Here is a 121,896-nt window from a genome sequence, read left to right on the forward strand (position 1 = left end):
TCCCCTCTGCAAGGGTGGAGGACCAATTAAGATGGTCCGCCCCCGGAGACTAATGAATCCTGAAGGTTTTCAGAAGGCTCTGGGGAGTTTTCCGGCTGATAAAACTGACGCTCCTGTCGAAACCCTGGTCAATCTGTGGAATACGGAAATGACCCGGGCAGTTGACACGATCGCCCCGGTGCGCCCTCTCCTCTGCAGAGCTCAATTGGCTCCATGGTTTACCCCAGAGCTAAGAGTGATGAAGCAAGAAAGGAGACGGCTTGAGTGCAAATGGAGACAAACTCCCGACGGCTGTGGTCTTGCACTTGTGAAGATCTCTGCCAAGCTCTATGTGAAGGCGGTGAGGGCAGCGAAGAAGCAGTACTTTGCTGCCTCCATTCAGTCATCTTCTAACCGCCCAGCGGAACTTTATAAGGTTGTTCGGGGACTTTTACACTCTGGTCCTCAGAACGCAATAATACCATCAATAGCCCGCTGTAATGAGTTTGCGAGACACTTCCAAGATAAGATCACAAACATCCGCCGGGACCTTGACTCCAATATTGTAGCAGTTGAGCCTAATGAGGTGTCCGGAGCACAGTCCTGTCCTGTTTTATTGGATGAATTTCAGTTGGTTCAGCTCGAGGACGTGGACAAGGTGCTTGGACAGGTGCGGGCGACCACTTCTGCTCTGGATCCTTGCCCCTCGTGGCTAATAAAAGCTAGCAGGAACGGAACAGCCAGATGGGCCAAGGAGGTGATCAATGCCTCTTTACGAGAGGGAGTGGTACCACCCTGCCTGAAACAGGCGGTGGTGAGACCGCTCCTAAAGAAACCCTCCTTGGACCCTGAAAATCTTGACAACTATAGACCAGTAGCAAATGTTCCGTTCCTGGGCAAGGTTTTAGAGCGTGTGGTCGCTCACCACCTCCAGGCTCTCTTGGATGAAACTGATTATCTGGATCCATGTCAATCGGGCTTTCGGCCGGGGTTTGGTACAGAAACAGCCTTGGTCGCCCTGTATGATGACCTCTGTCGGGAGAAAGACAGAGGGAGTGTAACTCTGTTGGTTCTCCTTGATCTCTCAGCGGCTTTTGATACCATCGACCATGGTATCCTTCTGGGACGTCTTGCGGACTTAGGAGTTGGAGGCACTGCTTGGCGGTGGCTGTGCTCCTACCTCAAGAATCGTCTCCAGAAGTTGGTGCTTGGGGAGCATTACTCGAGTCCCTGGATACTCCAATATGGGGTCCCACAGGGTTCAGTTCTGTCCCCCATGCTCTTTAATATCTATATGAAGCCGCTGGGCGAGGTCATTAGGAGATTTGGAGTGCGTTTCCAGCAATATGCTGATGATACGCAGCTCTACTTCTCCTTTTCATCTTCTTCAGGTGAGGCTGTTAATGTACTAAACCACTGCCTGGCCGCGATAATGGACTGGATGAGAGCTAATAAACTGAGACTCAATCCTGACAAGACTGAGATGCTGTTGGTGGGGGGGCTCTCTGCCCAGATGGTTGATGTCCGACCTGCCCTAGATGGGGTTACACTCCCCCTAAAGGAGCAGGTCCATAGTTTGGGGGTCTTATTAGATCCGCTCCTGTCACTGGAGGCTCAAGTAGCCTCGGTGGCACGGAATGCATTCTACCAGCTTCGGCTGGTAGCCCAACTACGCCCCTATCTGGATAGGGAGAACCTTGCCACAGTTATCCATGTTCTGGTAACCTCTAGATTACTACTGTAATGCACTCTACGTAGGGTTACCTCTGAAGACGGTTCAGAAACTTCAGCTGGTGCAGAATGCTGCGGCCAGAGTTCTTACTGGGACAAAAAAATTTGATCATATAACACCTGTCCTGGCCCAGCTGCACTGGCTACCAATATGTTTCCGGGCCAGATTCAAAGTGTTGGTTCTTACCTATAAAGCCCTTAATGGCATCGGACCGCAATACCTGGCGGAACGCCTCTCCCGCTATGTACCTACCCGGTCGCTGCGCTCGACGTCGAAGGCCCTTCTCCGTGCCCCAACGCATAGGGAGACACGGAGAACAATAACTAGAGCTAGGGCCTTCTCAGTGGTGGCCCCTGAACTATGGAATGCCCTCCCTGATGAGATACGCCTGGCGCCTTCTTTGTTATCTTTTCGGTGCCAGGTAAAGACCTACCTCTTCACCCAGGCATTTTAAAAATTTTAAAAATTTTAAAATTTGAATTTAAAATTGAAAATTTTTAATTATGTTTTATTGTGTATCTACATCCACTTGTATTTTAACCTGTTTTATTATGCTGTACACCGCCCTGGGAGCTTATTGCTATAGGGCGGTCTAAAAATGTAATAAAATAAATAAAATAAATAAATAAATAAACTGCTGGAGTAAAATTTGAATAGAGTGGTGCCTGCCAGATATCATGTGTTGTATGTGTTGAATGCTGTAACCCCTTTAAGTTTGATGTGCAGGTTACGAAGGACGTCTTCAAGTTAAGGTAGGTATGCAAAAGAAAACCATGGTAACGTTATGTGTTCAGGAATGGCCGAAGAGAACTGCAGTTGGGGCACCTGAAATAGTCAGGTGGTCTCGGGATTAGGTCCTTTGATGCTGCGCGCTTAGCTGGGGTAAGGACGCGGCTAGACAAGGATAGCCCATAGCAGTTGGCTTTCTGGCTCCTGTGGCAAGCAGGAGCGCAGAAATATACTGGCTTCAATATGATGGTAGGGAGATCTGTAACCGGCAGTGACCCCCCCTGGCTACTTTGCCAATGACCCCCCAGACAGCAGCCTGTTGGCCGCACCATAATTCCGTCTGCCCCGCCACCATTCACCTCAGGAAGGTGGTTCCCCATGGGGCAGGCGCCCGACCCACAGCAAAGGTCGGTGGTGTGCTGTCTGACAAGGAGGGGTTGGAAGGGGGAACCTGAGGGCCGGTTGATGCGCTAGCATAAACCCTTTCCACAAAAAGGGGGGACGCCCCCATCCAGCTCCCATGCCCTTTCTACCTTCTTTCAACAGCAGCGCTTCAACAGCAACAAGTCACAGCAGAATGAAAAGGAAAAAGGGGAGGGGAAGTTGGGATGCTCTCGCTGTTGTCTTTAGCGGGCGCATTTCTTTCGCGTTGAGCACAAGATGTGGTTGCAATGGAATTTTAAGGAATGGAGTCAGCTATTAAGCTCACATGTGGGTAGTGATTTATATTTTCCTGGGAAATAAGGAGTGATTTTGTTTAAATAGTCATATGTGAATGAGTACTCAAGTGTGAATTGAATGTATATGTGAAGGTGTGAAAGTTTCTTTGAGTGTTTAATGTTGAGTGTTTACTTTCCTCCCTGCACTTTCCCTTGTTGCTTGGATCGGCTGTGCCGACACAAGGTTTAACGAATTTAATCTGTTCCTTTAATAGCTTTAGCAAACTTGTGATTTGCTCTGTTTGTTAGGAGCCTTAGTTTTCAGGGTCAGTTAGAGATACACACACACACATACACAACATCACCAGACTTTCATATCCTCCTTGGCAGGAGAGAGAGAGAGAGGAAAAAGTATTTTAAACCCGAGGCTTGAAGAAAGAGGAAGGGGGGCTGAGGAACATCAGAGCTCCCACACACACATGTACTACTCTCTCAAAAGAATGCATGAAAGGCTGCAGAGACAGAACTAGGGAGACTCTGGGTCTCAGTGCAAAAACCTTGAGACCAAGAGATTCCTTCCTGATTTTTGGATCAGAGCTCTTTCATATGGCTTCAGCTGTATCCACTTCGGGCATAGAATAGGTAATCTCTCTCATCTTTCACCTCTTATAGTAATAGGGTTCTTTTGATTTCTTAAGTTTAAAGCTATGAATGGGTTGGATATTAATGATTAATGTTGTCATGCACCCAAGTAATCCTGTAATGCTCTCCTACTCTATCCTACTCAGTCCTGCAATCCAGGGAAACAGGTAGCCAAGTTCTGAATGTAACTGGAATGTATGTGATTTCCTTTTCTTTCTTACTATGTTTTGCTGCTGTCCCTTGTTTTAAAGTAAGTGGGGAAAATGTCCTTTAATTGCTGTAGTAGATCCAGAGAGTAAGGTATAGAGTTCCCCTGGCACATTGGTACTCCCCTCCCTTCTGTGTTTGGCAAGAGCCCTTGCTGACATTGTGTCTCCCTCCCCTTTCGCAAAGTTCTGGGAAATGAAACCTTGCAAGTATTTTGAGCCGGTGGAAAAGACGGAAACAGGATTTGGATTGGGAATGTTCAGTCTCTGGCTGGCAGAGACTCTTATTGGGTTTGCTTACCCCCCTCTGTTTTGTTTTGTTTGGAGAGTCAATCTGGGAGAAGAAGCTGGTGGCTTGGTTGTTTTATGTGTGCTTTCCGTGTATGGATTTGTGTAGGGTTGCTTCTGTTGTATTCTTTGCATTTGGCTCTTGGAGTGGAGATGTAGATAGAAGGTTTTGAGATACATAGAAAATAGTGAACAGGTTCAAGAGTCAGTGACTATTTGTGATGGGTAGGAAATGTGATTGTTCTAGGGAGAGAAAAAGAGAATACTTTCTGTTCTATAATGTCTGAGTTCCCTCTTCTATCTAAGTGTTTAATTTACTGGGTTTAGTTAACTACTTCAGTTTGCCTTCTGTGTATGTGCGTGCTTAAAATTACAGCCCCTCCTTTCTTTTCCCCCCCACTTGCCTCTAAACAGCCAGAGGAATGGCGCGACCAATGCCCCTTGCAGCCCGGTATATTTTTCTTATCTTTCTTTATGTATTTGTTTCTGTGCACATAAATCATGATTTAATTACAGGAATCAGTTCTCGTCTGACCCAAGATGTTTTTGCTGGCACCTGCAAAGGGAAAGCTTTTCTTTATGCATTTTGTACATGGTTAAAAGTCTAATTGCTAACTCCTTTATTATTTCCTCCAATTCTTTGACATGAATATGTTGATATTAAGGGTTTTTTCATTTGTCTGTCTTGTTTGATAAATGTTTATACAGTAATGTTAGGAAAAAAATTATTCTCGAGACCCCAAGAGTGTCAAAAACCTACATTATTGTCAGAACCAGTGTTGCAATGAAGGGGTGGGAAGAAAAATGCAAAGGCGCCTCTTAGACTACAACATCTCTGTAAAAATGAGATAAAATGTATCCCATCTGGATTGTTATTATTTCTCTCTGTCTTGCTTCACTATACACATCCTGCATTTTGGAAGCTATTCAGCACAGAGAAACAAGGGCTCACAAAGTACTTTGTTAGAATATCCATAGTTTTGCGTCATACTGCTGACTGGGTACTTTCAATAGCACACCAAAACTCATGTTTATCTTTTACCAAATGTCAAGCTCTGTTCCTTGCTTTCCCTCAGTTCTTATCTCACATTAAGTTTTCCTTGATTGACAAGTGTATGAATAATGAGAAATGTAACAAAGAAGATGTGCTTGCTTTATCTCTGTAACACTGTGTTCTCTTTTGTTATGATTTTAATAATAGTATACTTTGTTTTACTTATGACTCTATATAATGAGGCTTCACTTAATAAACGGGGTTCTCTGCCCTGACAGACTCCTGTCTGCAGTTCAGAGATCCCTTCTTGATCAAGCTGTAATTATGTGTGTGTGTCTGCTTTACTTTTGATATCTGGTTGAACCACTGAAACAGGTATATTCAATCACTAAAGCTTGTACTCTTATCCAGAGATGAGGAGTGTGTTAGCTTGCCCCTTCTAGGAAAGGGGGGTTTCAATTTGAACCCAACAAATGGCATCCCAGATGGGACTCCACAGTGAATTCCATTCCATGTTTTACAAAATACCCAGGCGCCCGGAGAGCGGTGTTTTGAAAGACTGGATGACGGAACTGCTGGAGTAAAAATTAAAGTAATCAAAGTAAATTAGTGACTGCCAGATATCATGGGGCAAGTAAAGCGTGTGTCTGTCCTGTTAATGTTTGATGTGTAGGTACTGGGATGAAGGACGTCTTCCAGTGAAGATAGGTATGTAAAGAAAACTATTGTAAAGTTATGCGTGAGACAATGGCCGAAATAACTGCAGTTGAGGCACCCAGGAATAGAGAGGTGACCTCGGACTTGGTCCTTTGACGCGGCTTGTTTACATGGGGTAACGAAGCGGCTAGATAAGGATAGTCCAGCGCAGCTGGTTTCTGGTTCCTATGGGAAGTAGGGGCACGAAGCTGGGCTGCTGCTAGATTGGTAGGTCTATAATCGGCAGGACCCTCCTCCCAGCTGTTTTGCTAATGACCCCCCCCAGACAGCAGCCTATTCGCTGCACCATAAATTCTGTCTGCCCTGCCACCTTCACCTCAGGACGGTGGTTCCCCATGGGGCAGGCATCCAACTCACATCTAAAGGTCGGTGGTGCGCTGTCTGAAAAGGAGGGGTTGGGAGAGGGAATCTGAGGGCCGGCTAACACGCTTGCAAAAACCCTGTCCACAAAAAGGGGGGACGCCCCCATCCAGCTCCCATGCCCTTTCTTCTTTCAACGGCAACGCCTCAGCAGCAACAAGTCACAGCAGAATGGAAAAGAAAAATGGGGAGGGGAACTTGGGATGCGGGCGCGTTTCTTTCGCGTTGAGCACAAGATGTGGATGGGATCTTAAGGAATGGAGTCAGTTGTCAGGCTGGTATTAGGAAGGTTTTAGGAATGATTTTTGTTTAAATAGACGTATATGAATGAGTACTCAAGTGTGAATTGGTTGTGAATATGTGCAGGTTTTCTGTGGGTTTGCTGAAAGAGAACTTTCTTTCCTTTACTTTCACTTCTTAAAACAGTTTTCCTTGTTTTCCTTGTTGCTTGGATCGGCTGTGCCGACACAAGGTCTAAATAATTTAATCTGTTCCCTTAGTATCTCTAGCAAACTTGTGATTTGCTTTGTTAGGAGCCTTAGTTTCAGGGTCAGTTAGAAACACACACACATACACAACATCACCAGACTTCCATCCCCTCCTTGGCAGGAGGGGAAGAGAGGAAAAAGTATTTTAAAACCGAGGCTTGAAGAAAGAGAAAGGGGGGCTGAGGAACATCAGAGCTCCCACACACACACTCACACGTAGTACGCTCTCAAGGAATGCATCATGGCTGCAGGGACAGCCTTGAGACCAAGAGATTCCTTCCTGGTTTTGGATCAGAGCTCTTCCACATGGCTTCAGCTGAATTCAACCGCCTGCCCTGGGCATAGGATAGGTAATCTCTCTGGCCTTTCACCTCTTATAGAACAGGGTCCTTTGATTTCTTAAGTTTAAAGTTATGAATGGGTTAGGATATTAATGATTAATGCTGCCATGCACCCAAGTAATTCTGTAATGCTCTCCTACTCTTTCCTACTCAGTCCTGCAATCCAGGGAAACAGGTAGTCGAGTTCTGATTGTGACTGAAGTGAGTGTGGTTTCCTTTCCTTTTCTTTCTATTATGTTTGCTGTCTCTTGTTTTAAATGATAGTGGTTAATCCAGAGGTTAAGGTATAGATTTTCTCTGTGTTTGGCAAATAATATTGCGTCTCCCTCCCCTTTAGCAAAGTTCTGAGGAACGAAGCCTTGCAAGAATTTTGAGCTGCTTGGAAAATATGGAAAAACAGGATTTGCACTGGGAATGTTCAGTCTCTGGCTGGCAGAGACTTCTAATCTGGTTTGGATACCCCCCCTCTGTTTTGTTTTTTGTTGGAGAATCAATCCGGGAGACAAAGCTGGTGACTTCAGTTTGACTCATGAGTAACTTGATTTGGAAATATGGCATTTGAAGGTGGCCCATCCCTGAACTTATTTTGAAACTAGGCTCGGTTGTTTGGTGTAAGTACTGTTGTATGTAGATAGGAGGTTTTGAGAACAGGTTCAAGAATCAGTGACTATTTGTGATGGGTAGGAAATGAAATTGTTTTAGGGAGAAGAAAAGAGAATAATTTCTGTCCTATAATGTCTGGGTTCCCTCTTCTTTATTTGTGTTTATTTATTAGGTTTAATTTCATTATTGCAGCTTGGTTTCTGTGTTATGTGTGTGTTTAAAACACCCCTTCCTTTCCTTCCCCCCCACTTGCTTCTCAACAGCCAGGGGAGCGGCACGGCCGCTGCCCCTTGCAGCCCGGTATACTTTTCTTATCTTTCAGGGTTTGATAAATGTTTCTGTGCACATAAATCAGGATTTAATTACAGGAATCAGTTCTCGCTTACCCAAGATGTTTTTACTGGCACCTGCAAAGGGAAAGCTTTTCTTTATGCATTTTGTACATGGTTTTGTACATGGTTAGAAGTCTAATTACTACATAAGTCCAATTATTTCCTCCCATTCTCTAACATGAATCTATTTTATTAAGGGTTTTTCATTTGTCTATCTTGTTTGATAAATGTTTACATATTAATAATGCCTGTTTTGTTTTTGCACAAGTGTAAAAGGGAATCTCCTCCTTTTGACACGTTGAAAAGGAGGCATAGTGATGAAGTATTTAGTTTTCGCTCAGTTGTTCTTGTTTATCCTTTTAATTTTTGTGTATAAGCTTTTTGGAACTCTTTTTGTTACCCAGGTATAATGTTCAAGACGTTAAGAAGCTTGAGAAATGTTTTTTTAGTAAGCAAATTGACTAAAAAGGGAGACAGCATTCTCTTCCACTGTCTGAAAGGAAAATGGCGTACTCAAGATTAAAAGTTAAAGCAGCCTCTCTGTTTTTTATAATAGTGTTTTTTAATTGATGTTTATGCTTTAAGTCTAACTTGATCCTTATGGTTTACTTTTTTATATTAAGATTTATTGACTGTGTTTTCCTAATTATGCCAATTGATTTCAGCCAGGCCCAATCCCAAGGAGAAGAGGAAGGGCCTCATTAATTATTGTGTTGTCTGTCATGTAATTATAATTTATCCTCCAGTCTGTGTAAAAAAGGTCACAAAGTAATTCCCTTTCTTCCCACAGGCTGCTTTCAATGGCTACTCTCATGCGCAAAGCTCTGTATATGGCCAGAGGAAGGGGAAACTCAGAAGTTTAGAATGTGTTTGTCTGTCCGTTACAAAAACAATATTTTGGTTTTTACCCACTTTTAAATCTTTTGGAGCTCCTTTTCGTTATTCTGGTATAGTGTTAAGAAATTTAGAACATAAGTATGTTTTGGTATTTATGAATGCAACTTTAAATCGTCTCTCTCTTTGTATTTTTCTGTGCAAAATTTGATTATATTTAATAGTCATCTCCGGTTGGAAGGGAATTTTTATCCATGCTGAGAATATTTCTTTTATTTTATTTACCCCACACCTTACCCGTTTGGGTGTATGGTTTTAGGATTCAATGCTGCTACAAATTATGTTCCTTTCTGTTGTAATGTTTAATGCCTATCTTATCTCAGTCCCTGCCATTTTGACCCTAACCACCATGTAACAGAGGAACATTTCACCTAACATTTTATTTCCTAGGGAGCTCCCCTTTTCTATCAAGGTTCTTAAAGTGGTTTTCCCAGTTTGTGTACACAGTGGACTGATTTCTTTATTCTACAGCGGTTTAGAATTTAAAAAATGATTGTTTTGTATTGACTTTTGCTGTCTGATGCATGGGCATAGATCTGCCACGGTGATTTAAATAATGTAGTTGAAGGCAAGCATGTGTAAAAATTGGATAGAGTTAAGGACCAGGGAACAAAGAATAAAAGTGCAGAAGCTAGGTATTTCCTAAAGAAAGCCCCATGCGCCCATTGCAGGGAAAGGGGAAGGTAAAGCCATTAAGTATCTTGGAATATAGTATGCTGCGAAGAAGATGCGTAGAGGAGGCTGGAGAGCTGAGTTGAGGGATGTGTACCTTCAGGGTTGTTTTGGATTACCAGAGATGAGATGCAGACAAGAGGTTTGCTTACAAAGAGTTAAAATTTATTGAGTAACTTACAGCATTCAGCCAAGTAGCCCAATAAAAGTGGAACAGCCACACAGCTCTGCAGTAGCTTGTGTCAGACTGAACACCCCATTGGGCACACGCAACACTTTTATAATATTGAAGCTGGCACGTGACATACAAGCATGATTTCATACAATATTGGCATGATTACATACATGATTTCAGGTGTTTATGAATGCAGGGACCTAAAATGGGAAATACAAACCTCCAGGCTAGCTAACAAATACATATTGAATCTTTATGGATTAACTTAAAGCTATAATATCTTGCTATAGGCCTTTTCTTGCTTATTGGAAATATCAAACTGATCCAGGGTATACATTTCACCCCTGGATGATCAAAGGACGTGTCAATTCTCTTCGCGTTACATCCTCTTCTTACTCCCGAAGGAGCCGGTTCTTCGTTTTCCCTAGCCGTTTGATCACCCGGGGGCTCCATACGTATTTACCCATTAAAACTATGCCAGCAAGACAGACATATACATATTAAAATAACACCACAAATAAGAGTGAGCCCAATAGAGAATAATTGTTTCCACCAACCTCCTATTCCTCGAAACTACTCTAAGATAGGATTTAAGAAGGAATCTTCTTTCAAATGCTTGATTTTACTGCTTTGTTTGTACAAAGCAGCTACACTATGATTCACTACACTTTGTTTATCTGGGATATATACACAACATTTTTGTTGTAACATTGCGCATGTCCCCCCCATGCTAGAGGTCAACATGTCAAGGGCGAGTCTGCTCTGTAAAACTGCTGCTCTCATGCTGGTCATTTCTATTCCTATAGCTTCTAGGGCCAGGGCTGTGGCGTTTAAAGCTACTTCCATTGCTCTCCCAAAAATGTTGACTTTATACATGATGTTAGCCACCCCCCCACTGGGAAGCAGGGCCCAAGCATACTCAGCTGAGCTAAAGATGTCCCATTGCCATCTGACTTTCCAAGCTCTGTAATTTCCTACAAAAGGGCTGTCTAGTGTCTTTTCAAATCTATGGGGTCCCCATAACAATCCCAGAGAGCACCTTCCAATCCATCCTGGGGGCAACCAAGGCCAAGCCTTTTCCCCACATATAAAATAACTCCCATTAGGGGCTCCCCAATTGACGCCAGGTCGTAGGGTCCAACTAGTACATATCCAGCCCTGCTCACTATCACTGGGGTGAGGACATGTATGCACTGTCTGACATCCTCTGCTAAAACCCACCCGTCTCTGAAACTTAGCTGCAGTTCTATTGTGCTTTAGCTGTTCCCAACAAACTTCAGGCTGTTGGGGCATTTACTCTCAAAGGGGTGACCCACCCTAGCCCATCAAACAACTGCTCAAATCCCCCCCTGATCCTAACAGTGAAATTGGACTTGTGGGTACCTATTCTAACTGCTCTGGCTTGGGTGGCCCTCACATCAAACCATTTGGGTCCTCTCTCTGTATCTTGTGGGGTGACTACTGACTGTAAAGATTTCTGCAATTGTTTGGTCTCATTTAGAAAATCATAAAACGCACACAATAAGCTTTTATTAAAATCCACGACCATCAAAGGAAAACCACCAGCATGATGAGGCATTACAGAGCAGATCCAACAATCATATTGACTTTCCAGCTGGGCCAGGCTGTAACTGAGTTCAACATAAGCATTGACTTCCGACGCTGTCCAGACCCATGGAATGCAGCATGAGATCCATAAGCATACAGTGAACATTATCATAACTGAAATAGGAAAACAACAAGCTTAGCAACGTGGGCAGATATACTGTGACAAAACCCCTTCTATCTGGCGAAACTCATGGGCCACATAATCCCACAATTCTACAGCATGGGGATCTGTCAAATCAATGTGCTCTTCTTCTCCTTCCCCAACCATTGGGCAGGGAGGGCCTACCCAAACTCCCTCAAATCTAGACCAAGTGCGTAGTTTAATATGCATCACGCAAGGAGGTGAATAATGCTCTGAGGCATCAGAGGTGATCATTACTGTTCCCAGGGAACACTTATACCATTTCTGCTTTACCTTCATGTGACGGCAATATCGCTGGCGGATCTGTCCTTGTTTTCGCCAATGTGTGAATATTTCCATATGAGCTACCCAGGCCCATGTGGGGGCAATTAAGGGAAGCTGCTGCCCTTCCATTTTCCTCCTTTAAAGATAAGGGCAAGGGAAACATTCAGGGCAAATCAGGCACGCTATTTCCCTATACAGATTCCTGCCTCCAAGGAAGGCTCCCCTTAGCACAGAACAGAACCCATATTGTGCACTCAGTATCCAGATTCCATTTACTGCACTGGGTACTGTTCTTTGAATGTTGAAAATTTCCCTCAATGCCTCTTGCCCATTAGCTGGAGTAGCTGTACAAACAATGAATTCAACCACAGCACTAGGGAAAAAATCTCTGGTGTAAATAAACATCCAATGCGGACAAAATTCCCCTGATGTTTCCTGATGTTCTACGTGGCCATATGCATGTTCATGCAGGGGTACCAGGAACATTAGTATTCCCTGCAACCCTGGGAAATCATCTCTATCACTATAATCTGAAAACTGATCTCGAACAGGATGTTCTAGGGGGTTAGCCATTTACTGTTCAAAATACCAGTACAGGAAAGATAAGGCCACAACTACCATCATGCCTGCTATGGCTACAGCATCCTCCCTATCCCTCTCATCCCAGCCCATTATCTACCATACAAACAGTGGGCAGGAAGCATACGTGGTGAGTCTTCTCCCTTCAACAGCACAGCATAGGTATTTCCGGAACCAGCGTACAGTACTTCTCCTTCTGTTGGCTCGGCCACGCCTGGTAACTGCACCCACACTCGCCCTCCTGTGGATCCAAAGCCTCCAGCTCCTCTTGTCGTTTGGTCAGCAGGCTGAGCAATTTCGATGACTTGTGGGACCAGGAGTGCTTTTTCCAGCACTAACTGTGCTAGTCTTTCTCCCTGTTCAGAAAGGCGAGAACTTTGAGACAAGTTATGCAGAATCACTTTTAGCTCCCCCCGGAAGTCTGGATCAATTACTCCTCCCAGTACTGTTATGCCTTTGGCAGCCAGACTGGATCTAGCCGCTAGGCGTCCATATACTCCAGGAGGGGTTTGGAGCCCTATCCCCACAGGTATAGTAGCAGTCTCACCTTCCCTCAATCTGAATTATTTGGGAGTGCGTATATCCAAACCCACTGCCCCAGGAGTTCCCTGGACTGGGATGCAGGCTTCATGTGTCAACTTCCAAACTCTGAGCCCTCCTGCACTTGGCAGTGGAGGTGGATTAACTAGCCGCTCCATAGGTGAACCTCCCCCTGGTAGCCCTCTCTGATTAAGTAATTGGACTGCCTCCTCCAGATTTCTTCGCCACCTCTTCAAATCAGATCTTCCTGCCAGAAGTTTGATTTGTTGCTTCACCAAACCGTTAACCTTTTCAATTAGGCCGGCTGCTTGGGATGGTATGGAATGTAGTAGATCCAGGCTACCCCTTTCTCTTCAGCCCACTGTGTGATTTCTTTTCCCTTAAAGTGGGTGCCATTGTCACTCTGAATTTGCTGTGGAGTTCCATACATGCGTTCCAAATTATTCAAGCCTTTGATGGTATTTTGCTGCGTTGCCCGGGCATAGGGGAAAGCCTGCGTTACCCCACTGAAGGTGTCTACGCATACCAGAGCATACCGTGCCCCTTGATCCTTCGGCATGGGTCCAATATAGTCAATTTGCCATATTTGTCCTGGCTTGGTCCCTCGTGCTATATGTCCCCAGTTTTTCTGTCCTGAGATCTTGTGGTGCTTGACTTTACTGCACATGGGGCAGTTTTGTATGAAATTTTCTATATCTTTTTTGGAAATAGGCAATCCTCGCTGTTTAGCCCATTCCCATGTGGAATCCACCCCACGATGTCCACATCGAGTATGCGCCCAGTCTGCTAGGGCTATTTCTATTCCCCGGACCCGGGCCAGACTATCTGCTTCCATATTTCCTGGCGGAGTGGTAGGAGCATGAGCATCCACATGCCCTACATAGATTCCCCCTTGGCAAGCTATAGTATATATGTCTTGCCACATATCTGCTCCCCATACTGATTGCCCATGGGGGGCCCAATCTCTGGCATGCCAGTTGGCGATCCACAGAGTTGCTTCTTTGAACACTGCCCAAGAGTCGGTGTAGATGTACAGGGGTCTTCGCGTTTCCCCAGTTATGACCATCCATACAGCCCGCAACTCAGCCCATTGGCTGGACTGTCTCAGACCTTCATCCCAGTAAAGAGTTTTATCCTCTGGCTGGTAGGCAATCACTATCCAATGGCGTGTTCCTGCAGAACCCGTGGCTGATCAGTAAACCAAGCATATTGCTGCTCATCTGGTGGGAGTTGGGCCAAGGGGGCTGCCTCTTATATGGGAGACTTGGCACTGATCAATTCTACTTCATGTTCAGCATTTTCCTTGGCTTCCCAGGTGACAGTTCCTAAATAAGTTGCCATTTGGTTACTGATAGGAGATGCCACTACCTGACTTCGTTGCTGCAAGTAAATGCGCCATTTTACCATTGTTGGGGTTTGTGCTGCTCCAGTTCGTTCCAGCCGTGTGTCTGTCACCCAGTTAGCTATGGGATATTGTGTTCTCACTTGTATCTGTTGAGGCCCTGTAATTCGTTCTGTTTCTATCAGTGCCTGGTATGCTGCACAAATCTGCTTTTCTAAGGGGCTGTAATTCTTCTGTGCTCCTTTCCACCCATTGGACCAGAATCCTATGGGTCTGCGCTTCTGCTGGTTGTTTCTTTGCCACAGGCCCCATGCCATTCCGTCATCAGTGGTTATGACATCTAGCTCAAAGGGTCTATTCAGATCTACTGGGTCTAGAACAGCATGTTCTCGCACCAATTGCTTAGCGGTTCTGAAGGCAGCTTCCTGCTTCTCTCCCCAGTCCCAGATCACCTTCTTTTTGCACAAGTTGTGCAAGGGACGAATAATTTGAGCCAGCATAGGCACGAACGGACGCCAAAACCCTAGCAAGCCCAGGAAGGATTGTAGCTGCTTTTTGCCAATAGGTGGCGCAGCCTTCTCAATTTTGTTGAGTGCTTGTTCTGGAATGACTCTTTGTCGTCCATCCCAGTAAATGCCTAAAAATTTCACACTCTCGGCTGGCCCTTGCACTTTGCTGGGGTTGATGGCCCACCCCCTATTCTGGAGATGCTTCATGACTGTCTTTAGGGCAGTTGCCACTGCTGCTTGATCCGTTCCTGTTAGCATGACTTCATCAATGTAATGGTATAGGTGCACTGCTTGTGACAAAGGGACCTCTGCCAGGTTGCGTGCCACCATTCCGTGACATACAGTGGCACTATGGAGGTACCCCTGCGGCAACATGCAAAAAGTATACTGCCTCCCACCCCAGGTGAAAGAACATAAGAACATAAGAACATAAGAAGAGCCTGCTGGATCAGGCCAGTGGCCCATCTAGTCCAGCATCCTGTTCTCACAGTGGCCAACCAGGTGCCTGGGGGAAGCCCGCAAGCAGGACCCGAGTGCAAGAACACTCTCCCCTCCTGAGGCTTCCGGCAACTGGTTTTCAGAAGCATGCTGCCTCTGACTAGGGTGGCAGAGCACAGCCATCATGGCTAGTAGCCATTGATAGCCCTGTCCTCCATGAATTGGTCTAATCTTCTTTTAAAGCCATCCAAGCTGGTGGCCATTACTGCATCTTGTGGGAGCAAATTCCATAGTTTAACTATGCGCTGAGTAAAGAAGTACTTCCTTTTGTCTGTCCTGAATCTTCCAACATTCAGCTTCTTTGAATGTCCACGAGTTCTAGTATTATGAGAGAGGGAAAAGAACTTTTCTCTATCCACTTTCTCAATGCCATGCATAATTTTATACACTTCTATCATGTCTCCTCTGACCCGCCTTTTCTCTAAACTAAAAAGTCCCAAATGCTGCAACCTTTCCTCGTAACTGAGTCGCTCCATCCCCTTGATCATTCTGGTTGCCCTCTTCTGAACCTTGTCCAACTCTATCATATCCTTTTTGAGATGAGGCGACCAGAAATGTACACAGTATTCCAAATGCGGCCGCACCATAGATTTATACAACGGCATTATGATATCGGCTGTTTTATTTTCAATACCTTTCCTAATGATCCCTAGCATGGAATTTGCCTTTTTCACAGCTGCCGCACACTGGGTCGACATTTTCATCGTGCTGTCCACTACAACCCCGAGGTCTCTCTCCTGGTTGGTCACCACCAGTTCAGACCCCATGAGCGTATATGTGAAATTAAGATTTTTTGCTCCAATATGCATAATTTTACACTTGTTTATATTGAATTGCATTTGCCATTTTTCCGCCCATTCACTCAGTTTGGAGAGGTCTTTTTGGAGCTCTTCGCAATCCCTTTTTGTTTTAACAACCCTGAACAATTTAGGGTCGTCAGCAAACTTGGCCACTTCACTGCTCACTCCTAATTCTAGGTCATTAATGAACAAGTTGAAAAGTACAGGTCCCAATACCGATCCTTGAGGGACTCCACTTTCTACAGCCCTCCATTGGGAGAACTGTCCGTTTATTCCTACTCTCTGCTTTCTGCTTCTTAACCAATTCCTTATCCACAAGAGGACCTCTCCTCTTATTCCATGACTGCTAAGCTTCCTCAGAAGCCTTTGGTGAGGTACCTTGTCAAACGCTTTTTGAAAGTCTAAGTACACTATGTCCACTGGATCACCTCTATCTATATGCTTGTTGACACTCTCAAAGAATTCTAATAGGTTACTGAGACAGGACTTTCCCTTGCAGAAGCCATGCTGGCTCTGCTTCAGCAAGGCTTGTACTTCTATGTGCTTAGTTAATCTAGCTTTAATCATACTTTCTACCAGTTTGCCAGGGACAGAAGTTAAGCTAACTGGCCTGTAATTTCCGGGATCCCCTCTGGATCCCTTTTTGAAGATTGGCGTTACATTGGCCACTTTCCAGTCCTCAGGCACAGAGGAGAACCCAAGGAACAAGTTACATATTTTAGTTAGCAGATCAGCAATTTCACCTTTGAGTTCTTTGAGAACTCTCGGGTGGATGCCATCCGGGCCCGGTGATTTGTCAGTTTTTATATTGTCCATTAAGCTTAGAACTTCCTCTCTCGTTACCACTATTTGTCTTAGTTCCTCAGAATCCCTTCCTGCAAATGTTAGTTCAGGTTCAGGGATCTGCCCTATATCTTCCACTGTGAAGACAGACGCAAAGAATTCATTTAGCTTCTCTGCAATCTCCTTATCGTTCTTTAGTACACTTTTCACTCCCTTATCATCCAAGGGTCCAATTGTCTCCCTAGATGGTCTCCTGCTTTGAATGTATTTATAGAATTTTTTGTTGTTGGTTTTTATGTTCTTAGCAATGTGCTCCTCAAATTCTTTTTTAGCATCCCTTATTGTCTTCTTGCATTTCTTTTGCCAGAGTTTGTGTTCTTTTTTATTTTCTTCATTCGGACAAGACTTCCATTTTCTGAAGGAAGACTTTTTGCCTCTAAGAGCTTCCTTGACTTTGCTCGTTAACCATGCTGGCATCTTCTTGGCCCTGGCGGTACCTTTTCTGATCTGCGGTATGCACTCCAGTTGAGCTTCTAATATAGTGTTTTGAAACAACTTCCAAGCATTTTCGAGTGATGTGACCCTCTGGACTTTGTTTTTCAGCTTTCTTTTTACCAATCCCCTCATTTTTGTGAAGTTTCCTCTTTTGAAGTCAAATGTGACCGTGTTGGATTTTCTTGGCAATTGGCCAGTTACATGTATGTTTAATTTAATAGCACTGTGGTCACTGCTCCCAATCGGTTCAACAACACTTACATCTCGCACCAGGTCCCGGTCCCCACTGAGGATTAAGTCCAGGGTTGCCGTCCCTCTGGTCGGTTCCATGACCAACTGATCTAGGGAATAGTCATTTAGAATATCTAGAAACTTTGCTTCTTTGTCATGACTGGAACACATATGCAGCCAGTCTATGTCCGGGTAGTTGAAGTCACCCATTACTACCACCTTTCCTAGTTTGGATGCTTCCTCAATTTCATATCTCATCTCAAGGTCTCCCTGAGCATTTTGATCAGGGGGACGATAGATCATTCCCAGTATTAAGTCCCTCCTGGGGCACGGTATCACCACCCACAACGATTCTGTGGAGGAGTCTGCCTCTTTGGGGGTTTCGAGCTTGCTGGATTCAATGCCTTCTTTCACGTATAGAGCGACTCCGCCACCAATACGTCCTTCCCTGTCCTTCCGATATAGTTTATATCCAGGGATAACCGTATCCCACTGGTTTTCTCCATTCCACCAGGTCTCCGTTATGCTCACTATATCAATGCTCTTCTCTAAGACCAAGCACTCCAGTTCTCCCATCTTGGTTCGGAGGCTCCTAGCATTAGCGTACAGGCACTTGTAAGCAGTGTCTCTCTTCAAGTGTCTTTGGCACTTGTGGTTAGGCCTGTGGTAATTTTGCTCTTCTGAATTTATATCCTGTGCCCCTGCTCTCACAATGCCTACTTCTAGGCCTACCCCTTTTAAAATTTCATCATTTCTTTGGTCTTTATCCCAGGGGGGAGGTTTATTCCGAACCGGACCTTCCTCAGCTCGTGTCGGGTTTCCCCCCTCAGTCAGTTTAAAAGCTGCTCTGCCACCTTTTTAATTTTAAGTGCCAGCAGTCTGGTTCCATTCTGGTTCAAGTGGAGCCCGTCCCTTTTGTACAGGCCCGGCTTGTCCCAAAATGTTCCCTAGTGCCGAACTGATCTTGGCTTTCTGGGGCTATTGGGATCGAAAAGAAGGCATTTGCCAGATCGATGACAGCATGAATGGTCCCTGCATTCTTCGCCAGGTCTTCAATAATTGTCACCATGTCTGGGACAGCTGCATGAAGAGGAGGAACACGTTTGTTCAATTCGCGGTAGTCCGTTGTAAGCCTCCATTCCCCTGTGGGCTTCTGGACTGGCCAGATAGGACTATTGAATGGGGAAGCTGCAGGTCTAACAATTCCCACTCTCAATAGTTCCTGTACAGTCTGGCTGATTTCTTCAGCTCCTCCTGGAATTCTGTATTGCTTCACATGTACAGGCTCCTTCGGTGGTGGTAGAACTACTGGCTGCCACTTTACGTGGCCCCTTAATGCTTGCTTCACACTTCAGACATGAGATGAGCGGCCAAACTGAAAAACTCCTGTTTCAGTTTCCACAGTGCGCCCCTGCAATAGGTCTATACCTATAATGTATTCTGGCTCAGGGGTTATAACTACCCACACATCGCACGGTGGATTATTGCCAATTCCCATCTTGACTCGTGTCCATACCCCTTGGATGGTCTTTCCTCCATACCCATCAATACAGATGGTCTCTCCCGGATGTCGCTTAGGATCACCATGGATTAAAGTTACTTCTGCTCCTGTGTCCAATAACGCCATCACATGTTGGGTATTTTTCTGACTCCAATGGATTCTCAAAGGCACATGGGGCCATCGGTCCCCCACCCCCGCTACTCTTCTGACTTGGGATGTGGCGGGGAACCGGCCTTCCCTTCATTGGGGACTTGGTGGTGTCCAGCGGGGTAGGACTGACAGGTCAGGGTAAATCTTTTTCCCCTTCTTCTGGGCTTCCTTCCCTTTACTTATACACACTTTTTCTTCCTCTTCCTCTTGCGGAGGAGCGGTAGGTATACATGGCTCAGGATTTTGTGTGAACTGCTTGCTTTTTGGCAGTTTCTTCCATTTTTCCAACAAGACAGCATTGGGCTGCTTGTCTATCTCTTCCCTAGGCACCCCTGCATTCAACAGGTCTTTCCACATCTGTTGTCTTGTCACCTTTAGGGGCCCTAGAGTCTTATCCAAGGCATCCTTCTGTCCTCCTACTACACGGACCCGTTTGCCATGATCTCGATCTTTGTGATCCATTGAACTGTCTACATGATCTAATTGACTGAGCATGACTCCCACATTCCAGACTGTTTGTCCTATTGCAGCCCCCAACATCCCTAGCAAGACTCCCTTATACATTGGTGGGGCATTGCGAAGCAACTTCATACGCATGCCAGCTGTGAATGCCTCATTATCTGGTCCCTGAAAGGCATTGCCATAACAAGCCGCCAGCATCCCCAGCTCCCTTAGTTGGGCTTGTGCTTCTAGCAGCGTTCTCCAAGGTTGTGCTACTGCCTCAACTTCGGTGCAATCTGGCCATGCCTGCCGCATGGCATTGATGATCCAGTCAATGAGACTGTGTATACCTTGCACGGTTGTAGCTGCTCTTAGGATCTGCCTCAGTACTGGCTGGGTGGTAACCCCACTGAGTTTCAACATTTCTGCTCCATTCAACTGGACAGAGTCACTCCCTGTGTCCCACAACTGAACCATCCAAGCCAAAAGGCTCTCACCCCTCTTTTGCTGATATTGCTGCTGCAAAGCAATTAATTCTTGACTGGTGTAGTCTTTCACAACTCGCATAGTGTCTGTTATGGGAGCAGCATTGGGCTGGTTGGGTGGGGTTTTCTGACATATTTTATTCTCAACCAGCGGTCTTACTTGCGCTTCAAATCCTATGGGTTCTTCTTCACTCCAATCTTCTTCTGGATCTTCTGAATCTTCAATGTCCCATGGATCCCATTTTTCTGGATCCCATCCGGGCGAGGTGATGATACTTCGCACCCTGGCACGCTTGGGACACTTCTTCTTGGTACGGCGGATGAGTCTTACTGCTAGTTCTTCAGCTTTGCGCTCCCATGCTTCATTGGTGGCAAGACTGTCCTGCAATGTTTCCCTAGTCAGGATTTTGATGTCCCTTTCTTTCTCTAACTCATCCTCAAGCATCCCTGCTTTTATCTGCCATTCCAGCTCCTTTTTCCCAACAGCTCGCACAGCTGTCAGCAAAAGCCAAGCTAGCACTCCTGCACGCTGTTTCTCCCTAGCTGACCACTTTTCCAGTTTGAGAGACTGAACAGCTGTCACCAGACCAGCTGGTGTGCAGTCCTTCTCTATTTCTGGCCAAGCCATCGGTCCTGTCAGGACCGACAACTGCTTGGCCACTGGCCCCCACATCTCATGTTGCGGCCAGCCTGGAAGACGATTGTGCATCTCGACCTCCATCACTTCCTCTTTCCCCCTAAGTCTAAACATACTCAAGTCTGATAATCCCACCTTCGTCGCCAATTGTGTACCTTCAGGGTTGTTTTGGATTACCAGAGATGAGATGCAGACAAGAGGTTTGCTTACAAAGAGTTAAAATTTATTGAGTAACTTACAGCATTCAGCCAAGTAGCCCAATAAAAGTGGAACAGCCACACAGCTCTGCAGTAGTTCGTGTCAGACTGAACACCCCATTGGGCACACGCAACACTTTTATAATATTGAAGCTGGTACGTGACATACAAGCATGATTTCATACAATATTGGCATGATTACATACAGAAATGATATTTTTCATACATCAAACATTACAGCATAGCACTGATCTTCAAAAGCCAATTAATTGCGAAAAACTATATGGAAACTCCCTGGCACTCTTTGGCAAGCTATATGTTGGTCATATATCTCTTTTAACAAGCAACTCCCATCATTGACCATACTTTGACTCATTCCACCTGGCTAACAAGCCACTGCTCATTAGCCGTCCCTTAATTTATTGCCCTCCTTTGAGAATCTAAGCTGACTATGAAACACCTTATCTTTGAATATATGCCAAATGGGGCCCCTTTGATGCCTCTCTTACTAACAAGGTACATTCCCAGCATCATACTGAGCAGGTCATCATGCCCTTGACTATCCTAGGCTTTCAGGTGTTTATGAATGCAGGGGCCTAAAATGGGAAATACAAACCTCCAGGCTAGCTAACAAATACATATTGAGTCTTTATGGATTAACTTAAAGCTATAATATCTTGCTATAGGCCTTTTCTTGCTTATTGGAAATATCAAACTGATCCAGGGTATACAAGGGATTAGAAAAAGTGACTATTTTTCCTGCTTATCTTATTTTGCAGAAAACAAAGGTTTGAAAGGTTTTAAGTAATGTTTTATTGACAAACGTTAACTGAAAGAGAAACAGCACACGAACGAGTTAATCCCAACAGTTCAACCCCCCCTCTTTCTCCCACTCTCTGAAACTCAAGGCTGAGAGTAAAGGCAACCCCTCCTTTCCCTAGTCCATTTAAAATGGTTATAGTTTCATTTTAATTGATTCTGGAGTATTTTTAAGTATACAAACTGACAATCATTTTTTCCAGTGATATTTGAATTCATTAACTATGCTAATTCTTTTCAGCCAAAGTTATGGCCAACGGGAAGGACTTGAGAAATGTACAAAGGCCTAATTAATATTTATGTCTGGTAGCTGCAAAATGTTCTTCTTATCACAATGCCGGCTTCTATCCTTTCCTATATATGTAAACTTTCTCCTACAAATGGATTTGCATCTTGCAAGGAGAAACTTAATTTTATTCTCTAGGGTTCTCTCTTTTTATTGTTTTTCCAGTATTCACGTGTCTCTCCAGTGAACTGTACCTGGCAAAAGACTTAGCAAACTCAAACTTTTAATATGTGTTGTGTTGTTATGCATTTTTCTGTCTGAATCCTTTTGATTATATTTTTTTTCCCACCAATAATGGGAATACTCAGTTCCAGGTACAAAGTTGCTAAATTGATAGTTGCAACACAATATCTTGGTTTTTGTTACTTTTGTTCAGAAGTCACTCATCATCTGTGGCCATGAATATGTTTTATTTTTATATTTTCTTTCCTACGCTGAAGTGTTTTCTCCCCAAGGAACGTTTTCTTTTTGCGTGTGTATCACAGAAGATTTTTATTTTTTATTTTTTTTGTAATAATTTTTATTATTCAGATTTTCATAAAACAAACACAACAAAATCAAACAACAAAAACAATACAACAAAAATAAAAAGAAGAACTTGACTTCCGATTTGTTACAGATCAGCTATAAGTATATATCAAACCTGTCTCCTGAAACATACGAAATTCACTTTTTTCCATAGTCTATCTTAATTAATCGTCAAATCCCATTATCATCATTTCATTTTTTTCTTTCAACAAAAGAAATGTATCTGTCTTTTTTTCTCTGAGAAGGCATGTCAATTTGTCCATCTCAACTAAGTCCATTAATTTCAATAGCCATTCTTCCATTGTTGGTATTGATTCCATTTTCCACTTTTGTGCATATAATAATCTTGCTGCCGTAATCATATATAATATTATTCTTCCATATTTCTTTTCCTTTTGTTTATCCATAAAACCCAATAAAAAAAATTCTGGCTTTGACTGAATATTTATCTTTAAGATTTTTTGCATCATCCTACCTATCTGTGCCCAAAATAATTTTGCCTGTTTACACAACCACCACATATGATAAAAAGATCCTTCTTGTTGTTTACATTTCCAACATACATTCGAAACATTACTATACATTTTTGACAACTTTTCTGGAGTCATGTACCAACAAGACGTCATTTTATAAAAATTTTCTTTAAGATTATAGCATAATGTAAATTTCAAACCTTTTTTCCACATATTTTCCCATTGATCCATTTGTATATTATAACCAAAAGATTTTGCCCACTTGACCATACACTCTTTTACTTGTTCTTCTTCCATGTCCATTTTCAATAAAAAATTATACATTTTTGCAATTATACATTCATCATTTGTACACAGACCTATTTCAAAATCAGATTTATTTATTTCAAACCCATACATTTTCTTATCCATTTTGTATCTTTCTAACAATTGTAAATAGGCAAACCATTGAGAACTATATCCTTCCTTTATTAGTTGTTCTCTCTCTTTCATTATATATTCTCCATGCACATTTTCTAATAGTTCTTGGTAAGTTAACCATTTCTCTTTTCCAGCCATTTCTCTTCTATAAAATGCTTCTTGACTTGAAACACATAGTGGTATTTTCAAAAAAAAACCTTGTTTTATATTTATTCCATATTTTCAACAAAGGACATCTTATAAAATGATTATTAAAATCCACATTAACTTTTACTTTATCATACCATAGATATCCATGCCATCCCCACTTCAGGTTATGACCCTCCAAATCCAATAATCTTTTGTTCCTCAATACAATCCATTCCTTTATCCAGACTAAGCAACAAGCAGCAAAATAAAGTCTCAAATTTGGTAATCCCAGCCCTCCTCTTTCTTTGGCGTCTTGTAATAATTTAAATTTAACTCTTGGTTTTTTCCCCTGCCAAACAAATTTAGAAATATCTTTTTGCCATTGTTTAAAAGGTAAATCAGAGGATATTACAGGTATTAGAAGATTTTTATTTTTGAGGCATTTTGGACTCTATCTTTGAATTGCTCCAGGACCAGAACACGATATGCAACTGGCATGCTATTTTCCTGCATTGCTGCAATAACAGCATAAGGGCCTGCTTCATTCTACCCAACCACAGAACTATTTTCGGGCCTATTTTGGCCAGCAACCTGAAACGGACACCTTGTGCAAGTTTGCAATCTTTTCATACAGTCACTCGGGGGGAGGGGGGAATGAAGATTCTTTTCATTATTCCAGTTTCTTTGCCTAGCATCTACAAGAGACACACAAGTTCAGTTACAGCTTCCTCTGAACATAAACAGAATGAACTGTGTGCAAGCCATCCCACAGTACGCTTCAAGACCATGATATTTGTTTTATTTCCATTGTAACATTGAATGTAATTATTTATGCATTGTCCTTTAAGAATGTGTTGTTGTTGTTGTTTTCCTTTCATAATTTATATGTTATGGCTGTTTTGTTCTTTAGATGTTTTTACTTTTCAAATCCTTCTGAGTGATTCTGTAATAGGGGTTTACTGAATTTGGCTACTTCAGATGTGAGGTTCATCAATGTGAAGTTTTGGCCCATTTGTTTACTTTCTCACTCTTGACATTACAATGATAAGGAATAGGTAACAATTAATGTGAATGGATGACAACACCATAGGAATTTAGGATTAGTTTGTGAAAATGATAGTTTGGAATCCCATCAAGATTGCTTTTCTCTTAAAATGATTATTGTATTTTTGCTCTTTCATGCTAAGCATTGAATCAAGTTCAACTATTGTATATTATGGATATGGGTGCGTGGGCCTTAGAACATTTTGTGATTATGTTGTTATTGATAAGTACTATATACAAACTATGCTAATATACATCAATAGATGCCTTGGTGGTATTAAGGAAATAGTAGGATGTGATTTTTCATTTAAAGTCCCTGTATGGACCATCCAGAGAATATTAGCTAATCCAGACTTGTTTCAACACCTCAAACCCATTGCATTAGGTCATGGCCTAGCTGCTCCAGAAGTTACTTTCTCATACTATGTACAGAAACAATTAGAAGCAGTTAATCATGGGAGAGCAAGCTACACTCTAGATAGCACATGGTTACCATACAGTCACTTACATTATAGATAAGCACTCACAGATATAGGCACATGGATGACTTTGAATTTCCTGTTTGGCTGGGGTGAGGACGCCAAAGGAGGTTTAACTCTTATAATGCACCACATTGTGGTAATTTTGATGTTTCAAATAATTCTGATCTTTGTCTAATTGGCCCTTGTAATGTGTTTTCATCTCATATGGCACAGTTATACCCTGGAAGTCAGCATTGGAGCCCAGGGACAGATCTGTGAAAGGATGGCTGTGTATATCTGCCTTCTAGCTATAAAGAGGGGGAGTGGTACGGCTTGGCTAACCCCATTTTGGTTCAAGTGGAATCTAGGAGGTGCAAAAGCCAAGAGCTACAACTCTCACCCCAACTCACACCCCCCCCACCTGATGGAATGGCTGGTGATGCGTTCTAGAGGTTTTGTGCAAAGGAAAACAAGGGCAGAATTAGACGCTGTTGCAAAAATGTTATCTTATTCCTTGGTGGATACACCCCACCCACAGTGAATCTCATTGTTCGTTAGAAAGAGCTTTAGTGTTTTAGCGTCAATTAGAAGCACACATGCAGATACACACACACATTTACCCTACATGCCAGAGCAGCTAGGGCCTCTAAAATGGGATACACGTGGATCATGGCATGATGGACCTCACTACCTCAGACCAGTACCTGGCCCCTCTTTTCCTTAACCTTAAGTTCAAGCAAACTCCCTTTTATCCACAAGTAGTTAGATTCAGCTAGCTGATTGATCCTGGGCTCAATCAGAGCTGAAAATGGGGGAATTGTTAGGAAAAAAATTATTCTTATGACCCCAAGAGTGTCAAAAACCTACATTATTGTCAGAACCAGTGTTGCAATGAAGGGGTGGGAAGAAAAACGCAAAGGCGCCTCTTAGACTACAACATCTCTGTAAAAACGAGATAAAATGTATCCCATCTGGATTGTTATTTCTCTCTGTCTTGCTTCACTATACACATCCTGCATTTTGTAAGCTATTCAGCACAGAGAAACAAGGGCTCACAAAGTACTTTGTTAGAATATCCATAGTTTTGCATCATACTGCTGACTGGGTACTTCAATAGCACACCAAAACTCATGTTTATCTTTTACCAAATGTCAAGCTCTGTTCCTTGCTTTCCCTCAGTTCTTATCTCACATTAAGTTTTCCTTGATTGACAAGTGTATGAATAATGAGAAATGTAACAAAGAAGATGTGCTTGCTTTATCTCTGTCACATTGTGTTCTCTTTTGTTATGATTTTAATAATAGTATACTTTGTTTTACTTATGACTCTATATAATGAGGCTTCACTTAATAAACGGGGTTCTCTGCCCTGACAGACTCCTGTCTGCAGTTCAGAGATCCCTTCTTGATCAAGCCGTAATTATGTGTGTGTGTCTGCTTTACTTTTGATATCTGGTTGAACCACTGAAACAGGTATATTCAATCACTAAAGCTTGTACTCTTATCCAGAGATGAGGAGTGTGTTAGCTTGCCCCTTCTAGGAAAGGGGGTTTCAATTTGAACCCAACAGTAACAATGCCTGTTTTGTTTTTGTACGAGTGTAGAAGGGAATCTCCTCCTTTTGGGCACTTTGAAAAGGAGGCATAGTTCTGAAGTATGTAGGTTTTCTTTGCTCATTCGCCCTTGTTTATTCTTTTAAATTTTTGTGTGTATGCTTTCTGGAGCTCTTTATTGTCACCCAGGTATAAAGTTAAAGACGTTAAGAAGTTTTTTTTACTGTAGGAATTAGGTTTAATGGGTTTGAAAATGTTTTCTTAGCAAGCAAATTGACTAAAAGGGAGACAGCATTGTCTTCCACTGTTTGAAAGGAAAATGGCATACTCCAGATTAATAGTTAAAGCAGCCTCTCCGTTTTTTTTTAATAATAGGGTTTTTAATTGATGTTTATGCTTTAAGTCTAACTTGATCCTTATGGTTTACTTTTTATACTAAGATTTATTGACTGTGTTTTCCTAATTATGCCAATTGATTTCAGCCAGGCCATATCCCAAGGAGAAGAGGAAAGGCCTCATTAATTATTGTGTTGTCTGTTATGTAATTATAATTTATTTTCCAGTCTGTGTAAAAAGGTCGCAAAGTAATTCCCTTTCTTCCCACAGGCTGCTTTCAATGGCTACTCTCATGAGCAAAGCTCTGTACATGGCCAGAGGAAAGGGAAACTCAGAAGTTTAGAATGTGTTTTGTCTGTCTGTTGCAAAAACAATATTTTGGTTTTTACCCACTTTTAAATCTTTTGGAGCTCCTTTTCGTTATTCTGGTATAGTGTTAAGAAATTTAGAACATAAGTATGTTTTGGTATTTATGAATGCAACTTTAAATCGTCTCTCTCTTTGTATTTTTCTGTGTAAGATTTGATTATATTTATCCATGTTGAGAATATTTCCTTTATTTTACTTACCCCACACCTTACCCGTTTGGGTGTATGGTTTTAGGATTCAATAGGCTGCTACAAATTACCTGTATGTATCTTCCTTCCTGTTGTAATGTTTTATACCTTTCTTATCTCAGTCTTTGCCAGTTGACCACAACCACCGTGTAACAGAGGAACGTTTTCACCTAATATTTTATTTCCTAGGGAGCTCCCTTCTCTATCAAGTTTCTTAAAGTTGTTTTCTCCAGTCTGTGTACACAGTGGACTGATTTTTTATTCTACAGCAGTTTAGAATTAAAATAATTGTTTTGTGTTGAACGTTGGCTGTCGGAAGCATGGGCATAGGTTTACTAAGGTGATTTAAGTAAAGTAGTTGGAAGGCAAGAGCATGTGTAAGGTGGATAGAGTTAAGGACCAGGGAACGAAGAAAAAGTGCAAAGCTAGGTATTTTCTTAAAGAAAGCCCCATGCGTCCATTGCAGGGAAGGGGAAGGTAAAGCTATTAGGTATCTTGGAATAGTATGCTGTGAAGAAGGTGCGTAGAGGAGGCTGGAGAACTGAGTTGAGGGATTGGAAAAGGTGACTATTTTTCTGCTTATCTTACTTTGCAGAAAGCAAAGGTTTGAAAGGTTTTAAGTGATGTTTTATTGACAAACGTTAACTGAAAGAGAAACAGCAAATGAATGAGTTAATGCCAACAGTTCAACCCCTCCTCTTTCTCCCACTCTCTGAGACTCAAGGCTGAGGGTAAATGCAACCCCTCCTTTCTCTAGTCCTTTTGAAACAATGGTTATAGTTTTGTTTTCAATTGATTCTGAAGTATATTTAGGTATATAAATGGAAAGACTTTTTTATGATTTAAGCTAGCTCAATGAACATAAGAACATCAGAACATAAGAAGAGCCTGCTGGATCAGGCCAGTGGCCCATCTAGTCCAGCATCCTGTTCTCACAGTGGCCAACCAGGTGCCTGGGGGAAGCCCGCAAGCAGGACCCGAGTGCAAGAACACTCTCCCCTCCTGAGGCTTCCGGCAACTGGTTTTCAGAAGCATGCTGCCTCTGACTAGGGTGGCAGAGCACAGCCATCACAGCTAGTAGCCATTGATAGCCCTGTCCTCCATGCTTTCAGTTTAACATTTCTTCCAGTGATATTTGAATTTATTAACTGTGCTACTTCTTTTCAGCCGAGTCATGACCAACGGGAGGAACTTGGGGAATTGTACAAAGGCCTTATTAATGTTTATATTTAAGTAGCTACAAAAATGTTCTTCTTATCACAAATGCCGGCTTCTCTCCTTTCCTAGATCTGTTGACTTTCTGCTAACAGATGGCAAAGAGAAACTTAACTTCTCCTCTCTGGGGTCTCTCTCTCTCTCTCTTTCTGTTTGTTTTGTTTTTCCAGTATTCACGTGTCTTTCCAGTGAACTGTACCTGGCAAAAGACTTAGGAAACTCAAACTTTTAATATGCGTTGTGTTGTTATGTGTTTTCCTGTCTGAATCCTTTTGATTATATTTTTTTCCCACCAATAATGAGAATACTCAGTTCCAGGTACAAAGTTGCTAAATTGATAGTTGCAACACAATATCTTGGTTTTTGTTACTTTTGTTCAGAAGTCACTCATCATCTGTGGCCATGAATATGTTTTATTTTTATGTTTTCTTTCCTGCGCTGAAGTGTTTTCTCCCCAAGGAACGTTTTCTTTCTGCGTGTGTATCACAGAAGATTTTTATTTTTGAGGCATGTTGGACTCGATCTTTGAATTGCTCCAGGACCAGGACACGATATGCAACTGGCATGCTATTTTCCTGCATTGCTGCAATAACAGTATAGGGTCCTACTTCATTCTACCCAACCACAAAACTACTTTCGGGCCTATTTTGGCCAGCAACCTGAAACGGACACCTTGTGCGAGTTTGCAATCTTTTCATACAGTCACTCGGGGGGAGGGGGGAATGAAGATTCTTTTCATTATTCCAGTTTCTTTGTCTAGCATCAGCAAAAGACACACAAGTTCAGTTACAGCTTCCTCTGAACATAAACAGGATGAACTGTGTGCAAGCCATCCCACAGTACGCTTCAAGACCATGATATTTGTTTTATTTCCATTGTAACATTGAATGTAATTATTTATGCATTGTCCTTTAAGAATGTGTTGTTGTTGTTGTTTTCCTTTCATAATTTATATGTTATGGCTGTTTTGTTCTTTAGATGTTTTTACTTTTCAAATCCTTCTGAGTGATTCTGTAATAGGGGTTTACTGAATTTGGCTACTTCAGATGTGAGGTTCATCAATGTGAAGTTTTGGCCCATTTGTTTACTTTCTCACTCTGTTATTACAATGATTAGGAATAGGTAACAATTAATGTAAATGGATGACAACACCATAGGAATTTAGGATTAGTTTGTGAAAATGATAGTTTGGAATCATATCAAGATTGCTTTTCTTTCAAAATGTTTATTGTATTTTTGCTCTTTCATGCTAAGTATTGAATCAAGTTCAACTAGTGTATATTATGGATATGGGTGCATGGGCCTTAGAACATGTTGTGATTATGTTGTTATTGATAAGTATTATATACAAACTATGCTAACATATATCAGTAGATGCCTTTGTGGTATTAAGGAATAGTAGGATGTGATTTTTCATTTAAAGTCCCTGTATGGACCCTCCAGAAAAAAATTAGTTAATCCAGATTTGTTTAATCACCTCAAACCCACAAATCCCCAGCTTTGGTCATGGCCTAGCTGCTCCAGAAGTTACTTTCTCATACTATGTACAGAAACAATTAGAAGCAGTTAAAAATGGGAGAGCAAGCTACACTCTAGGTAGCACCTGATTGCCATACAGTCACTTACATTATAGATAAGCACTCACAGCTTTAGGCACATGAATGATTTTGAATTCCCTGTTTGGCTGGGGTAAGGATGCCAAAGGAGGTTTAACCCTTATAATGCACCCCATTGTGGTGATTTTAATGTTTCAAACAATTCTGATCTTTGCCTCATTAGCCCTTGTAATGTGTTTCCATCTCATATGGCACAGTTACACCCTGGAAGTCAGCATTGGAGCCCGGGAGCAGATCTGTGAAAGGATGGCTGTGTATATCTGCCTTCTAGCTATAAAGAGGGGGAGTGGTACGGCTTGGCTAACCCCATTTTGGTTCAAGTGGAATCTAGGAGGTGCAAAAGCCAAGAGCTACAACTCTCACCCCAACTCACACACACCCCCACCTGATGGAATGGCTGGTGATGCGTTCTAGAGGTTTTGTGCAAAGGAAAACAAGGGCAGAATTAGACGCTGTTGCAAAAATGTTATCTTATTCCTTGGCGGATACACCCCACCCACAGTGAATCTCATTGTTCGTTAGAAAGAGCTTTAGTGATTTAGCGTCAATTAGAAGCACACATGCAGATACACACATACATTTACCCTACATGCCAGAGCAGCTGAGGCCTCTGAAATGGGATACACGTGGTGCTCACCTTACTTTTGATCATGGCATGATGGACCTCACTACCTCAGACCAATGCCTGGCCCCCTTTCTCCTTAACCTTAAGTTTAGGTAAACTCCCTTTGTCCACAAGCAGTTAAATTCAGCTGGCTGATTGAGTTAAATGGAGTTTACTGATTGAAAGCACGATGGAACTCTGATGGAACAGGAGGGGGAGCACAGCAGCTCTAGGTTTCGTTTCCTTTCCTGGGAACTTAGCCCTAAAGATGCCTCCCAGTCCACAACAATGTTTTGAGAAGATAAGCATTCTGCTGTCTCCGATTGTTTTATTTTCTCAACTGTCCTGTACTTTATTATCAGCCTTGCACATAATCAGAGGCTTGCACTGTTTCTGAATTCTCTTTGTATACTCCCTTAGAAAAGCAGTAATAGGATCATATTTTTATGGGAATTTCTGGTATTGTTCTTTTTTTGCTATATAAAATGCCTACCCAATTTATTATCTTTTTTTCTTCTTCTTTTGGGAATCAGTGTCTAAGGAGGCCCCCTTTCCCAAGCGAAGTTCTCCTCCAAAGCCGACCTTTTACTTCTCTAAGTGACACCAAATGGTTAGGACACAATGATGCAGCTATAATTTAAACAAGCCCTGTTTTAATTTTGCTGCAAATGGGGGAATTGTTAGGAATATTTTATTGCTAGGCCCCAAAAGTTGTTCAGAGATGCTAAGTTGTAGTCAGAGCTAGTTCCGTCTCTTCCCGTGAGAAATAACACCCAGAGACGCCTCTCTGGCTATCACATCTTGGAAAGAAGATAAAATGTATCCCAGTTGGATTGTTGATATTTTCTCTTGTCTTGCTTCATTTTTCATAACCTGCGCATTGTAGCAACTCAGCACAAAGTGTTCCCAAACACGTTGCTAGAATTGTATCCTCAGTTCTTACGTTATATTGCTGAGTAGATAACTTTCACAAGCCTATCTTTATCTCTTAATGATGTCAATCTAACTCTCTTCCTCGCGTTCCTCAGTTCTTATCGGAGACAAGTTTTCTTTTGATTGACAAGTGTATGAATTCCTTATCAATCCCTCGCTTTTTAAGAAATGTAACAAAGAAGATGTGCTTGCTTTATCTCTGTAACACTGTGTTCTCTTTTGTTATGATTTTAATAATAGTATACTTTGTTTTACTTATGACTCTATATAATGAGGCTTCACTTAATAAATGATGCTCTCTATCCTGGCAGACTGATGTCTGTCTACTTAGAGACCCCTTCTTGATCAAGTTGTGTGTCTATTTTATGTTTTATGTTTGGTATCTGGCTGGACCACTGACAGGTGAATTCAATCACTAAAGCTTGCACTCTTATCCAGAGATGAGGAGTGTTAGCTTGCCCCTTCTAGGAAAGGGGGTCTTCAATTTGAACCCAACACAGACCCATGCTTGTTGACCAGCAGAATTAGTAAAGGCAGAACAATGGATCATGTTGTCAATAGAATAGTTACAGGAAGCATGAAAATCATGATAATGTTGGTAGAAATTGGGATTCTGTGTGTGGTTATAATGGAGAATTTTATATATCCACACATATAAACATAGAAGGCATATGTTTATGAAATATAATAAAATCACAAGGAACTAAGCAAAAAGGCCCACAGTCCTATGAGACCCTAAAATCTAGTCTCATAGAGAAACAAGTTCAGCTTGAACTCCTCAACTCATGAAATGAAGCAAACAGGCCTGTGTGTGTGGTTAACTTTAATTAATGAGTATATTGTTTGGAAGCAAATGAACATGTAACTCATGATTGATATTTTAAAACGTTTGATCCTGAGAAATTAATTATTAGTGAAATACTGGGCAATCATATATTTTATTCTTGATTTTGTAGAGCTATGGCTCCGACTAGTGGAAAACTTTGTAACTTTACTAAAGTAGGAATGAGAGAAACTTTGTGTTTTAACTCTCATTTTTCAGATGTCCCAGTGTGTTTAATTTCTGTCTTGATAGGTAGAATACAAACTTTGTCAGTGGGTTTTCATGGTAAAAGGTATTCTGAAGTAGTTTGCCTTTTCTATTCCTCTGAGGCTGAGAGATAGTGGCTGGCTGGCCCTCAGTAGTTTTAGGAAAGGCAGACAAGGCTCCCCCTTGCCTGCACCCTGGTCCCGGGCTGCATATCCCACCCCACCTCACCCTAGAGGGCCCTGCCTCAGTCTTCAATGGGATAAGGTGGGGAGGTGGGAGAGTGGGTGGCGGGCGTCATTGTCCCTGGCCACCTCGACTCATCCCCCGTGGTTGGGTTTGTCCACCACACGTATTCCCCAGAGGAATAATGTCTGTCCCGCCCTCTCCTTCACTGCCTCGGCATTTTCACCACTCAAAGTCACCATCATGTGTTGTAAGCCGCCCAGAGAGCTTCAGCTATGGGGCGGTATACAAATGTAATAAATAAATAAATAATGGCCAATGTACCCGAACATATCATTTCAAGGGGGTTCCCTTTGTCATGAAAACCTGAATTTAAGATGGTTGTGTAGCAAAGAATTGTAGGGTTTAATTTGTTAATGCGGGATCTTAACAGGTTAACATTTGGCTTCTGTATTAGAGCTCTGAGTTGGCAGTTTTATTTCCCAGCTGTGGGTAAGCAGAGCCCCATCCTAACATTCCCTTATCCATAGAAGCCGGGCTCCATCAAGGTCATAAAGCCCTTGAAGTTTTAGGGAGGATGTTCCATTTGGCCAGGAGACTGATGGGCCCTTTTTCCATGAAGAAATTTCCTGATTGGTTAATTGGAATCAGCCTGTTGCTGGGCAGCTTCACATAAGTATGGAGCTCAAACCTTGGCTTTCGTTCCTCTCCTGGGTCCCATCATGCCTACTTGATGCTGCCAGTTGAGCTTCCATTTTGCATCGACTCTCCTACCTGTTCCTCTCTCTGAGGAGAGGGGGCTGTGCAACTGTCTACCTGTGTGTAAGGAGAGACTAGGCTACATAGCTTTCTTGTTTTTCTGCTGTGACTGAACTCTCTGTATCTTACCTTGCTCCTTTTGTGTGTGCATATTAAGGAACAATTTTGCTGCTGTGACTGTGCACCTCTTTCATTCTTTAATAAAGTTACTTCTATTTCCCAGTGTGTGTTCATTTCAGGAGAAGGTTAGCCCTAAACTAGTACCTTGGCCACTGAGCATGACTATTGTGTCAATTGGGCATTAAAGGCTTAAAGGCTCCAGGGCAAGAAGTGTCTGTTTGGCTCTTGCCATTTGGGAATCCTTGGCAGTTTTCTGGGCTCTGAGCTTCCCCTTGGCTCAGGGTGGTTAACGAGTTTAAGGGGTGGTGGCAGTCTACCTTACACTACAGGGCTGTTGTGAGCATGCACAGCCTTAGCAGGGAAGGATATTTTGCCAGGATCATTTGCCCTGGGTGGGGAATTGGCTCCTGGGATGAGGGAGGGGTCCAGGGACTGGCACCCCTCCATCACACCCTACTTTCACATAATACAAAGACTGAAATCAAACCAGAGCTTCTTGAAAAGGGGACTCCCTTCTCGGGGCTGTGTAGTTCCAAGGTTGCAAAGATGTCATCTCATCTCCTGCACACAAGGGGTCAGCATGTCACAGAACACGTCGGAACATTGCTAATAAATATTATATTTTAATGGAATTGATTTTCTTGTTATGGCTGCACCTCCGTGATCCTGAAGCGTGTATCGGCCAGGATTCAGATCTTTCTCACAATTGGAAAGACTAACCTAATGTTTCACAGGTATGCTTTCCTAGAGGTCATGTGACAATTACTTGAACCAAATGGTTTTTTCAGAGCACCCTTTTATGTGCCAGGACTGGAGTCATTTGCCAAAAATCTAAGATGATTTTAGAAAGAAGAGATAGAACTGGGAATGCAGAAAGGAAATCAACTGGGAAACCTGATGTCTTGCAAAGATGTTGTCTTTTTTTTAATAGACCAAAATAAGTATTTATGCCAGTTATTAAACTGGAAACAAACATGTCAGTAAAATAAACAGGAAATCAAACTGTCCATGTGTAAAACCTAAACAGACCGTACGTTATTAAACCAGAAATATGAATTTAAATAAAAACAGAAACTGTTCAGAAACCTAAATGGGATATCTGTTGTTGATAAAAAAAAATATGCAAGGCCAGCCCTAGAAAAAAGATTGCACCCTGGCTGAGGAGTGCCTTCAGTGCCCCATCCCCAGCGGTCAGTTTCGCAGGGCCACTCAGAGGGTTTATGGGGCCCAGAGCATGCATGAGGTTGAGGACTCTGCTGCCACCCCTCCAAGGACTTAGTCACATTTTTACAAAGCTGGGGGCCCCACACGAGAATTACTGCATGCACGGGCTACACATGAGAATTTTCACCCGCAGCTCTTCCTGGCCCTTGGAGCAGGCAGGATGAGAGGCATGCTTTCTTTTCTTACATTGGGAATGAGGGAACAGGGATCAGGTTCTGCTTCTCCTGAGCACCTTCAAACTCCAGACCCCTTCTGGCAGAGCTTCTTCCTGCTTCCTGGGATTCAGCCTCACAGGTTGTCTGCTGCTGGCCTCCTCCACTCCTTACTCTCTTGGGATTCCTCCCTCAAGCCTGGCCTCCCACCACTCCTATGCCTTTCCCTGGGGTAACTGGGGTGCCAAACTGTCCAGAGGAATTTCTGGGCCCAGTCCACAGTATGTGGATCACCCCCTCTGCTGCACTCACAGACAATGGCACAAATGTACATGCCCTTCACGTCATGAGCAAATGTGCACCCAGGGGGGAGGAGAGCCCAAAGATCAATCGGGGGTCACACACAAGTAACAAGATGCCCGACAAATACAGTATCAAACAGGTGAAGCTTTCCCCATAATTTTAGTTCTGGACTAGAAAAGGCTTATCTGCCTGCCACTCAGCTGTTAAAGGCATGAGAGCCCTGCTCTCCTTCAGCGCCAACCGGAACCCATGCAAAGAGCTCCAATTTCATGAGCTATAAATGAGTTCTGTATTGTTTTGTATCTTAGCTGTGGGAATCTTTTATCCTCTTGAAATGGTAACCCCGGGACCTCCTGGTGAAGTGTGGATAAGAAACACTCGTGAGAATTCTGCTTTCAGGCTACCATCTTCAAGCACACTTAGGAAGCAGCAGAATTCAACCCGCTCATATCTTTATTGAGCGTTTGTTCTGATTTCTTCATGGGCGGGTAATGCGACCACAAGGGAGCATTCTTCCTGATTTGTTTGCAGGATGTTCGCAGGTCTTAGGAGTGCACTGTTGGTGCTCACCACGTAACATGAGAGTCCCAGAAGGAAGGCATTAGGCAGGAAATCTGTCTCTGCCTGGAATCTGTCACTTCAGATTGCAGGAGGTTTGTAGCAGAGGGGGATGTTTCTCCATACAAAAAAAATGAAATGGACTGCCTTCAAGTCTATCCCGATTCATGCTGACCCTCTGAATAGGGTTTTCCTAGTAAGTGGTATTCAGAGGTGGTTTCCCATTGCCTCCCTCTGAGGTTGCGAGGCAGTGACTGGCCCAAGGTCACCCAGTGAGCTCCTGGAGGTTATCAGTGTGTGGACAACAGTGGTCAGGCTATCCTGGTCCAAAAATGGCCACAGCTTTATTACCAGCCGGAGCTGGTAAAAGGCAGGCAACTGATCAATTATCCAAATTCGGGAACCACCAACCCACAGCGCCTCTGTCTTGCTCAGATTCAGGCTCAGTTTATTGGCTCTCATCCAGCCCACCACTGAGTCCAGGCACCAGTCCTGGACCTCTCCTGTTTCAGATGTTACAAAGAAACAGAGCTGGGTATCATCAGCATACTGCTGACACTTTGCCCCAAATCTCTTGATGACCACTCCCAAGGGCTTCATATAGGTGTTAAACAGCATGGGGGACAAGATGATACCCTGCCACACCCCACAGCACAACTACCAGGGGCCGAAAGAAATCACCCAGTGCTATTCCCTGAAAACGACCCTGGAGATAGGATTTGAACCACTGTAAAACATTGCCTCCCATACCCATCTCACAAAGTCAGCCCAGAAGGATATCATGGTCAATGGTATCAAAAGCCGCTGAGAGATCAACTAAATATATCAGGGTCATATTTCCCCTGTCCTTCTCCCAGTAAACGTCATCCTTCAGGGCAACCAAGACTTATTCAGTCCCATAACTAGGTATTGAAAATAAAACTGCTGCTATCATAATGCAGTTGTCTAAATCTATGGTGCAGCTGCATTTGGAATACTGTGTGCAACTCTAGTCACCTCACCTTAAAAGGATATTGTAGAGCTGGAAAAGGTTCAGAAAAGGGCAACCAAAATGACTCCCCTATGAGCAAAGGCTGCAGCTTTGAGGCCTTTTTAGTTTAGAGAAAAGGTGAGTAAGAGGTAACATGATAGAAGTGTATAAAATTATGCATGGCAGTGAGAAAGTTTTTCTCCATCTCTCGTAACACTAGAACTCACGAAAATCCAATGAAGCTGAATGTTGGAAGATTCAGAACTGACAAAAGAAAGTCCTTCACACAGCACATAGTTAAACTATTCAATTCGCTCCCACAAGAGGCCACCAACTTGGATGGCTTTAAAGAGGATTGGACAAATGCCAGTTACCGGAAGCCGCAGGAGGGGAAAGTGCTCTTGCGCTGGGTCCTGCTTGTGGGCTTCCCATAATGGGCAACTGCTGAGCGGTCCTGTTTAAAACAGACAAGCACACAGAAAAAACAGACGTGCTCAAATACATAACCTGAGAGGAATTTTCATTGAACTCAATAGGGCTTGCTCCCAAGTATGTTTGATGCTGCCCATCCTCTGGTCTCCTCTCCCAGCTGCCGCCACCTTGGGAGTGGGCCCTGCCTTCCCCCCCAACTCCCTTCTCTGGCTAGGCAAATTCCTCCAGCCCCGAATCCTGCGTTATATTTCCTTTCCTGTTTTGTTTGGGGGGGGGAGGCTGCAAAGCCACTTTGCTCTCCTTTGCTAAAAGGAGGGGAGGGGAAGGGGGCTGGCCAGAAAGTCCGTTTTCCTCCTGCTTTGTTGCCCCTTTAGGGCGCCGGACTCTCTTTCTTTAACCCTCACTCTGCTGCCTCTCCCCACCTCCGAGGAGATCCTCAAGGGAAGAAGATGTGACTTTGCTAAAAGAGATGGAGAAGGAGCCACGGGACAGGATTATAGTGGAGATAGCCCTCCGGATGTTGCTAGACTACCGCTCCCATAATCATCTCTAAGGATTGGCTACGTTGGTGAGGAGGGTGGGCTAATGGGAATTGGAGCCCCACAACAGCTGGAGGGCTACATACGCTCCACTCCTGGTACAGCCAATCCTGGGATAGTTGTATTAACTAAAGGGCTTACTCATGGCTTCCTGTGTTGATGTGCAACCGTTCAGGAAATGACTGTAGCTCAGTGGCAGAGCATCTGAAGGTCATCCTTGGCATCTCCAGCTGAAAGGATCTCATGTAACAGGTGATGGGAAAATCCTCTCTCAGAAACCCTCGGGAGACACTTCTGGTCAGAGGATCCATTTGCTGGATTGTCACCTTGTAGTGGTGAGTGGGCTTGCGCATTCCAATGAACCCTGTGAGTGATGCCATCGGGAGTCATGTACTCACCCATGGGGGTAAGGTCAAGGGAGAGGAACCAGACAAAGAACAATCCAAGTATGTCCTCAATGGCAGAACAGGCAGAGGATAACAATGTGTATGTTAAATGGCTGTGAAGGTGGATGAAGGCTGCAGCAGATAAAGGACTTCCAATCGTCGTGGTACCCGTGCCATTGGATCAAAGCCTTTTTCTGTCAAAATTGTGTGTTGATTGTTGTGTGCCGATCTCCCCACATAAAACAAATTCACGCACAGGCGTCTTCCAACCAACCTTATTTTGAAAGACAATCTTACTTGGTCATGAGTGATAGTCAGCAGTAGGTCAGAGGAGATGGTACTTGACTAGATGAGTCAGTGGCCTAACTCAGGATAAAGCAGCTCCATATGTTCAACTTTCACATCCCACCGTATTGAAATATACGGGGCTGGTTTGGACATAATGCGAAACCATGGTTTACTATTATGTGAATAAACATAATGTGTTGTTGTTGCTGCTGCTGTTATGTGCCTTCAAGTCTATTATGACTTATGGCGACCATATGAATCAGTGGTGAGCCAGTGTGGTGTAGTGGTTAAGGTGCTGGACTATGACCTGGGACACCAGGGTTCGATTCCACACATAGCCATGAAGCTCACTGGGTAACCTTGGGCCAGTCACTGCCTCTCAGCCTCAGAGGAAGGCAATGGAAAATCACTTCATTGGGTCATCATAAGTGGGATTCGACTTCAAGGCAGTACACATGAATCAGTGACCTCCAAGAGCATCTGCCGTGAACCACCCTGTTCAGATCTTGTAAGTTCAGATCTGTGGCTTCCTTTATGGAATCAATCCATCTCTTGTTTGGCCTTCCTCTTTTTCTACTCCCTTCTGTTTGTTATTATCTTTTCTAGTGAATCCTGTCTTCTCATGATGTGTCCAAAGTATGATAACCTGTTCCATCATTTTAGCCAACTTTCACATCCATGCATAGAGATCGGGAATACCATGGACCTTGGTGTTCAGTGATACATCTTTGTATTTGAGGACCTTTCCTAGTTCTCTCACAGCTGCCCTCCCCAGTCCTAGCCTTCTTCTGATTTCTTTACTATTGTCTCTATTTTGGTTAATGACTGTCCCAAGGTATTGATAATCCTTGACAAGTTCAATGTCCTCATTGTCAGCTATAAATTTACATAAATCTTCTGTTGTCGTTACTTTCAGGGCTATAGAGTCGGTACGCCAGACCTTCGACTCTGACTCCTCTATTTTTCTACTGTCCAACTCTGACTCCACCCAAAATTGCTTCCAACTCCACAGCCCTGGAAAGGGCTGTAAATGTCTTCTTAAATTGGAAGCTCTCATAGGAGCATTTTTATCGCTGCCTGAATATGCACTTGCACCTCTTTCTTGGGTCCTATGGGGCTCATTGAAACGAATACTGCAAACACAATTACAATGTTTGTTTTATATATATATTTAAACAATAACTGAAGGGAACATAACACCATGTATGCCAACAGAATATATCATATATCTTCTTAACATAATAATTCCCAAAGTCCAATGCATTCAGCAAGACATAATTGAAGAAGTTGCTTGCAGAAAGTCCAGTAGAGAAAATTCGGAAATTTCCAATTGCAAACTTCAAAGCCCTAAATAAAATATAATTTAAATTCAAATACATAAAGCCACAAAAGAATTAATTTACTCTTCCCTCCCCTTTTCATACATAATTGTAAAACCCCATTACCTAATTCAAGGTGACAAGGGCCTAGTCCTTACTCCCTGGCATTAACAGCTCCTTTTCTCTTCAGCTTCCTCACGGTTTGTACTCAACTCCTTAATACAATCCTTCCATAAGGTTTCTCCACCCACTGGACCAAACCAATATAACCCATAGGGGTTACATTCTCCCCCACTAAAACTCTGTCAACCCGACAGTTACTCAATTATAGCGCAACTAGAGCTAACTTTATATTATATATTTACATGATTATATCAATGCAATTAATATATTGCAACGTGTAACCACGGGTTGGAAACTCATGATACTTGGTATTGCTGAGAAACTCAAAACATAATCATTAAACTTTGCCGGCTTGGTCTTAATTCTTTGAGACCTCCGGTATATCTTATTGTTTTCTTCTAAATTTGCTGAAGAAGCTACAGTACTGAAAGAATCAATTTCGGCAATTCCCTGCGGCTCAAACACCCTGCTTTGTGTCCCTTCATTATGAGAGCTTGAAAATATGTCTACATCCATGAATAGAGAGATCGGATTGAACTCCGTTGCTAAAGGGTTAAGTTCTGATGAGCACTCCAGTGAAATTTCACCATCATCTTCTAATTGAATCCTTGCATCCTTAAACTTCTGCCTGGTCCTATTACTAATAGGATCATCTGGATTCCTCACAACAGAATTTTCTTCAATTGAAGAGATAAACCCACAGGGTCTTAACATATCTCAGTGCAGAGTTCGAATGGGGCCTTCACCACCTTCTGCTTGAACTCTATATATCGGAAGATTTTCATCAATCTGATCCAAAACTGTATGTACAACATGTTCCCATCTGTCAGCCAATTTCTGGGTTCCTCGAGGACTCAAATTACGTACTAGGACTCTATCTCCTGGTTCAATGTTGGACCTCACAACTTTGCCATCCCATCTCCTCTTATTGGCTTGCTGATGCTTTTCACTTTCCTTGGTAGCCAAGTCATACGCATAACGTAGACTGCGTTTCAATTCTTTCACATAGTCCTGATGACTTACTTCACTATGTCCCCTAGATTTTATCCCAAAACATAAATCAATAGGCAACAATGGTTGTCTTCCAAACATTAAAAAATAAGGAGATTCTCCTGTAGTATCATTCCTTGTGCAGTTGTAAGCATGCACCAATGGTTTTACATACTTTCTCCAGTTAGTTTTGTTACTTGCTTCCAATGTTCCCAACATGTCTAAGAGAGTACGATTAAATCTCTCTACAGGATTCCCTCTAGGGTGGTATGGTGTGGTATGTGACTTAGTCCCAGCCAATTTACTCAACTCTACAACTAATTCTGACTCAAAACTTGCCCCCTGATCACTATGAATTCTTCTAGTGACTAATCCGTAGTGACTAATAAAACTTTCCCACAAGGTGTTTGCTATGGTTCTTGCTGTCTGGTCTCTAGTGGGATAAGCTTGAGCATGTTTCGTAAAATGATCAGTGATGACTAAAATGGTTTTAATACCTGTTGCATCAGGTTCCAGAGTCAGAAAATCTATACAAACCAATTCCAAGGGAGCATACACTTTAATATTGACTAATTCAGCTGCTCTCTCCACCTTAGCCTTCCTTCGTACACAACGTTCGCAATTACGGCACTTCTGCTCTACTGCTTGTGTCATTCTAGGCCAAAAGAATCTATCCCGTGCTAATTCCAAAGTCCTTTCCACTCCAAAGTGGCCCATCTCATCATGGATTCCTTCTAAAGCTCTCTTCCTATGGGTATAAGGGATCACCAATTGCTCCACTTCCTCTCCCCTCCGTTGTACTTTCCGATAAAGAATGCCATCTGATAAGAAAAGTCTATGCCACTCTCTTAGATAAAGTCTAGTCTCGTATTCTTCATATTTCTCCTCATCTATGGTAGGTTTATGATTTTGTTCCAAATATTTTATTATTTTGTTCATATACTTATCTTTCTTCTGCAGCCGTTTCCAATCTGGGGGATTAGTACCCTGTTCATAAAATAGATCATCTCTGCATCCTTGATTTTCATATTCTTCTGGAATACTATCCTCTGAGGAAGGTAATGTTTCAATAAGATTGCTGTTTCTTCTCGACTCTTTGGATGCAGACTGGTCACAAGAGAGTGCCTGAACTTGAATGACTGCTTTGCACATGGCCGCATCCCATGATTTCCAGATTTTAGGATCCTGCTGGCTTCTAGACAACATCTTGGCGATCCGCTCTGTTTGTCTGATTCCTTCCTCATCTTCCATAGGAACATGTTCTTGTCTTTGGGAGAGAAAGTCAGCATCTATATTATTCCGTCCAGATCTGTAGACAATTTCAAAATTATATAAGGACAGGGTTGACACCCATCTCTGGCCTGCAGCATCTAGTTTGGCTGAAGTTAACACATATGTCAAGGGGTTATTGTCTGTCATTACTTTAAACTTAGCCCCATAAAGAAAATCATGAAATTTTTCACAAATAGCCCATTTCAAAGCCAGGAACTCTAACTTGTGCACTGGGTAATTGCATTCACTACGACTCAATCCTCTACTGGCATAAGCAATGACACGAAGATTGCCATTCTGGATCTGGTATAATGCTGCTCCTAATCCAGTAGTACTGGCATCTGTATCCAATATATATGGAAGTCTCCAATCAGCAAACCCCAAAACTGGTGCGGTAGTCAATTTTTGTTTCAAGGTTTCAAAAGCCTTCTGGCAACTAGTATCCCATCTATGTTTGAGAGATTGGTTCCCAGAACTTCTATTACTTTTAGGATTCCCCGCTAAGAGAGAATTTAATGGCTTAGCTAAAATTGAGTATCTCTGTACAAATCTTCTATAATAGCCAGCAAATCCTAAGAATCTCTGAAGCTCCCTAAGAGTATTGGGCACTGGCCAAGTGGTAATGGCATCAGTTTTCTCTTTATCCGGCTCTATCCCTGCTGCAGATATTACATGGCCCAGATACTTCACCGACGTTTGAAATAACTTACATTTGGCAGGGGCTAATTTCAGTCCATAATTATGAAGTCTCTTCAATACCTTTAGAAGCCTTTCCTCATGTTCTTCTTGGGTGGCTGAGAAAATGATCAAATCATCCAAAAACGCAACTACTTCAGTTAAATTTAAGCCATGCATAACATTCTCCATCATTCGTTGAAAAGTTGCTGGAGCATTTGTCAGGCTTGGGGCATCATTTTAAATTGCCAATTTCCAAATGGAGTGGTAAAAGCTGTCTTTTGACGATCTGCCGGTTCTACAGGAACTTGATAATATCCGCTCTTCAGGTCCAAGACAGAGAACCACTTAGATCCTGCAAGCAATGCAAATGTCTCCTCTATTCTAGGTAGGGGGTAAGCATCTTTCTTTGTTAAGTTATTCAATTTTCTATAATCTACCACCATCCTAAGCGCTCCAGATTTTTTTCTTACCAATACCACTGGGGATGCATACGGGCTGCTGGTTTCTTCAATGACCCCCAACATAACTAATTCCTGCAGATGTCTTCTTAAGTCCTCAAAATCAGCAGGTGAAACACACCTGGTTCTTTCTCTAAAGGCACATCTCTTGTTAATTCAATTCTATGTGTCACACCCGAGACCTTGCCCAGGTCTAAATCATGTGCTGCAAAAACTCCTGGGGCTTCACTTGCTATAATTTGTGAAATTCTATTCTGCTCAGACTCACTCAATGTTGAAGCTTCAAAGTTAAGAGGTGAGGATTGTTCTCCTTTATTATTATTTGCTGTGACAGAATTCTGCATACATAGGGCCTTTGCCCATTCCACCTCACAAGCCTTAGCCACTATTGTGTGAGGGTTCAACACAATATCCCTTGCTGTTAAATTTTTAATATGCACTCCTATTCTCATATTAGTAGCAGTGAGCTTCACGATCTGTGGAAGAACAGCTAACCCTCCTGGCCCTGCTACTACTTCTGGGTCTTCCAGAAGGACTGTGGATTCTGGGCCTCGTCCTGGCACCTGTAACATACCTGACACTGTACACGATCCACCAGCTAGGATTTTAACAGGTTTCCTTCGTTGTAATCGTATCTCACTCCCATCTTCTTCTCCCAACTTCTGGCTTCTTGAAAAATGCCTATAAGCCATCCTCCACTGATATGGCAAGTCTATCTGGTTTAGAGGGCTGGAAGACTTTGGATTAAAATGAACTTCTGTTACACGTTTCAGTACATTCGTTCCAATAATAGCTGACACCTTTTGGTTCATGCGCTGATCAGGACATACAAGGGCTAGAATCTCATACCCATCCTCCCTGTCCTTATCATCATGTGGGATCTGCAATGCTAGCATTACAAATCCTATATAAGGCACTAGCTGACCTCCAGCTCCTTCTATTGCTAGTATATCACCAATGGGATGCAACTCTCTATGAGACAGGTGATCTTTGTAAAATGTCTCACATACGCAGGTTACTTGGGACCCAGTATCTATTAAACAACTACATTTTGCCCCATCCAGATATACATAATCATTACATTCTGGTCCTATCCTGCAATATTTCCCTTTCACATTCAGGTAATCCTTCCTTTTTATAGGCGCACTGATTGGCAACATTGCTCTGAGTAATTTCCTTTGCAGCTGTCTGCTTCTGGTCCCTTGTGTTGTTTGTTAAATTCTGATGAACTAGAGTTGAGTTAGGTTCATTAATACAGTCTCTCTTAAAATGTCCTTTTAATCCGCAATTGAAACACCATAATTCCCTGTTAGGCCTTCTAGCTGGTTCAGATCTTCTTTTTTCACTATAGGTTTGAGGAAAGACTGACCTTGAACTCCTGAGATCTCTCTGCTGAGCAGACAGTTTGAGCGTAGCCATTTCTCTCTCAGCTTCTAAATATTTAGTTTTCCAATCTACTTCCCTCTCAATTTGCCCTGCCTCTTTAGGCCTTCCCCTTTCATGCAATTCTTGTTTAAGTTTTCTCTCTTGTTTATCAAGGATTTCCCGTTTTAAAGATCTTACTGCATAGAGGAGCTCTACATAAGGCACTCCTCTTGGCTTGCTGCCAGAGCCTATTCCTTTGATTTTGAGGGTAGTTAGCAAAGCCTCATGCCAACAACCTCTAAAGAACTGTTCCTGTACATACAGATTAAACTCCCCTTCTGTTATCCCCTTTTCTTCAAGAATTTCCATAGCCAAAGCATGCAATCGATTTAAGTATCCTGAAGGAGATTCTTTAACGTGTTGGTAAGTCTCATAAAACTTTGCTCTTAGCTGGGAAACTGAAACTATATTACCAAACGCTGTTTCCAATATTGCAAAACATTCTCCTGCTGTAGCTTTCCTTCCTGCTCCTAAAGCTACATGCAATGCAGGTGGGAGCAAACTCTCTATGATTTTTCTTCTTTTTATGTTTCCAGAGATTTTGCCATCTTCCAGTAGTTCCCTGGCTTGCACTCTCCAAACAGCATAATCTATTTCCCCAGCTGGTTTGGGTATGAGTCCTGAAAACATTTTAAGTTTCACTCTAAGATCTGCTACTGCAGCCCCAGTTTCACCCTCTCTTTGCAAAACTCTAGCTAACAGTTGCTGTTGCAATGCAGGGGAAAGATTTATTGCAGGAGTAGAGGTTGCTATTAGAGTGCTTCTTTCATAATTATCACATGCTTCCTCACCCAAAAATGCTGTGACTTCTGCATCTACAGGAATTACCTCCCATTTCCCATGCAGTCTTTTATTCCAGCACTCCCTCCCTATCCTACAAACAGCACTAGGAGTCTGGAACTCACACAGCAACATTTCTTTACCCCTTCCTTGTATTTCTTGCATTTTAGTGACAATACCATATTTTTGTACAGCATTCTGAACCTCACCCTTCTCATCCCCATGGTCTACATTAGTCAGCAATACAGTTCTGTGCAGATCAAAACCCAACTTTCTGCAAACCTCCATTACAGCAATTTTATGTTTGCAATTTCACTTCGAGCCCCACGTTGGTTGGGCGCCACTTTTGTACCTCTTTCTTGGGTCCTATGGGGCTCGTTGAAATGAATACTGCAAACACAATTACAATGTTTGTTTTATATATATATATATTTAAACAATAACTGAAAGGAACATAACACCATGTATGCCAACAGAATATATCATATATCTTCTTAACATAATAATTCCCAAAGTCCAATGCATTCGGCAAGACATAATTGAAGAAGTTGCTTGCAGAAAGTCCAGTAGAGAAAATTCGGAAATTTCCAATTGCAAACTTCAAAGCCCTAAATAAAATATAATTTAAATTCAAATACATAAAGCCACAAAAGAATTAATTTACTCTTCCCTCCCCTTTTCACACATAATTGTAAAACCCCATTACCTAATTCAAGGGGACAAGGGCCTAGTCCTTACTCCCTGGCATTAACAGCTCCTTTTCTCTTCAGCTTCCTCACGGTTTGTACTCAACTCCTTAATACAATCCTTCCATAAGGTTTCTCCACCCACTGGACCAAACCAATATAGCCCATAGGGGTTACACGCTGATCTTGGCATCATAGCATTTGTCTTCATCTGGGTCCTGCGTCATACACTGACACACAAAATGTTTTCCATCTTGAGTAATGGTGAAATGCTCAACTACAGCTGACTTCATGGGAAGCTTCTTTGACATTTTGAATTGATATTTTTAAAAATTTGTCAATCAAAATTTATTTTGAAGCCGGAGTCGGAGTCGGTACATTTCTACCGACTCCGACTCCACCCAAAATTGCTTCCGACTCCATGACTCCGACTCCACAGCCCTGCTTACTTTAGTCTTCTTGACATTCAGCTGTAGTCCTGCTTTTGTGCTTTCCTCTTTAACTTTCATCAGCATTTGTTTCAAATCATTATTGGTTTCTGCTAGAAACCATAGTTTACTATTTTGTGAATAAATCTATTCTCCCTGCTATGTCCCAGCTCCCACTGAGGCATCTGGTTGGCCGCTCTGAGAACAGGATGCTGGACTCGATGGGCCACTGGCCTGATCCAGCAGGCTCTTCTTATGTTCTTATGAGATGCAGCTTGTGTTTAATCCTTGTGGGAAAGGGCCACAGCTCAGTGGCAGAGCATCTGTTTTGCATGTCGAAGGTCCCAGGGTAAGTTCCCAGCATCTCCAGCTGTAACTGAGCTGGGAGAGAAGACCCTTCTCTGCCTCAAACATTGCAGAACTGCTACCAGGGAGGGTGGGAGGGAGGGATAAACTGGCCAAGCACAAGGCAAAGTCCTGTGGCTTTTCCAAATGTATAGCCAGAGAGAGAGAGAGACAGACCAGCCCCCATTCTATCAAGAGAAGGGAACTGAGTGTAGAGGAGGAGAAAGCGTGAAACCTTTTCTTGTTGGTAAGCTGTGTGAATTACATTTGTGGGCTCAGTAACACACTGACTTCACTGGACTTTGTGAGTGTCCACAGGCCAGGACATGAGTTGTTGAGTTATTCTGAACTCTTTCTCTGGGTGGATTTTTTTTCTTTTTAAATGAAAAGTGGAGGGTGTTTCTCCGCAGCAAGGGTGGGGTGTCAATATTTCTCTGATTCTTGGGGTTTGTTTCCTTTCCCCCAGGGAGAGGTGTAGATTGATCACTGGATGCATCCAATTGTGCCTCTTCAAGTGTCCACTGCTTGGACACTACAGTAAGAGTCTTCACGCAATTCTGCTCCTATGAATAAAAGGTGGCTTCCTAGGAAGAAGATCCTTTGACCCTGTTGGGAGCTGCAATTGAACCGAGATAAAATGGATGTGTCTTGCCTCACAGGGTATGGAGCAGGAAGAAGCCCTTGTGCCAACCAGTTGGGGAACTGTGGGGAATTCTGGGAAGGAACTGTGCAGAAGATCCTAAGTTTGGACAGCCACAGGTCAGATGAGCTGTGCCTACACTTTAGGCATTTCCACTACCCAGAGGCTGCAGAGCCCAGAGAGGTGTGCAGCCGACTCCATGCCCTTTGCTGTCACTGGCTGAACCCAAAAAGGCACACGAAGACTCAGATGCTGGACCTAGTAGTTCTGGAGCAGTTCTTGGTCATCCTTCCCCCGGAAATGGAGAGCTGGGTCAGACACTGTGGACCAGAGACCAGTTCCCAAGCAGTAGCCCTGGCTGAAGGTTTCCTCCTGAGCCAGGCAAAGCAGAAGAAGCAAGGCAATGAGCAGGTGACAGAGTATTTCATCCCTGTGAAACAGGGTGATAAACATCCCCACAAGTTGCCTGCTTTCTTTTTCTGGGATTCATCTAAAGAAGTGGTGTCCCAGATCCCCTAAGCTAGTGTCTTTGAATTGATGGGTTGTGTCCCCCTGGAGACAGCCCAAGACACTTGGGGGCAGGGGAAGGGACTGTGAAATTAAATGAAAGGGAAATGATGTTGGTGCCATCTAATCTTTTGGGTGCAACAGAAGCTGTGGGGAGAGCCAACCCGGGTATACATTTTAGGGCTAGCATGTGATAGAGTCTAGCTCTCAGACTCAGCTGACAAAGTATCCCAGGCTCAGTTTCAAACAGCGTTGAGGAAAACAGGAAGTACCCGGGCAAGGAGGCCAAGTCAGTTGATCCCTCTTCAGTCCCAAATAACTTTGCTTTGAAAATAAACTGCACTGTAGAAAAAACTGCCATCAAGTAAGGTCTCTCTCTCTCTCTCTCTCTCTCTCTGAGAGTTAGCCAGTTGTAAGTCACCCTACTTGTCTGTGGGGCAAAACACCTGGAAAACTGGTAGAAAGTATTATTAAAGCTAGATTAACTAAGCACATAGAAGAACAAGCCTTGCTGAAGCAGAGCCAGCATGGCTTCTGCAAGGGAAAGTCCTGTCTCAGTAACCTATTAGAATTCTTTGAGAGTGTCAACAAGCATATAGATAGAGATGATCCAATGGACATAGTGTACTTAGACTTTCAAAAAGCATTTGACAAAGTACCTCACCAAAGGCTTCTGAGGAAGCTTAGCAGTCATGGAATAAGAGGAGAGGTCTTCTTGTGGATAAGAAATTGGTTAAGAAGCAGAAAGCAGAGAGTAGGAATAAATGGACAGTTCTCCCAATGGAGGGCTGTAGAAAGTGGAGTCCCTCAAGGATCAGTATTGGGACCTGTACTTTTCAACTTGTTCATTAATGACCTAGAATTAGGAGTGAGCAGTGAAGTGGCCAAGTTTGCTGACGACCCTAAATTGTTCAGGGTTGTTAAAACAAAAAGGGATTGCGAAGAGCTCCAAAAAGACCTCTCCAAACTGAGTAAATGGGCAGAAAAATGGCAAATGCAATTCAATATAAACAAGTGTAAAATTATGCATATTGGAGCAAAAAATCTTAATTTCACATACCCGCTCATGGGGTCTGAACTGGCGGTGACCGACCAGGAGAGAGACCTCGGGGTTGTAGTGGACAGCACGATGAAAATGTCGACCCAGTGTGCGGCAGCTGTGAAAAAGGCAAATTCCATGCTAGCGATAATTAGGAAAGGTATTGAAAATAAAACAGCAGATATCATAATGCTGTTGTATAAATCTATGGTGCGGCCGCATTTGGAATACTGTGTACAGTTCTGGTCACCTCATCTCAAAAAGGATATTATAGAGTTGGAAAAGGTTCAGAAGAGGGCAACCAGAATGATCAAGGGGATGGAGCGACTCCCTTACGAGGAAAGGTTGCAGCATTTGGGGCTTTTTAGTTTAGAGAAAAGGGGGGTCAGAGGAGACATGATAGAAGTGTATAAAATTATGCATGGCATTGAGACAGTGGATAGAGAAAAGTTCTTCTCCCTCTCTCATAATACTAGAACTCGTAGACATTCAAGGAAGCTGAATGTTGGAAGATTCAGGACAGACAAAAGGAAGTACTTCTTTACTCAGCGCTTAGTTAAACTATGGAATTTGCTCCCACAAGATGCAGTAATGGCCACCAGCTTGGACGGCTTTAAAAGAAGATTAGACAAATTCATGAAGGTCAGGGCTACCAATGGCTACTAGCCATGATGGCTGTGCTGTGCCACCCTAGTCAGAGGCAGCATGCTTCTTAAAACCAGTTGCCGGAAGCCCCAGGAGGGGAGAGTGTTCTTGCACTCGGGTCCTGCTTGCGGGCTTCCCCCAGGCACCTGGTTGGCCACTGTGAGAACAGGATGCTGGACTAGATGGGCCACTGGCCTGATCCAGCAGGCTTTTCTTATGTTCTTAGGTGCTCCATGCAATGAGGTACTGGCTCTTGTGAGACAATTTGCTGAGAGATGTAAAAAGTCCTTTCTGTCTGTTGGAGAAACCTCCCCTATTGCCTGATTCCATAAGCTATTTGGGTTTTTTAACAATATGGACATGCTAGTACAATACAAAATAAAAGGGATATTTTCTTTCTCTTTTGAAAAGTGCAATACGAAAGAAAAGGTCATATTTTCTTTGAAGATAACCATCAACACACGTTAAAAACACAAATCCCATCACCTGTCCTTTTTGGGGAGTGTCCCTGCATTCTTTTACACATGTTTGCGATACCCCTTTTTAAGGTTCTAGCAGATACCAGGAAGAGGCTGCTGACCAGGTCGATCATGCAGGAAAATAGCGAAGGTGCCACATTTCCAGGTAAGAACATAAGAAAAGGTCCTGAAGTTGGATCAGGCCAAAAGCCCCTTAAAGTCCAGTGTGCTATTCTCACAGTGGCCAACCAGATGCCCCAATCGGAAGCCCAAACACCAAGTCCGCTAGGCAACTCGGAATAAATCCCTTCCTCAAGCCGAAATACAACAGCCATCAAATTAAACCAAGTAGATAAAGTTGAAAATACTTCGAGATGTTAAAATAAATAACGCCAATATTTTTATTAGCTCATATATATAGCACTCTTTAAAAAAAGTGGTTTAAAAGAAATAGTACAAAAATTCATAATCACTAACACTGATAAAACTGCACAATTACTGTACTGAAACTGTCATCATCAACTCAAGAAAGGCCCTTTACCTTGCCTCATATTTTAAAAAATCCTTAAAAATTAAACACATTAAGTCTTTATTTTAGGATTTTTAAAAAAATCCGTTTAAGGGAAGAGTGAAGGAGTTTACAAGATCCCCTGTGCATTAAAAATAATAAATAGTGACTAAACAGTAGTTTAGAATAATAACGTCCAAACCAGCATTTTGAATTGTGCCTAGGAGCCAATGTGAGGAAAGGGGGGGTTGCACACAAGGAACTGAAATGCAAAATGCCGACAAAGGATGCAGCGGAACTCCAGTGGCAAGTCCTTCCAGGCCTTCTCCAATTTGTGGTGGAGTGGAAATGGTTGCTGCTCGGTCACGTGGTCAGGTAGGACAAGAATCATTGGGGACCTGAGCCTGGATGCCTCTGCCCCCTGCACATCTTCCGCTTTCCTTTTACATCTGTCAAAGCTGCCTGCTCAGGGCTTGAACGTTACTGAGGGAGCATTGGCTCCTGCGGGAAAACCTTCCGCCTCCTCACCTTTGCTATCTTTTTGGATTGTTACATTACCTGTCAGGAGAATCTCTCCTCCTCCTTCGTCTTCTTTCAGGGCCTGGTGACCTTTGAGGAGGTGGCTGTTTGTTTCACAGAGGAAGAGTGGGCTCTGCTGGCGCCGGGCCAAAGAGCCATGCACAGGGAAATCATGGAAGAGAATTATGGGAATCTGGCTTCTCTGGGTAAGGATCCTTCTTTGCTTTGGCGCTTTAGGGACCAGTGAACATGACAGTGGCTGATTGGGTTTCTCAGAATGCTCTATTTACCAACAAGTAATAGTTCTTCCCATCAGAGCTCACAAGGCAATGTACACAAAACCCTAAATGGTAAAACGATTGCTTCCTTCTCTTCCACCCTGACAGGATTGTGGGGTCTTCAGCCCATACCTGGTGACCTCTTTGTAGCCACAGCTGATGGCTTCAAACTTGAATCTTGGAGGCCGCCTTTTGGCATCACTTGGGAGTAAGTGGGATGGTCTGAAAAAGGACTCCTCTGTTGATGCCAAGAAGCGCTATGTTGGCTTCCTCTCCGTGACTGCCTTCCTAATACGATTTCAAAGCATGGTGGACAAGCAGCAGTCACATTCTTATGATGTATTGATGCTTTTAGCTGCAAGCGATAACCCCAGAAAAGATAGTACATTGGCCAACTGCCCAGAACTAGAAGAAAGTGGGGGAGCAGAAAACATTTTGCCTTTTGTGCTTTTCAAGGCTTGACTGGACGGTATGAGGAGGTCTGCATACCTGGATGTATAATATTCTGTACACAAGGATTAATGCATACAATATAAAGATTCTGAGATGGGAAATGTACATACATTAAACATGGGGCTAGCCCATAACTGTGAGCAAACAACAGCCACATTCTTATGACCTACTGATGCTTTTGGCTGCAAGCGATAACCCCAGTCCTTGTAACTCTCCTACATTTATACAGGCAGAAATTAGAAAGGCCTTGCTATCTTACTTCTGGACTTTCATAATCTTGCCATCATTCCTTTGAACCTTCATGGGTTAAGTTGGAGGTTGGGCGTGGAGACATGCTAGCTTAGAATCCCTGAATATAACACCTGAGAGTGTCAGAAGTAACCATCCAAAGAAGAACGTCTGGTTCCCAAACATGGCCTTATCTGCAAGCTGGAAGAAGGAGAAGATCCATTTGTCCAGCGTTCCAAGGAAGGAGAGAGAACAGCAGGTAACAGCTCTGTTGTGTGATGCACTATTGAATAAACTCAACAGGATCTGCCTCCTTACCCTACATATCTTCTCCAATCTGACATCTTAGTGGCAAGGAATATGTCTTGTTCCCTGATCTGAAGCTCCATTTATCTCTCATCACGTTTTTCTCTTTATTCTTGCAGATGGTGGGTGGGAAAGTCAAAATGAGGATGAACAGCTCAAACGGAAAAGTGGAACAAAACAGAAGTGGAAGAAAGAATCCATTTCGTCCAAAGTGACTGTCTTCCATGAAATTCCAGTCCAAGAAGAATGTCGCCAAGGAAATCAGTTCCTTCTGGCTGAAAACGTCTTATCTAGTAAATCAAGCCTGAATCTGCATTATGAAATTTACAATAGGAGAAACCATTGAAATGCTCAGAATGCAAAAAAACCTTTAGTCAGAGCAACAGCCTTAAACAACATCAAATAATCCATACAGGGATGAAACCATATAAATGCCTAGAATGTGGGAAAAGCTTTAGTTGGAAGAGTAACCTCAAAAGACATCAGAGAGTCCACACAGGGATGAAACTGTGTAATTGCTCATAGTGTGGAAAAGTCTTCAGTTGGAAGAGTGACCTTAAAAGACACCATATAAATGTAAAGAGTATGGAAAAAAACTTTGGGCAGAAGAGGAATCTTGCTACACATCAAAGAGTGCACACAGGAGAGAAACCGTATATATGCTCAGAAAGTGGGAAAACTTTTCATTGGAAGAGCGACTTTACTAGCCCAGCCTCCAAGTGATCTTCTGTATCTCTAAAAGTTGTGCAGAGGGGAGGGAGAATTCCACCTTGTGGTTTTTGCCATTACAAAGTTGCAAGAACACCTGCACTCGGCTGACCTTCTCTTCTCCTAAGATACAGGATCAGTCTCAGGCCATGGACCTGGCCACCCTAGCTGTGGTAGATGCTGTGTGATTTTTAATTGTATTTTATTGCTTTTATATTAAAGATTATAATTAAAAATCAATGTATTTAATGCGGTGGATGTTCCATCTCCAATCTTCAACCACAGCTCCAGAGACACAAAGTGGATAACCCGAATGAAGCTCATGGTGGACCACAGTCTACAGTTTGGGAACCCCCTGATCTATCTCCTGCACTAGATGGCTTTCTCCTGTCCAGGGGGGCTTTTTCAGGACCTTAAACCCATCTGTTAGGCTCTGCATTTACAATATGCATTCCCCAGAACACTTCCTCAACAACAACAAAAGTCCTTGAGAAAATCTAACATTGGCTTTTTACCTGGCTCAAAGCCAGAAATGTTATTATTGTTGAAGTAAAGTTCAAAAAAATGCTTTCAAGTTGCAGAGAAATGTTTTCGCCTGCACCGCCTCGGTATAATTACTGTCTATAATTTAAGACCCGTCCTATTTTTGTGACTGCGATCTATTTTAAATTGCTGTGAGCTGCCTTGGGGCCTTAGGTTGAAGGGCGGGTAATAAACCAAATTGCCCTTTTGTTGTTGTTCTCTGAGGTAGATCCCAGTTTATCCGCGTCTGCCAGGCCTCCTTTGCGTTTTTGGAGAGCTTTACTTGTCCCCAAGGGTGTATTTCTGAGCCTCGCTGGGACAGTTCCCAGATAAACGAGGCTTCCCTGTTTTGCTCTTGCAGGAGACGTGAACCATTTAGGCTAATTGGGAGCCCTCCAGGGCAGCTCGTTTCCCCAGAGGCGCTTTGGTGTCTCTTGACTTTGCTTTTAAATGCTGACAGGCCTGTGGAGCTCATTAGCACTTTCTCTGATGGTTTTTAATGTTTGCTTGTTTTTAATTTGATTATTTTGTGAGAGAGCGGTATAGTTTTATGAATTTCTGAATGAGGAATAATGGCGGGGCGCAGAACAGCCCTCTCGGTGCCTCGGATTAACCGCTCGTATGGGGTGCGGGAAATCAACTGCGCCGCCTCGCAATAGTTCCCCTCAGGCGGCAGGGACTGCGTTTCCCAGCGTGCCTCGGCGCGCCAGTCGGCGGCTCTGCTTCCCTTCCTCCTGCGCATGCTGGGTAACGTAGTCCTCCCAATGGAGACGCCTCCTGACGAACGGACGCCCGATGTAGCTCGCCTCGTGAGGCACGCTGGGTAGTGTAGTCCTCCCGCGCCTCTTATGCCTATCATACAATAGAACTCGATTGAGAGGGGGGGATTTCCACGCCCACCTAAGGAACAGTCACGCCCCCTCCCCGCCTGACGAGCCCTCCCTCCGCAAGGCATGCTGGGAAGCGCAGTCCCTTTCTGCCTCCAGTCCTGTCAGGCGGCGGTTCTCTTTAAAAACAAAAAAACCCTCACATAAATTACCCGGGAGTAAGTCTCATTGAACTCAGTAGGACTTACTGCCGACCCGGGAGTAAGTGTCGTTGAACTCAATAGGACTTACTGCCCAGTAGAGGCTTTGCGTTAGTCTTTAAAATTTATTTATTTGTTTCTTGAGCTCACAGGCCAGTTTCCAGGCAAAGAATGCCTCATAAAACCGTTTAAACGCTGTATCATTTCTGCAATAAAATAACCTTAAAGACCTAATTAAGCCTTTAAAAAAATCCATTATCCCTAAGTCCACATAACTATAAAACAGTAAAACAGCCACCATCACATTTCCTTGTTTATGATTAATTAAATTCATATCCTCCCCTTCCTCCAAACAGGAGCTGAGCCCAGCTGGGCTACTCCTGCCTTGTTCAATGCTGGGAAGCCCTTAAACAAGCTCTCAAGACAACGAGTTGATACTTTTGATTAGAAAAGCTTTATTGCAAGCAATTGCCTGGGAGGTTACTTCAGAGGTAACATCTCAGTGTAAGCCCCCCTTCATGCTCCACACATCAGTCTCATATGCTGTTTTCAAGGTTACATAGATTACACAATTGTCACATGGTTATATATCAGCACATGTCATTCAATACACTAACTTGGCATAGATATTCCTTATCTAGCATTAACATGTAACCACAATTCCTACAAGATATAAATGTCAAGATAATTTTTCTCAGAATCCTCTAAACTCCCCCCTCCTTATTTCCTTTATTCCTCCCCGGATACTATGTGGCCTTGTCAGCAAGCATTTGGCACATGATTATAACTTTTGCTCTATTTCCTTTCACAATCTTAAACAGCCAAGTTTCAGCAACAAGCATATTTAAGCATAACAAAGTTGAGGCCATTTTGGAGAGCTCATTAAAACCTGAAACAATAATTTCGCCAACAGAGCCCAGGGCAGGAGAATAAGCAAATATTATTATTTGAGGTGCTCAAAAACTCATTGTCATTATTGTCACCACTACTATTGCTAATCCTAACCCTATGGTGACCGTATGAATCAGCGACCTCCAACAGCATCTGTCATGAACCACCCTGTTCTGATCTTGTACGTTCAGGTCTGTGGCTTCCTTTATGGAATCAATCCATCTCTTGTTTGGCTTTCCTCTTTTTCTACTCCCTTCTGTTTTTCCCAGCATTATTGTCTTTTCTAGTGAATCGTGTCTTCTCATGATGTGTCCAAAGTATGATAACCTCAGTGTCATCATTTTAGCTTCTAGTGACAGTCAGTGGAGGAAGGCGGCTTCATGTCAGTGGGGCAGTGGAATCCACTCTGGGTTTTCCCAGGAGCTGTCCACGGTGCTGAACCCTCCGCTGCTCCCACCTTTCTAAGCAGCGTCTCAGTTGATGCCTCCTGCGATCCCTGCAGCTGCCATCGGAACTGAAGGCAGCCAAAGTGTCCCCGCTCCGGATAGCTCCACTCATCCCTGCGCCTGTTTCTTGGTGCGCTCCCTCTCCTGTGGGACTCAGAGCGACCTCCCGGAGAAAACCTTTACAGCCCGGCCCAGGCAGGCAGCTCACTGGTGGGACAAGGGTTAGGAAGAGCGGCTAAAGGGGAACATTCACCTGCCCAGAGCCTGATTGCTCCCCCAGCCCCTCCCATTACGAAGCCTGTCTCTGCTGGGAACTCCGGAAGAGCGCAGCGCATGTGAGGACTGACTGCCTCCCCACGCTCTCCCTGCGAAGCAGCCGAGGAGCTCCAGCCACTTTAAGGGTTAACAAAGGACAACGGAGCCGCAGGAAAGAGCGCAACCGAGGGACGTCCCTTTCCTGCCCCGCCTCTCTGCGATAAATGGAGCCTCCCTTTGTGTGTGCAGGGATGTTGGCGAGCGGGGTTGCACGGAGGGAGCCTCGAAAGAAAGGTATGCAATTTGGGGCGGAGGGGAGGGTGGGAGAGAAGAGACGCAGACAGTGACACAAATATACATGCCCTTTGCTTCATGAGCAAATGTGCACCCAGGGGGGAGGAGAGCCCAAAGATCAATCGGGGGTCACACACAAGTAACAAGATGCCCGACAAATACAGTATCAAACAGGTGAAGCCAGACTTGAAAAGGCTTACTCTGTTTAATATCTGCCTGCCACTCAGCTGTTAAAGGCATGAGAGCCCTGCTCTCCTTCAGGGCCAACCGGAATCCATGCAAAGAGCTCCAATTTCATGAGCTATAAATGAGTTCTGTATTGCTTTGTATCTTAGCTGGGGGATTGTTTTATCCTCTTGAAATGGTAACCCCGGGACCTTCTGGTGAAGTGTGGATAAGAAACACTTCTGAGAATTCTGCTTTCAGGCTACCATCTTCAAGCACACTTAGGAAGCAGCAGGATTCAACCCTCTCATATATTTATTGAGCATTTGTTCTGATTTCTTATGGGCGGGTAATGCGACCACAAGGGAGCATTCCTCCTGATTTGCTTGCAGGATGTTCACAGGTCTTAGGAGTGCACTGTCGGTGCTCACCACGTAACATGAGAGTCCCAGAAGGAAGGCATTAGGCAGGAAATCTGTCTCTGGCTGGACTCGGTCACTTCATAGTCAGCACAAAATGTCCCTGCAGAGTATAGGTTAACCTAAGCTGTTCCCTCGAAGCCTTTTTTTAAAAATGTGCATGGCATTTTTATTTACTTAATATGGAGAAGGGTCACCGGCCAGAAAAAGGCTTCCCGCCTCCCCTCGCTCTCTGTGCGAAGAAGCCGAGGACCTTAAGAACATAAGAACATAAGAAGAGCCTGCTGGATCAGGCCAGTGGCCCATCTAGTCCAGCATCCTGTTCTCACAGTGGCCAACCAGGTGCCTGGAGGAAGCCCGCAAGCAGGACCCGAGTGCAAGAACACTCTCCCCTCCTGAGGCTTCCGGCAACTGGTTTTCAGAAGCATGCTGCCTCTGACTAGGGTGGCAGAGCACAGCCATCACGGCTAGTAGCCATGGATAGCCCTGTCCTCCATGAATTTGTCTAATCTTCTTTTAAAGCCATCCAAGCTGGTGGCCATTACTGCATCTTGTGGGATCAAATTCCATAGTTTAACTATGCGCTGAGTAAAGAAGTACTTCCTTTTGTCTGTCCTGAATCTTCCAACATTCAGCTTCTTTGAATGTCCACGAGTTCTAGTATTATGAGAGAGGGAGAAGAACTTTTCTCTATCCACTTTCTCAATGCCATGCATAATTTTATACACTTCTATCATGTCTCCTCTGACCCGCCTTTTCTCTAAACTAAAAAGCCCCAAATGCTGCAACCTTTCTTCGTAAGGGAGTCGCTCCATCCCCTTGATCATTCTGGTTGCCCTCTTCTGAACCTTTTCCAACTCTATAATATCCTTTTTGAGATGAGGCGACCAGAACTGTACACAGTATTCCAAATGCGGCCGCACCATAGATTTATACAACGGCATTATGATATCGGCTGTTTTATTTTCAATACCTTTCCTAATTATCGCTAGCATGGAATTTGCCTTTTTCACAGCTGCTGCACACTGGGTCGACATTTTCATCGTGCTGTCCACTACAACCCCGAGGTCTCTCTCCTGGTCGGTCACCGCCAGTTCAGACCCCATGAGTGTATATGTGAAATTAAGATTTTTTGCTCCAATATGCATAATTTTACACTTGTTCTTTAGTACACCTTTGACTCCCTTATCATCCAAGGGTCCAATCATCTCCCTAGATGGTCTCCTGCTTTGAATGTATTTATAGAATTTTTTGTTGTTGGTTTTTATGTTCTTAGCAATGTGCTGCTCAAATTCTTTTTTAGCATCCCTTATTGTCTTCTCGCATTTCTTTTGCCAGAGTTTGTGTTCTTTTTTATTTTCTTCATTCGGACAAGACTTCCATTTTCTGAAGGAAGACTTTTTGCCTCTAAGAGCTTCCTTGACTTTGCTCGTTAACCATGCTGGCATCTTCTTGGCCCTGGCGGTACCTTTTCTGATCTGCGGTATGCACTCCAGTTGAGCTTCTAATATAGTGTTTTGAAACAACTTCCAAGCATTTTCGAGTGATGTGACCCTCTGGACTTTGTTTTTCAGCTTTCTTTTTACCAATCCCCTCATTTTTGTGAAGTTTCCTCTTTTTGGAGTCTTACATCTCGCACCAGGTCCCGGTCCCCACTGAGGATTAAGTCCAGGGTTGCCGTCCCTCTGGTCGGTTCCATGACCAACTGGTCTAGGGAATAGTCATTTAGAATATCTAGAAACTTTGCTTCTTTGTCATGACTGGAACACATATGCAGCCAGTCTATGTCCGGGTAGTTGAAGTCACCCACTACTACCACATTTCCTAGTTTGGATGCTTCCTCAATATCGTATCTCATCTCAAGGTCTCCCTGAGCATTTTGATCAGGGGGACGATAGATCGTTCCCAGTATTAAGTCCCTCCTGGGGCATGGTATCACCACCCACAACGATTCTGTGGAGGAGTCTGCCTCTTTGGGGGTTTTGAGCTTGCTGGATTCAATGCCTTCTTTCACGTATAGAGCGACTCCGCCACCAATACGTCCTTCCCTGTCCTTCCAATATAGTTTATATCCAGGGATAACCGTATCCCACTGGTTTTCTCCATTCCACCAAGTCTCCGTTATGCTCACTATATCAATGCTCTCCTCTAAGACCAAGCACTCCAGTTCTCCCATCTTGGTTCGGAAGCTCCTAGCATTAGCGTACAGGCACTTGTAAGCAGTGTCTCTCTTCAAGTGTCTTTGGCACTTGTGGTTAGGCCTGTGGTAATTTTGCTCTTCTGAATTGATATCCTGTGCCCCTGCTCTCACAATGCCTACTTCTAGGCCTACCCCTTTTAAAATTTCATCATTTCTTTGGTTTTTATCCCAGGGGGGAGGTTTATTCCGAACTGGACCTTTCTCAGCTCCTGTCGGGTTTCCCCCCTCAGTCAGTTTAAAAGCTGCTCTGCCACCTTTTTAATTTTAAGTGCCAGCAGTCTGGTTCCATTCTGGTTCAAGTGGAGCCCGTCCCTTTTGTACAGGCCTGGCTTGTCCCAAAATGTTCCCCAGTGCCTAACAAATCCAAACCCTTCCACCCGACACCATCGTCTCATCCACGCATTGAGACTGCGAAGCTGGGCCTGTCTGGCTGGTCCTGCGCGTGGAACCGGTAGCATTTCAGAGAAAGCCACCTTGGAGGTCCTGGCTTTCAGCATCCTACCTAGCAACCTAAATTTTGCTTCCAGGACCTCACGGCTGCATTTCCCCATGTCGTTGGTGCCAACGTGCACCACGACCGCTGACTCCTTCCCAGCACTGTCTACCAAACTATCTAAATGACGGGCGATATCCGCAACCTTCGCACCAGGCAGGCAAAACACCTTGCGGTCTACGCGCCCATCACACACCCCACTGTCTATGTTCCTAATGATCGAATCACCCACTACAAGGATCCCTCCACCCCCTGCAGATATATCCTTGGCACGAGAGGATAGCTGCTCATCCCCCAAGGAATGGGTCCCTTCTAAGGGATCGTTTCCCTCTTCCTCAGCTGGATGCTCTCCTTCCCCAAGACCATCGTTGTCCATGATAGCAGGAGAGCTATCATCGTTGGAGTGGGACACAGCTATAACGTCCCTGAAGGCCTCCTCCACACACCTCTCTGCCTCTCTCAGCTTTTCCAGGTCCGCCACCTTGGCCTCAAGGAAATGAAGTCTTTCCCGGAAAGCCAGGAGCTCATTGCACCAAGAGCATACCCACGACTTCTGTCCAACAGGCAGATAGTCGTACATGCTGCAGGCGGTGCAAAACACTGGAAAGCCCCCACACCCCTGCTGGCTTCTTACCTGCATAGTTTTGTTTAAGGTTTATTACGGCAATGGGTTGGAGACTGCGGTTTAGTTGAGGTCAGGGAACAGACGGGCAGAGTGGGGGGCCCTGGCCTCCTCGCCCTGCTGCCGAACTCGCTCTGCTGCTTAACTCGCCTTGACGCTTCGTCAGCTGGGGCTCCCTCTAGCTCGTGGAGCAGGCTCCCTCGCTAGGGTGCTCTGACTTTATATGTGTGGCTGGTTCCTCCCAGCTACTGCTGCCAGCCAATGATGTGTTACTTGAGGCTGATGGCTATCAGCTGGGGCTTAACTCTTTAGTATTCTCTCAGGCTTCCTTCCTGAGCAAGGGGCGGGGCTGTTTAAGCTTTTGGCTGCTTTTAATCTCAGCAAGGGGCTGCGCCTTCCAGGCAAGTCTTTTGTGTTTGTTGTTTTCCCACCTAGAACAGCCTGACCTTTCTTTAACCTAGGGAAACAGAGCTTGTGGTTGTGTTTCAGGAAGGCTGGAGCTGCCCTTTTTAGCAAGGACTGAGCTGACTCTCTCCCTGTATGTATCAGTGGAGTTTCCTATTCCCCCTTCTCTCTGACTGGAATTTAGCCTTGTTTACAGTGTCCCCTGAAGCTTTCCTGCTAGGGTGGTGTTGAAAACTAGCTTTCTATACGCTTCCTTCTCCTAGGATCTGTCTCCTAAGATATAGGTTCTTTCAGGATTTGGCTCCTAGCTCAGGGTGACCTTTGGCTGCCCTTATTAGTTATTTTTCTGAGCTGTTTTACTTCAATTAAATAATGGAATAAATGGGAGCTACTTACCCTCTTTTCGCTCTGCTGCTTAACTCGCCTTGACGCTTTGTCAGCTTTTTGACCTTCAGCCACTTTGCTCTCTAAGGGTTACAAACGACCACAAAGCCAAAGGAAATAGCGCAAAGGAGGGACTTCCCCTTCCAGCCCCCTCCTCTAAGCGCAAAATGCAGGCTGGAAGCACCTGAGGAGCCCCTCTGGGTGCGCAGCGATGTTGGTGAGCGGGGTTACTGTTTTTGCGGTCAGCAACCAGAACTGAAAACAGCATTCCAAGTGGGATCACATCTTAGATGTGTATAATGGCGTTATGATATTGGCAGTTTTATTTTCAATCTATATCTTAAAGATCCCTCACATGGAATTCACCAATTTCCTAGCTATAACGTCAGTATCTTAACTGAAGCATCCGCTATGACCTCAAGGTCTTTCTCCTGTCAGTCACCACCAGTTAAGTTAGGATTTTTTTTATTTTATTTATTATTTATTTTATTTAATTTATATACCGCCTTAAGCCCGAAGGCTCTCTGGGCGGTGTACATAAAAGATAAAACAAGCACAGTGTATAAGTACAATAAATACAATAAATCAAAACTCAAAAACTAACAAACAATAAAAGAACCAAACAACGTCCAAAATACAAGATAATAGTGAAATACTGTTAAAATACACTTTAAAATGTATTTTCACTTCTGTGCATAACTTTACGCTTGCTTACATTTAATTGCATTTGCTCTTTAATACCCAAGACTGCTTGAAGAGTTCCTTTTGGAGTTCCTCACAATCCCTCTTTATTTTAATCACCCTGAACTTGATATTGATTCATTGATTGATTGGTTGATTGGTTTATATCCCACCCTTCCTGCAAGGCAAAGAAAGCACTAAAAACACTTTAAAACATCATAAAAACAAATCTTAAAATACATTAAAACAAAACAGCATTAAAAACATTTTTAAAACCATCTTAAAAAGGGTTAAAAACATTATTAAAAAACATATACAATTCTGACACAGATTCAAGGGGAGGGAATTCCACAGGGCAGGTGCTGCCACACTAAAGGTCCATTTCCTATATTGTGCAGAACGAACCTCTTGATAAGATGGTATCTGAAGGAGGCCCTCCCCTGCAGATCGCAGTGATAGACTGGGTATATAATGGGTAAGACGGACTTTCCGGTATCCTGCTCCCGAGCTGTATAGGGCTTTGTACACCAAAACTAGAACCTTGAACGTGGCTCGGTAGCAAATGGGCAGCCAAAAGTTGGTTACCTCACTTCTCACCCCAAATCCATTAAATTTAGAAACAAGTTTAAAAGCACAGGTCCTAATCCTGATGATTGCCAGGAGGGCACTGTGATGTTCCTGTATTAATGTATATATGGTAAGTGCTGTTTGTATAGAAGATACATGGGAAGTGGAATGAAAGAGGAGGGGGAGTAAATGAGCAGTAGAATGCTGGATGATTGGCTGAGTGTTTGGATGGCTGAGAGTATAAATGGAAGGATGACAGTTGAATCTGGGTGGACGTTGGTGGGTTTTAGAGGTGTTTGAGAGGTGTTTGGAGCTGGGTGTTTGGAGGTGGATGTGGGGAGAGTGTGGAGTTCGGATTAATACTAAGACAAGTACCACAGGAATAGATGAAACCATATGCTTATGTGCCTTTATGAAGTAATCTTGTTATTTCTAATATTTAATAAACACTATTTTGGTTTACCGGAGGCCTGATCCTTGGCTGGGGAATATACAGACCAGAGGGGAGGGCAAGGTACTTACCAAGGCTGAAGGGAAACTGTAACAATTGGTGGCAGCGGTGAAGGGAAGAATATAACACCACAAGTATCCAGAGCAACCCAGAATTATAAGCATTCTATATAGATCAAAGGGATTGGGACAGCTTAAGCACGCAGTCACAGAGGTAACCTGATTGAGAGAGACTCAGGCAGAGTCTCTGGGAATACTGGTTATAGGACGTGACTAGTGGTGCTGCCTAGCAGGGGGATCTGGTGAGGTCTGTGCTAGAGCGGAGAGAGAAACCATAAAAAAGGACAGTCCGGACTGGTGGAGTCCCTGGTGATGCCTAGTGACAGGCAGTAGCCACGAGCAGGTAGGAACCTGACAGGGAGAGCCAGGGAAGGGCGTCACAGGCACTTCTTAAATCCATCCATTGGGAGAACTATTCATTTATTCCTTCTTTCTCCTCCCTGATCTTTAAACACTTACTGATGCATGAAAGCATATTTCCTCATATCCCATGATTGCTGTGTTCCACTCCATGTTTGGTAATTCTCTTTAATAATATTTTCCACTACTTTTCACGGAACAGCTAATAGGCCTCTAATTTCCAAGATACCTTCTCTGTCCTTTTGGCTTTCAAATTGTGATACATTTGCCAGTCCATATGGTAGCAAGTCTTTGGGAGAAGGTACATATTTTTGTTAAAATGTCAGCAATGTCACATTTGGGTTGTTTTAAGACCTCTCAGGTAGATGCCATCTGGACCTGAGATGGTTTGTGAACACTAAAGGAAAAGATCCCGCTTGCCCCATCTCTCTTCAGAGTGCGAGTGGAGGGCAGATGATGTCCACGCCTTGCCTGGAAGTGTGAATGAGGAAGGCAATGGTTTTCTTCTTCCAAGGACTGGTGACCTTTGAGGAAGTGCACTTCTCCCAGGAGGAACGGGCTCAGCTGGATCCAGCCTAGAGAGCTCTGTACAAGGAGATCATGCGGGAGATTCATGAGATGGCGACCTGCTCTGTTAGAATTAGGAGAGGTTACGGATAGCCTTCTTACTCCCTTCCTGGCACCCCTGCTTCGCAGACCTGACCCACTATGCATTTCAGATTATCGATAGAGCTGCCATCATTTCCTGTACACCCTTTTCCCAGACAGGAAGACTCTGGGGGCCAATTTAGTGCTTATAATTCTGGGATCCTAGGACAGCACACCCTGCACTTCCCAGCCAGAGCCCACTTTAACTTACTGTAAGGCCTACAACCAACACTCTCCCCCAGTTGCTGCCACTAATCTGAAGAGTCAGCTTTTCTTTAGCACCTCAAAATCCTCTTACTTGGTAATGGGGAACCCATCTTTTAGCTCAAGTATCTACCTGATCCTAAGTCACTACTTACCTCCAGGATATTGGTCCTCTCAGGCATAAAGCTGTTTGGCTGGTCCACTGCAGGTTTTTCCTGATGGTGGATGAGGCACAAAGGCTGAATATCACAGCCCCCCTTTTCAGGATATTTCCTCCCACATAAGTTTATGGGGCACTGGGATCTCTTGGATCAATTAAAGCTGAACTCACAGTGCAGGTGTGTGTGTGGGTTATCTGCCTTCAAGTCAATTACCACTTATGGCGACCCTATGAATCAGTGACCTCCAATAGATTCTGTCGTGAACCACCCTGTTCAAACCATGTAAGCTCAGGTCTGTAGCTTCCTTGATGGAATGAATCCTTTGGGGTGGGTTAGGTTTTAGTAATATTGTTGGAATTTTAAAGTTTTAATGTGAACTGTATGTTGTTATGTTGTGCATCGCCCAAAGTGCCTGGTTATCCAGCCAGATGGGCAACTAATAAATGTAATAAATAAATAAATAAAATCTCTTGTTTGGCCTTCCTCTTTTTCTACTCCCTTCTGTTTTCCCCAGCATTATTGTCTTCTCTAGTGAATCAGGTCTTCTGATGATGTGTCCAAAGTGTGACAACCTCAGTTTAGCTTCTAATAGTAGTTTTGGTTTAATTTGTTCTAACACCAAATTATTTCTCTTTTTCGTGCTCCATAGTATCTGGAATGCTCTACTCCAACACCACATTTCAAATGAGTTGATCTTTCTTTTCACCGGCCAACTTTCAAATCCATACAGAGAGATGGGGATTAGCATGGTCTGAAAGATCTTGACTTTGGTGTTTGGTGATGCATCTTTGCATTTGAGGATCTTTTCGAGTTCTCTCATAGCTACCCTCCCCAGTCCAAGACTTCTTCTGATTTCTTCACTATTGTCTCCAGTTTGATTAATGACTGTGCCAAGGTATTGATAATCCTTGACAAGTTCAGTGTCCTCATTGCCAACTGTAAAGTTGCATAAATCTTCTCTTGTCATTACTTTAGTCTTCTTGACGTTGAGCTGTAGTCCTGCTTGTGTGCTTTCCTCTTTCACTTTCATCAGCATTCGTTTCAAATCATTACTGGTTTCTGCTAGTAGTGTGGTATTGTCTGCATATCTTAAATTATTGATATTTCTCCCTCCAGTTTTCACACCTCCTTCATCTTGGTCCAATCCCACTTTCCATATGATATGTTCTGCATACAGATTAAACAAATAGGGTGATAAAATATAACCCTGTCTCACACCCTTTCCGATGGGGAACCAATCGGTTTCCCCATATTCTGTCCTTACGGGAGCCTCTTGTCCAGAGTATAGATTGTGTATCCGGACAATCAGATGCTGTGGCACCCCCATTTCTTTTAAAGCATTCCATAGTTTTTCATGATCTACACAGTCAAAGGCTTTGCTGTAGTCTATAAAGCACAGGGTGATTTTCTTCTGAAATTCCTTCCTCTGTTCCATTATCCAACGTATGTTTGTGATATGATCTCTGGTGCCTCTTCCCTTTCTAAATCCAGCTTGGACATCTGGCACTTTTAGCTCCATATACGGTAAGAGCCTTTACTTTACTTGCATGGCATATTAAGGCAATAGTTCAAAAATTACTGCATTCCCTGAGATTCCCTTTGTTTAGAGTTGGGATGTATATTGAACACTTCCAGTCTGTGGGCCATTGTTTTCTCTTCCATACTGGTTGAAAAAGTTTTGTCAAAATTTGGACAGATTCAGTCTCAGTAGCTTGTAGCAATTCTATTGGTATGCCATCTGTTCCTGGTGATTTGTTTCTTCCAAGTATTTTAAGAGCAGCTTTCACCTCAGATTCTAAAATTTCTGGTTCTTCATCGTATGGTTCCTCCGTTAATGAATCTGTCATTTTGGCATCTCTTTTATAGAGTTCTTCAGTGTACTGCTTCCATCTTCCTTTTATTTCATCTCAGTCAGTCAGTGTGTTCCCCTGTTGATTATTCAACATCCGTACTCTTGGCCTAAATTTCCCTTTAATTTCTTCCTGTACTTCTGCATCAAATCAGTTTCCTCTTCTTGTCTGTTTGCCGTTGGAGCACAGACTTAGATGATGGTTACATTGATAGGTTTCCCATGAAATCTCATTGATATCACTCACTCAGCCTTTGCATGATAGTTCCCAATTGCTTTTGCTACGTTACTTCTCACTATTAGAACAACCTCGTTTCTTCTTAATTTATCATTTCCTACATAAAATATTTTGTAGTTGCCTGAAAATGTCCCATTCCCATCCATTTTAATTCACTCACGCCAATTATTGTAATGTCGATGCATTCCATCTCCTGCTTGACAATTTCTAACTTTCCCTGGTTCATGCTTCTCACATTCCATGTTTCTATTGTGTATGTTGTACAACTCCGGACTCTCCTTCCACATCTGTGCAGCTTTGACCCAGCTGCATCATTAGTCACAGAGCTACTCGTACTTGTCCTTTGTTCTCCCCCAGTAGCTCACAGAGTGCCTTCTGACCTGGGGGTCTCATCTTTCAGCACTATCTCATGTTGCAAGTAACAGGGGGCTAACATTTTGGGAAGGAGGGAGGAGGGAGGGAGGGGATGCAAACTGCCCTCTGGCAGTAGAAAGGGCCATGTTCCTGTCAGACAGGATCCATCCTAGGTTTGTCAGTTCCAGCTGTGCATAAGTACTGGGCTGTCCACCCTAAATTGGAGGAACAAGAGAGCAGATTTTTGTTACAGTTGTCTCTGTGTGTCTCTCTTTTCACAACCTGTTACCAAGCACCTACTGCTAAAATAACTCCGTACGCCTTGAGCTTTGACAGTTAAACTCTGATATCCATGGAGCTCCCAGAAATGTTTCAAAATACAAATCATAATATATACACAGGATCTCTCCACAGCACTTTATCACCTTTCCTTTTCATTTCATCAGGATACATCTGGGGGATCAAGGCTAAGGGAGAAACATCCAAAGTATCACTGGAAAAAGCTGAGGAGCAGATGCAGGAGCAGAAACTGAGGAGTCAAGATGGAGCAAAGAGACAAGAGGAAAGACAAACTCACACAGGGGAGAAACCTTATAAATGCTTGGAGTGTGGAAAGAGCTTCAGTCAGAGTAACACCCTTACTTTGCATCACAGAACTCACACAGGGGACAAACCTTATAAATGCTGGGAGTGTGGAAAGAGCTTCAGTCAGAGTGGCCACCTTACTTCGCATCAAAGATCTCACACAGGGGACAAACCTCATACGTGCTTGGAGTGTGGAAAGAGCTTCAGGTGGAGTAGCGCCCTTACTTCGCATCAAAGAACTCACACAGGGTACAAACCTTATAAATGCTTGGAGTGTGGAAAGAGCTTCAGTAAGAGTACCAACCTTACTTCACATCAAAGAAGTCACACAGGAGACAAACCTTATAAATGCTTGGAGTGTGGAAAGAGCTTTAGTCAGAGTAGCACCCTTACTTTGCATCACAGAACTCACACAGGGGAAAAACCTTATAAATGCTTGGAGTGTGGAAATACCTTCAGTAAGAGTACCAACCTTACTTCACATCAAAGAAGTCACACAGGGTACAAACCTTATAAATGCTTGGAATGTGGAAAGAGCTTCAGTCAGAGTAGCAACCTTACTTTGCATCAAAGAACTCACACAGGGGACAAACCTCATAAATGCTTGGAGTGTGGAAAGAGCTTTAGTCAGAGTAGTACCCTTACTTTGCATCAAAGAACTCACACAGGGGACAAACCTTATAAATGCTTGGAGTGTGAAAAGAGCTTCAGTCGGAATGACCATCTTACTTTGCACCACAAAACTCACACAGGAGACAAACCTTATAAATGCTTCGAGTGCGGAAAAAGCTTCAGATGGAGTAGCTCCCTTATGGTGCATCAAAGATCTCACACAGGGGACAAACCTTATCAATGCTTGGAGTGTGGAAAGAGCTTCTGTCAGAGTGGCCAGCTTACTTCGCATTACAAAACTCATACAGGGGACAAACTTTATAAATGCTTCGAGTGTGGAAAAAGCTTCAAATGGTGTAGCGCCCTTACGGTGCATCAAAGATCTCACACAGGGGACAAACCTTATAAATGTTTGGAGTGTGGAAAGAGCTTCAGTCAGAGTGGCCACCTTACTTCGCATCACAGAACACATACAGGGAACAAACCTGATACTTGCTTGTAGTGTAGAATGGCTACCTTCAGGCACATCAAAGGATCCGTTCAAAGGAAGAGATGTATAGATGCTTTGAATTTGGAAAAAGCTTTAAGTGGAGTTCAACTCTCTCTGTGCATCAATGGATCCATATGGGGAAGCCAGGCTACCAACAGGATTTTTAAGGGGAGTTTCAGACCCCTGACAATCTTCTTCTCTTAGCTTAACCACAGACTGTTCCACTTCCCTTCACCTGCTATTTTGGTGGCGTGTCAGTTTTTGCTTTGCAGTGACAGAGAGGTTTTAGTTTTCCAGAGATGGGTGAGCACCCAAGGTGGATGCTGAGGCCAAGGTGGCTGCAGGAGCCAAAATGGCCTCTCAGTTGTCCAGTTTTTCCCCATCATATCCCCCCTCTGGCAGTTTCTAGCTGCCCCAATTCAATATTCAATTAATGACATTTCAAGTCTTACTTTATCTACTTCCTCTAGATCCTCCACTTCTGTCTTTGATACCTCCATGTGCATAATTCGAACATCAGTTTTCGTGAAGGGGTTAGTAGTGTTTGTCACACAGCATCTAATACAACATAACGCCAACTGGACTATTACATATATGAGCACCAGCAAGAATAGTCCCATTAGAACATATTTTAGCAGATTTTTTACTAGGCCTCCTAGTAATCCCGCTGGATTCTGTAGCCATCCCCACCAATCAAAATCGCTACTCCGGTCAAAATAAGCTACTGCTGCTATTTGCTCGGCATGATCTATTATGGAGTTGGCATGGGATTCAATCTCTCCAGCTGAACTGTTTATGTAGGAACAACATTCGCTCCCAATGATGGTGCAAGTCATTCCATCCGTAGTGAGCAGAGTCCAGTGCCATCCTGTTTTGGAGAACAGTTTTCCTTCTTTAGGTTTGGGTTGCTGGTAGGGTCTTTATAGTCTTAGAGGCCACAGGAACAGCTTCTTTGATCTCATTTGCAAGAATTTCCACTACAGATTGAATCTCAATACTCCAGAACCCACGGCAGCCGTGCCAGCCAAGGGCAGGAAAGAGCCCATCGTTAATGGCCTGCTGTTTTCTATGTCCCATTGTGCAGAGTGGCGAGCAGGTTTTGATTTCTCTCTTTTTCTCTCTCATTGGGGAGGCTCTCTTGTTCCTGATTCTACCAAGTGGGAGTACCTGAGTGACCCTGACAGCTGGTATAAGCCAGGCAACATCGCAGGAGCCAATCCAATAGTTTGGCAATACTTTATAGGCTTTATCTCCACAGACCCAATCATGTCGTACAAGAGCTTCCCATGGCTCTTTGTGGAAGGGGGAAAGACCATGTTTTCCATGGTTGAACTTACTACCTTTGGTAGTAGGGGCCAGCTATCCCCCGTCAAGGGACACCACCACCTGGATCATGAGGATTGCTAGTCCTGTTCCCAAAACAGGCTCCCCAGTTGTTCAGGTATTTACAGACCCATGCTTGTTGACCAGCAGAATTGGTAAAGGCAGAACAATGGATCATGTTGTCAATAGAATAGTTACAGGAAGCATGGAAATCATGATAATGTTGGCAGAAAGTGGGATTCTGTGTGTGGTTATAATGGAGAATTTTATATATCCACACATATAAACATAGAAGGCATATGTTTATGAAATATAATAAAATCACAAGGAACTAAGCAAAAAGGCCCACAGTCCTATGAGACCCTAAAATCCAGTCTCATAGAGAAGCAAGTTCAGCTTGAACTTCTCAACTCATGAAATGAAGCAAACAGGCCTGTGTGTGTGATTAACTTTAATTAATGAGTATATTGTTTGGAAGCAAATGAACATGTAACTCATGATTGATATTTTAAACCGTTTGATCCTGAGAAATTTATTATTAGTGAAATACTGGGCAATCATATATTTTATTCTTGATTTTGTAGAGCTATGGCTCCGACTAGTGGAAAACTTTGTAACTTTACTAAAGTAGGAGTGAGAGAAACTTTGTGTTTTAACTCTCATTTTTCAGATGTCCCAGTGTGTTTAATTTCCATCTTGATAGGTAGAATACAAACTTTGTCAGTGGGTTTTCATGGTAAAAGGTATTCTGAAGTAGTTTGCCTTTTCTATTCCTCTGAGGCTGAGGGATAGTGGCTGGCTGGCCCTCAGTAGTTTTAGGAAAGGCAGACAAGGCTCCCCCTTGCCTGCACCCAGGTCCCGGGCTGCATATCCCACCCCACCTCACCCTAGAGGGCCCTGCCTCAGTCTCCAATGGGATAAGGTTGGGAGGCGGGAGAGTGGGTGGCGGGCGTCATTGTCCCTGGCCACCTTGACTCATCCCCCGTGGTCGGATTTGTCCACCACATGTACTCCCCAGAGGAATAATGTCTGTCCCGCCCTCTCCTTCACTGCCTCGGCATTTTCCCCACTCAAAATCACCATCATGTGTTGTAAGCCGCCCAGAGAGTTTCGGCTATGGGGCGGTATACAAATGTAATAAATAAATAAATAATGGCCAATGTACCCGAACATATCATTTCAAGGGGATTCTCTTTGTCATGAAAACCTGAATTAAGATGGTTGTGTAGCAAAGAATTGTAGGGTTTAATTTGTTAATGCGGGATCTTAACAGGTTAACATTTGGCTTCTGTATTAGAGCTCTGAGTTGGCAGTTTTATTTCCCAGCTGTGGGTAAGCAGAGGCCCACCCTAACACTCCCTTATCCATAGAAGCCAGGCTCCATCAAGGTCGTACAGCCCTTGAAGTTTTAGGGAGGATGTTCCATTTGGCCAGGAGATGGATGGGCCCTTTCTCCATGAAGAAATTTCCTGATTGGTTAATTGGAATCAGCCTGTTGCTGGGCAGTTTGCCATAAGTATGGGGCTCAAACCTTGGCTTTCGTTCCTCCTCTGGGTCCCATCATGCCTACTTGATGTTGCCTGCTGAGGTCCCATTTTGCATCAACTCTCCTGCCTGTTCCTCTCTCTGAGGAGAGGGGACTGTGCAACTGTCTACCTGTGTGTAAGTAGAGACTAGGCTAGATAGCTTTCTTGTTTTTCTGTTGGGACTGAACTCTCTGTATTTTACCTTGCTCCTTTTGGGTGTGCATATTAAGGAACAATTTTGCTGCTGTAACTGTGCACCTCTTTCATTCTTTAATAAAGTTACTTCTATTTTCCAGTGTGTGTTCATTTCAGGAGTAGGTTAGCCCTAAACTAGTACCTTGGCCACTGAGCATGACTATTGTGTCAATTGGGCATTAAAGGCTTAAAGGCTCCAGGGCAAGAAGTGTCTGTTTGGCTCTTGCCATTTGGGAATCCTTGGCAGTTTTCTGGGCTCTGAGCTTCCCCTTGGCTCAGGGTGGTCAACGAGTTTAAGGGGTGGTGGCAGTCTACCTTACACTACAGGGCTGTTGTGAGCATGCACAGCCTTAGCAGGGAAGGATATTGTGCCAGGATCATTTGCCCTGGGTGGGGAATTGGCTCCTGGGATGAGGGAGGGGGTCCAGGGACTGGCACCCCTCCATCACACCCTACTTTCGCATAATACAAAGACTGAAATCAAACCAGAGCTTCTTGAAAAGGGGACTCCCTTCTCGGGGCTGTGTAGTTCCAAGGTTGCAAAGGATGTCATCTCATCTCCTGCACACAAGGGGTCAGCATGTCACAGAACACGTCGGAACATTGCTAATAAATATTATATTTTAATGGAATTGATTTTCTTGTTATGGCTGCACCTCCATGATCCTGAAGCGTGTATCGGCCAGGATTCAGATCCTTCTCACAATTGGAAAGACTAACCTAATGTTTCACAGGTATGTTTTCCTAGAGGTCATGTGACAATTACTTGAACCAAATGGTTTTTTCAGAGCACCCTTTTATGTGCCAGAAGTGGAGTCATTTGCCAAAAGTCTAAGATGACTTTAGAAAGAAGAGATAGAACTGGGAATGCAGAAAGGAAATCAACTGGGAAACCTGATGTCTTGCAAAGATGTTGTCTTTTTTTTAATAGACCGAAATAAGTATTTATGCCAGTTATTAAACTGGAAACAAACATGTCAGTAAAATAAACAGGAAATCAAACTGTCCATGTGTAAAACCTAAACAGACCGTACGTTATTAAACCAGAAATATGAATTTAAATAAAAACAGAAACTGTTCAAAAACCTAAATGGGATATCTGTTGTTGATAAAAAAATATGCAAGGCCAGCCCTAGAAAAAAATTGCACCCTGGCTGAGGAGTGCCTTCAGTGCCACATCCCCAGAGGTCAGTTTCGCAGGGCCACTCAGAGGGTTTATGGGGCCCAGAGCACGCATGAGGTTGAGGACTCTGCTGCCGCCCCTCCAAGGACTTAGTCACATTTTTACAAAGCTGGGGGCCCCACACGAGAATTGCTGCATGCACGGGCTACACATGAGAATTTTCACCCGCAGCTCTTCCTGGCCCTTGGAGCAGGCAGGATGAGAGGCGCGCTTTCTTTTCTTACATTGGGAATGAGGGAACAGGGATCAGGTTCTGCTTCTCCTGAGCACCTCCAAACCCCAGACCCCTTCTGGCACAGCTTCTTCCTGCTTCCTGGGATTCAGCCTCACAGGTTGTCTGCTGCTGGCCTCCTCCACTACTCACTTGCTCAGGATTCCTCCCTCAAGCCTGGCCTCCCACCACTCCTACGCCATTCCCTGGGGTAACTGGGGTGCCAAACTGTCCAGAGGAATTTCTGGGCCCGGTCCACAGTATGTGGATCACCCCCTCTGCTGCACTCACAGACAGTGACACAAATATACATGCCCTTCGCTTCATGAGCAAATGTGCACCCAGGGGGCAGGAGAGCCCAAAGATCAATCGGGGGTCACACACAAGTAACAAGATGCCCGACAAATACAGTATCAAACAGGTGAAGCTTTCCCCATAATTTTAGTTCCGGACTAGAAAAGGCTTATCTGCCTGCCACTCAGCTGTTAAAGGCATGAGAGCCCTGCTCTCCTTCAGCGCCAACCGGAACCCATGCAAAGAGCTCCAATTTCATGAGCTATAAATGAGTTCTGTATTGTTTTGTATCTTAGCTGGGGGATTGTTTTATCCTCTTGAAATGGTAACCCCGGGACCTCCTGGTGAAGTGTGGATAAGAAACACTCATGAGAATTCTGCTTTCAGGCTACCATCTTGTGCGAGATGTAAGTGTTGTTGAACCGATTGGGAGCAGTGACCACAGTGCTATTAAATTAAACATACATGTAAATGGCCAATTGCCAAGAAAATCCAACACGGTCACATTTGACTTCAAAAGAGGAAACTTCACAAAAATGAGGGGATTGGTAAAAAGAAAGCTGAAAAACAAAGTCCAGAGGGTCACATCACTCGAAAATGCTTGGAAGTTGTTTAAAAACACTATATTAGAAGCTCAACTGGAGTGCATACCGCAGATCAGAAAAGGTACCGCCAGGGCCAAGAAGATGCCAGCATGGTTGTCCGGAGACTTTTACACTCTGGTTCTCCAGACGCAATATTACCATCAATAGCCCGCTGTAATGAGTTTGCGAGGCACTTCCAAGACAAGATCATAAGCATCCGTCGGGACCTTGACTCCAATATTGTAACAGTTGAATCTAATGAGGTGTCCAGAACACAGTCTTGTCCTGTTTTATTGGATGAGTTTCAGTTGGTACAGCTCGAGGATGTGGACAAGGTGCTTGGACAGATACGGGTGACTACTTCCGCTCTGGACCCTTGCCCCTCGTGGCTAATAAAAGCTAGCAGAAATGGAACGGCCGGCTGGGCCAAGGAGGTAATTAATGCCTCGTTACGAAAGGGAGTGGTCCCACCTTGCCTGAAACAGGCGGTAGTGCGACCACTCCTAAAAAAAGTCCTCCTTGGACCCTAATAACTTTAACAACTATAGGCCGGTAGCAAATGTTCCATTTCTGGGCAAGGTTCTAGAGCGCATGGTCGCTCGCCAACTCCAGGCCCTCTTGGATGAAACTGATTATCTGGATCCATTTCAATCTGGCTTTCGGCTGGGGTTTGGTACAGAAACAGCCTTGGTTGCCCTGTATGATGACCTCTGTCGGGAGAAAGACAGAGGGAGTGTAACTCTGTTGGTTCTCCTGGATCTCTCGGCGGCTTTTGATACCATCAACCATGGTATCCTTCTGGGGCGACTCGCGGAGTTAGAAGTTGGAGGCACTGCTTGGCTGTGGCTGTGCTCCTATCTCGAGAATCGTCTCCAGAAGGTGATGCTTGGGGAACACTACTCGAGTCCCTGGGTGCTCCAGTATGGGGTCCCGCAGGGCTCAGTTCTGTCCCCCATGCTTTTTAATATCTATATGAAGCCGCTGGGTGAGGTCATCAGGAGTTATGGAGTGCGTTTCCAGCAATATGCTGATGATACACAGCTCTATTTCTCCTTTTCATCTTCTTCAGGTGAGGCTGTTGCTGTACTGAACCGCTGCCTGGCCGCGATAATGGACTGGATGAGAGCAAACAAACTGAAGCTCAATCCTGACAAGACTGAGATGCTGCTAGTTGGGGGGCCCTCTGCTCAGATGGTTGAAGTCAGACCTGTCCTAGATGGGGTTACACTCCCCCTAAAGGAACAGGTCCGTAGTTTGGGGATCTTATTAGATCCGATTCTGTCACTTGAGGCCCAGGTAGCCTCGGTGGCACGAAATGCGTTCTACCAGCTTCGGCTGGGAGCACAACTACGACGCTATCTGGACAGGGAGAACCTAGCCTCAGTTATTCACGCTCTGGTAACTTCTAGATTGGATTACTGTAATGCTCTCTACGTAGGGTTACCTTTGAAAACGATTCGGAAACTTCAGCTAGTGCAGAATGCTGCGGCCAGAGTTCTTACTGGGACGAAGAAATTTGACCACATAACACCTATTCTGGCCCAACTGCACTGGCTTCCAATATGTTTCTGGGCCAGATTCAAAGTGTTGGTCCTCACCTATAAAGCCCTTAACGGCACTGGACCGCAATATCTGATGGAACGCCTCTCCCGCTATGTTCCTACCCGTTCACTCCGCTCGACGTCTAAGGCCCTTCTCCGGGTCCCAACCCATACAGAGGCCTGGAGAACAGTAACAAGATCTAGGGCCTTTTCGGTGGTGGCCCCCGAATTATGGAATGCCCTCCCAGATGAGATACGCCTGGCACCTTCTCTGTCATCTTTTCGGCGCCAGGTAAAAACCCACCTCTTCACCCAGGCATTTTAAAGTATTTTAAAGTATTTAAGCTTTTAATCTTATTTTTTTTAGTTTTCTTTCACTTTGTTTATATAATGTTTATATTGTCTGCGCAATACACACTTGCTGTATTTTAAATATTGTGATTTTATCATGTTGTACACCGCCCTGGGAGCTGCTAGCTATAGGGCGGTTTAGAAATGCAACTAAATAATAATAATAATAATGGTTAACGAGCAAAGTCAAGGAAGCTCTCAGAGGCAAAAAGTCTTCCTTCAGAAAATGGAAGTCTTGTCCGAATGAAGAAAATAAAAAAAGAACACAAACTCTGGCAAAAGAAATGCAAGAAGACAATAAGGGATGCTAAAAAAGAATTTGAGGAGCACATTGCTAAGAACATAAAAACCAACAACAAAAAATTCTATAAATACATTCAAAGCAAGAGACCATCTAGGGAGACAATTGGACCCTTGGATGATAAGGGAGTCAAAGGTGTCCTAAAGAACGATAAGGAGATTGCAGAGAAGCTAAATGAATTCTTTGCATCTGTCTTCACAGTGGAAGATATAGAGCAGATCCCTGAACCCGAACTAACATTTGCAGGAAGGGATTCTGAGGAACTGAGACAAATAGTGGTAATGAGAGAGGAAGTTCTAAGCTTAATGGACAATATAAAAACTGACAAATCACCGGGCCCGGATGGCATCCACCCGAGAGTTCTCAAAGAACTCAAAGGTGAAATTGCTGATCTGCTAACTAAAATATGTAACTTGTCCCTCGGGTCCTCCTCCGTGCCTGAGGACTGGAAAGTGGCAAATGTAACGCCAATCTTCAAAAAGGGATCCAGAGGGGATCCCAGAAATTACAGGCCAGTTACCTTCACTTCTGTCCCTGGAAAACTGGTAGAAAGTATGATTAAAGCTAGATTAACTAAGCACATAGAAGAACAAGCCTTGCTGAAGCAGAGCCAGCATGGCTTCTGCAAGGGAAAGTCCTGTCTCAGTAACCTATTAGAATTCTTTGAGAGTGTCAACAAGCATATAGATAGAGGTGATCCAGTGGACATAGTGTACTTAGACTTTCAAAAAGCGTTTGACAAGGTACCTCACCAAAGGCTTCTGAGGAAGCTTAGCAGTCATGGAATAAGAGGAGAGGTCCTCTTGTGGATAAGGAATTGGTTAAGAAGCAGAAAGCAGAGAGTAGGAATAAATGGACAGTTCTCCCAATGGAGGGCTGTAGAAAGTGGAGTCCCTCAAGGATCGGTATTGGGACCTGTACTTTTCAACTTCTTCATTAATGACCTAGAATTAGGAGTGAGCAGTGAAGTGGCCAAGTTTGCTGACGACACTAAATTGTTCAGGGTTGTTAAAACAAAAAGGGATTGCGAAGAGCTCCAAAAAGACCTCTCCAAACTGAGTGAATGGGCGGAAAAATGGCAAATGCAATTCAATATAAACAAGTGTAAAATTATGCATATTGGAGCAAAAAATCTGAATTACACATATACGCTCATGGGGTCTGAACTGGCGGTGACCGACCAGGAGAGAGACCTCGGGGTTGTAGTGGACAGCACAATGAAAATGTCGACCCAGTGTGTGGCAGCTGTGAAAAAGGCAAATTCCATGCTAGCGATAATTAGGAAAGGTATTGAAAATAAAACAGCCGATATCATAATGCCGTTGTATAAATCTATGGTGCGGCCGCATTTGGAATAGTTGTACAGTTCTGGTCGCCTCATCTCAAAAAGGATATTATAGAGTTGGAAAAGGTTCAGAAGAGGGCAACCAGAATGATCAAGGGGATGGAGCGACCCCCTTACGAAGAAAGGTTGCAGCATTTGGGGCTTTTTAGTTTAGAGAAAAGGCGGGTCAGAGGAGACATGATAGAAGTGTATAAAATTATGCATGGCATTGAGAAAGTGGATAGAGAAAAGTTCTTCTCCCTCTCTCATAATACTAGAACTCGTGGACATTCAAAGAAGCTGAATGTTGGAAGATTCAGGACAGACAAAAGGAAGTACTTCTTTACTCAGCGCATAGTTAAACTATGGAATTTGATCCCACAAGATGCAGTAATGGCCACCAGCTTGGATGGCTTTAAAAGAAGATTAGACAAATTCATGGAGGACAGGGCTATGAATGGCTACTAACCATGATGGCTGTGCTCTGCCACCCTAGTCAGAGGCAGCATGCTTCTGAAAACCAGTTGCCGGAAGCCTCAGGAGGGGAGAGTGTTCTTGCACTCGGGTCCTGCTTGCGGGCTTCCCCCAGCACCTGGTTGGCCACTGTGAGAACAGGATGCTGGACTGGATGGGCCACTGGCCTGATCCAGCAGGCTCTTCTTATGTTCTTATGTTCTTATCATCAAGCACACTTAGGAAGCAGCAGAATTCGACTCTCTCATATCTTTATTGAGCGTTTGTTCTGATTTCTTTATGGGCGGGTAATGCGACCACAAGGGAGCATTCGTCCTGATTTGCTTGCAGGATGTTCACAGGTCTTAGGAGTGCACTGTCGGTGCTCACCACAGTAACACGAGAGTCCAAGAAGGAAGGCATTAAGGCAGGAGATCTGTCTCTAGCTGGACTCGGTCACTTCATAGTCAGCACAAAAAGTCCCTGCAGAGTATAGGTTAACCTAAGCTGTTCCCTCGAAGCCTTTTTTAAAAAATGTGCATGGCAGTTTTATTTATTCAATATGGAGAAGGGTCACCGGCCAGAAAGGGGCTTCCCGCCTCCCCTCGCTCTCCATGCAAATCAGCCGAGGACCTTCAGCCACTTTGCTCTCTAAGGGTTACAAACGACCACAAAGCCAAAGGAAATAGCGCAAAGGAGGGACTTCAACAGAATCCAGATATCAACAGTAAAGTTGGTTACCTCACTTCTCACCCCAAATCCATTAAATTTAGAAACAAGTTTAAAAGCACAGGTCCTAATCCTGATGATTGGCAGGAGGGCACTTCTTAAATCCCTCCATTGGAAGAACTATTCATTTATTCCTTCTTTCTCCTTCCTGATCTTTAAACACTTACTGATGCATGAAAGCATATTTCCTCATATCCCATGATTGCTGTGTTCCACTCCATGTTTGGTAATTCTGTCTTTAATAATATTTACCACTACTTTTCACGGAACAGCTAATAGGCCTCTAATTTCCAAGATACCTTCTCTGTCCTTTTGGCTTTCAAATTGTGATACATTTGCCAGTCCATATGGTAGCAAGTCTTTGGGAGAAGGTACATATTTTTGTTAAAATGTCAGCAATGTCACATTTGGGTTGTTTAAAGAGCTCTCAGGTAGATGCCATCTGGACCTGAGATGATTTGTGAACACTAAAGGAAAAGATCCCACTTGCCCCATCTCTCTTCAGAGTGCGAGTGGAGGGCAGATGATGTCCACGCCTTGCCTGGGAGTGTGAATGAGGAAGGCAATGGTTTTCTTTTTCCAAGGACTGCTGACCTTTGAGGAAGTGTCCTTGCACTACACCAAGGATCAACGGGCTCAGCTGGATCCAGCCTAGAGAGCTCTGTACAAGGAGATCATGCGGGAGATTCCTGAGATGGCGACCTGCTCTGTTAGAATTAGGAGAGGTTAAGGACAGCCTTCTTACTCCCTTCCTGGCACCCCTGCTTCGCAAACCTGACCCACTATGCATTTCAGATTATCCGGTAGAGCTGCCATCACTTCCTGTACACCCTTTTCCCAGACAGGAAGACTCTGGGGGGCCAATCTAGTGCTTATAATTCTGGGATCCTAGGACAGCACACCCTGCACTTCCCAGCCAGAGCCCACTTTAACTTACTGTAAGGACTACAACCAACACTCTCCCCCTGTTGCTGCCACTAATCTCAAGAGTCAGCTTTTCTTTAGCACCTCAAAATCCTTTTACTCGGTAATGGGGAACCCATGTTTTAGCTAAAGCATGTACCTGATCCTAAGTCACTACTTACCTCCAGGATATTGGTCCTCTCAGGCATAAAGCTGTTTGGCTGGTCCACTGCAGGTTTTTCCTGATGGTGGATGAGGCACAAAGGCTGAATATCACAGCCCCCCTTTTCAGGATATTTCCTCCCACATAAGTTTGTGGGGCACTGGGATCTCTTGGATCAATTAAAGCTGAACTCACAGTGCAGGTGTGTGTGTGGGTTATCTGCCTTCAAGTCAATTACCACTTATGGCGACCCTATGAATCAGTGACCTCCAATAGATTCTGTCGTGAACCACCCTGTTCAAACCATGTAAGCTCAGGTCTGTAGCTTCCTTGATGGAATGAATCCTTTGGGGTGGGTTAGGTTTTAGTAATATTGTTGGAATTTTAAAGTTTTAATGTGAACTGTATGTTGTTATGTTGTGCATCGCCCAAAGTGCCTGGTTATCCAGCCAGATGGGCAACTAATAAATGTAATAAATAAATAAATAAAATCTCTTGTTTGGCCTTCCTCTTTTTCTACTCCCTTCTGTTTTCCCCAGCATTATTGTCTTCTCTAGTGAATCAGGTCTTCTGATGATGTGTCCAAAGTATGACAACCTCAGTTTAGCTTCTAATAGTAGTTTTGGTTTAATTTGTTCTAACACCAAATTATTTCTCTTTTTCGTGCTCCATAGTATCTGGAATGTTCTACTCCAACACCACATTTCAAATGAGTTGATCTTTCTTTTCACCGGCCAACTTTCAAATCCATACAGAGAGATGGGGATTAGCATGGTCTGAAAGATCTTGACTTTGGTGTTTGGTGATGCATCTTTGCATTTGAGGATCTTTTCGAGTTCTCTCATAGCTACCCTCCCCAGTCCAAGACTTCTTCTGATTTCTTCACTATTGTCTCCAGTTTGATTAATGACTGTGCCAAGGTATTGATAATCCTTGACAAGTTCAATGTCCTTGCTGTCAACTGTACAGTTACATAAATCTTCTCTTGTCCTTACTTTAGTCTTCTTGACGTTGAGCTGTAGTCCTGCTTTTGTGCTTTCCTCTTTAACTTTCATCAGCATTCATTTCAAATCATTACTGGTTTCTGCTAGTAGTACGGTATCGTCTGCATATCTTAAATTATTGATATTTCTCCCTCCAGTTTTCACACCTCCTTCATCTTGGTCCAATCCCACTTTCCATATGATATGTTCTGCATACAGATTAAACAAATAGGGTGATAAAATATAACCCTGTCTCACACCCTTTCCGATGGGGAACCAATCGGTTTCCCCATATTCTGTCCTTACGGGAGCCTCTTGTCCAGAGTATAGATTGTGTATCCGGACAATCAGATGCTGTGGCACCCCCATTTCTTTGAAAGCATTCCATAGTTTTTCATGATCTACACAGTCAAAGGCTTTGCTGTAGTCTATAAAGCACAGGGTGATTTTCTTCTGAAATTCCTTCCTCTGTTCCATTATCCAACGTATGTTTGTGATATGATCTCTGGTGCCTCTTCCCTTTCTAAATCCAGCTTGGACATCTGGCACTTCTAGCTCCATATACGGTAAGAGCTTTTACTTTACTTGCATGGCATATTAAGGCAATAGTTCAAAAATTACTGCATTCCCTGAGATTCCCTTTGTTTAGAGTTGGGATGTATATTGAACGCTTCCAGTCTGTGGGCCATTGTTTTCTCTTCCATACTGGTTGAAAAAGTTTTGTCAAAATTTGGACAGATTCAGTCTCAGTAGCTTGTAGCAATTCTATTGGTATGCCATCTGTTCCTGGTGATTTGTTTCTTCCAAGTATTTTAAGAGCAGCTTTCACCTCAGATTCTAAAATTTCTGGTTCTTCATCGTATGGTTCCTCCGTTAATGAATCTGTCATTTTGGCATCTCTTTTATAGAGTTATTCAGTGTATTGCTTCCATCTTCCTTTTATTTCATCTCAGTCAGTCAGTGTGTTCCCCTGTTGATTATTCAACATCCGTACTCTTGGCCTAAATTTCCCTTTAATTTCTTCCTGTACTTCTGCATAAAATCTCTGTTTCCTCGTCTTCTCTGTTTGCCGTTGGAGCACAGACTTAGATGATGGTTACATTGATAGGTTTCCCATGAAATCTCATTGATATCACTCACTCAGCCTTTGCATGATAGCTCCCAATTGCTTTTGCTACGTTACTTCTCACTATTAGAACAACCCCGTTTCTTCTTAATTTATCATTTCCTACATAAAATATTTTGTAGTTGCCTGAAAATGTCCCATTCCCATCCATTTTAATTCACTCACGCCAATTATTGTAATGTCGATGCATTCCATTTCCTGCTTGACAATTTCTAACTTTCCCTGGTTCATGCTTCTCACATTCCATGTTTCTATTGTGTATGTTGTACAACTCCGGACTCTCCTTCCACATTTGTGCGGCTTTGACCCAGCTGCATCATTAGTCACAGAGCTACTCATACTTGTCCTTTGTTCTCCCCCAGTAGCTCACAGAGTGCCTTCTGACCTGGGGGTCTCATCTTTCAGCACTATCTCATGTTGCAGGTAACAGGGGGCTAACATTTTGGGAGGGAGGGAGGAGGGAGGGAGGAGGGAGGGAGGGGGTGCAAGCTGCCCTCTGGCAGTGGAAAGGGCCATGTTCCTGTCAGACAGGATCCATCCTAGGTTTGTCAGTTCCAGCTGTGCATAAGTACTGGGCTGTCCACCTTAAATGGAGGAACAAGAGAGCAGATTTTTGTTACAGTTGTCTCTGTGTGTGTTTCTTTTCACAACCTGTTACCAAGCACCTACTGCTAAAATAACTCCGTACGCCATTAGCTTTGACAGTTAAACTCTGATATCCATGGAGCTCCCAGAAATGTTTCAAAATACAAATCATAATATATTCACAGGATTTCTCCACAGCACTTTATCACCTTTCCTTTTCATTTCATCAGGATACATCTGGGGGGTCAAGGCTAAGGGAGAACCATCCAAAGTATCACTGGAAAAAGCTGAGGAGCAGATGCAGGAGCAGAAATTGAGGAGTCAAGATGGAGCAAAGAGACAAGAGGAGAGACAAACTCACACAGGGGACAAACCTTATAAATGCTTGGAGTGTGGAAAGAGTTTCAGTCAGAGTAGCAACCTTACTTCTCATCAAAGAACACACACAGGGGACAAACCTTATAAATGCTGGGAGTGTGGAAAGAGCTTCAGTCAGAGAGGCCACCTTACTTCGCATCAAAGAACTCACACAGGGTACAAACCTTACAAATGCATGGAGTGTGGAAAGAGCTTCAGTCAGAGTGGCCACCTTACTTCGCATCAAAGAACTCACACAGGGGACAAACCTCATACGTGCTTGGAGTGTGGAAAGAGCTTCAGTCGGAGTAGCAACCTTACTTCGCATCAAAGAACTCACACAGGGTACAAACCTTATAAATGCTTGGAGTGTGGAAAGAGCTTCAGTCAGAGTACCAACCATACTTTGCATCAAAGAACTCACACAGGGGATAAACCTCATAAATGCTTGGAGTGTGGAAAGAGCTTCAGTCAGAGCAGCAGCCTGACTTCGCATCAAAGAACTCACACAGGGGGTAAACCTCATAAATGCTTGCAGTGTGAAAAGAGCTTCAGTCGGAATGACCACCTTACTTTGCACCACAAAACTCACACAGGAGACAAACCTTATAAATGCTTCGAGTGTGGAAAAAGCTTCAGATGGAGTAGCTCCCTTATGGTGCATCATAGAAGTCACACAGGGGACAAACCTTATCAATGCTTGGAGTGTGGAAAGAGCTTCAGTCAGAGTGGCCACCTTACTTTGCACCACAAAACTCACACAGGAGAGAAACCTTATAAATGCTTCGAGTGTGGAAAAAGCTTCAGATGGAGTAGCTCCCTTATGGTGCATCATAGAAGTCACACAGGGGACAAACCTTATCAATGCTTGGAGTGTGGAAAGAGGTTCAGTCAGAGTGGCCACCTTACTTTGCACCACAAAACTCACACAGGAGACAAACCTTATAAATGCTTCGAGTGTGGAAAAAGCTTCAGATGGAGTAGCTCCCTTATGGTGCATCATAGAAGTCACACAGGGGACAAACCTTATCAATGCTTGGAGTGTGGAAAGAGCTTCAGTCAGAGTGGCCACCTTACTTCGCATCACAGAACACATACAGGGAACAAACCTGATACTTGCTTGTAGTGTAGAATGGCTACCTTCAGGCACATCAAAGGATCCGTTCAAAGGAAGAGATGTATAGATGCTTTGAATTTGGAAAAAGCTTTAAGCGGAGTTCAACTCTTTCTGTGCATCAATGGATCCATATGGGGAAGCCAGGCTACCAACAGGATTTTTATGGGGAGTTTCAGACCCCTGACAATCTTCTTCTCTTAGCTTAACCACAGACTGTTCCACTTCCCTTCACCTGCTATTTTGATGGCGTGTCAGTTTTTGCTTTGCAGTGACAGAGAGGTTTTAGTTTTCCAGAGATGGGTGAGCACCCAAGATGGATGCTGAGGCCAAGGTGGCTGTAGAAGCCAAAATGGCCTCTCAGTTGTCCAGTTTTTCCCCATCATATCCCCCCTCTGGCAGTTTCTAGCTGCCCAATTCAATATTCAATTAATGACATTTCAAGTCTTACTTTATCTACTTCCTCTAGATCCTCCACTTCTGTCTTTGATACCTCCATGTGCATAATTCGAACATCAGTTTTCGTGAAGGGGTTAGTAGTGTTTGTCACACAGCATCTAATACAACATAACGCCAACTGGACTATTACATATATGAGCGCCAGCAAGAATAGTCCCATTAGAACATATTTTAGCAGATTTTTTACTAGGCCTCCTAGTCATCCCCCTGGATTCTGTAGCCATCCCCACCAATCAAAATCGCTACTCCGGTCAAAATAAGCTACTTCTGCTATTTGCTCAGCATGATCTATTATGGAATTGGGATGGGATTCAATCTCTCCAGCTGAACTGTTTATGTAGGAACAACATTCGCTCCCAATGATGGTGCAAGTCATTCCATCCGTGGCGAGCAGAGTCCAGTGCCATCCTGTTTTGGAGAACCATTTTCCTTCTTTAGGTTTGGGTTGCTGGTAGGGTCTTTATAGTCTTAGAGGCCACAGGAACAGCTTCTTTGATCTCATTTGCAAGAATTTCCACTACAGATTGAATCTCAATACTCCAGAACCCACGGCAGCCGTGCCAGCCAAGGGCAGAAAAGAGCCCATCGTTAATGGCCTGCTGTTTTCTATGTCCCATTGTGGAGAGTGGCGAGCAGGTTTTGATTTCTCTCTTTTTCTCTCTCATTGGGGAGGCTCTCTTGTTCCTGATTCTACCAAGTGGGAGTACCTGAGTGACCCTGACAGCTGGTATAAGCCAGGCAACATCGCAGGAGCCAATCCAATAGTTTGGCAATACTTTATAGGCTTTATCTCCACAGACCCAAACATGTCGTACAAGAGCTTCCCATGGCTCTTTGTGGAAGGGGGAAAGACCATGTTTTCCATGGTTGAACTTACTACCTTTGGTAGTAGGGGCCAGCTATCCCCCGTCAAGGGACACCACCACCTGGATCATGAGGATTGCTAGTCCTGTTCCCAAAACAGGCTCCCCAGTTGTTCAGGTATTTACAGACCCATGCTTGTTGACCAGCAGAATTGGTAAAGGCAGAGCAATGGATCATGTTGTCAATAGAATAGTTACAGGAAGCATGGAAATCATGATAATGTTGGCAGAAAGTGGGATTCTGGGTGTGGTTATAATGGAGAATTTTATATATCCACACATATAAACATAGAAGGCATATGTTTATGAAATATAATAAAATCACAAGGAACTAAGCAAAAAGGCCCACAGTCCTATGAGACCCTAAAATCCAGTCTCATAGAGAAGCAAGTTCAGCTTGAACTTCTCAACTCATGAAATGAAGCAAACAGGCCTGTGTGTGTAACTTTAATTAATGAGTATATTGTTTGGAAGCAAATGAACATGTAACTCATGATTGATATTTTAAACCGTTTGATCCTGAGAAATTAATTATTAGTGAAATACTGGGCAATCATATATATTTTATTCTTGATTTTGTAGAGCTATGGCTCCGACTAGTGGAAAACTTTGTAACTTTACTAAAGTAGGAATGACAGAAAATTTGTGTTTTAACTCTCATTTTTCAGATGTCCCAGTGTGTTTAATTTCCGTCTTGATAGGTAGAATACAAACTTTGTCAGTGGGTTTTCATGGTAAAAGGTATTCTGAAGTAGTTTGCCTTTTCTATTCCTCTGAGGCTGAGAGATAGTGGCTGGCTGGCCCTCAGTAGTTTTAGGAAAGGCAGACAAGGCTCCCCCTTGCCTGCACCCAGGTCCCGGGCTGCATATCCCACCCCACCTCACCCTAGAGGGCCCTGCCTCAGTCTCCAATGGGATAAGGTTGGGAGGCGGGAGAGTGGGTGGCGGGCGTCATTGTCCCTGGCCACCTCGACTCATCCCCCGTGGTCGGGTTTGTCCACCACACGTATTCCCCAGAGGAATAATGTCTGTCCCACCCTCTTCTTCACTGCCTCGGCATTTTCCCCACTCAAAGTCACCATCATGTGTTGTAAGCCGCCCATAGAGCTTCGGCTATGGGGCGGTATACAAATGTAATAAATAAATAATTAATGGGCAATGTACCCGAACATATCATTTCAAGGGGATTCTCTTTGTCATGAAAACCTGAATTTAAGATGGTTGTGTAGCAAAGAATTGTAGGGTTTCATTTGTTAATGTGGGATCTTAACAGGTTAACATTTGGCTTCTGTATTAGACGTCGGAGTTGGCAATTTTATTTCCCAGCTGTGGGTAAGCAGAGCCCCATCCTAACACTCCCTTATCTGTAGAAGCCGGGCTCCATCAAGGTCGTAAAGCCCTTGAAGTTTTAGGGAGGATGTTCCATTTGGCCAGGAGACGGATGGGCCCTTTTTCCATGAAGAAATTTCCTGATTGGTTAATTGGAATCAGCCTGCTGCTGGGCAGCTTGACATAAGTATGGGGCTCAAACCTTGGCTTTCGTTCCTGCTCTGGGTCCCATCATGCCTACTTGATGTTGCCTGCTGAGGTCCCATTTTGCATCAACTCTCCTGCCTGTTCCTCTCTCTGAGGAGAGGGGACTGTGCAACTGTCTACCTGTGTGTAAGTAGAGACTAGGCTAGATAGCTTTCTTGTTTTTCTGCTGTGACTGAACTCTCTGTATCTTACCTTGCTCCTTTTGAGTGTGCATATTAAGGAACAATTTTGCTGCTGTAACTGTGCACCTCTTTCATTCTTTAATAAAGTTACTTCTATTTCCCAGTGTGTGTTCATTTCAGGAGAAGGTTAGCCCTAAACTAGTACCTTGGACACTGAGCATGACTATTGTGTCAATTGGGCATTTTGCTTAAAGGCTCCAGGGCAAGAAGTGTCTGTTTGGCTCTTGCCATTTGGGAATCCTTGGCAGTTTTCTGGGCTCTGAGCTTCCCCTTGGCTCAGGGTGGTTAACGAGTTTAAGGGGTGGTGGCAGTCTACCTTACACTACAGGGCTGTTGTGAGCATGCACAGCCTTAGCAGGGAAGGATATTTTGCCAGGATCATTTGCCCTCGTGGGGAATTGGCTCCTGGGATGAGGGAGGGGGTCCAGGGACTGGCACCCCTCCATCACACCCTACTTTCACATAATACAAAGACTGAAATCAAACCAGAGCTTCTTGAAAAGGGGACTCCCTTCTCGGGGCTGTGTAGTTCCAAGGTTGCAAAGATGTCATCTCATCTCCTGCACACAAGGGGTCAGCATGTCACAGAACACGTCGGAACATTGCTAATAAATATTATATTTTAATGGAATTGATTTTCTTGTTATGGCTGCACCTCCGTGATCCTGAAGCGTGTATCGGCCAGGATTCAGATCTTTCTCACAATTGGGAAGACTAACCTAATGTTTCACAGGTATGCTTTCCTAGAGGTCATGTGACAATTACTTGAACCAAATGGTTTTTTCAGAGCACCCTTTTATGTGCCAGAACTGGAGTCATTTGCCAAAAGTCTAAGATGACTTTAGAAAGAAGAGATAGAACTGGGAATGCAGAAAGGAAATCAACTAGGAAACCTGATGTCTTGCAAAGATGTTGTCTTTTTTTTAATAGACCGAAATAAGTATTTATGCCAGTTATTAAACTGGAAACAAACATGTCAGTAAAATAAACAGGAAATCAAACTGTCCATGTGTAAAACCTAAACAGACTGTACGTTATTAAACCAGAAATATGAATTTAAATAAAAACAGAAACTGTTCAAAAACCTAAATGGGATATCTGTTGATAAAAAAAAATATGCAAGGCCAGCCCTAGAAAAAAATTGCACCCTGGCTGAGGAGTGCCTTTGGTGCCCCATCCCCAGCGGTCAGTTTTGCAGGGCCACTCAGAGGGTTTATGGGGCCCAGAGCACGCATGAGGTTGAGGACTCTGCTGCCGCCCCTCCAAGAACTTAGTCACATTTTTACAAAGCTGGGGGCCCCACACGAGAATTACTGCATGCACGGGCTACACATGAGAATTTTCACCCGCAGCTCTTCCTGGCCCTTGGAGCAGGCAGGATAAGAGGCGCGCTTTCTTTTCTTACATTGGGAATGAGGGAACAGGGATCAGGTTCTGCTTCTCCTGAGCACCTCCAAACTCCAGACCCCTTCTGGCACAGCTTCTTCCTGCTTCCTGGGATTCAGCCTCACAGGTTGTCTGCTGCTGGCCTCCTCCACTACTCACTTGCTCGGGATTCCTCCCTCAAGCCTGGCCTCACAACACTCCTACGCCTTTCCCTGGGGTAACTGGGGTGCCAAACTTGTTGGGCTGTGACCCATAGGCATTACTGTCTCTAGTTGTTTTCCATAAAGCCTGCAAGTTTGTAGATGTAACTGTTATCTCTTGGCCTGAGAGTGAGCAGACATCCAAGGCCAGCGGTTGTCATGGTAATGTGAGATAGCAACTGGGAAAGTTCTAACAGAGTCTGTAAGTTGTGTCTTCTGAATATTGCCTCTGAACTGTGAGGCTGGTCTTCTGTGTATTGCCTCTGAACTGAGAGGTTCTCTTCTGTGTATACCTTTGGAGAGAGAGGCACCGGAAGGGGGGTGACTGAAGAAACTCTACATGTATTTACTCTTAAGCCTTTGGCCATAATGTCTTAATAAAGACTCAACATGCTCTAATGCTCTGAAGAAGTTTCTTGCTCAACTTAACTCCAACGTAATGTATGCTGTTTCACGCAACAACGCACACACGTCAACAGGGGTTATGGGCCCAGATCCACAGCGCATTACACGGGAGTAAGTTGCTGGTCTGAACGGCAGACGGAGTTCGAGAGGGCAGCTTGATTGATTGTACCAGACGGAGGTGAGCAACATGGCTGTAAACCTGTCTGGGGGAGGCTTGCCAATGGAAAGATTGACGGAAAAGAATTATGACAGCTGGAAGCCGAGGATGCGGGCTTTGCTGATAACAGAGGATTTATGGGACATTATAGATGGACCACCCCCGGTGGTATTGACCGCGGCCTGGAAGCGCAAAGATCAGAGGGCGCAGGCGTTTATAATCTTGGCTCTATCGGATTCTCAACTGATGTGTGTGAGAGATGAGCCGTCGGCCAAACAGATGTGGGACGCGTTGCAGGATTTGTCCCAGGAATGGCAGCGGAGGCAGGAGGCGCAGAGAGCCGAGCCGATGGAAGCTGTCAGAAGCAAAGAGGCGAAAAGTGCTGAGGAAAAGCAAAGAACCAAGCTGAAAGAAGAAAGCAGCAGCAGACAGGAAAACAAGCAAGAGCATCAAAGGCTGAAGTCTTGTTATGCCTGTGGGGCTCGTTGGCATCTCCAGAAAGACTGTGCAGTCAAGCGGAACTCCAGGGACGGAGGCTTGAAGCAAGGAAGTGTGAACTTTGTTTGTAAACAGAAGCCACAAACTTTAGCACCTATTGACTGGCTTGTTGACAGCGGGGCAAGCCATATATTAATCAAAGACAGAAGTTTGTTTTATGCTTCAGAAGAAGTGCAGGATTTTGTGCAACTTGCGGATGGATCACAGAAACGGGTGGAAGCCCGAGGACTGGTGAGATTTAATAAACTTGGGATAATGTCAGAATGTTTGTTTGTTCCGGAATTGGCTCATAATATTTTATCAGTTCAAAAACTGGTGAATTCTGGGTATTGTGTAACATTTGATAGAGAAAAATGTTTTATGCAGAGAAGAGACAAAGTTGTCTGCCAGGGATTCATGACACAGGGGCAGTTTAGAATGACGGTGGGTGTGAAGTGTGCTGATGCCTTGAGTTTAATGGGGCGGAAAGAGAATGACAGTCAGAGCTGTAAGAAGACAGCTGTTAAAAGCACACAGCCACAGTATTCATGTAATGCAGTCAGGCTGATGCCTGAAAGAGTGCATCGCAGCCGAGTTTACAAGCCACAGGGTAAGAGACGTGGCAAACGTGCACCTAGAGCACAAGAGAATGCATATTTCAGAGCTTGGTGAAAAGAAACACAAGCGCAAACATTTAAACCAGATCTTGATGTAAATCTGAAAGGCACGAAGACAGAGTCTGGATTTGTCAGGAGCAAAGACAGGAGGTCTTGAATGTTTTGTGGATGCAGATCATGCAGGGGAACTGAGCAGTCGTAAGTCAACCTCTGGCATAGTTGTGATGTGGCACGGGTCATGCAGTGACTGGAGCAGCAAGAAACAAAACATGGTGGCTGACATAATGACCAAGCCTTTGTGTGAGGAGAAATTTGGCAAACTGGTGACAAGGCTTGGAATGAGCCAAAGTTTGATTGAATAAAGTTCTAGCTAAATGTACAGAGATGTTCTGAAATGTACTGCAATGTACTGAGATGTAATATGGATCTGTATGATGCAATGTATTGAAATGTATTATCTTTGTATTGTAGAAATGTATTGCTGAAATGGAAAAGTTATAGATGCAATGGAAAGTATTTGCAGTCTTAATGGGAAAAAAAGGGGGGTATGTTGGGCTGTGACCCATGGGCATTACTGTCTCTAGTTGTTTTCCATAAAGCCTGCAAGTTTGGAGAAGTAACTGTTATCTCCTGGCCTGAGAGTGAGCAGACATCCAAGGCCAGCGGTTGTCATGGTAACGTGAGATAGCAACTGGGAAAGTTCTAACAGAGTCTGTAAGTTGTGTCTTCTGAATATTGCCTCTGAACTGTGAGGCTGGTCTTCTGTGTATTGCCTCTGAACTGAGAGGTTCTCTTCTGTGTATACCTTTGGAGAGAGAGGCACCAGAAGGGGGGTGACTGAAGAAACTCTACATGTATTTACTCTTAAGCCTTTGGCCGTAATGTCTTAATAAAGACTCTTAACATGCTCTAATGCTCTGAAGAAGTTTCTTGCTCAACTTAACTCCAACGTAATGTATGCTGTTTCACGCAACAACGCACACACGTCAACAGGGGGGAGGAGAGCCCAAAGATCAATCGGGGGTCACACACAAGTAACAAGATGCCCGACAAATACAGTATCAAACAGGTGAAGCTTTCCCCATAATTTTAGTTCCGGACTAGAAAAGGTTTATCTGCCTGCCACTCAGCTGTTAAAGGCATGAGAGCCCTGCTCTCCTTCAGCGCCAACCGGAACCCATGCAAAGAGCTCCAATTTCATGAGCTATAAATGAGTTCTGTATTGTTTTGTATCTTAGCTGGGGGAATCTTTTATCCTCTTGAAATGGTAACCCCGGGACCTCCTGGTGAAGTGTGGATAAGAAACACTCGTGAGAATTCTGCTTTCAGGCTACCATCTTCAAGCACATTTAGGAAGCAGCAGAATTCAACCCTCTCATATCTTTATTGAGCATTTGTTCTGATTTCTTCATGGGCGGGTAATGCGACCACAAGGGAGCATTCCTCCTGATTTGCTTGCAGGATGTTTGCAGGTCTTAGGAGTGCACTGTCGGTGCTCACCACAGTAACACGAGAGTCTCAGAAGGAAGGCATTAAGGCAGGAGATCTGTCCCTGGCTGGAATCTGTCACTTCAGATTGCCGGAGGGAAGTAGCAGAGAGAGATGTTTCTCCATACAAAAAAAATGAAATGGACTGCCTTCAAATCGATCCCGACTCATGCCGACCCTCTGAATAGGGTTTTCCTAGTAAGTGGTATTCAGAGGTGGTTTCCCATTGCCTCCCTCTGAGGCTGCGAGGCAGTGACTGGCCCAAGGTCACCCAGTGGGCTTCATGGCTGGGTGGAGATTCGAACCCTGGTCTTCCAGGTCATAGTCCAGCACCTTAACCACTACAAGTCAACACAAAAGTCCCTGCACAGAGAAATCTATCAGGAAAAGAAAACAGGGTTAAGGCTAACGTAAGCTGTTCCCTGGAAGCCTTTTTTTAAAAATGTGCATGACATTTTTATTTTTAATTTGGGGAAGGTCACAGGCCAGGAAGGTGCTTACCATCTCAGGGCCTGAGAATGATTTTGTATCTTTCAGAGAAGACAAAGTCAGCCAAGTGCAGGATTTCTTGCAACACTGTAATGGGAAAAACCACAAGGTGGAATTCTCCCTTCCCCCTGCACAACTTTTAAAGATACAGAAGATGTCTTGGAGGCCGGGCCTGGCAAATTCAGGCACTTTAAGGGTTAACAAAGCACAACAGAGCCCAAATGAGTGACTTCCCTTTCCTGCCCTGCCTCTCTGCTCTCTGCGAGAAATGCAGGCTGGAAGCGCCGGAGAACATAAGAAGAGCCTGCTGGATCAGGCCAGTGGACCATCTAGTCCAGCATCCTGTTCACACAGTGGCCAACCAGGTGCCTGGGGGAAGCCCGCAAGCAGGACCCGGGTGCAAGAACACTCTCCCCTCCTGAGGCTTCCAGCAACTGGTTTTCACAAGCATGCTGCCTCTGACTAGGGTGGCACAGCACAGCCATCATGGCTAGCAGCCATTGATAGCCCTGTCCTCCATGAATTGGTCTAATCTTTTAAAGCCATCCAAGCTGGTGGCCATTACTGCGTCTTGTGGGATCAAATTCCATAGTTTAACTATGCGCTGAGTAAAGAAGTACTTCCTTTTGTCTGTCCTGAATCTTCCAACATTCAGCTTCTTTGACTGTCCACGAGTTCTAGTATTATGAGAGGGAGAAGAACTTTTCTCTATCCACTTTCTCAATGCCATGCATAATTTTATACACTTGTATCATGTCTCCTCTGACCTGCCTTTTCTCTAAACTAAAAAGCCCCAAATGCTGCAACCTTTCCTCGTAAGGGAGTCTCTCCATCCCCTTGATCATTCTGGTTGCCCTCTTCTGAACCTTTTCCAACTCTATAATATCCTTTTTGAGATGAGGTGACCAGAACTGTACACAGTATTCCAAATGCGGCCGCACCATAGATTTATACAACGGCATTATGATATCGGCTGTTTTATTTTCAATACCTTTCCTAATTATCGCTAGCATGGAATTTGCCTTTTTCACAGCTGCCGCACACTGGGTCGACATTTTCATTGTGCTGTCCACTACAACCCCGAGGTCTCTCTCCTGGTCGGTCACCGCCAGTTCAGACCCCATGAGCGTATATGTGAAATTCAGATTTTTTGCTCCAATATGCATAATTTTACACTTGTTTATATTGAATTGCATCTGCCATTTTTCCACCCATTCACTCAGTTTGGAGAGATCTTTTTGGAGCTCTTCGCAATCCCTTTTTGTTTTAACAACCCTGAACAATTTAGTGTCGTCAGCAAACTTGGCCACTTCACTGCTCACTCCTAATTCTAGGTCATTAATGAACAAGTTGAAAGTACAGGTCCCAATACCGATCCTTGAGGGTCTCCACTTTCTACAGCCCTCCATTGGGAGAACTGTCCGTTTATTTCTACTCTCGGCTTTCTGCTTCTTAACCAATTCCTTACCCACATTTCAACATCTGCTGTTACTGTCTGCTGCTGTTGTGTTGCTTTAAACTAAGTTAAGCACACAAACACACACAGCAAGGAAATTCATTCAGCTTCTCTGCAATCTCTTTTTCCTTCTTGAAGTTGACTGTCGACCAACTGCTTCTGAAGCTGGTTTCCTGCTTCTGATGCATTTAAAGAATTTTTATGTTGTTACTCTTAGGGTTCTATTTAATACATCTATATCCCGCCCTTCTTCTCAGAGGAGCTCAGGGTGACCCTTTTTTTTCTTTACTGATATGTTCCTCAAAATCCTTAGCCAACAGCTCCCGGATCTAAGAACTGGAACCATACTAACATCAGGAGTACAGCACTGTTGTTAGCTAAACATGTTGAATGGAACAGCACTTGGAAAGGTAGGACATAAAGAGAATCCCACTGTAGAAAAGAGAAATACAGGCAGAGAATTAAGGCACAAAGAATACAAAAGGAAGCTTATGCAAACTGGTTGACCAGTGTGGCACACCAGAGCAGGTGTTGCAAAGGGGATAAGAGTGTTGGACTGTGACCTGGAAAATCTGGGTTCACATCCTCACTTGACTGTGAAGTTCACTGGGTGACCTTTGGCCAGTCACTACCTTTCAGCCTAACCTACCTCACAGGGTTGTTGTGAGGATAAGAACCGTGAGTCCCTTGGAGGAAAGGCGGCATAGAAATGCAATAATACAAAAACATATTAAAATACAATATTTTGCAAGTGATCAGGACTCAGTAAGGCACAAAACATATGTTAATAGCTAAGAGAGATTACACATCCAAAGTAAAAAAAAAAAGGCCCTACTTTCATTTTTGAATGGAGGGTGATTGCAATCATGGTCTGTCAACATCAGCTTTTATCTGCATTAAGGTTCCTTACAACAGATTTCACATTAATACAACCGACACTGACAGAACAGCTTCCCACATGAGGAAGGGGGGGGAAGTGTCTCTTCAATATGAATTTTCTAATAATGGACTATTGTTACTAAATATCAGGAATTATGTACTAGTTTTCCTGTGAAAATTCTCTGATGGGGCATAAGATTGGTGCACCATCTGAATCCATTTCAACATTCCAAGACATTTTGGATTTTCCTTCCCCTCTGTGAATTTGTTGATGCCTCTTTAGTGTACACTTATCAGAAAAGCTCTTTTCACATTCCATGCATTGATATGGTTTTTCTCCTGAGTGGATCTTTTGATGTCTAGTAAGATTTTTCCTCTGACTGAAGTTCTTTCCACACTCCATGCACTGATATGGTTTTTCTTCTGTGTGAACCCTTTGATGGGAAGTAAGGCTTGAACTCTGGCTGAAGCTCTTTCCACACTCTGAACACTGATAGGGTTTCTCACCTGTGTGAATTCTTTGGTGTATAAGAAGGTGGTGTTTATCATAAAAGCTCTTGCTACAATCCATGCAGTTATAGGGTTTCTCTCCTCTGTGTGTTCTTTGATGAGAAGCAAGGTTTGTATGATGCCTAAAGTCCTTTCCACACTCTAGGCATTTATATGGTTTTTCCCCTGTGTGCATTCTTTGGTGTATAAGGAGATGTGATTTGTCATAAAAGCTCTTGCTACATTCTGAGCAGTTATAAGGTCTCTCTCCTGCATGGATTCTTTGATGTGACGTAAGATTGGAGCTCCGATGGAAGCTCTTTCCACACACTAAGCATATATATGGTTTCTCCCCTGTGTGGATCCCTTCATGGGAAGTAAGTTGTGAACGTCGAATGAAACTCTTACCACATGCCAAACATTTGTGTGGCTTATCCCTTGAATGAATTAACTGATGTAAATTGAAGACCGATTTATCACAAAAACTCCTACTACATATTGAGCAGTTATACGGTTTCTCTCCTGTGTGTTTCCTTAGATGGGAAGTGAGGTTTGTACGCCTGTTGAAGCTCTTTCCACACTCTGAACACTTATATGGTCTCTCCCCTGTGTGGATTCGTTGATGTGAAGTAAAGTTGGCACTCTCTCTGAAACTCTTTCCACACTCGAGGCATTTATATGGTTTCTCTCCTGTGTGGATTCTTTTATGGGAAGTAAGGTTTGAGCTCCTATTGAAGCTCTTGCCACACTCCCGACATGCATATGGTTTCTCTCCTGTATGGATCCTCTTATGGGCATTAAGGTCTGATTTCTGGCTAAACATTTTCCCACACACCGGGCAAGCATTCCTTTCCTTTCCTTTTTGCTTTTCTTGACGAATTGGAATTTCATAGAAGTTGCTCCCCTGCCAAGATGTATTCTTCCACTTCTCTTCTTGGTTTTCCTCCTGTTCTTTTGGACCCTCTTGATTTCTGACGTTCTCTTCCACCTCTTGAAGCTTGATTCTCTCCGATGACACCAGACATGGTCCATCATCTTTCTTACCATCCCACCTGTCACCTGCCGGAAGAGAGAAATCTGATGTGCAAAAGAAAGGAAAGAAAGCTTTCATCAAGCTCCACAAAACTCAGTGCTGTTCGGGAGTAGGGCATGTATTTGTTCTGCTTTGACACCCCTTTTGAAGACTTAAAGCTGCCCAACACAGTCAGCAGAATCACATACTGGGGCTGATATTATTTATTTATTAGATTTGTATCCCACCTTTCCTCCCAGTAGGAGCCCAGGGCGGCTGGTACTAGGGGATCCACAAGCTATAGCATAGACTCCTTCCCAACATATTAGTTATTTTTATTAAATGCTGGTTTGTTTCCCCCCCACCACCAAGGGGGGATTGCTTCAGTATGCGATTCTCCCACCTGCAGCCTCACAGGGGTCATAGAATCATAGAAGTGCAGAGACCAGAACTGGACACAGTACTCAAGATGAGGCCTAACCAGGGCTGAACAGAGGGGAACTAGTACTTCATGCGATTTGGAAACTATACTTCTGTTAATGCAGCCTAATATAGCGTTTGCCTTTTTTGCAGCCAGATCACACTGTTGGCTCATATTCAGCTTGTGATCAACGACAATTCCAAGATCCTTCTCACATGTCGTATTGACAAAGTGCCCCAAGCTATTCTGATTAGCAAGCCAGCTAAATGTGGGCTGGATGGAACAACTATCAGGTGGATCCACAGTTGGCTACGGAATCATACTCAAAGAGTGCTTATTAATGTTTGCTTCTCAAACAAGGGGGCATTAACAAGCAGAGTGCCACAGGGCTCGGTCCTAGGCCCAGTGCTTTTCAACATTTTTATTAATGATTTGGATGAGGAGGTGCAGGGAATGCTTGTCAAATTTGCAGATGATACAAAATTGTGAGGGATAGCTAATCCTGTGGAAGCCAGAAACAAAATTCAAAGGTAGGGTGGACATTAGGATGAAAACAACAGAATGAAATTTAACAGGGTTAAGTGCAAAGTTCTACACCTAGAAAAAAGAAACCAAATGCACAGTTATAAGATGGGGGATACTTGGCTCAGCAATACTATGTGCGAGAAGGATCTTGGGATTCTGGTTGATCATAAGCTGAAAATGTGCCAAAAGTGTGATGTAGCTGCAAAAAAAGCAAATGCTATATTAGGCTGCATTAACAGAAATATGGTTTCCAAATCGCAGGAAGTATTAGTTCCCCTCTATTCAGCACTGGTTGGGCCTCATCTTGAGTACTGCGTCCAGTTCTGGACACCGCACTTTAAGAAGGATGCAGACAAACTGGAAGAGGTTCAGAGGAGGGCAACAAGGATGATCAGGGGACTGGAAACAAAGCCCTATGAGGAGAGACTGAAAGAACTGTGCATGTTTAGCCTTGAGAAGAGAAACTGAGGATAGCACTATTCAAGTACTTTAAAGGTTGCCACACAGAGGAGGGTCAGGATCTTTTCTCAATCAACCCAGAGTGCGAACACTGAATAATGGGCTCAAGTTGCAGGAAGTCGGATTTCAACTAACCATCAAGAAAAACTTCCTAACTGTTGGAGAGGTACAACAATGGAACCAATGATCTAGGGAGGTGGGGGACTCTCCAATACTGGAGGCCTTCAAGAGGCAACTGGACAGCCACCTGCTGGGTATGCTTTAATTTGGATTCCTGCATTGAGCAGGGGGTTGGACTTGATGGCCTTATAGGTCCCTTCCAACTCTATAGTTCTATGACCCCAGTTCCTCCCTCCCTTTCCCTCAAAGCCTTGACAGATTTACAGCCCAGCCACTGCCTGGCCACCTGGCGGCTAATTGTTTTACCGCCCCATCAATCACCACGGTGCAGTCAGCAAAGGCTGACATTATTATAAAATCAATGATAAAGCAAAACCACAAAATGAACAATATGTCAACCTCTGTTGGTAATATAACAGCAGTCTCAACCTCTCTCCGAAAAGGTCTCTCTCACTGTCTTACTCTTTCTCGATCTCTTGTCTGTACACTTTCTCTTCTTCTGCCTCGCTCAGTATCTTCGCTCTTCAGCTTCCTTCTCTTCCTCCAACTATCCCCAGCCTGGGGGAAGGGTCACAGCTCAACGCTGGGGCATAAACTTTGCATGCAAAAGGTGCCCAATGCAGTCCTGGATCTCGTCCCTAGAATGGGTCATGTCAGTGTCTAACTTTGACTTGCCTCCATCAGAGCTCTCCGCGTTGAAAGGCAGGAGGTCCCATCAGCATTGGCAACCCGCCGGCTCTTGTTTAGACAAGCGTTTCCCTCATCTCTTGACATGAATCTCCTCCTTTTATTGTTGTTTTAACAGGCTTGTTTATTATATATTTTAATTTTGGATGTTTTAATGTAGTTGGTTTACTGTCCATTTTAATGACAAGGAGCTGTATTTTTATCACTCGTGTTATTCTTGTTATCTTGCTGTTGGCTTTTATCTGTTTGTGAACTGCCTTGGTAGTTCTTCTTGAAATCAAAGGTGGCATATGAATTATTACAATAAAAACAACAGCAAAGTGCCAGAGAAGCTTACAGTGAAAAGGCAACTTTGGTCCAGCTTGAAATGATGCTTGGATAAGAATCCAGCATACTCACACTCTCTCACAGAAAGAGGGAGGGAGAGGGAGAGGGAGAGGGAGAGGGAGAGGGAGAGGGAGAGGGAGAGAGAGAGAGAGAGAGAGAGAGAGAGAGAGAGAGAGAGAGAGAGATGATCTGGAGAACATTCCACTTGAAAAAGCTACCTCCATCTCATCCATCTCTATCAGAGGACCCCTAGGTAAGGTCTTTGCTCCCTGCCAAGAGACCCCAAAATCCAGGCAGGCTCAGAGAAAATGGATGAAGTGTTGGGACACAGTGGTCACCTTCAGCCACACCCCTCGCTGGTGAAACGCTCACTTGCAGCAAACAGCAAGACCAGGAATCTATGCTGTTCCCAACTATTTCAGCTCAGAGCAGAAGAGGGAGTCTTACCCAGGGAGGCCACATTCCTAGAATTCTCCAGCATGACTTCCCGGTGAAGGGCTTTCTGGCCTGCACCCAGCAGAGCCCACTCCTCATTGGTGAAATACACGGCCACCTCCTCAAAGGTCACCACCAGACTCTGAAAGAAGACCAAAAATAAAGGCTGCTATAAAACAGAGAAGCCCCAGAGGGGCATGCAAATTCTCTTCGTTCATCCCAAAAGAAGACATTTGTAATGGGGTTAAGTGAGCTTTTCCCAGCAGGGTTAGAAACTTTGGATGAGAAAATTGGCAGAGCTCACAACCTCTGTTTCACAACAGTTCGGAGGCAACGTTTTAGTAACTTTTGGGTGGGGACTGGACAGGATCTAAAATGTAGGATGGAATGACAGCATGCCTAACTGACGGCTGTCTGGCTTCCGCTTAAGAACATCAGAAGCGTCCTGCAGCTAGATCAGGCCAAAGGCCCATCTAGTCTGGCATCCAGAGACCCTGCACCCAAGACATTTAGGGCTTGAAAGGTAAACACCAAGATGTGGGTTGTCCCTGAAACCAAACTGGTAAGCAGTGGAGCTGCTGCAAGCTCTTCTAAGCGCAGCTACAAAACAGATTATGCTTTGCACCTCATAACAAAGAGGATACCGCACCCCTTAGGTGGTCCCACGTACAGATTCTCAGATGGTGCTTTCCTTACCTGTGCTGGCTGCAAGGCAGCTGTTTCCACTCCGCTATAAAGAGGAGATGTTTCCTGGAGCATCAGCGACGTAATCCCATTCCCTGTAGGTCATGGAAAGAAACATAGAGATCATTCTTTTCATGAACTCTGAGAGAGGCTGTGTGCAAATGCCCCCTTTGCACATGCAGAGAGAAGCCACATAGAATGCAAATGTAGAATGCTGTTTACTGTTGATTTGAATTATGTTTTTAATTTAAAGTACCTGTTTTTAAACTGCTTTTTATTGATAATTTTAATGTTTTCATCTTTTGGTAAACCACTTAAGAGGTTTCATTGCGATCAAGCGGTATGTAAATGTTATGAAATAAATACAAATTTAAAAATACATTCAAAAATGTTTTGCCTTTTGGGGGGTTAGCTGGTATTTTAGTTTTTGATATTAATTTTCTAATAAATATCTGTATGTATATCTATCTATCTATAAAGAGAAAATGGAAATGGACTGCATTCAAGTCCATATCAAGTATGATAGCACTCTTCAAATACATGAAAGGTTGTCACACAGAGGAAGGCCGGGATCTGTTCCCGATCGTCCCAGAGTGCAGGACACGGAATAATGGGCTCAACTTGCAGGAAGCCAGATTTAGACTGGACATCAGGAAAAACTTCCTAACTGTTAGAGCCATACAACAATGAAACCAACGACCTAGGGAGGAGGTGGGCTCTCCGACACTGGAGGCCTTCAAGAGGCAGCTGGACAGCCATCTGTCGGGAATGCTTTGATTTGGATTCCTGCATTGAGCAGGAGGTTGGACTTGATGGCCTCATAGGCCCCTTCCAACTCTACTATTCTATGATTCTATAAGTCTGTCTCGACTTCTGGTGACCCCATGAATAGGGTTTTCATGGTAAGCGGCATTCAAAGGTGGTTTTACCACTGCCTCCCTCTGAGGCTGAGAGGCAATGACTGGCCCAGGGTCACCCAGTGAGCTTTATGGCTGTGTGGGGATTCGAATCCTGGTCTCCCAGGTCCTAGTCCAACACTTTAACCACACTGGCTGTCATCTATAAAGATATTGTGTTATTTTTGTGGACCACTTAAGAGACTATCTTGGTATTAAGCACTACATGAATATATGGGGGAGGGGGAAAAAACCCAGTTCATTAATTCCAGGCACCCACAAGAAACAGACAGAGAGTTGGAATTTCTCCTGGGAACTTTCTTATTAATTAATCAATTAGTTTTATATCCTGCCCTTCATAGAATTCCGATGCTCAGGCAGAAAGGAATCCTCCCTTACCCAGCAAGGTGTCCCGACTTTGAACCTCCTGGGTGATCCCCTCCAAGAGCAAATCCTTCTTCAATTTGGGGTGATTAGCAACCACCTCCAAGAACGGGCCCTGAACCTGAAACAGAGGAAAGGATCTCACCCATGGAACAGGCAGAGGAGTCAGAGGAACGAGACGGATCAAGGGATTTATTTCTTAATTATTTATTTATCTTATTTATATCCTGCCCATCCTCCCAGCAGCAGCCCAGGCCAGCCCAGGGATGGCTTCGTACCCTCCTCCCTCCCTTAAGTCTCCGCAAAACCCTGCAGGAATCAGTGGGGCTGGATGAGAGAGGGGGCATTTTTCCATGACTCATTGCCAACTGGGCTCTGACATGCCACATTTCTATAGCTTAGGGAAGCCCTAAAAACTCACCTGTCTTCTCTCAACATTTCCTGAATGTTATTTATTGTATTCTGCCGATCCTGATGGTCTTGGCTAGAACTGCGTCCGGCATTTTAGTTTGGGGGCTTTGGTATTGCTGGACATATTTAGGGTTTGGGTAATTTGGCCTGCGTTGTATTTTGCAGTCTGATTGCGGATGCCTCCCTTGAGAGCGTTTTGCCCTTAAATGCGGTCGAAGCATATTTTTAAAAAATGAAGACTGAGTCTCCCTCCCCCCCCTCCCCCCACATCCTGGATAGCGATCAGGAAGGGGCAAGAACTCTCCAGGGCGCCAAGCTCAGCATCTGACCAAAGGAACAATCTGACTAAGGAGCTAGTGAAATCTCTCCCTTGGAAGGGGTAGCTGGGGCGTATGTTGGAGTACAATCACCCTGCAGGCATTCCCAGCCCCTTGTTCCTCCCAGAATGAACATGCTCTCTCTCTCTCACCTGCTCCTCCTTCTCCTCCCTCTTTCCCTCAGCTTGGCTCAGGAGGAAACCTTCTGCTAGGGCCACCGCTTGGGAACTGCTCTCCGCTCCGCATTCCCTGACCCAGCTCTCCATCTCCGGGGGGAGGACGGCCAGGAACTGCTCCAGGATCACCAGGTCCAGCATCTGGGCTTTCGTGTGAATCTCTGGCTTCAGCCACTGATGGCAGACACTGTGGAGTCGGCTGCAAACTTCTCGGGGCCCGTCGTCCTCCTGGTAGCAGAACTCACTGAATTGCTGGCGCTGAACATCTGAGCAGGCATTACCCTTGGCCAGGATCCTTTGCACAGCTTCTTCCCAGAATCCCACACTGCTCCCCAACTGGGTGGCATCAGGCCCTCTCTCTGAAGTCTCCCCTGCCTGGCTGGACACATCCATTTCAGAACTGGATCAAGAGGCGCCTACTTAGTCCCAAGGCGCAAAGGATCCGTCCTTGGCCATGTTAACTGAAGACTCTCAGCAATATTTGGGTTTTTCCAGCTGTCAATCTGAGCTTCTCCTACGGAAAAGAAAATACAAACTCCCCAGAATCCGGAAGGGCCACAGACCAAGGTGTTTCGCGCTCAGAAGCATTCTCCCCTATCCATGTTCTCATTTAAAAAAAAATAAGTAAATCTGGAAGTTATAAAGTTAACAGGGATGATAACGTCACATAAAATGATGCGGGTGGAAATGAAAAAATGGAATCCAGCAACCTTATATAGACAAACAACCAAAAAGAATTAGGTATAACAGATTTAGGGTCAGATTGCTTGCTGCGATTAAGGAAATGAATAACAGGTTATGTCACATTATATGATCATCTTACTAACATTTGCATTCTCATGGCATTGTGTAATGTCTTTATTCATTATATCGTAACCCTTTTGTGGGGGGAAAATGGAAATGGACTGTCTTCAAGTCAATCCCAACTTATGGCGACCCCATGAATAGGGTTTTCATGGTAAGCAATATTCAGACGGGGTTTACCATTGCCTCCCTCTGAGGCTGAGAGGCAGGGACAGGCCCAAGGTCACCCAGTGAGCTTCATGGCTGCGTGGGGATTTGAACCCAGGTCTCAATGCCAAGGACTGAGCCTGCACATTGTGCCCGGATGTGGCTTGTTCTGCCACTGAGCTCCGCACCACATCCCTCCCTGCACAGGCCCAAGGCATGCAGGAATCAGGTGCACTCTGTGCATGCACAGAAGCCAACTCCCAGCAGAGCCGCAGAACAACCGGAAGCCCCTCTCCTAGGACTCTGCCCCCTCTCCAGCACCTGCCTCTTGCCACCTTGGGGGAGGCAGCTGGGAAGTGCTAGTGGTGATGGGTCTGTAACTTTGAGGGCTCCCAGGTTCAATTCCCAATGGCTGCATCTCCAGGCAGGTCCCCTGCCTGAAATCCTGGAGAGTTGCCGCCAGTCGTTATAGGAAGTACTGAGCCAGATGGCTCACCGGTCTATGGGCTCATGTCCTGCGTTCGCATCTTGCCCCCTCTCCGCTCTCCCTTGCTGTGGCCATAAGGGTGCCTGGTCTGCATGCAAAAGCCGCAAAGCCGTGACATTAAAAATGCAGAGGCAGCAGTCGTGTAGGGAAATCCTGTCCTCTCCACCCACCACCATCCCGGACTGGCAGCGGCGGCTGCACCTCTCCCCTTCCCATGCGCAGAGAGGGGAGGGAGCTTCGCTCAGAGTGCGCCCTGGGATCTTTACAGCAAGAGTGAGAGATCCTGCGCGTGGTGCAAGGCAGGGGCTCTGCCCCCGAGGCGCGCGACACCGCCCTCCCCACTGTGGCTCCCCCCAGGCATGCATGCCTCCCCCGGTGCTCCTACCTCTGCAAAGCCTTCCCTCCGCTTCCCCAACGAGGGCCGGAAATGCCTCCCCCCCCCCAGCCAGAGGCCTCTCTAGGAATGCAAAACCCCGGAGCAGAGGCTGCAAAAAAGGGTGGGAGGGGCGGCGGAGGGGCTGTGCAAAGAGCATCGCGGTGCCCCGCTGACTTTGTCTGACCCCAGCCCGGCCAGGCCGAAAAGTTCCGCGGGAGGGGCACCGGCCAAAGTAGTGGGGCCCCCAGAATCCCCCACTGTAATAAAGGTAATTATTTTTTTTTTGTAAAAAAAATATGGGGGGGGTCTTCTTAGGGGTGGGGCCCCCTAGTCTTTCCTCCCCTGCTACAGGCCTGTTGTTCCTGCTCCTTGGGAAAGGGGCCTGCCCCCCCCTCGGGTTCTTTGCTCTTTTCGCAGGCAGATGCCGGCAGCGTTCGGGGGGGGGGAGGGAGATGGGGGGGTGCGAGGACCGAACTGAATCCCACAAAACCACGAGGCGCTGTCAAGCCCGGCGAGAACTCTGAAGAGCCTCCGCGGAGCCCTGCAGCCCAAGGGGCACCCCTGTGGTCCAGGGGCCTCTTCTCACAGTGGCCGCCCAGGGGCCCGAACGGGAAGCCGCCCCCAAGCAGGCCCTGAGCGAGGGCACAGAGCGCCTCTCCCCTCTGGCGCTTCCCCGGAGCTGTGGCAACAGAGCGGGGCTTCTGCTGGCTGGGGCTTAAGCCGGTGGCTTTTAAGCCTGTGTCTCCGAGGGTTAGATATCCCTGGGTGTGGAAGGTGAAGCATGTAAGAGTTAAAACCAGAGCTTGGAAAGTTACTTTTAAAAAGTAGGTCCCCCAAAAGTAGTAATTAGCGTTACAATTGCAATTGCTCTGAAAGTAACTGATTCCTTTAATTTTTTCTCAAAAGTAATTGCTACAATTGCATTTTAGTTACTTTTTTTAAAAAAAGAAAATGCCTACAAGGTGCTGGCCTTGGTTGCTGCACATCTAAGTAGCCTAAAGCAACATTAAAAATAAGCACACACAGAGAGAGGGTAGTAGAATATATTTTTTATCCATAAGATTAACAGAATGGCATAACAGAATCTCACATCCCCTCACCCCACCCTCAGCATAGATACCCCAACACACATATTTTTTGTATATATATATATATTGCCTCCAGCTCTCTTCTCCTTCCATTCCTGTCAATTTTTAAACAATTGTTTTCTCCACCCCGTCTCGCTCTCCACCCCCTCCCTTGTTGCCTCCTAAGCACCAAAAGAGCATGAAGGAAGAGCGACGCTGCACAAAAGCCCAATTTGAAGCACATGATTTGCCGAATCCTCTTTCAAAGCCCTCCAAGTTGGTGGCCAGCACTGCCTCTTGTGGGAAGGAGTTCCATAGTTCAACTATGGGCTGTGCGAATAAGTCCTTTCTCTTGCCTGACCTGAACCTTCCAACCTCCTTACAGGGGAGTTGCTCCATCCCCCCGATCATTCTGGTTCCCCTTTTCTGGATTTTCTCCAGTGGTCTGCGAGCTTCGTTCAGGTGGACTGCGGTACGTCTGCGGGTTTGTGGTTGACGGTGGGAGATGGCACATCCAGTGCATGAAATAATCCATCTTGATTTTTAAATGCATTTTTACTGCTGCATTTATTTCTTATGTGTTACTAATTGAATTCTGTAGAAATAAGACATGTATACAAAATGAAAAAAGCAATCAAAATGCAATTACAAATCACGCAGCATCTGGCGCTGCATATCGCAATTGCTACACCAGGCAGGAAAAAACGAAACCCAATAAAAAGTCAGCCGGGTTCCTCCGTGAATATCTGTGGATGAAGTTGCTTGGAAGCACCCACTTAACCTAGTCTTGGACCCCCAGAGGGGGGGAGCCGACATTCTGCCCATTTCTTTTTGTCCCCAAAAGCCTAGCCCGCCACCTCATTGCCTGCAGTTCATAATCTGGGGGGTGGAGCTGTCTGAGGTTGTCCCCCCCGAACCCTTCCTTTGTGGGGGGCATTTTTAAGGAATAGTGGCTGGGTGCCATTTTCTTTTCATTTAAATGGCTTATAGGTATAACTCTCTCCACCATGTACAAGTGCAGACATTTGGATTTGAGGTGAAAGTGGTTCATTAAAAAAAAAAAAAAAAAAGGCGAGGGGAGTGAATATATACAGCCTTGCAAGTGCATTTACATGTTACTTTGTCATGTGCCTTCAAGTCGATTACAACTTATGGCAACCCTATGAATCAGCGGCCTCCAAGAGCATCTGTCATGAACCGCCCGTTCAGATCTTGTAAGCTCAGGTCTGTGGCTTCCTTTATGGAATCAATCCATCTCTTCTTTGGCCTTCCTCTTTTTCTACTTCCTTCTGTTTTTCCCATTTTAATTGTATTTTATGTATTTTAATGCTTTCGTGATTTTACTGTTTACAATTTTATTATGTACATGTATGATTTTATTTTTGTAAGCCGTCCTGAGTGCCCTATTACAGGGTAGAAGGGTGGAATAGAAATATTTTAAATAAATAAATAATAAACAAATATGTTGTTGTTGTTATGTGCCTCCAAGTCGACTATGACTTATGGCGACCCTATGTATCAGCGACCTCCAAGAGCATCTGTCATGAACCACCCTGCTCAGATCTTGTAAGTTCAGGTCTGTGGCTTCCTTTATGGAATCAATCCATCTCTTGTCTGGCCTTCGTCTTATTCTTCTCCCGTTTTTCCCAACATGATTGCCTTTTCTAGTGAATCATGACTTCTCATGATGTGTCCAAGGTATGATAACCTCAGTTTCATTATTTTAGCTTCTCATGATAGTTCTGGTTTAATTTGTTCTAACACCCAATTATTTGTCTTTTTCACAGTCCATGGTATGCGCAAAGCTCTCCTCCAACACCACATTTCAAATAAGTTGATTTTTCTCTTATGCGCTTTTTTCACTGTCCAACTCTCACATCCATACATAGAAATCAGAAATACCATGGTCTGAATGATCCTGACTTTAGTGCCTGCCCAGCCATCAGTAAATCTCTATGAATGCAAGACTGTTTCTTTCAATGAAGGGCATAGGAGCTGCTGCTTATGACCCCCCTCCCACCCTGCTGTAGCAGAATTGTTACAACAACAACAAAATCCGCCAAGAACAAAGATAGGGAGAATCAGACATCACAGTGTGCTGGGACAGAGATTTTGTTAAGAAGCTTTTCAGAAAGACTGGCGGTTTTTAATAATCCCAAGAATTATTGTGCCATGTGCCCCGATGTTTCACTGTTTCTGTTCTATTTCACTAAAAATGTCATGCCCTAAGTCCCTGTTTCAGCAGCTTCCAATCTGAATTTGTGTTCTGGGTTCATGCATGAAATTTTATGCGCCCGTTGGCGTCTGCTGGCTGGCCCAAAGCGAGGCCCGGGTGGCCATCTGGCTGCCCGGCTGTCACGTAAGCATCGCCTTGCCCTCGAGGACGCCTCGGCTTCCGTGCCCAGGATCGGGAGGGGCCGATTCCGCTTCTCAGTCCCAAGCCACCGGTGGGGCGGGGGCTGTGGGGCTTTGCGTCTCGCTGCTCCGGCAGCGGGCCTTGGCCCATCTCCGCTCGCCCCCTTGCCAACAAAGGACGAAAGAAGGGGGAAAGCCCCCGCCGGCCAGGTGGGGAGCCCCTCCTCGCCTTGGGGATCTGGAAAGCGGGCGGCGCGCTCCTGGCAGGCGGCAGCGGGCTCGCCTCTTTCCTGGTGCTTGGGCGGGCGAGTCAAGGCGACTGGCCAGCCGAAGCGGACCAGGACCAGCTGGCGAGGGAGCCGAGCTGCCCCTTTGCGCACAGCCGGTCAGGGGACTTCTTGCCCGGGAAGGGCGCGTGGCAGAGGCGGCAGCCGTACATCGGGGGGCTCAATCTTACGGGGGGGGGGCTGCGACGAATCTCGGCCCTGGAGACGGCAAAAGAAGCGAGCAGCGGAGGGGAGGCGGGCAAAGGCCTCGTTGCAATGCAGGGCAATCACTGCAGAGCCCCCCATCGCCTTCCTCCGAAGCTCCTCCGGCCCCACAGCCGGCTTCCCTCCCTCTTAGCGACTCCCCCCCTTTTCTGCGCAGCGCATTGCTAGAGAGGCTTCTGGCTGCGGGGCAGAACGTCACTTCCTCCTGGCGTTGGGCGGGGGCAGAGAAGGGTTCGCGGAGGTAGGAGCGCGAGGAGGAGGGGGCCGCGCATGCACGCACGCGTTGGGGGGGGGGAGACAGCGGAGAGGGGCGGCATTGCCAGGCTCCGGGCGGAGCCCCAGCCCGGCACGACGCGCAAGAGCTCCGACTCCCGCAGGAAGGGAACGCACGCACTGTCGGTGCTCCGGCAGGGGAGAGCAGCTGCCGCTGCCAGTCCGGGCTGGATCCGGCGGTTTTTGCGCGCAGCGCTTGCCATACCTTTTTCCTCCGGCGACCACTTGAAATTCACCGAGGGGTTAATTAATTCTCCCTCCCCCCCCACCTCCTGCTGTAGCAATTGCAATAGGTGGTGCTGAATGCCGCATGGTGTGCAACTGCATTTTGATTGCTTATTTTTATTTCCTATATATTTCTTTCCAAATAATTCAAAGGGTAATACAATACAACACAATATATAAGAATTAAATGCAGCAGTAAAAATGCATTTAAAAACCATGGGTCCCTGGAGAACAGTTCGGGAACCCCAGAGGTTGAACTCCTGGCCTTTTGCTTGCAAAGCAGACCCTCTGCCACTGAGCCCTTCCATCATCATCATCATCATCATTTTTTAAATTATTCCTTAAAAGCTCTCCACCATCAGGTCTTAGGGCGGGTTACAACCCTTTACAATTCAGTATTAAAAATGGCTTAAAACAAGTCACAGGAATAGGGTGGAGGTCCTGAAATCGTACACCCCAATTGTCAAAAGACCAGGCTAAGAGGGGCGTCTTCAGCACTCACAGAAAACTGTGCAGTAAAGGTGCCAGGCGCACCTCCGTGAGAGGGAGGTCCACAGCTGAGGGGCTGCTACAGACAAGGCCCTGTCTTGGGCTGCTACCCGCCTTCCGCTGATCTCAAGAGGGCCCGTCTGGTGGGTCTGGGGGGCAGGAGGTGGTCTTTCAGATATTTGCAACCTAATTCTCTTAGGACTCTCAGTAAACTGGCATGAGCACCGTAAACTGTGGTCGGAAACAAAGTGGCAACCAGTGCAGCTGTTTTAAGGCCTGCTCTGTCTTCCTTCCAGGGAGCAGCCCCCGGTCACCAGATGTCTCTTCCTGAGTGTCAACAGCACATATAAAAGGGTCTCGGGACCTTTTCAAAGCGTCACTCCTGCTGCCTCCCGTCCCAGCGTGTATTGAGGTGGTCCTTGTCTCAAGAAAAGAAATTGGTGGCAGACCAAGGAGCCCCTGTGGATCATCTTGGAAGCCTCACGGAAGCACAAGCCAGAGATGGAAAAGGCAGTTGCTTCAGGAGCAGAGAGCGGCCCCGAGGCAAGATTGGTTGGAAGGAGCGGAGGATTCTGGGAGGAAGCCGCATGGGAGATCCTGCATGGGAACAATGGCAGGTCAGGTGGACGGCATCAGCACTTGAGCCATTTCTGCTACTGGGGGGCTGCAGGCCCCCGAGAGGTTTGCAGCCGGCTCCAGTCTCTCCCATCAGTGGCTGAGGCCGGAAAGGCACTCAAAAGCCCAGATGGTGGACCTGGTGGTCCTGGAGCAGTTCCTGGCCATCCTCCCCCCGGAGATGGAGAGCTGGGTCAGGGAGTGCAGAGCGGGGAGCAGTTCCCAAGTGGTGGCCCTGGCGGAAGGCTTCCTCCTGAGCCAGGCCGAGGGGAAGAGGCAGGAGCAGCAGGTGAGAGAGAGAGTGTGTTCATCCAGATACCTCCATGGGGCTGAGACTGCCTTCTGACATACCCAGCCCCCACCCCCAGCAGTCCTTTCCAAGGGGGAGATTTCACTGCCTCTTTAGGCAGTGGGTTCCATGAGTGAGGCGCTGAGGCAGGAAGGGGGTCAGGAGAGGGAGCCTTTCATCCTGGCTGTTCAGGTGCTCTGCTCAACAAGCTGGCCGCAGGGTTCTGCACCGGCTGCTGCGTCCGGCCCAGCCCCAAGGGAAGCCCCGCAAAGAGCCCATTACAGTAGCCCAACTGTGAAAAGCTACAGGGGTTCAAAGAGATACAGGATTTAGGAAGGTCCAGGGGTTCAAGAGGAGTAAGAAGCAAAGCTCTTCACCTCCCCCACCTTGTTCTTTTCCTTCTCCCCTTCCCTGCCGGGGGTCCTAACAAAGCAGACACGGGAGCAGGAAAAGGTCCTCACACTGTGGAGGCTGGGAGCAGCAGGGAATTCTGGGGAGGAAACTTGCAGAAGGTCAGGAAGGGACAAAGTTGGCTCAGATGCACTGTGCCAACCCTTCAGGCATTTCCCCTGCCAGGAGGCCGAGGGACCTCGAGAGGTCTGCAGCCGACTCCACAACATTTGGCGTCAGTGGCTGAAGCCGGAGATTCACACAAAGGCCCAGATGCTGGACCTGGTGGTCCTGCAGCCGTTCCTGGCCATCCTGCCCCCAGAGATGGAGAGCTGGGTCAAGGAGTGCGGAGCGGAGAGCAGTTCCCAGGCGGTGGCCCTGGCGGAAGGCCTCCTCCTGAGCCAGGCTGAGGGGAAGAGGTGGGAAGAGGCGCTGGTAAGAGAGAGTGTGTTTTCATCTCGGGAGATCCAAGGGGCTGGGAATGGGTTAAATGATAAACACTGCCACCAAGTGCTAGAACTTATTTCTTTGATTATCTTCAAGGATTGATTTTGCTGCCCTTCGTCCAATTGAGACCACAACACAATAATTGCAAATGCTATCCATAAAACCATTAACCGCTAAACATTGGTTTGCAACTCCTAGTGTTGGTGCAGCAGATTCCAGAAACAAGGCAGGTGGCCTGGCCAAAAGTTCAGAATCGCCCAAAGGCCGGGGGTGTAGAAGTGCCTCTGGAGTTGCCCCCCAAAAACTCAGTATTGAGGCTGCAGATTGCACCTGCATGGGGAGCCACCACCAAGAAGGCTGTTAACCTTGAGGCCCTGCAGAATGGACCACGCCCACTGATGGCAAGTCCCCCCAGCCATCCTCGGGCAGTGTTTCTGAATGTATACGGTGGGGGCATTCCTTGGGGGTTTGGAAGACCTTTGGAAGGAATGACGGAAGCCTTGTAGAGGTTTGGGTCTGGAGCAATCCCTCCCTGCTCCTGCCGGGCTTCTTTTGGGGAGGAACCTGAGGCCCCCTCTTCTTCCGATTAATGCCCCACTTGCATGAAGAGACGGAGGGACTATCCCCCCTTCCTTTCCTGGGCTCCTTTTTCTCTTTCAGCTGACGGGGGCATCAGCCAAAGCGGCCGCTGAGCTCCCTTTGGGCCCCAGACGGAGCACACAGCTCAGGCGCATCATGCAGGAGCCGGGCAGAGGGGCCGCCTCACTGGGTAAGCGCTATAAGAGGCCCTCCTTTCAGCTTGGCCCCTCTCTCTCTTAACTCTCTGATGAATGCAGGAATCCAGCGGGAGAGCCTCTGCGTTGCATGCAGAAGGTCCCATGTCCAGTCCCCAGTGGCAGTCTCTCCAGGTTGGGCTGGGACTGTCCCCTGCCCTGAAACCCTGGAGAGCCGCTGCCAGTCAGTGTTGGCAATACTGAGCTACAAGACCCAACAGTCTGACTCACAATAAGGCACCTTCCTGTCTTCCTAAAATGCTTGACATTCATCTTGACAGCGACCCAGTGAGTTTTATTGGGAAGGACCGTAGCTTGGTGGCAGGACACCCAATGGTGGCATCTCCAGGTAGGGCTTGGAGAGATTCTTGCCTGAATCCCTGGAGAGCTAGGTGGACCACTGGTGTCATTCTCTGTAAGGCCAGCTTCCTTTCAGACGTTGCTGGAAGAGGATGATGATGATTTAGTTTATGAATCATTTCCTGTGAAGCGCCTCAAAGCGATTTCCCAGTATAATAACAACATATGCGAAACAAAATGGAAATGGGCTGCCTTCAAGTCGATCCCGACTTATGGCGACCCTCTGAATAGGGTGTTCATGGGAAGCGGTATTCAGAGGGGGTTTCCCATGGCCTCCCTCTTAGTCCTCCCCGGCTGGCTAGGGCTTGCTCATCTTGCCACAGCTGCACAAGCCAGCCCCTTCCTTGTCCGCAACTGCCAGCTGGGGGGCAACTGGGCTCCTTGGGACTAGGCAGCTTGCCCACGGCTGCACAGGTGGCAGGGCAAGTCAGCCCTGAGCCACTCACTGTGGGGTGATCTTTAGCTGGCCCTTGACACCCAGGAGACACGAGCGGGGATTTGAACTCGCAGACTCTGGAATCCCAGGCAGGCTCTCCTCCCCACTGTGCTATACCAGCTGCTTGTACAAAACCATGAAAAAAGATGCATATATTAAAAACTACTAAAATGATATATACATAAAAACCATTGCATATGTGTGTTCATGTGTGTGTCTATAAGTAATTTTATATCCAGTAGGATCAACAATCTCTGCTTAGAAGGCTTGTTGAAATAGGAAAGTTTCCCAACAGGCGCCGAAAAGACAACAGAGACGTCACCTGTCAGATACGCAGTGGGAGGGAGTTCCAAAGGGTGGGTGTCAGATTCTGACATCATATGGAACAGACCTTCTGATGGGATGATGTTTGCAAGATGCACATCCTACAGGATGCAGTGATCAGTTGGGTATTTAAAGCATGAGAGGAACTTCGGGCAATCTGATCCCAAGCTGGATAGGGCTTTGTACACCGGCACCTTGGTCGTGCAGCTGCCATCATCCCTGACCGTTGGCTGTGCTGGCTCCCAGCTGCTGTCACTGGCATACAAAGCTCTGTCCAGCTTGGGGCCAGAATACCTCAAAGATGGTTCCAAAATGGCTGGAGGGCCACCTGCCCCTCACCCCTCCTCTAGGCTGCCTAACTTGTGAAAAAAGATTGGTGTTTCAATGGTTTTAAGACTTCTTAGAAATCCACAGCAGCCCTTTGAATTGCGCCAAGGCACAAACTTGGAAAAAAATAGATTGATTTCCATCCAGAAAACCCTGCAAGATGCTTTTAAAGGATGAAAAACACCTCTGCGCCTCCTTTGTCTCCCTCGCAGGCAAGGAGGGAGAAGGTCTCTTGCCGCGTCCTTCCAGCCCTTCTCCGTGACGCAGCTGAAACATTTGCTGGGCAGCCCTCAAATCAGGTACGAGAAGGTCTAGGGAGCTGGCTGGGGGCAGGAGGGGAGGCCAATATCCTGCGTTGCTAATATTTATTACATTTATTTGTCGCTTACTACCATTTTTTAAAAGAATCCAATTAAAATTTGAAATAACTCAAAGATAAAAAGAGCATTATTCGTTTCCTGTTCCCCCTCCTCCAGAACCCCAGAGACCTCTGCAATACTCACGGGGACGTTTGCTCTGCCTTCATGGGCACAGATGCTGCATTGCAGGATGGACTCAACCTGCAAGGACAGGAAAATAAAAAAAATTCACATTCCACATACTTCCCCTTTCCCCCTAATAGTTAAGTAATTTTGAGTGTGTGTGTGTGGAGAGAGAGAGAGAGAGAGAGATTGGATATAGATATTAGACAGATAGGATTAGATAGATAAGAAGAGAGTAAAAGGACTTTTCAAGACCTGCAAAGAGGGCTGGCCTCTGGTCAGGATGCTCAGCCTCTAACAAAGGTTGAAGAAGTCAGAGCTTGGAAGTAATCCGTTACAAGTAACAAATTACTTGGAATTCATTACTTTTTTGAAGAACGAGTGGGTAATTCCTTTACATTTTGATTGTGATAGAACTAGCCATAATTTTATTACTTTTGTGGAGTAATTGTAATGTTTCCAGCATTACTTTTGGGCATTACTTGGGGGGAGGAAGCAGGGGAAGTCTTCTGCTCCTCTGATTTGTGGATGAAAATCATGTGCCTCAAACTGGGCTTCTGTGCAGCGTCGCTCTCTCATGCTCTGTGGGTGGGTAGGAGGCGACTAGGGAGGAGGTGGAGAGTGACACGGGGTGGGGTGGAGAAAACAATTGTTTAAAAAAAATGGATGGTGGAGAAGAATGGAGTGGAGGGAGAAAAGAGCCGGAGGGCAAGAACATGGATAAAGGAGGAGAAGGAGGCAGCAGCAGAATGGAGATAAAGAACTGTGGAGGTGAAAGATGACGACATGTGTGTGTGTGTGTGTGTGTGTGTGAATGAGAATACTGTGTTTGCACTTGGCACACAAAGTGGCCTCCACCACCATCTCTGGCTACTGTGCTGCATTTGCAGTATTTTAACTTTTTTGCATCTCAGGGGAAAATGTTCACTTGGGTGAGTGTCCCTTAGTTGGTGGCAGGGCAGGGTCCAGGAGGTGGTTAAGTGAGAGAAATTGTGCTTGCTGGCTGAGTGGGGGGGGTGGCACTCGGTTTGGCATGCAAAGATCTGAGTAGTGGCCTCTGCCTGCCTCCCCACCACCCTTACCAGCGGAGAGACCACCATTGCTATCTTATGGATAAAAGGAATTATCCTACTGCCTCTGTATGTGTGTTTATTTTTAATGTTGTTTTGTAGGCTTTTTTTAAAAAAAGTAACTGAAATGTAATTATAGCGATTACTTTTGAGCGAAAGCAAAGTAATCCGTTACTTTCAGAGCAATTGCCACTTTCGTGGGCCATGTAATTGTAATTCATTACTTTTTAGAAGTAATCTTCCAAGCTGTAGAAGAAGCAGACCACATTCTTCATGTGGCAGTTTGCCCCCCAAAAAAACACGCACACACCCCTCCCCAGACCTGGAAGGAACCCTCTTTCTTTCTGCCAACGCTGCTGTCTAGGGAACGTTTCAGACACCACTGTGAAGGCTCTGGGTCCTGCAGCAGAACCTCCAGCCACTGGCACCTTCTACTGTCTTTTTTGGACTGTTGCGTTGTCCGCTAGGAGAGTCTTCTCCTTCTTCTTCCAGGGTCTGTTGACCTTTGAGGAGGTGGGTGTGTACTTTGTGGAGGAGGAGTGGGCTCTGCTGGATCCGGCCCAGAGGGCGCTGCACCGGGAAGTCATGGAGGAGACCTATAGGAATCTGGCTTCTCTGGGTAAGGGTCCCTCTTTGATTTGGCGAATAGGTACCAAACTCAGGAACCGCTTCTATTCTGTGCCAGTGATTGTGTGCAACGGGTGTGCGGGACCTTTGGCCTTCCAGATGTTGCTGAACTCCAACTCCCATCAGCCCCAGCAGGCGTGGCCAATGGGTGGGGGAGGTGGCAGTTCAGCATCATCTGAAGGGCCAAAGGTCACCCTCACCTGCTCCACAGGGATGTCACTGACAATATCAAAGCCACCTCTGTGTTCTTTGGTGGCTTCTGATTTTTATTTTATTTTAGGCATACGTGTTCCTCCTCAGGACACTGACCTCTCCTGAGTTTCATTAAGCAGATTATTATACTTTTGAAACATGGCAAACAGAGGGTGCATGAGTGGGGGAGGGCTCATCCCTTCCCCCTCCCACATCCCCCATAAGTTCCCAGGGCCATAGCTCAGTGGTAGGGCATCTCCTTTCCATGTAGGGGATGTTTCTTTGGCACCTGCCTGTCCAATATTGATGGATTCTTTTCAATTTTTGCAGCCTGAGGATGTGGACAGGATCCTTGGAGAGGTGAGAGCCACCACATGTCTTCTGGACCCTTGCCCTTCCTGGCTTATAAAAAAGGCCAGAGAGGGACTGGCTGAGTGGGTGAAAGGAGTGGCCAACGCCTCCTTACAACAAGGCAGAATTCCAAGGTGCCTAAAGGAGGCAGTTGTGAGACCTTTATTGAAAAAACCCTCCCTGGACCCCTTAAACATGGATAACTACCGGCCAGTGTCCAATATTCCATTCTTGGGTAAGGTAATAGAGCGTGTGGTGGCCTCTCAGCTCCAGGGATTCCTGGATGAAACGGAGTATCTAGATCCATTTCAATCTGGTTTCAGGCCTGGGTATGGGATGGAGATGGCTTTGGTCGCCTTGGTGTACGACCTACGCAGAGAACTGGACAGGGGGAGTGTGTCCCTGTTGGTTCTGCTGGACCTCTCAGCGGCTTTCGATACCATTGACCATGGTATCCTCCTGGACCGCCTAGCTGGGATGGGACTTGGGGGCACTGTTTTCCTGGAGGGGCAAACCCAGAAGGTGGTACTGGGGGACTCCTGTTCGACTCCTTGGCCATTGGCCTGTGGAGTCCCTCAGGGTTCAGTTTTGTCCCCTATGTTATTTAACATCTACATGAAACCACTGGGAGAGGTTGTTCGGGCGTTTGGAGTTCGGTGCCACCAGTATGCTGATGACACCCAACTCTATTTCTCCTTTCCACCTTCTTCCAAGGAAGCTGTCTTAGTTTTAAACCGGTGTCTGATGTCAGTGGTGGATTGGATGAGGGTGAACAAATTGAGGCTTAATCCAGACAAGACAGAGGTGCTCCTGGTCAGTTGTAAGGCAGATCAGGGAATAGGGATACAGCCTGTGCTGGATGGGGTTATACTCCCCCTGAAGACACAGGCTCGCAGTTCGGGTGTCCTCCTGGACTCAGCGTTAAATTTGGATTCCCAGGTTTCTGCAGTGGCCAGGAGGGCTTTTGCACATTTGAGATTAGTGCGCCAACTGCGCCCGTTCCTTGTCCCGTCCAATCTGGCCACGGTGACACATGCCTTAGTCACATCCCGTTTAGATTACTGTAACATGCTCTACGTGGAGCTGCCTCTGAAGACTGCTCGGAAACTTCAGTTGGTACAACGTGCTGCAGCCAGAATGTTAACTGGGGCTGATTACAGGGACCATACGACTCCCCTGTTAAAAAAGGCTCCACTGGCTGCCAGTTTGTTTCTGGACACAATTCAAGGTGCTGGTGTTGACCTATAAAGCCCTACACGGCTTGGGTCCAGGCTATTTGTCAGACCGCATCGCCCTCTATGTGCCTGCCCGGGCCCTGAGATCCTCAGAAGAGGCCCTTGTTTCAATACCTTCATCCGCAGAAGTACAACTAGTGAGGATACGAGATAGGGCCTTCTCGGTGGCTGCCCCTAGGCTTTGGAATTCCCTCCCTAAGGAGATAAGAATGGCCTCTTCCCTGCAGTCCTTTCATCGACAGGTAAAAACTTTCTTATTTCAGCAAGCCTTTGATTCCGAAGGCGGCTAAGGATAGGCCCAAAAGGAGGTTATATTGTTCTGGCTTGTTTATTTTTTAATTATTCTGATTTTATTATAGTTTTTAATTATCAGAAACACTTTAATGCTATTTTAAATTAGAGTTCATTTTTTATTATATCTGTCTATATTTATTTATTTATGTATTATATGCTTTTAAGTTTGGTAGGTTTGGTAGGTATCTGTTTTTATCTGGAAGCTGCTGTGAGTTCCAATTTGGAAAAACGGCAGGGTATAAATAAAGTTTAATAATAATAATAATAAGAGAAGGTCCCAGGTTTGAGCCCCAAAAGCATCTCCCAGGCAGGGCTGGGAGAGAGACTCCTGCCTGCACCCCTGGAGAGTTACTGCCAATCAATGTAGACGATATTAAGCAAGATGGACCAATGGCCTGATTCAGTACAAGGCAGCATCCTGCGTTCCTATGTCCATATTGCAGCATTATCCTTATTGGTTCAGTTTATATCCTGTCCTTCCTTCTGGAATCCAGGCTGGATCACCAGATATGTTGCTGCATGCAATTCACTTTGAAATGTGAGAGTGGGTAGATTTATTTATTTATAATATACTGCTTAATATTCAGACTAAGTAGTGTATGTAAAATATATATTAAAAACATACAAGAATAAGAGCAGGGGGTTGGACTTGATGGCCTTATAGGCCCCTTCCAACTCTACTATTCTATGATACTATGAAGAGCAATTATTACAATTTATCCTAGAAACAGAAAACTCCTTTAAGATGCTTCCTGAAACAGGAAAATCTTTGTCAAGTGCCTGAAGATTAGATAGGGAGGGAGCCTGTCTAATTTACTTATTTGTTTATTTATAAAAATATTTGTATACCGCTCTTTCATTAAAAGCATCAAAGCGGTTTACAACTTTTTTTAAAAAAAATCAACCATAGAATCAAAAAGATTAAAAATACAATAAAAGCAGAACTAATCTCAGTCAGGAGGAAATTCCACAGCATTGGGGCCAAAATACTGAATCCATGGCTTCTGCTGTTTACAATCCTTGCTCCTGAACCGCAGGGAAACACTAACAGAGACTCACCTGAAGATCTCAGTGAGTGGGCAGGTGGTCCTTCAGGTATCCTGGACCCAAGTTGTTAAGGACCTTGTAAATTAATACAAGAACCTTGAACGGGGCCCAAGAACATATGGGCAGCCAGTGCAAGCTTTTAAGCAGCAGAGTTATTTGCTGGGCCCAGAACTGAGTCACGCTCAGAGCGGACACATTGAAATGAATGGACATTTATTAACAGGCCCGGTCATTTTAATGGATCTACTCTAGATTGTCCACACGGACTGGCTTTCCAGGTTTTCATGCAGGGGATATTCCTAGTCCTACTTGGAACTTGGAACCTGGGACCTTCTGCATGCAAATCAGATGCTCTACCTACAGATCCACAGTACTCCCCATGGTGGAGGACAGCTCCTAGATCGCCTTGGGAGTGTGGGATGGTCCAAAATCACACGTTGCTGTGGACTGGAGCGTCCCTGCCCTGTTCCGTGTCCAAGAGATTTACCACCGAAGGCTTCGCCGTGTAGCTAATTGCCCAATGCAGTTTCAAAGCGAGCTCATCAAGCAGCAGAGGCACTCACTCCAGTAGTGCTTCATACGTGCCACCCCACCACATGTGTTCCGTTATATTCTTTCCATGGCAGTTAATTGCTTTTGTTCCCTGATTTCAGGGCCCATTCATCCCTGATCAGATCTCTCTCTTTATTCCTTCAGATGATGGGAGCAAAAGCGATACAGAGTGTGAACAGCAGAGGAGGAAAGCTGAAACAAAGAAAAAGTGGAGGAAGGAATCTGTTGCACCGGAAGGGACTGAGTTCCATGAAACTCCAACTCTAGAAGAACGTAATGAAGGGGGGGGGGGAATGGACAAATTCCCTCGTGCTGCAAAAGTACCAAGCCTTAGTACAACTGAAAAAGTGCATAAAGGGGACAAACATTTTCAATGCTCAGAGTGTGGAAAAAGTTTCAACCAGAGGTTGCATCTTACTAATCATCAAAGAATCCACACAGGGGGAAAACCATTTAAATGTGCAGAGTGTGGGAAGAGCTTCAGTCAGATCAGTAGCCTTACTTATCATCAAACAATCCACATGGGTGAGAAGCCTTTTAGATGCTCAGAATGTGGAAAGAGCTTTGGTCGAAACAGTAGCCTTACTTATCATCAAAAAACCCACACGGGGGAAAAACTATTTCAATGCTCAGTGTGTGGAAAGAGCTTCAGGTGTAGTCGAACCCTTGATATACACCAAAGAACGCATACAGGAGAGAAGCCATATCAATGCTCAGAATGTGGAAAGTGCTTTAGTCAAAGAAACAGCCTTACTTCACATCAAAGAATCCACACATGGGAGAAACCCTTTAAATGCTCGGCCTGTGGAAAGAGCTTCAGTCGCAGCAGTTACTTGACTTATCATCAAAGAATCCACACGGGAGAAGCCGCATGAATGCTCAGTGTGTGGAAAGAGCTTCAGCTGTAGCAGAGCCCTTGCTTTACACCACAGAACCCACACAGGGGAGAAGCCATATGAATGCTCAGTGTGTGGGAAGAGCTTCAGTTATAGCTGTAACCTTGCTGTACACCACAGAATCCACACAGGAGAGACCATTTAAATGCTCCGAGTGTGGAAAGAGATTTGTTTGGAATGGCAGCTTTGTTTATCATCAAAGTACCCACACAACAGGAGACACTGTGTAAATGTTCAGAATGTACATACATTGGAGAAAGACCTTGAGGTGGAGTCAGGCCTTCACATCAAAAGATTTTGACGTCCTGGCCACATCTCACTAACAGAGGATCCATAACAGGGCAAAATCATAAATGTGTAAAATGTGGCAAAAATGTCTTGTCAGCATGCAAAAGCCGTATTTTGTCAGGGAGAATGAGGGGAAGGGCCGGAGCTCTGTAGTAGAGAGAAGGTCCCAGGTTCAATCTCCAGGTAGGGCTGGGGCTGATTCCCTTGTCTGAAACCGTGGAGAGCTGCTGCCAGTCAGAGTAGACAGTACTGAGCTAGATGGACCAATGGTTCAGTCCAGTATAAGGCAGCTTCCTGTGTTCCTACAAATGTGGGAAAGAAACTGTTAAGTTGGAGCCAGCATCTTGCAAGACATCTGAATAGCCTTTTCTAAGCTCCGGTCCGGTTGCATAAGCCTTGCCTCTCAGTGACTGAGTGAGCCCCCATGACCACGGTGTGTGTGTAACTTGCCATCCTAACAGAAGGAAACCTTTTAAACCAGTGAACCGCTTTAAACTCTTTTCTAGCCACAGACATTTTCCAGCGGCCTTCCATTTCATTGCACGGCGTTCCCTTCCCTCCTGGTGAGAAGCTCTGGGTGATAAAGGGTTTAGTTTCGACCGCTGGGGACCTCTGGGATTGTTTTGGAGCAATTGATGCAATGGATAAAAGACATGTATGTAAGGCTCTATAGCAAGGGTGGATAAGCTGTGGCCCTCCCAGGGTTACTGGACTCCCAGCTCTCATCAGCACCATCTCTAACCCTTGGCCCTGCTGGCTGCTGGAGTCCAATAATTGGAGAGCCACAGAGGTTCCCCACCCCTTCTCCACAGGATGAAAGCTCTGTAATGCACACCCCTGCCTCTCCATTCAGACAAGCTCAAGGAATTATCAGAGTTCAAGGGCATGTTCCAGCCAGGCAAAAACACTCGAGGAGGGCGCAGAGCAGGGGCAGTGAGAGGTGTAGCCTGGAGAGAGTTCTGAGGGCCAGATAGAAAGGACTGTAGGGCCACATTTCACGCCAGGCCTGAGGTTCCCCATCCCTGACCGTCAGTGATCCGGTAGGCTGGCCACAGTGATCCATGCTCTAGTAAGCCCTGGTTAGGCTACTGTAACGCACCCCACATGGGCCGGCCCTTGCAGGCGACTGAGAAGCTACAACTGACGCAGAACGGAGCTGCCAGATTCGTGAGTGATTTGGCAGATTGGAATCATGTAGCACCAATTCTGAAAGAACGGTGGCGGCTGCCCGCTCTGTTCCAGGCAAGGTGCTGGCGATTATCTGTAAAGCCCTTCATGAATTGAGACATAAAATTATTGAAAGACCACCTCCCGCCAGACCATTTAAAATCTTCAGAGGAGACCCTTCTTAGGGTTCCACTCCAGAGCGATATCTCACCTGCTTTGGCTGCTGAATAGTTGCAATATATTATTATTATTATTATTAATAGTAGTCATATTTATTTATTTATTGAATGTATATCCCACCCTTCCTCCTGAAGGAGCGGTAAATAGATAGCTCCATAATACGAGATAATTTACTCTGCAGTACTGGTATGAACATTGCCATTGAACCATGTTTTATGGGCACCTTTGCCAAACATCATGCCTTCCAGATGTTTCTTTTTACTGTTGTCATACTGCATTTGAATAGATGTACCTCACCCAGGAATCTCGATGGCAGGCAATTCCCGCCCCCACCCAACTAACTATTGTAAATTAATGAATGTAAATAAGTAAAAAAAGTAATTCTACTCTGCAAAGCTTTGAATTCTGCAATCCATTCCAAGAACGTGCAAAGAGCCCCAGTTGGTTTCCTCTTTCCATGCCTTGAGTCGCCCAGGGCCACCCTCAGCCAGAGCTCAGAAGCCACTGATATGGGTGCCAGTCTGCTTCCATAGAGCCTGCATGGCTAGTAGCC

At 44.9% G+C, this 121,896-nt stretch overlaps 4 protein-coding genes across 15 annotated transcripts; 3 read left to right on the forward strand and 1 right to left on the reverse strand.

Annotated features, from left to right (window-relative positions):
- Positions 1 to 51,533: 51,533 nt before the first annotated feature.
- On the forward strand, positions 51,534 to 53,497 carry LOC133381877 (zinc finger protein 557-like). The gene is made up of 3 exons (XM_061621442.1): positions 51,534 to 51,606; positions 51,830 to 51,956; positions 53,135 to 53,497. Exons 1-3 carry the CDS (start codon positions 51,580 to 51,582, stop codon positions 53,359 to 53,361), a joined length of 381 nt encoding a protein of 126 aa, XP_061477426.1. The 5' UTR covers positions 51,534 to 51,579; the 3' UTR covers positions 53,362 to 53,497.
- Positions 53,498 to 56,980: 3,483 nt separating this feature from the next.
- LOC133381808 (zinc finger protein 845-like) lies at positions 56,981 to 84,629 on the forward strand. The gene is made up of 3 exons (XM_061621279.1): positions 56,981 to 57,158; positions 67,865 to 69,077; positions 83,232 to 84,629. Exons 1-3 carry the CDS (start codon positions 57,089 to 57,091, stop codon positions 84,361 to 84,363), a joined length of 2,415 nt encoding a protein of 804 aa, XP_061477263.1. The 5' UTR covers positions 56,981 to 57,088; the 3' UTR covers positions 84,364 to 84,629.
- Positions 84,630 to 94,716: 10,087 nt separating this feature from the next.
- On the reverse strand, positions 94,717 to 104,188 carry LOC133381817 (zinc finger protein 436-like). 3 transcript variants are annotated; one of them, XM_061621298.1, is made up of 6 exons: positions 104,111 to 104,188; positions 102,264 to 102,801; positions 101,399 to 101,504; positions 100,116 to 100,198; positions 99,432 to 99,561; positions 94,717 to 96,510 (listed from the first exon to the last, which is right to left on the reverse strand). In XM_061621298.1, exons 2-6 carry the CDS (start codon positions 102,678 to 102,680, stop codon positions 95,105 to 95,107), a joined length of 2,142 nt encoding a protein of 713 aa, XP_061477282.1. In that variant the 5' UTR covers positions 102,681 to 102,801; positions 104,111 to 104,188; the 3' UTR covers positions 94,717 to 95,104. The 3 variants fall into 3 exon arrangements, with proteins under 3 accessions (XP_061477282.1, XP_061477283.1, XP_061477284.1); XM_061621299.1 differs by lacking the exon at positions 104,111 to 104,188 and adding an exon at positions 103,735 to 103,971; XM_061621300.1 differs by having other exon boundaries at positions 94,718 to 96,492.
- Positions 104,189 to 107,617: 3,429 nt separating this feature from the next.
- LOC133381854 (zinc finger protein 397-like) lies at positions 107,618 to 120,476 on the forward strand. 10 transcript variants are annotated; one of them, XM_061621402.1, is made up of 5 exons: positions 107,618 to 107,733; positions 109,298 to 109,618; positions 110,466 to 110,730; positions 111,403 to 111,511; positions 118,957 to 120,476. In XM_061621402.1, the coding sequence occupies exons 2-5, from the start codon at positions 109,503 to 109,505 to the stop codon at positions 119,685 to 119,687; spliced, it is 1,221 nt and encodes a 406-aa protein (XP_061477386.1). In that variant the 5' UTR covers positions 107,618 to 107,733; positions 109,298 to 109,502; the 3' UTR covers positions 119,688 to 120,476. The 10 variants fall into 10 exon arrangements, with proteins under 10 accessions (XP_061477386.1, XP_061477384.1, XP_061477383.1 ...); XM_061621400.1 differs by lacking the exon at positions 107,618 to 107,733 and adding an exon at positions 108,230 to 108,255; XM_061621399.1 differs by lacking the exon at positions 107,618 to 107,733 and adding an exon at positions 108,309 to 108,666.
- Positions 120,477 to 121,896: the final 1,420 nt, after the last annotated feature.

This window comes from Rhineura floridana, chromosome 3 (genome assembly GCF_030035675.1).
Source record: "Rhineura floridana isolate rRhiFlo1 chromosome 3, rRhiFlo1.hap2, whole genome shotgun sequence".
In the NCBI taxonomy this organism is placed as follows: domain Eukaryota; kingdom Metazoa; phylum Chordata; class Lepidosauria; order Squamata; family Rhineuridae; genus Rhineura; species Rhineura floridana.

Coding starts and splice junctions, on each gene's coding strand:
- LOC133381877 (XM_061621442.1), top strand. CDS start 51,580: ATGGTTGCTGCTCGGTCACGTGGTCAG. Junction 51,607..51,829: donor CTGCTCGGTCACGTGGTCAG/GTAGGACAAGAA, acceptor GTCTTCTTTCAG/GGCCTGGTGACCTTTGAGGA. Junction 51,957..53,134: donor TGGGAATCTGGCTTCTCTGG/GTAAGGATCCTT, acceptor TTATTCTTGCAG/ATGGTGGGTGGGAAAGTCAA.
- LOC133381808 (XM_061621279.1), top strand. CDS start 57,089: ATGGAGCCTCCCTTTGTGTGTGCAGGGATGTTGGCGAGCGGGGTTGCA. Junction 57,159..67,864: donor GAGGGAGCCTCGAAAGAAAG/GTATGCAATTTG, acceptor TCATTTCATCAG/GATACATCTGGGGGATCAAG. Junction 69,078..83,231: donor GGCCACCTTACTTCGCATCA/CAGAACACATAC, acceptor ACAAGAGGAGAG/ACAAACTCACACAGGGGACA.
- LOC133381817 (XM_061621298.1), bottom strand. CDS start 102,680: ATGGATGTGTCCAGCCAGGCAGGGGAGACTTCAGAGAGAGGGCCTGAT. Junction 101,505..102,263: donor GGGAGGAGAAGGAGGAGCAG/GTGAGAGAGAGA, acceptor CCTCTGTTTCAG/GTTCAGGGCCCGTTCTTGGA. Junction 96,511..99,431: donor TAGGAATGTGGCCTCCCTGG/GTAAGACTCCCT, acceptor TTTGCACATCAG/ATTTCTCTCTTCCGGCAGGT.
- LOC133381854 (XM_061621398.1), top strand. CDS start 109,747: ATGGTGGACCTGGTGGTCCTGGAGCAGTTCCTGGCCATCCTCCCCCCG. Junction 109,906..110,481: donor GGAAGAGGCAGGAGCAGCAG/GTGAGAGAGAGA, acceptor TTCCCCTGCCAG/GAGGCCGAGGGACCTCGAGA. Junction 111,512..118,956: donor CAGAGGGGCCGCCTCACTGG/GTAAGCGCTATA, acceptor TTATTCCTTCAG/ATGATGGGAGCAAAAGCGAT.